The sequence below is a fragment of the Acanthopagrus latus genome, chromosome 12, assembly GCF_904848185.1.
Source record: "Acanthopagrus latus isolate v.2019 chromosome 12, fAcaLat1.1, whole genome shotgun sequence".
In the NCBI taxonomy this organism is placed as follows: Eukaryota; Metazoa; Chordata; class Actinopteri; order Spariformes; family Sparidae; genus Acanthopagrus; species Acanthopagrus latus.
This window is the reverse complement of record NC_051050.1, coordinates 17,790,016-17,901,748: the sequence shown is the minus strand read 5'-3', so window position 1 is coordinate 17,901,748 and position 111,733 is coordinate 17,790,016. Positions and strand designations below refer to the sequence as shown.

At 40.7% G+C, this 111,733-nt stretch overlaps 5 protein-coding genes across 6 annotated transcripts; 3 read left to right on the top strand and 2 right to left on the bottom strand.

Annotated features, from left to right (window-relative positions):
• Positions 1-10,412: 10,412 nt before the first annotated feature.
• Positions 10,413-15,733, top strand: ptger4b (prostaglandin E receptor 4 (subtype EP4) b). Its single transcript, XM_037117441.1, has 2 exons — positions 10,413-11,915; positions 13,696-15,733. Exons 1-2 carry the CDS (start codon positions 11,136-11,138, stop codon positions 14,254-14,256), a joined length of 1,341 nt encoding a protein of 446 aa, XP_036973336.1. The 5' UTR covers positions 10,413-11,135; the 3' UTR covers positions 14,257-15,733.
• Positions 15,734-19,573: 3,840 nt separating this feature from the next.
• Positions 19,574-31,764, bottom strand: ttc33 (tetratricopeptide repeat domain 33). 2 transcript variants are annotated; one of them, XM_037117442.1, is made up of 5 exons: positions 31,660-31,764; positions 30,975-31,205; positions 26,048-26,129; positions 22,899-23,030; positions 19,574-20,636 (listed from the first exon to the last, which is right to left on the bottom strand). In XM_037117442.1, exons 2-5 carry the CDS (start codon positions 31,202-31,204, stop codon positions 20,262-20,264), a joined length of 819 nt encoding a protein of 272 aa, XP_036973337.1. In that variant the 5' UTR covers position 31,205; positions 31,660-31,764; the 3' UTR covers positions 19,574-20,261. The 2 variants fall into 2 exon arrangements, with proteins under 2 accessions (XP_036973337.1, XP_036973338.1); XM_037117443.1 differs by lacking the exon at positions 31,660-31,764 and adding an exon at positions 31,501-31,646.
• A 360-nt stretch (positions 31,765-32,124) lies between these two features.
• Positions 32,125-42,684, bottom strand: prkaa1 (protein kinase, AMP-activated, alpha 1 catalytic subunit). The gene is made up of 9 exons (XM_037117494.1): positions 42,471-42,684; positions 40,581-40,722; positions 38,004-38,097; positions 37,572-37,716; positions 37,328-37,415; positions 36,995-37,219; positions 36,346-36,859; positions 36,079-36,205; positions 32,125-35,097 (listed from the first exon to the last, which is right to left on the bottom strand). Exons 1-9 carry the CDS (start codon positions 42,565-42,567, stop codon positions 34,814-34,816), a joined length of 1,716 nt encoding a protein of 571 aa, XP_036973389.1. The 5' UTR covers positions 42,568-42,684; the 3' UTR covers positions 32,125-34,813.
• Positions 42,685-45,649: 2,965 nt separating this feature from the next.
• On the top strand, positions 45,650-47,559 carry LOC119030048 (UPF0729 protein C18orf32 homolog). Its single transcript, XM_037117370.1, has 3 exons — positions 45,650-45,808; positions 46,709-46,918; positions 47,175-47,559. Exons 2-3 carry the CDS (start codon positions 46,745-46,747, stop codon positions 47,238-47,240), a joined length of 240 nt encoding a protein of 79 aa, XP_036973265.1. The 5' UTR covers positions 45,650-45,808; positions 46,709-46,744; the 3' UTR covers positions 47,241-47,559.
• A 1,853-nt stretch (positions 47,560-49,412) lies between these two features.
• On the top strand, positions 49,413-103,924 carry dym (dymeclin). The gene is made up of 17 exons (XM_037117710.1): positions 49,413-49,630; positions 51,588-51,794; positions 53,122-53,174; positions 53,374-53,467; positions 54,523-54,659; positions 56,167-56,239; positions 58,051-58,176; positions 60,200-60,339; positions 67,853-68,038; positions 68,143-68,321; positions 70,178-70,303; positions 70,434-70,547; positions 70,651-70,745; positions 76,361-76,460; positions 90,564-90,746; positions 93,220-93,333; positions 102,700-103,924. Exons 2-17 carry the CDS (start codon positions 51,655-51,657, stop codon positions 102,847-102,849), a joined length of 2,010 nt encoding a protein of 669 aa, XP_036973605.1. The 5' UTR covers positions 49,413-49,630; positions 51,588-51,654; the 3' UTR covers positions 102,850-103,924.
• Positions 103,925-111,733: the final 7,809 nt, after the last annotated feature.

Sequence of the window (111,733 nt, the reverse complement as noted above, 5' to 3'; positions counted from 1 at the left end):
CACCAGATACACACATGATCATCACCACAGTCTACACCTGTACCACAAAAATAACACTTAAAAGCTATTTAAGGCTTCGTCGTTCATAACATTCAGATTGCAAAATGATGCCAAGTGTGAACAGCCCGGGTCAGACAAGGTCAACTGCTTGTGTTTGTTTAGGCCTGTCTGAATGTGGGTCAACCCAGGTTAAGTACAGCGGTATAACTTGTATAGGATGAAAGGTGCATGAAAGGTTTTGGCATGCATCTTAATTTGGTAATTATATAAAGCATCTCCCCATCTCCGTTTCTCACTCAGTCTCACATACACAAATACTGTGAAAGCTGTGAGACGTGAAGAACTTGATGTTTGCTCCTCGAAGCTGCCAGAGGGAAATATTTTGCAACTGTCGAGACTTGTTCCTCTAAAGCTTATGTTAAAACCGCACCTGAGTGTCGAGCTGATGAGCATAATTATAGCCATAAGTGTCTGAGGTTCTTTATGAATGTACTGATTGAGGGGAAAAACCTTTGGGGGAGATTAAAAACAACGTCTAAAAGCAAACAGAAGTAGAAAAATACATACACAGAGAAAGATGCCAGGGGAAAAGGCTCAGTGCTTATCGCATACTTCTATTTCATCCAGGAAGTCAGGAAGGACTCCCACTCTCCAAAAGAAAACAAGAAACAAGTGACGGGTCAGATGTGTGACAGTTCGGCTTGCGTCCTGTGGGACTGCTGGGTTTCGTCTTTTAACACTCTCTCTCTTTCTCTCTCTCTCACACACACACATACACATACACACACAGCTTGACCAAACTGCAGCAGGCAAAGATAAAACTGTGTGATCTCTTAAAGCATGAGTTGTCAGGATAGAGAACATACGGTATGTTCCATAGAGTCAGTGCTGGTGGGGCGGTGAGTCATGCCTCAGAAATGTTACATCTGCTCAGGGGTGGGATCAACTGGTTGCATTTATTCATGTTAATCTAGTTGATCGGCTTTATAGTCAATGCATATGAGCCTAGCTAGAGGGAGAAGTTGGTAGACTTAATTTGACCGTTTTTTAAGACCAAAACTAGAGATTTTGTCGACTCTCTGGAAGCAGTGGAAAATGAAATAAAAAAAAACAACAACAACCAATAGCCAATAAAGAAAAAGTCATCTGGTTTTACTTTGCACTCTCACACATTTTTAACTTCCCAAAACAAAAGAAAACAATACTAACCAATAAATTATCTGTAACATGTTTTATCCCAATTGTTTGATCAAAGTTACACAACTCCTTGGATAAACTATTAAAACAATAACAGGCTTTGGTAGGACAGTTAAACATTAATGTCACAGTTTGTTCATGGTGGTTCTTCTGGACACACAGCCGAGTTGCAAACTGATAACCAAGCTGTGGGTTTCGATTTGTTATCAGGTTGCTTTGGGTCAACCATTAACCACTTAATTTTACAAAACATATTCGCTCATGTAATGGAAGGTCAGCAGGTCATGGGAAGTTGACTTCATCTCACGTCTGTTCCTTAAATGTGTCGAGGTCATGACAAGATCCAGCTGAGATGGACTCACAACAGTCTTGCATGTCATGCACTGGTACTGACTCTCTGTTTTCTTAGATATGTAGTTTATGCATAGTTTAGTTTACTTAATCAACAGGCCAGACAGATGATCCAGTAAACATATTAAACAATTTATTGCTTTATGTAACCACTCTTCTCTTTATGGGTCTACAATGATTTTTCATCCCTGTGTCTCATTTCCATGACGATATTGATATGTAGCTGAAGAGCGCACATCAGCGTATGCAGATGACACAGTTGTGTGTGCAATTTCCTCACGTATCAGTGACTCATTTGTGTAGACACTAATTGTGTGGTCAAGTTTTGCTCCGACCACCTCCGGATATAACTTTAGTAATCTGATCTGATAGTATCATCTCTACCACATGTTTTTTGTGGACCAACATCTGAATGTCTGCATGTGAACAGTGCTACTGTGATATTCATAAGAATTGTAGAGGTTGATTGGTCACAGTCTGCGACTCACAGGATGTAAAAATTGGGTTATAATTTTCTAACTGATATATTCTCAATATTTTGATAATTTTTCCCACATTTGAGAAGTGAATTCATGTTTTTTTGTTTGTTTGTTTTTTTTAAAAAAAGGAAAAAGAAGTCATATAAAATGTTTATGTATAGAAAATAAAAGCTAAATGTTAAATGTAATTATTAAATCTTAAATCTTGATGTTAAATCCATTGGTTAGATATAATTATAGAATGTTAAATCGAAATGTTAAATCGAAATGTTTGACGTAAATGTTACATATCATATCTAAATTAAATGTTAAATGTATATCTTACATATTATATCTAAATTTTGAATCCAAATATTAAATGTATATGTTACATATTAGATTTACTTTTAAATGTTGAATCTAAATGTTCAAACAATATATCAAATATTATTTCTAAGTGTTAAATGTTAAATCAAAATGTTACATCTGAGTGTTTAATGTTAAATTTAAGTGTTAAATCTACATATTAAATCTGTATGTTAAATGTTAAATCTACATGTTAAATGTTAAATCTACATATAAATCTATATGTTAAAATGTTTAATCTTAGTATTAAATGTTAAATCAAAATGTTAACTCTGAGTGTTAAATGTTAAATGTAAGTATTAAATCTAAATAGAAATGTTAAATCTAAGAAGATGTGTTTATTAATGCACGGTTTGAATTACAGCTATAATTTATACCATGAACACTTATTTAATATTATTGTATGACTGTTTTGCTGTGTTTTGCTATATTGTTTGCTACATCAGTCATCCATTATCTGTTTATACACCAGCCTCCACGTGTGACTGCCCACAGGAGACGTTATATCCCTTAACAAAAACATTAATAATCACTGTATTCTTATTGTGATATATACCTGCTTATCAATGCTACATAGGTAAGGTTGTTACCATGTGTAGATATTGCATAATTAATTGTTTTAGGGATCGCTCACAAACTTTGTCATCAAACATAATCACAGTTCACTGTCAGTTTTCTGCTGCCAGCTGAGCGGCTTCTTGATCTTTGTCTCGTGTTTATAGATTCTCTTTTAATGACTTTCACAGAAACGGATCAAACCACTGATGTATTGTTTTGAAATGTTTTATTGGGGTCAAATCCAGTATGTTAAGTCCTCGTCCAACGAGTTCCACCTTTAATCTCAGCTGTTCTGCAGGACTGCGGGAGTAATTTGACTCTCCCTGGGGGGGTTCACTCCTTAGGAGAGACATGGGAAGCTTGTGTGGGATGTGCGATTAACTGGACATTCTCTGGAAACGGACACACAAATATGGATGGTCCCTCTCTGTCTTTACTGGCAAATTCAGAATTGTGCAGCCCCTTTATAAGAGTCTGATTGAAGGAATGCAAGGATTGACAGATGAGTACAGACAAATCAGGACTTGCCTTTCAGTGATCTGTTCCCTTATTTAGAACAAAGAGAATCTTTAAGCTTTTATACGGCTCTCAAAGATTTGGCACTCGACACTGTGTGACAGCAAAACATTCATAGTCGTAAACCTCGTCAGTAAAATAAACAATAAAATACAGATCTGTACTTGTAGGGGAGAAAAGCAGAATGTGATAGTAAGGCACACAAATTAAAAAAAAACGACTATTAGGATGGTTATTCATTTTCTCCTTAATCCCAAACATGTTAATAATGTTAATGATCTATTACTGTGCTAATCTAAGTGTTCTTTCACAGGGTTGAGGTGCAAGTTCACTTCAGCAGCCGATAAAATTCCTTGTGGCGTTTTCATTAGTTCTCTGGGGAAGACCAGAGAGTCTGAGGCTTGGTCACATGGCCTGACTCACAGATGACCCAAATGCCACAAAGTGGACCTGAGTAGAGATGTGGAGGGGGACTGCGGTGGGCTGGGGGTGGTAGTCTTGTTAAATAAAGCCCTTGGGGCAATTTAAGAATGTCTTTCTCAGGCTGGGACAGGACCTCTTTTCAGTTTTCCACGTGTAGAATGCGAACACGCTTCAAGTGTTGGAAATACAAACATTGAAAATAAATGTTCTTCAGATCCCCACATCGTTTTATTGAAATTTGGTGTGGCTCTGCTTGTATCCAATGTTTCTGACTAAAAGATCAGTACAACACCATTCAAGTGTAATTTCTATTGAATCATAGTTCTCAACAGATGGAGATCTTTAGGGTCTTCACTTCTGGGAAGGGAGAAAAAATCACGAAATAGGAATGCAGCAGTATTTTTTTGTGTCCAATTACTGGAAGTGGACCAAGTGGAGTCTTTTTATGTTTCAATGTTGTGTTTGCAAAAGGTATGAAAAGCACTCACTGATTTTTTTCAGTGTTTAACTGGTTCTCTAAACGTTGTCAGGATTCTGCAACTCCATCGCCATAAAAATAAAGGTTGGCAATGTTCACTTCTGTAACATTTATTGAAATTTTCTGTTTCTTATGTTGCAACTTGACATTTCTTTCAACTTCATGTAGTGACAATGCTGTACCTATGTTCTGATCAGGTCTTGGCACAAAAACCACTTGGCAAAGATTCAAAAAAGATGACATCTTGGCTTAAAACACCTGTTTTGGTCACCACAAACACAGCTGGAAATTGTCCTGAGGTCTCCTTAAATATATGCAGTGATGTGAGGCTTTTAAATGCTGATACATGTCAAAAATATCCAGTGGTGGAAACAGCCATTCTCAGCTGGTCACAACAGCCAAAAACTCTCAGCCTTTTTAAAACTTTGTTGATCCAGTCTGGAATTGTCAGTTCAAAGTAGCAGTGTTTTGCAGAAAGCTTAACCCCCAATATTTCATTTTGGTGACTGTTCTGTATTCTGAGGCTGCAGATGCAGTTGGTGCAAACCAGTATGTTTTGTTTTCGTTGATCAGAGCGTGTGGTTTCCTGTGGTACATCGAGACCTTTCCCCCTGTCTGAGCTAACCTTTTGTTCTTTTTGTCAGCTGCAGAGAGTATATGGTATATAGCTGAACCCACCCACAAGGTGCACTGAAACCCTCCACAGCATATTGCCGTTTTACACTTTTCATGAATTCCAGTCATCCATAAGTTACCTGCCGACAGCATGTGCAGATTTCACCCCGCCTAAAATATTTAACTAATTTGTGAAAGAGCCACAGCAGACATGTCCCTGAGCTTACCGCATTGTTCTTGTTTTGCAGGCTCAATGTTTTGCACCCTTGGGTGTTTACGGTTTTTGTCTCTGCTCCCAGTCATCGTGCCCCAACAGTTAAACGTTGTGTTGCCACTCTATCATTGTGCCAAAGCCACATCAAGTGTAAACCAGACGGCACTATCTGGTTGGCTATCGTGTATGGGAGTAAAATAGCTGCTGCCTTGAGGGCAAAAAACAACCTGAGAAACTGTTATTATCGAGCCAAGGTGAAACTCTTTTAAAAATAACTCAGTGTGTTATGAAAAACATGATAAAAATATTATATAAATAGTTCCGTCATGGAGACTTACATGAGTCTCAATCAGGCAAATGAGATTGTGAATAAATGTACGATAAAGGGACTTTTTTCAAGTTTTCCTTAAAACAATACTTACAAGTCCATGTGTGGAGGGATTTTGTACCATTACTTACGTTGGACATTAGAAAATGGATATGTAGGTCAGACCCTGGGAAAATATAAATCTATCCTCTCTCTTTCAAAACTAAATAAAATGTATTTGTCAAGTATTGTGAGAGGAGGATGAGACGGAGCGGAGGGCGGCATAGTCACGTTCCAGCTGATCAGAGTCAGGTGTAAAGCCAGACTTCTGAGGGAATAAACACCCAAAGTCACATTGGATTCTGCTCTGATCTGGGGTTTACTAATGGTTGGAGAGCTCAGGGATGACTTTTGAAGCACCGGGATAAAAAAGCGGCTTCATCTTCACTCCTGTTTATCAACCCGACTGCAGCAGCGATCTGTGGGAGTGAGCTTGATTGTCGGGTGGCTATGTAATGTGATGTTGACTGCTGACTGCCACTGGAGAGAAAAAGTCTGATGCAACTCAGCATAGAGATTCATAATATGTTTAGTCTCATTCTGTGACTTCCTTCCTCACTCTGACTCTATCCCGGAAGTTATAGCGACAGGGGACCGAATGAAACGCACCATTAGCTTGAGAAACTTTTGGGGTAATTTAAGCGCACAACCCAATAAAACATGTGACAACGTACTGTTGTAGACATTTTAATGCAGAATTCGTACTTATTGTGTGCTGTGACTTTCCTGTGTTGGTGCACTGGTATTGGCATTTTAACCAGTAAAGAGCTACTTTTGGTTGGCGGTCCTGAGGAAAGGTGATGAAAAGGGATATTTAGAATGGAGCTGTGTGAACATTACTGTAGCAGGTAATACCACATGCGCTTCTGCAACCCTGCTAGTAGCAATAACATCAGGATTGTGTAATCTTGAAAGCAGCACAAAAACATCCAGAGTGTGGTGTTTACATCCGCAAATTCACTTTTGATGTGCTTGCCCGCTGATGGATTTATAACTTAGTCAAATGTGGAGTCATGACACACAAACTAGGGGGTTGTATTACTGTAAAGAGATCTATCAAAACCATCAATGAAACATCGCATGAATAGCAAAGACATGGTCTATTGAACTATAATTTGACACAGAAATTGTATTTGCAACCTGATTTGAACTTCTTTCTTTAGGTTCTTTTGTTTTATATATGATTTTGTATTTTGTATCTTGTGACAACGCTGTGTTTATGCTCCAGTGAGGTTTAGGTACAAAAAGCACTTGGTCCGGACAAAAGAAAACATCACGTTTTTGCATAAGGAGAGCAGATCGCAGGATCCTCCTGTTCTGGTAGCTATACTGGCACAAGGCAGAACAGGGAAAGATATCAATTCAAGAGCTCCCTGTGCCAGCCTCTACCCCCAGACAGGGCAAGTGATAAAAACACTTGAAGAAAAGAAAGACATCCCTTCCTCTTTTTTTGCAGTGAGAGAAACCGCACCCTGAGGTCAGAGGAAGTGGTGTCTCTGTCAAGGTTGCGTTAGTGTTTGGTGGAGTACATGACACGTTTGCACCGCGGATCACACCACCGCTTTGTGACAACGTACACACACTAACATCCTGCTCTAAAAACATTTTGTTTACGCACCATCAATAGCAGAATCAACTCATTAGTCACGCTCTGTTTGATTCAGTGAGCGCACTATCAACTTCCTGACATCTTAACAAACATAGATATTTATCTGCCGCAGCTGTTGTTGGTGGATACAATCTGACGGCCTCCACGTAAAACACGATGCTGACAAATAAAAACATCTCCTGGCCCTGAAAATCAGCATCGGAAAATAAGGTTCGACATGTACTTAAGATGCTGCAGTGGTCGTGTCTTAAAGTTGTTCTTGAACAATACTTTAAACGAAAAACTTGATTTCCTTTTAGGTTTTCAGGTTGATTTAAAACCTCCCTTTTAGGTTTTAAATCTATAGATTTTTTTCGAAAAAACAAAAAGTTTGATTCTCACAGTCTTCAAATGCCTTGAGGTTTTGCTCAGAAACTTATGTCTTGAACTGACTCAGTGGAGCGCTCATGGTGGAAAACAGCGGTTAAGTCGCTCCATTACCACGAGCCAAAAGTACATTCAGATGACACAGTTATGTTTTCATGTGCTTCTCACCTTTGTGACTTTGTGATAAAAAATCATTCACTTAGTCAGTTGTTTTGTTGTCACTCCCGGATCTTTGAAGCTCGGGATGTACATCTGCAGCTTCATATCTTTATCTTTCAAAGATCTAAACTTTCATCATCAAAGCCAGTCTGACTCATCCAATTTTCTTGTGATGCCCAGCTTTGCTCTTTGTTTAATTTTCCGTTGAATAACCTGCAGTGGCAGAATCGTCTTTATTGGAGTTTTTGTGTCTTAAAGCACTTGAGTTTGTGTTGTCACCGAAAGTTGCTAAACGAGACAAACTTAGATTAAGATCCTTTGATGAAATAATTCAATTGATGGCGCAACGTAGAAAAAATCCCACATTTAAATGTTACCTCAGCAGATGTACAGATGTATTAACAATAAGACATAAAAAAGACAACTAGACAACTGAATAAACAAGCTGTTATCAGAGGGAAATAAGTTATCCAGAACATTGTTTGAAGCTAGAAAGGTGGCAGGGTCCACCACGTATAAACAGAGATAAACAGTGTGAAATGTTGTTGTCCTTTAAGGTCAGTGTGTTTATTCAGTATTGAAAACCTAGAAAATACAGAGTGCATCTTTAAAATGACTACTTTTAATTTTCAGACCTCTTCAGATTTTAGAGTTCCTCTAGCTTGAAAGTCTAAACTTAAAAGTCTTTGGACTTGAACTAATGATTTGGATGGAGTCCAGTCATCTCATTAAAGTGTGTTTTCCAAAGAAACATGAGCAGCATATGAGCAGACTTCCCAGCAGTCATTATCCGCCAGTCAAAACTCTGATGAGAATAGAAGAAAAACACATGTAATGGAAAACTTGCCATGTGTCCTCACAATAAGTCAGGTTTGTTTGTGCTCTCAATTCTGAAATCACTGCTAACCATTAAGTTAGAGGTGAATTTAGTCTTTGCTTGCTTAATATTGGCAATGTACATATCTGCAAACCATGGGTATGTAGAGGGTTCTCATTTCTTTATGTTGTAAACATCTGTTTATAGTCCGTGTGACGTGATGATGACACATTTTGTAGAAATGTCAACTGGCCACATTTTATCCCTGTGACTCTCCTGTCATTCTTTATTGACGCCCCAGAGGGAAAATTCAGGAGTTAACAGAAGCGCAAAGACCGAAAAAGGTACAGACAAATCAAAACTCAACAAATAAATAAACAATTTAAAAGTATAACTTACAGTCGCAGTTGGGCAGTAGTAGTACATATTACCACCTGGCTTACCGACTGGTGTTTCACTAATAATAAACTAATAGCTTAATATCATCTCAAGCGAGAACAAATCAAACAAGTTTTTCTGCACCAACATGTTCAGAGTTTTTCAGCCTGTTTGTGATTCAAATGAACCTGTTGAACTGCATGAACAGTATCTATATAGTAGCAAGAAAGACAAAACTTAAACAAATGGCAGAGGCGTTTTTACAATGCAAAAACTAAAGATTTGTCTCAATTCCTAGGAAAAATACGGTATTTCATGGATCTTGCTACGAGACGGTCAGATAAATAGGATTTATTTTTCACCTGCTCCATTGGCTGATTTGTTTTACTTTTAACGAGCATGAAACAACCTACTCATTCTGTGCTTTTACTTGTTTTTTTTTTTTAAACTCATTTTACTCTTTTTCCAGTGTAGATCGTGTTTTGAGAAACTAAGGACTCCGACACTAAACTGACTTGATAACAGGGAGATTCTTGAGGAAAGGAGTGATTATTTGTACTTTATTACACGGCTCTTCTTAATGCTGTAGAATGCGCCATTCACTTGAATGGGCCTTCCCAACGTTTGGTGGTAAATTACTTTCGTATAATTGATCACTGCTAAACATATTTGACCATGGTCAAGGAAAGTGGCCTTTTTGCCTTTGATTCACGTATTTCGTAGCACTCCGCGCTCTTGAATCTTTGCTCTGCAAGTAGTCCGGTCACATATCACCCCAGTGTATTCTGTCACTAGGCGATGTCAGCTGATCTGTAGCCTACTTCATATCGGAAAAACATACTCCCAGGCCACTATTATGGATGAGTTTCACATTAACTTTAATATTTTTGGAAAATATGGTGATTTCGACTCTTGGCAAAAGGCTGAGTTGTCGTCACCAGTCAAGAAAAAAAAAGAGAGGAAAGCAGAGAAGAGGGAGAAGCGAAACGGCACAAAGTTTTGGATGACAGAGACGTTGATAAAATAAAGGAGGATTGACACAAACTGAACACAAAAAAGCACGTATGGGCCAAGTAAGTTTTAAAAGACTGGTTAGAGGACTTGAATTTCAGAGGACGAGTGATCAGCTGTGTTCTAAAGAATGTTCTGCTCAACATCTTTGTCATCAGTTTGGCAAACTATTTATGACTAACTACCTGACTAACTATTTCTCTGCTGAAAAACACTATAAATGGTAACAAATACATTGTCAAAAGACACACGGTGTTAAGTTTTTTTTCATGTTGGCAAGTAGCCGTGTAATAAGCGGGATAATGCATAGAATGGCAGTCATTATCGGGAAAATAAGAAACTTCAGGACGAATCAGACCGGTCAGTCCGGTTCGTCCTGTCGGGACTTATTTTCCCGATAATGACGACCCTTCTATACATTATCCCTTGCGTATTAAAGCAGACCTGTTATGCTTTTTCATTTTTTTCCCTCCCTTCATTGTTTTATACGTTCTTGTGCATGCAAAAGTTATTGAAATGTAAAAAGGTCAAAGCCTGCACAAACAGAAAACACTGTTCCTGAAATGCATTGTCGGTAGGACAATATTCCACTCTGAGTTGTAGAAGAAGTGGCTTCAGGTGTTCTAGTAACGTTTAAATACCTCTAAATTTTACAAGTTGAGTGAAAGTATCTCACACATTTTACAGTTGTACTTGTTTTGTATGCAAACTATGACGTCAATAAATCCGTCGGTATGTTTTAAACCAATCATAGTTTTGACTTTGCTGATTCAAAGAAACGATGAGGGCGGGGAGAGGTCACTTTGTGTGGGGGAAGAACTGAAACCAGCTTCAGCCTCGTGCACACATCCTCTCTCTCTGACGGCCGCCCTCCCGCTCTGCTGCTCCGCTGCTCTGCGTCTCAGACAGCTCACTGGTGGTTTAATGAGGTGCAGAGGAGGAGCTGTGCTCCGTGCACCAAGAGCGAGAAACTTCCCTGTCAGTTGTGAGTGTGACAGCAAGGTGAAGCGCAGCTCGCGGAGAGTGAACACCTTCATCCTCTGGATTGCTCCGCGTTTTCGTCAGGAACTTTGCTGGATTATGGAGTGACTTGATGGGATGAAGTCCGTGCGTAAAAGGGACGCTTGGAAACGATGGATTGGCTTCTCCTTGGAGCACCTGGGGAATGCGCGTTATTGGAAAGTATCACAGATCTTGAAGTGAGAGTGGAGCATTTGCCTATTGTGAAACAGACAGAGAAATCCGTGCAGGTATGAACTCCACGGCCGAGCCGCGCACCTTCCGGCCGCCCACCATCCCGGCGATTATGTTCATTTTCGGGGTGGTGGGGAACGTCATCGCCATCGTGGTTCTGCGAATATCACGGAAGGAGCAGAAGGAGACGACTTTCTACACGCTTGTGTGTGGCCTGGCGGTCACGGACCTCCTGGGCACCCTGCTGGCCAGCCCTGTCACCATCGCCACCTACATGAAGGGCTCGTGGCCGGGCGGCGAGCCGCTGTGTCAGTACTCCGGCTTCATCCTCATCTTCTTCTTCTTGGTCCAACTCAGCATTGTGTTCGCAATGTCAGTGGAGAGGTACATGGCGATCAACCACGCGTATTTCTACAACCAGTACGTCAACCAGAAGCTCGCCGCGCTCACTCTCCTGGTCATCTACATCTCCAGCACCGTGTTTTGCGCGCTGCCCAGCATGGGGCTCGGCCAGGTAAAGCTCCAGAACTCGAAGACCTGGTGCTTCATCGACTGGCAGAACAACCACACAACAGTGGCGACTTTTAACCTGATGTACGCGGGTGCGAATGCTGTGATCGTGCTGGCCACTGTCATCTGTAACGTGATGGTGTGCGGGGCGCTGATCCTGATGCACAAGCGCTTCATCCGCCGCACGTCTTTGGGCACGGACCAGCGGCGCATCGCGGAGCTCCGGCGCAGACGGAGTTTCGGACGTTTAGCCGGGGCAGAGATCCAGATGGTGATCCTGCTGATAGCAACCTCCCTTGTGGTTCTCATCTGCTCCATACCTTTAGTGGTGAGTACTAGGAGTAATTAAAAACAAGTCACCTTTTGTACCGGGTGTGTGCGTAAAAGCTTGGGCGTAAAGAATGTCCGATTTTTCCCAAATGAAGTGAGAAAGCAGGATAAAAATACAATTGATCAGACACTGAATGAAATCCGATTCTTGTGCTCCCTGAAACATGTTTATCTAATCGACCGAATGATCAAAAGAAGCAGACCATGGTTCACCTGAACTTTGTGTTCCAGTTATGGATCCTTGCGGTTAAATGACGCATTTCTCTGATGCACAAGTGTGATTGTTCACACGCCCAAATGCGATCTCATCAGCTGTTTATACAAAGAACATCTAGCTTCAGTTCTACCAGCGGGAATATTTGTGGTTGGGAGCTGATCGCCGTGCAACTTCATGCGGTGTTTGCAAACAGTTTTTTTCATCGTCTGACATTTCCAGCTTCCCAGAGTTTCTAAGCGGGCACCGTGAGAGATTTTTCCGTGTGTCCTGCGGTGTTGACTGACAGGCAGACATTCCTGCATGTGCAGGCAGACGTTAATGATCAAATAAAAGGAGCAGTTCACAGGTTTTAAGCAGCCTGTAAATATGCATTGAAACTGTTTTTTTTTCCCCTCCTGTTCACATTGGACCCCTTCCTAACGTCCGTGCGTCCACTGGTGTACAAAATTCACAGTCCTAATCCTGTGAACACAGCTTAAGTTAATATGAACAGTCTGCATTAGGTAAATAAAACATTTGCATTTCAAAGTTGCTGTATTTTAGTGCAAAATGTCCTCTTTGTGGATGATCTTGTCTCTGCAGCCCAGCACATTATCAATCAATGAAACATTTATATTTAATTTCACTTTATTTAGTAGTTATTTTACTAGTTATTTTTTTTAAAAAAATGTTCATTAATCATTAATAAAGCAATTGTAAAGGTTTAAAAACATCAATTACAATTTTATGATCAACATGGTGTCTCCACAAAAAAAATTACCAAATCGAAATCCTTAAAATGCCAAATTTTCCTCATAAAAATCCCAGAGTACGTGAATACACAAAGATTTATCAGTACACACATTTAACTGCTGAACAACAAGATGCCTCCTGGACTAGGACCGGCTTTTGAAACCTATTTGTGATTTCATGAATCACCCACCTCTTAAAATCAGATTTCAAAAACCATGGAGAGAAGATTTGAGCTTCGCTGTGCAGAATCATGCGCATGCATAGTTTGACACCAGGAGGCTGTTTTGATGTTCATCTGATGAAAGTGTAAAAGTTCAACTGTACAAACGGGAATAAAAACAAGTCTTTGACCGGAGGGAGACTTTAAGAAAACCTGTTAACCTCTCCTTTAACAAGAGCACTTATATCATTTGGTTAAATGTCAAACATCAAGGCTTTTGTGACCTTGTCTTTATAATTGTATTTGATGGCACCCTGGGGAAGCCCAATGGCCAAAGGCTTTCTTGTGATGAATGATGGTGAGACATGTAACTCTGTTTTTATTGGCCTCTTTCCATCTCAACACTGCTGTTGGTGCGCTGGAGTTACATTCAGACAAGCGCCTTTTTATATTGGACCGTTCCATTCCAAACATGTAGGAATATGTAAAATAAACAATCGCCGAACTCTTGTAAATGTCTCGTAGACAAGTTTGGGCTTGATAACGGACAAGCTCAGATGGTCCCTGCATTTGAAATGTCGTTAAAAGTGCCTTTATATAACAACCTGTGGATGCTTGTTAACTTCTTAAATGTATTTGCTAAGTTTGTTTTTCTCTCTGTGCCTTCAGTGGAGGATCTTTGCGAATCAGCTGCACATAAACCAGAGTGAAAAGCGAGTAGAGGACCTGCTGGCCATCCGCATGGCCTCAGTCAATCCCATCTTGGACCCTTGGATCTACATCCTGCTCAGAAAGACTGTGGTGCTCAAGATGATGGAGAAGATCAAGTGTCTGTTCTGCAAAATGGGCGGGCAGGGACGCAGGAGCGGCGGGCAGTTCCGCTGCGCCGACGGCCGCCTCAACTCCTCCATCGTCTCCCGGGACTCTCCCTCGCTGGTGTCGCGGGAGCTCCGGGAATTGGTGAGCACCTCGCAGACCTTCCTGTATCCATCTGAGGGAAACCCCAGGAGGTCGTTTCAAGCGGGGGCGCAGTGCGGCTCCAGTCTGCCATCTGCACAGACGTTACAAGGTCCCCAGGCGGGCGAGGGGCCTCAGAGGGAGCTTTCACAGAGCGATTTAGAGGACGACGCGCCTGGCAGGCCACTGAATGTGCTCCCAGTGTGTCCCAAGGACTCTCTACATGTGACTTTCACTGATGAGACTGCAAACATACAAGAGAAATGCATATGAGGTGAGAGTCCGATAATGGAAAAGACTGAACTATCGCCCATCAATCTGTAGATATCTAGTGGACTTCTACTACAAGGACGCATTACTGATCTAAATACCTATTATCAATGTATTACTCCTCAGTCATAACTCAACACAAACACCGTATCACTCTTCAGTACAATCAGTTATGTCAAGAAAAACCATAGAGACCAACATGGCGTTGCCGAGGAGCTCTTTTGTTGCACTTTTTGAATTGTGAAACCACTGTGAGGCTGTTGACGATGACTGTTTTCTAGCATTTTTTGACAGCCAACACCATGACTGTAAGGAGCTGATGATAAAATGTGAAACAGTGGTCCACGATGATGTTAATTTATTATATAAGTATGTTGTCGTCCAACCCAGTCGCCAGAATACATGTTGTCAATGCACAGTTCTGCAAACCACAGATATGTTGCAGTGTTTTGTTGTGTTTACATTTTTAGGTTTTAAATTTAGGAAAAGATGATTTATTGGCTAAGAATGCCTGTTTTGTTTCCCAGAATGTGGCTGAGGATGTCCTAAAAAATCTTCCAAAAGACATCCAACAGGGTCATCCTTAAAATGCTGAAACACAGTGCTGGCAGCCTATCCTGCGTTCCCATTCCCTCCCCTTCCTGATTTAAAAGTCAGGTCGTAAACATGTAAGCGTGACATGACACGTATTGTCGAAACGTCAACATGATAAGTAGCCTATTACACATTTATAATGTGAGCGTATCAGTGGTTTGCAGGAGCGTTAAGTGCCAACATTTGATTCTGCATTGCGACCGGGCGGTATTTCTCTTCTCTGTGAGAAGGTTCAGATAGTTTGGAGCCATTTTAAATCGGTACAAGATGAATATGTTCATAGTTTTTTGTTTGTTTTTTCTTTTTTTTTTCTTTTCTTTTTTTTTTTTTGGTACATAAGAACATTTGCAAACAATTTGGTTTGGATGACGGAGCAGCTCCAACATCAAAGCTAGATGCATACCATCCCCTGCATTTCATAATAAAAGGCAGCTATACTGGGGCTTTTCCACAGTGCAGATGCTGTAGGATGTTAGGAGTCTTCTTACACTAATGTCTTCATAAAACAAGTTACCTGACTCTTTTCAGGCCATTACTTTCAAAGGATTAATCCAACTTCATCTTATTTCAGCTTAATGTAATGTGCAACGCCTCTCATTTAGTCCGACTTAAGAAGGGGAACATAAATTGAATACATTGTTTAGTCTCCTCTCCGATAAGTTTAAAGGTTTTGTCCAATGAATTTCCTGAAGTTACTGTGAGGATTTACATTTAATTTCAGCTATAAAGATTGAATTGAATATCATTATATGATATATATTCAATGTTAGAGTTTTTGTTGTGGAAAACAAACTGGTGTGAAATGTACCACTAAAGGTTGGCACTCTTGTCAAAACACTTATATTGTACCACATGAATAAATAAAAGTTGATAAATATTCATATAACTAAAGTATTGTGTCACTCTATTGCAACAGAACAGAAACAGAAACAGGTACACCCAAGGTTTATTTTGACAGCGAGTGACACGTGCAAGTCCACAGTGGCATCACTCTGCGGTTTGTGGATACCCAATCTGAAGCCTCAAGTTTGGCCTTTTTTTTTTTTTAAGGGACCATATTGGTACAACAGCATAAAACACGTGAGGACATCTTGATTAAATCTGAGTGGCCTACCCTGTTTTATTGTATATTTTACTTTAAATGGGACCAAAATTTACATAATGAACATCAGGTTGTGTTGAAGAAGACTTGACACAAGCGATTCAGACCATAAACCCATTTAAAAACTGTTTACTGAGGTAATTAATCAAGTGAGAAATAGAGTCATTTTCTCATAGGCTTACATTCAATCTGACTTCTTTCTGAAACCAGTTAAGTTGCACTGACTTCCGCATTGGCTTCACTTTTAGGGTGCTGACACTCTATCTATCTATTATACAGTTGACAGTATATTATATTTAGCTAAAATAATGCTAAATATGCTGTTATTTAGAAGAAGTATGTGCAGTTAGTCAGCTATTGTGATATTTTAGTAACCATTTGATGATGTGATTTATTTACAAAAAAAGCCAAAATATCACTGGTTTTCTGCTTCTTAAAATTGAGAATTTGTTGCCTTTATATCTGGAAAAAAATGTATTTATCATATCTTTTACCCTTTTATTATTGTTATTCATTATAACTTAACCTCATTGGGTTTTGACTGTTGATCAGAAGAAAAGCAAGTAATCTTAAGAGAACACCCTGAGCAAAAGGAAATTCTGCCTATCTTCTGTCATTCTAGACAAAATGACACTACACTTCAGTTCAGAAAAAGCTATTTAACTTGAACAAGTCCTCCACTAGCAACTGCCTCTCTGACTTCCTTAGAATGACTTTGATCATGGAAACTGAATTTAACAGCGACCGGTCGTGGTTCATCTTCATCGATCAAAACAACTGCGGCCGCCTGGGAGTCGTGAGTATAAGGAAATACCCTCGTTTGCTGCATGACTCATTTCTGCATTAAAACAGATGGAGATCCAGAGATAGCTCAAACAAATCCCCACAAAAATCCAAACTTGTCTTCAAATAAATTCCCTGCGGTAAAATGTATTTTAGCCAGGAGGTCAGTGTCATATTGCTTTCATCCCTCCACACCAGCTCTGATGGCTCAAACACATTTCTAACCCGCAGCCAGCTGAGATGGCATGGCACCTCCCACCTGCAGACAGATTGTTTCTTCACCGCAGAACGTCTCCAGGTCTAGTGTGGCCATTTTCCAGAGGCTTCCAAGAGCAGCGAAGCCCCTCCCTCTGAGAACAATATCCCATTAAAGAGAGCCGTGACCTCAGACTGAGAAATCTGTTAAAGCGGTCGAGTCACTCAGGAGGCAGGGGAGCGTGATTGACAAAACAGTTGTGATAGGATTTTAAACAGAGGACGAAAGGAAAAACAATTCTTCTCGGAAACCTCATCTTTCCCCATCAGCTGACACCAGCAGCACACGGCAACATGCGTATGTGACAGGCTGTTTTACACATTTAAACGCCTTCGAATAAGGAGCCTGTGAAAACAATCAGCAGCGTGGAGATGCCACTCGCAACGCAGCGAGTGCTCATGATGTGGCCTTTAAGCACTGGGACGGAGTTCCAGGAAATGATGGATACAAAGATGAGTGTTGGTACTCGGGGATAAGGTTCATTTTAGGGCTGAGTTGCATTTAAAATGAGGTCAGATCGACACTTTTAAATGCACAATATATTAATTTCTGTTGCTAGGGGGTCTCTATAAAAATTTTAAAAAAACAATCTGACCAATGTGTTGGGAGGAGAACGTTAGACCTTCTGGAGGAATAAACACCCCACATCACATCAGATTCTGCTCCCAGCTCAGGGAACACTTTTGAAGCATTGGTATTTAAAAGTGGATTTATCTTCACTACATTTATCAATGTGACTGCAGCCGTGATCTGTGGAGCTGACCGCCATTGTCGGCGGTTTACTTATACAAAATTAGGCAGAATTGTTACATATCATATCTTTGAGGGAAACATTATGTACTAAAATGGTGTATGTTCTCGCACCAGACAGCTGTAAAGTGTCCATAAACCATAAATCAATGAAACATCTGTTCTTTATTCCTTCACATTTTCTATAAACTTTAAGCTCTTGCGTGTCTTCTTCATGCATTGTAGCTAAGCAGCAACTGTATCACACAGCTACCTGTGTATTGATCCACAAACTGGCACACCCTGATTAAACACAAGTGACCTTTATTTATCACATTACGCAAATTCTTAAAGCAGCTGCGGCAACAGCAACGACGGGTGTGTCTCGGGCATGAGCGCAACGACTTATGTAATGGTGTTATTCTTTAAAAGTGTTTTTGGATCACTCGGCAGAGATTTGTTCTTCCTGTTTCTGTCATATGGACCTCATTTTTCAAATTAAGGCTTGAACTTTGTATTGTACTTAATACGTAGCAACCCAATCAGCTGAGGCTTATCTGACAAAAATGTTCTTGACTATCTTGCATTTAAAAAAGATGTGGTCTTGATATTTACTGAACACAAACCGTAATCATTGTTGCACGTTTACGTGGTGCTGACTTACCATAGAAACAGTGTATGTTCAGATCCAGGTTAAAGAGTCTTTTACACAGAATTATCTTGGGACTTTCGGTGGCCCTTTTATGGGAACTCAATTATTTCTATATTTACGCTGTCCTACAAAGCTGAGGAGCAACTTTGCAAGTGTGTCTGTAAACTACATTTTTTAATCTCTTACTCCACTGGAATGAGTGCTGTCAGTGACGTCTGGCTATTAAAGCACACAGAAACCCTGGGTGCTACAGCACTTTGAAATCAATCACTAATCATTGTTTTGTTATACATGTATGAAATATACAAAAAAATACAACAAAGAAATGAACACAATCCATGTCTTCATATCACCTGCAGGTCAATCCTGTTAGTTTTCAAAAATATCCCCCACATAAGGAGATTTTTATGTTCCTTCAGGAGGAATAACCATTTACAGACAGTAGCAGAGCTCAGAGATTACTTTTGGGATTAAAAGTGGATTCATCGTCACTTCATTGTTGGGTGTTCACGTACTGTAATATTGGAGCTGGAGGGGAAACGTACTACAAATGAACCAGGAGAAGGAGAGAGGAAACTGGAGACTCTGCTGAGTGCTGAATGAATATAGTGACAGGTTGACCGGAGTTCAGACACCCTCAGTGCGTGCCGCTGCTTGCTATCTTAAGGCTAATGTATTGTGTCAATCGACAACTATCATTAAACAACAAGCACTGTTGATCCATCTGACCTGACGCAGGCTTAAATGTTCACAGATGGAGTAATGTTTCATTCGTGTTAAGTTTAGTCTTGTTCATAGACTTCACTATCCCAGACATAAAATGGGCTACTGAAGGAAATGCCACCTTGAGTTAACGTGTGGATTCCTCTGGATGTGAACGCCGGAAACATTTGGGATACTCTGAGTACACAGCTCAGCAAAGTATTTAACAAAAGTCTAGGCATTCAATGCATATTTTTTTTAAAATGATCATTCTCTAAACAGAAATAAAGACTTGCTACTAGGCTGTGAGAAACACAGACAACAGATCGCTTCTGTTTCACTGCATTCGGTTTTGTTTTCTTTGCTGCTGCAATTAGATGCTGTGGTTTGTCTCGGCAGCACTTTGTATAGAGGTGTGATCAGTTGTGTCCTGTGTGAAACAGTTCCTGCAACTCATATCATTAAGACAAACAAATACAAGACAACAGCTCGACTCAAAAAGTCTTTAGTTTTTTTGTGTTTATTCACACTTCGGCAATTTGCTGAGCATGCACTGTCCTTTTCAGCAGCAGCCTGTTCAATAAACACCAACATATGGAAACCTCACAGATCATTAACTGTGACTATCAGACATGATGTGATGTGATTGTAATTCTGTTAAATTTCTACCACCTGGAACTTTAGTCCTGGAGGATACTAAACTCTGATTCATTTAATCTAATTCCCAGTCAAACAGATTTAACTCAAAAGCTAATTGGAGCTTTTGCTCTCCGTCTTTATCTGTACATTTAAGTCAATTCAAGGGGGTCAATTTCCAAGCATCTTTTACAATCCTGTTTTCATTAATGACTCCATCAAGTTTCACAGAGTCCATTAACTATAAACTCAAAGTGTTATTGTGCCATTCAGAGGAAACACTGAAACAGAGATAAGACGTACGAAAGTTCTTGGGTATCTGGAACCGAATGACTTACAGTAAAGAGCCAGATTACTACATTAGTAAAAAATGGATCTTCTTTACATGCACATTTAACATAATTAACATTAAAGGGATGGAAAATGTAAAACGACAAAACTATTTTTTTCTTTTATTCTGTTGCACACAAACCTTCACTCACAGTGGTTTCTGAAATTATACCATTCATTCTTAAAAAATGCGGGCAGGACAATCAGCTCATGCTGAGCGCAGTTCAAAGTCCTCTTGCTTTGACAAACTGTTCCTTTGATGGTGTAGCTGTGTCCTCTGATCCCCCATCACCAGTCACCACATTTCTTATATTTCCCTCTGCGTCTATGACCACAGTGGTCCTCTTCATCTCCTCATAGCGCGTTTGTCGCTCAGCGACGGCCTCGCAGGCTGCCAGCACCTCATCAGACTCAAAATCATAGTCCTGCTCGAGCTCGGGGGCATTAAGGATCTGTTTCTGGGCCTCCTCCTCTTGCCGTGTTCTCTCCTCAGTTCCTATGCGCTGCTTCTTTAACCTGCATGCCCATGCCAGGTCTTCCTGCCACAGGGTGCGCTCTGATGGGCACAGGTGGACGGCAACCTGGAAGGACCTCAAAGCCTGCGGAAGAGTTGAGATTGGGATTGAAAAGTTTTCAGGGCTGTTTATAGCCTCCAACAGACTGAATGTTTAATTCTTTCAGGCCTGGTTGTGTCTTCTCTGTAATTCTCACAGATGAATGGTGTGACACTGGCATCTGTGCAGCTGAATCGGCTGGGGGAGCATCATGAACATGAGCAGGACCCTGACATTCTTCCTGGTGTCTAGCAGGCGGATTTATGCCTTCATTAAGAAGACATCAATATCTCTTAGCTGACTATGCAGCTGTAGTCGATCAAAGTGAAAGTTATTGTCCTATCGAGCAGAAATACCACCTGCCTCCAATCGTTTACGGGACCTGATCACGGCCTTTAGCTGTGACGATTTGCTGCCTGTGAAATGGTGAATTGAATCTGTCTGAGTGCTGTTTGAGGTGACTGATGAGCTCATAAACTGATTCTAACGGATGTCTGCAATCTGTCAAGCACATTGTAAAGGTGTAAATGTGTTAATCTGATACTGAAGCCAGTTATGACTATCTTTTGCCTGTTAAAGTCAGAATTAAAGTTTATTTTTGACAGCTGGCCAGCAGGGTTTATTGGTTGTTTTTACGTGTACGAGAAACAGAGCTTAAAGAAGTCTGTGTTATGTTAGAACTCAGAATCTCTCACACAGATGCACCCAAATACTTTTGCACAATCGCACAATCTGCTTGCACTGTAAAGCTGTAGAAATACACAAGCAGGCCGAGGTTGACAAAACACAGTAGAGAACAATAAAGAAGGGATCATGCAACAGTACAACAGTAGAGTTGCACCTGCTCCTAGTGATAGTGACCAAAGCTCTTATGAAAATCCAATCCAACGTCAGAACAAAGGCCTCAAGCCGACTAACGGTAAAAAGTCAGGCCCAAAGAAGTGCCCTCAGCGGATCAGACATCAAGTATTTGATGACGAGAGCCAAAGAAAATATAGAACAAATTTTTTTCCAACAGACTCTCTTGGAGCTAAACAATGTCTTTAAAGGAAAAGTTGTTTTTTACTTGCTCTAATAGTCATCTTTTTCAAGTTGTTTTTAATATTAAAAAAGTCCCCAGTTTCTACAGTTCAGGAGAATGCTGCAATGCTGTTTTGCTGTTACGATCCAGAAATGTTTTTTGGCCAAAAGAGAACTTCCTGATAATAATGATGCATGGAGACAAAGCTGTCATGCTGCAGCGTTGTCAATGTCAGCTTCCAATAGTTTTAAAACAGTAAGTGAAGGAAATCAGACGCTGTACGTTTGTTTTGTTTGGGTACTCGCCATTTTCCTCAAGTGAGACGGAGAGGAGTGGAAGTTAAAGGGAAGGAAAAGAACAGACTCCCGAAAGAGAAAAAGTGGAATCACTGCACTTACATTTGCACAAACAGGCACAACGCAAACATGTTGATTCATATAAAGCACTAAAACACGACTGAACATGCCTCACTAAAAATAGATGTCTGTTATTTTTCCCCCCCTTCCTTCCCAATAGTTTCATTATACAAGGAGGTGTGTCTGTATTTGGTTTAGTGTTAGCTCAGCTAACTTTCAACACTTCCCGTTGTTGTTTATGCTGCCGTAGGACAGGTCTCTCGCTCTAGGAGTGACGCGCAGTGCCATTACCTGGAGGCTCTCTGACTTCAGCCCTGTTTGCCTGGCACTAAATGGGGCAAACAGTGTAACTGTGATCAGCAGGTTTCATACACCCACAGGTCCCAGCATGTTCTGGGGCAATTTAAGCAATCGTCAAAGCCTCGGGCACCTGGGCGTGCTTAGAAAGAGGGACTTCAACTCGGTGGCGAGAAGTCTGCAAAAAGTAGTAAACAGAAGTAACTGACGCATCCTAACGGCCCCTCAAAGATAAAGACATGGATGATCTATAGTCGTTACAAAACAGGTCCACAGCAAAATCAAACATTGGAATAAGGATATTCCACTGAAAATCGATAGTGACTGAGTTGGCAGCCTTCACTGCTTATGTAACATTAGTGTGTTTGCTGGTAACGCCTATATGTGCCAGTTTGAATTTTGGTGTGTACTGAAGTGAGCACAGTCTCAGCCACCTCGTATACAGTTTACTGTTACCTGCAATTAGATTTTTTTTTCCCGAAAGTTTCCTTGCTCCCATCTCCTTCTGCTATGACTCATAAAACTCCTCCGTCTAATTTGTTTCCTGCCCTGAATATAGCTGTTCGAGGGCTTTTGTGCATATGCCATGCTTTAATTTGTTTTCATCTGAAGTACATCCCCAGCCACACTCACCAGGTCCACCTCTCCCATGTTGAGCTGGGCACGGCCCAGAGTCTGCCAGCCCTCCCACCAAAGGGGACGGTACTTCACCGCCATCTCCGCTGCCTTCACGGCGGGGAACACTTCCTGCAGGATGGTCAGCACCTGTTGAGAAACATGACGTAGTTCAAGACTCTAAATCTTAAGGTCTCGGGTGAGCCTGGAGCACCCTTTACAGTTTTACAGGTAAGAGATGTAAATTCCTGGAGACAGATTGATTTTTGAGTCTCATCCCCTAGATTTGACAGTCTGTGGGTGGGACTCAATAGTCGACTGTCTTTCTCCACGGAATAACATCCCGTTGCTTTAACCCTACATGTGCAAAAACAACAACAATATTGTGAAAAACATAAAAAAAAAAAAAAAAAAAGAAAATACAGAAGTGGGCAATGAAAAAAAATAACATTCCAAATTTTATAGCATGCTCATGTATGTATGTTTGAAATATTTTCCAGTTTTGTAAATTCTCTGTTGAGACAGAATAACTTGTGTAGTTGATTGACAGAAAATGATCCATCGATGTTTTTACCAATTGTTGAAATTATTTTTCAAAAAAATATGCATCTTCTATTTCTACATCCAAAAAATGTCATTTTTTGGCTTTTTTTTTTCTATTTTATGTAATTGTGAATTCATTATCTTTTCTTTTAGACTGTTGTGATGAGACATCTGACGACGTCACCTTGGACTCCGGTAACTTGTAATGGCCATTTCTTGCAATTTTTTGACATTATAGATCTGAAATTAATTGGTGGATGACACTGGTTGACATTAAACCCAAGATGAAGTATGTACCATGTGAAGGTGAGTCATGGCATGTTTAGGTTTGTGCTGTTAGCGATGGGGTAAGTGTTCGGCTATTTGCCATTTTCAAGAGGGACTTCTGCCTGAAACAGACACTCTGACAGGCTACATCCGCATTAGTTGCATAATGCATTAGTTGCATCACTGACAAGACTCAATTCACCATTCAAACATACTGTAAAGTGCAGAACAATAGCATGGTCATGGTCACAAGATTACACTCCGTAATGTACTTACAGATGCTCACATTTAACAGTGTTTGCACTGAACTCATTAACCTTTTGAACCTCTTCCAGATACAGCAGAGGCTCATGAGTCAGCTTCTACTCAGACACTAAGTAGATGCATGCATGCAGTTTTATAGTTTTGAATTTTGCCTTCCTGTCATGTTGGAAACAACCCACTGTGCATTTCTTTGCATAACATCCATCCATTATCTTTATAAAAACAAAACATTATTCAAGGGGGAGGATTTATAGTATCAACTCCAGCACTGTCTCTTTTAGTCTGAGGCTGTGACTGTGACATATGTGCCCAAAAAAAGCTGTCAGATGATCATACATACAGTGAAGGTTTAAGTCGGTGTAAAGGAAGTGTGAACACAGCTGTTGGTTTCCATCTAACTGTGATAAATTTAGTTATTTTTAACATTAACAACATATTCTGTGACACAAGTGCACAGCTAACCAAACAGGTTACAGAAGTGAAAATGAAACTGAAGAGCCTCTCTTCTCTTCACAAGAAATTAAGATACAATAGTAACACCACTGCATGATCTTTTATCATGACCACACTCCCGATGGTACATTGACACCAAAACTACATCCAGCATCATAGCTGAAGTTTTATTTTTGCTTGAATATACACATTAAGTGACAGGCTACAAATGCTCAGAAATGTCTCTGCCTCGTCCCTTAAAACCAAAATGGCTGTCGGTCTTTGGTTCGTACTGATTCGAAATTTCAAGGAACATATCACAATGGATCACAACAAGTTATGTTGATCGCAAACGCACATTTATGCAGTAGTTTCAATGGTCACGCCTCACTATCAGCAGGAAGATGTAATGTTTGCAGATGTGACAGATATACAGCAGGAAGTATCAGGCACAGTACTGATTGAATTAAACGGGAAGAAAGTGATGAGGGGAAGTAAGTGACCAGCATCAGTGTAACCATCTTCGTCATCTGGGTCCAATAATGGGAATATGATAAGCTCCAGGTTTCAGCCTAATGAGTGTGAGTAACATCAACGCTGATAACGGAGGCTAATAGATTAGGTGTGCTGCGCATGTGTGTTCAAACACACTGAATCGAAGCTAAAATGCAAGTCCTTGCTTAGGTCAGGGTTCAAAAATCAATTTTGTGGTGGTGTTTTCCAGGTCTGGTCCTCCTCCTAATGATTTCCTTCTCAAATATCCGATAATGGACAATATTATGTTAGGCTTACAATAGTTCAAGTGATGAGAGTGGTTATGACTATGAGGAGAGATTTGATTGTGTTAGTTGGAGTAAATGAAAAAGAAATAACGGAAAGAGCTCTGACTGTCTGACTGTCTGACTGTCTGTCTGTCTGTCTACCTCCTCCGACTGCTCCACTTTTCCAAAGAAGAAAAATCCAATATGAGAGAATTGTAGTTTAAAAAACATGACAAAACATCTACCACAGTGGGGCGATTGGCATATGAAGAGTTATTATAAAAACTTGTCTTTCTGTGATCATTTTGTTTACATCAAATCGTACATGTCTGTGTTAGAAGAATAAGAGAGCAGCAGCTGATGGCAGAATAAGACTGAAAGACACAAAAGTATCCACCCAGAAGAGAGGGAAGTGAAAGGAACAAGAGAAAGGAACGAGGAAATGGAGCTAAAGAGCCAAAACACAAGAACCGTTGGAAATATAATGCAGACTTTCAGTGGTGTCATCAACATGCTGATACCATGTATCCAGCTTAAAAGCATACCAAAGTGGCAGCTGACAGACGGTCATGCTGGTGCTCAGCAGCAGTCCCAAACTGAAAAAATAACACTATGGCTGTTCAGTTATACTGACATTCAAAGCTGCAAAACAGGTTGCAGCACATGGGCTGACTTGCTGTATGGTGGCTATGAACACAGATATCAGAGATATCGTCCCAGCCAGATGTAAAAACTAAACTGCCAAACTTTTAAGGAAAATGTGAAAATGCATCACATTTTAGACACACTTGTACCTTAAGCAACTGTAACAGGAAACATTCTATAGAATCTGACGTGTGGTTTAAAACAATTTTGTAACCACATTAACCCAAAGAAGGGATCCTTGGTTCGGAAAATTACCTGGGACTTCATCTCATACAGGTCTGGGTTGTCTGGAGTCAGTTGAATGGCCTCGTCCCACTTCTTAATGGCCTCCTTGTGCCTAAAGAGAACGCACACTGTTGTTCAAACACACATGGAAGAGCTGAAGGATTATGCACTCTAAAAGAGTTTGTTAATGGCATCACAAACCACAAGATGCCAGGTAAACTTGGCAACGTAATAGACTACCGAAAAACCAAGCGTCTGAATCCAAATCATTTATAATGCATCAATGTTTATTTACTTCAAGTTAAACATGGCTGTAAATTGACTTTGGCTGATATTCAATTATTTGCTGTGAAGCATGACAGATCCAAATAGACAATTACATTAAGCCGTGCAACTGGACATTCAGTTTTATTGTCTCCGCCCTGATATTACGTAACATGGGGCCACATGTTTGTTTGGTGGATTTCATGAAGCTGGTCTCCATGGTAAATTCTTATTATAGAGAAGCCACTTGTGTTGTTGGAAAGCTGCCCCGATTCAGTCTTCCCCTTCTCCTGTACGACTCCTCAAAAGCCGAGATGAACAGACAATTTTGGTCCCACTTCGACTCATACTCTTTACTTTAACCCAAATCAAATGATCTCCTCTTGGAACTGACCCCCAGAACAAAACACTACATGGGCTTGTGGATGCTCTAAAGCTGCAAGCCAACTTCATTACACCTGTGCACCTGTCTGACAGAATGGCATTACAGAGTATACAAGGGCGGCAAGCAGCTAAACAAACCAACACCTGTCCACTGAGGCGGATAATTGTGTCACAAATCAAACTCGTCCCAGGGAAATCTATGCTATGGTTTCTTCTCTGAGCCAGCAAAAGGCACTGTGATTTGCTGCTAATTCCAGATGTCACATTGAGTGTTTTTAGTCTGCTGATCCGTTTTGGACAGATTTGATTACGAGGCCTCACAAGGTTTTCAACACACTGAATGGATCTGTAAATGTGTTTATGCGCACTTTAATCACCCTCTCCTCCTCAGGTCAATATTGACTCGAGAATTATTTCAATGGCCCGATCAAGACAAAGGCTTGGAAAGATTATGAGGTGAAATCCTGGGTTTGACGACACAACACGTCCCTCCGCTCGTCCGCATCTTTTATAGCATTATGGAGAAGGATATCCTGAAAGTTAAAAAGCAATCAAAAGCACACAATGAGACCGTTACGGATGATCAGTTATAAAACCTGGGATCCAGCCTGTGAAAACATACACCACTGTTAATCAACAGTCAGTAGAGAGGAGTGAGGAAATGGAACTAAAGCAGGGTGAGGAAATCTGACCAACATATGAGGCAAAGGACACTGCAAAATCATGTGGGGGAAATTAAGCAATAACTAAAACACACAAAGCCTAAAAGCTAAAAATGGCACTTCTGCTGTTATCACAACTCTGTACATCAGCCACAGCGAGAACAGAGGGAGAGAAAATTAATAGAAGTAAGATAACCCAGCAATCTTTGGAATGATGATAGTGCATTCTCATATTCAAATTTTGAAGGCGTGAATAAATATGAAACAGACCAAGATATATGTAGATAGTTCCTGTACTGGAAAAAGTAGATGGTTGCTACATTATGACTGTTACACACACTTCTGTCCAAAAGAGGGAAACATCCCCGACACATGGTTATGATGACAAGAATAACCCATAACTAACTGACATATCTAAAAAAAAGAGAAAAAAAAATGAACCCAAAAGACATGCCTTTAGAGGATGTACATTTCCCAAAGCCTCTGAGAGCTAAATTCCATCTCGCGAGCTGAGTTTCAGTCCGCAAAAATTGACTCAGCACGGCAGCTGGCAGTCAGACAAATCAGCAAACTATGCAGAGCATTTGGATGATGATGTGACTTGCTGCCTCAAAAACTCCCACATCTCCCCCAACAACTGTTTAAAGTAGCTGTTAAAGATTTCTCATAATTGTGCAACTGCACGATTTATTTTTCACCACAGTGCTTCTGAGAAATCCTTCACAAGCTATCACCATGTTCTTTTTCATTCAGGACAGCTTTAAGCTGATGTCTGGGTGAAGTCGGAGAACTGTCAGTCATCTTTTGTACAACCTATTTGCTTTAACCGTCTCGAGCGAATGTCTGTTGCTAGAGTCTTTGTGTGGCTCTTGCTAATGTTCAGAAGCCAAAAGACTCTGGGTGAACTCTCGTCAACTCTTGATTAAATGGCGAGTAATAAGTAACAAGGTTCAAAATTAAGCTGGTTAATGAATTGCCATGGTTAATATCTATCTAAGAAAAAGGAAATAGTGTTCCATGGATTCAGAGCAACAAACAATCTTGCACATCAAAAATTAGAGCCCCACTAATATTACATTTTATGGGCTAGTACCTATACTTGGTGCCTGTACTTAGTAAAAATGGATAGATTGGCCAAATACACAAATTTCTTGTAATGTTGTAACAGTTTCTTAGTAAAAATAATCTATTAAGTACAAAGTTTTCTCATCTGCTTATATTGGACAACATACACACTAATACCAATATATCTGTGATAAACCAGTACTGGCAGATATCAGTCCAGCTATATCAGCTAAAATGTTCAAAAACATTATCTCGAGATAAAAGAAATTGACATGGCTCTCTCCTCAGCTATTTCAAGAATCAGCTTGAGAAAAAAAACAATGTGCTTAATTAGTGTGCATGCTGAGTCATTCTTTTTTTTTTACCATTCGTCCAATTATGCAGCTATTTGCTAGATTATCTAGCCCAACATGACATTTTATGACATGACTCGGTCAATCGGGCAGACTTCATCATTTGAGCCCTAATAGCAGCCCAGAATAAAACTACATTTACAAATGCATATGCAATCTGCAATGCATAATATTTTTTGGATTGTTTTTTGTTTTTTCAAGCATTCATTTTTCATTCAAACAGATGGTTGGTATTTCTTATTTTCCTTTTCATCCATGCAGCTCATGGATAAAATTGTCAATCAGCTCATTCATGTATATTCAACAGTGACTGGACACTCAGTCATCCTTATTAAGATTCTGCTCTGCACAGCAGCTGATATCACAGAAAAGATTTTTGTTCCTGTAAGATAATTGCACTGTCTGCACTGAGCTCAACATTTTTCTCTTCTGTTAAAGCGGCAAAATCTCACATACAGTTAAAAATGATCACTGTTAAATCTAGCTTAATACTGACTGTGTCTTGTTAATCATGAAAGCACATAAAAATGGGGCAAACTGTTTCACATGACCCTAGAAAATTGCCATAAAAAATATGTGCTGACCTTTAAAATTTGTAATCCAAGTCAAAAGCTACTTAACAGGCTCGGCCCTGCACATGATGTAACTCAAGACGAGACACGGATCAAAAATAGGTACAAAAGGAGCTCCTCAATTGCATCAGGAGCATCTGAACCTTGGTAATGACAGTCTGACATCAGAGGTCAATGTCGTTAAACTAACGGCCGATATCCCCGACCAGACACCATCGCAAACCTCTGAGCAGCCATTACAGAGCACCATGAAAGACATCATTTCCCCTCACAAAATCCACTTTCTCCTCGCAAATACAATTACAAGCAGGCACTACGGGCAACAACATTACATCTACTAGACTGAGGGGGTGGGTCAAAAAGTGATCGTTATTTGCTAAAAGGGACAATCATCATGGAAGATGCATCAGACAGCACCTGAAGTAGGTCTATTTTGTCACACAAAGGCAGCCTGGTGATTTTTAGAGGTAGAGCTGAGCATTTTCTTTCAAATTCACAAGCAGCAAAATATCACTTAATATTTGCTATCATTCTTCAACATAGCATTAACTTTTCATAGGCGTATACAGGGGCTGCTAGAGTAGACTGTGGGAGCGATTTAAAAATGTCCTTTTTTAATCACGTGTTTGAAAAAACCTTTCATTTCCAATTGTCCTGTTTTTGTTGTTACCTGAATTTTAGAGTTGATAGGCCTAAATACCAGCTTCTCACACTGCCAAAATATACATTCCTCCGGTTTATCCATTTTACTGATGTTTAAAAGCTGAGCGGAATACAGCTCTTTGTGTGCAAGAACATATGATTGCAGACACCAAAACACACATTTTACTTTCATAGAAAAGACATTCAATAAATTACAGGGAAGACTTGACTGTACCTTTCAAATACAGCATTTAGTGACTGTTGATCTATAATAGCAAGGCAGTAGCAGGCTATTAGTTGTGTCGGATGGGTCTGTGTGCTCTGTGCAATGGTGCCCTCCCTTGGACACCAGCTAATATCACATGTCAATAATTATTGGTAAATTTGTGCTCCTATCCTTGAGTTATCCTGTTGTAACCCTGCCTAATGTTCAACTGAAAGTCACATTTCGTCCTTTCTGTAGGTGAACTTCCTGATTTCTTTCTGACTTGAGAGAAATGGACAGCCAGTGGTTCAACTATAATAACTCTGAATATCCATTAAAGGAGTAATTAAGCCCCAGCTATCCAATCCAGTAGACCACATAAATAATACAGCCGCAAACAGACAGGAAGCCCTCGGCATCAAAGAACAAAATAAGATTCAAGTGGTAATCCTGCTTGTAATAAACCTGGCAGAGATTACGGAAAATGTCTTTCAAAGGAAATAATAATGTACACTAAATAAAGCTTGTTTGCTCAGCACCGGTTGTTTTCAACAAAGCGGCAGGTGAGCAAATATTCAAGACCTGGGATTTAACAGTACACTGCATTTTTCTCAAAATCCTAACTAATCCTGCCACCCACAAAGGAACCAAAAGTTCTATATAGCATGTGTGCATCTGTGTGCAAGCAATCTGACACATCTGGTACACAACTGACCAAACAATGGATGTTTGAATGTGTGCGAGTCATTTTTAAAGATGTCCCTGGCATGATGTGCACACAGAATGCAAATAAACCTGACAATCCCTCACCTGCCTTGCTCAGCCAGCTGTGCACCCTCGTCCTTCAGCCTGTTGCTCTTTGACGCACAGTCATCCAGCAGGACCTCCCGCCGTCGTTTGGAGGCGTGCAGCCAGTCCACCTCCTCGTCCTGAAGACTCGGTCCAACATCTTTAGCTTTCTCTGCCTCAGCCTCAAACTGTTGCACCACTGACTTTGAAACCTTCTCACCAACTTTCCTCTTCCAGCCAAATGAAGCCATCCTGCAGGGAAAAGGTGCAGTCACACGCTGCATGATCAAAAAACCCAGTTCACCTAAAAGTCATTAAGCAGTTAGTACAGCAAAATCCATAGCGTTAGACTTTTATTTTGAAACATTAGAAACCCAGCTAACTAAACACTGGCCAGTGTATTTGCATTGTACAACTTAAATTACCAACTACTCATGTATGGTTTACTGTTAGGTGTATTTTTTATGTAAGTAAAGTGCATAAGGCTTGTTATATAGCGTTACCAATGACACCCTACTAGACAAGCTCGCTTATAAACAAATACTACCGTTTCACAGTAACGCTAGCTAACACCAGCTAGGGTAGCAGAGCTCACACTTGTACAAACACCTTTGGCGCACACGAAATTAATTTCGAGAACCCATAATATACTTCATAATGTTATTTAAAGCTAGTTAAATTTGCTCAGGAGGGAACGTTTACGTACGAAATAACAGCTTTCCTGGAGCTAAACTGGACAAGCTAACGGCAACGGAAGTTAATAGTTCGCCATATTTGGTGACCCTTCACATTAAAGACCCGGAAGCTACGGAAATGTTTACAACGGCTCTTAAAGAAACACGAACCTTATTTTTGAAGCCGATATACTGGCATGTTAAGTACACTATTTCTTTTATCTATAATTTACTGCGTTAAATATGCTTAAATTCTCAAGAAAACGTCCAAAACAATAATAATAAATTGTCTTGGGCTTACACTTTTCCCCACAAGGTGGCACCACTCACACAGCATAACTGCCCTGATACTACACACATTGCCACTGTTTATAGTACAGCTATGATATTAAGGTAATGTATTTCACGTTAATGCGACTTCCTCCTCAAAACTGTCAAAAGAGCAGAAACTTAAAAAAAAAAAAAAGAAAGAAAGAAAAAGAAAAACTTCAGCAGAATTGTGTGCAATTTAGCAGTTTATTAGGCAGTTGTGTATACAAACGATTTCAACACTGTCCATTCAGATTTACACTGGTCCATCTGGTAGGGTCCCTTTACACATCAAACAAAAATAGAACAATATTTCTTTGAAGCAGTTCAAATAGACAGAATATATCTGCTAACAGTCCACTAGGACACTACTCCATCTGCTGTCAAAAAAGGTCACGGCCTCACACATTCATCTCTCCTACAATACCCATCATGAAACTCATGAGAAGTTTTGTAATCTGAACTTGCAACTGCCCTTTAAACTAAAAATGCTTTAGTTTCACAATATCTTTCCAAGACCATAGTGCGTGTTTCCTTACCATGATCACTATATTTTATAAACTCTAGTTTAAAACTGAGACATAACTGTCAAATATCAACTAAATATTTCAGTCCAAACCTGCCCCGCAAGACAGCAAAAGAAACAAGATGATCATAATTATTGTCACTTGGCAATTTTTGTCGAACAACACCTCTGAAATGTAAACTCTTTTTTACAAATGAGATATTTTGTATATAATTTTAAAGCTGTGGGCTTAACACTGGAAAACAAAGACTTCAGCAATTTCCAATACCTCATAACTAAAGTAACTAAGTGTTTGATATTACACTGAGAACATGCACGTCTTTTAAACCTGGTGTAAATGTATGAGGACAAAAATGATGATGACGCAATTAGAAACCAGTTTACGTTTTATGTTAAATTTAGTTTTTCCTTTGCCTAAATTAAAATGTGGTAACAATTACTCAGGTCTACAACAGTTTGGCAACAACATACAGTAATCAGATGTTTATTTTAAGTTTTGCATTTTAGGAGTTTTCTTTTTCTTGTTTTTTAAAGCCAACAAATAGAATAATCTTTTAATTTGAAACAAACGGACACTGACAAAATACTTTGTGGACTGTAACTCTTAAAACTGCAAAATGTGCCAATAATTCTGACCAATCAATCTTTTACTGAAATAAAAACTGATTCAACAGTACTGATAATGATAAGGCAGCCAAACAACAGACACCACTCAAAACTTTAAGACTGTGGACAGGAAATGAAGGGAGACGCATCACACTTGTGATTAAAGACAAATCAACCAGCTTTGTGAGCTTGCAAGTATCAGGTTCCGTCTTATATTTTTTTTTATCAAATATAAACCAGCTACACGGTTACGACCTCAATGCGCGTGCAAAGTTTTTATTTCTTTTATCAGAAATGCGATCTAACCGGCTGGACTGCAAGCTCACAAGTCTGATTCCGGTTCAAACATATGTAAATCTTCCTTTACGGTCAAGCTTCATGGGAATGCATGGGGCAATCAAAACAAACATTTCCAAAAAATAGCAATATTCTGGGTGTATTCACCTGCCGTTACATGTTGTCAATGCACTGCATGTAATTGCTACTACTCATTTTGGAACTGAGCTATGAGGCCTAGATGCTTGTGATGGATTGGCATTTACAAGTTGAATGTAGGCAAAAGGCATTTAACTCAGTAATCATCCTAATTCTTGATCTAAAAAAAAAAAAAAACAAACAAGAAATAGAAAATACAACAAATAAAAAGTCAAAATCAACTTGTCATTTTAATATGTGACATGTGAAAATGATATATTTCTAGATTTTGACTGTCATGGCAAAATACCTCTTAAATGGTAAAAGCAGGCTATATTTATGTGGAAAGACAATCAAGTATCAGAATAATCATGATTGAAGGAAACAAAACTGTGATATTGATTTAAAAACCAGACAGTAAAAAAAGGAATATATATGCCATCCAGCAATAGATCTTAATGCAATAAACAAAAACAAAAAAAAAATCCATTTCCAATAGAGCCAACACTGCGTCCACTTAACGCACTGATAAATATATTCACGTCTTTATATATAAAAATGTAGGGGACAGACACATTCGAACAAATTTTTACAACAAGGACAAAACCATGACAATTTAGTCTGACAACTCAGATTCTCAAAAAAAAAAAGAAAAGAAAAAAGAAACCCAAACATAAATCTGATGAAGCATTCTTTTGTCCCTGACACAAGACAGGAATACAAGGGTCATTGCACTTCTTCAAAGTCCAATGAGTGTGATGGGTACGACAACCCTAGTTATAGCCAGTGCAGCGCCCGATACATCTGCACCACTCCTCTGATCCCCACTGAGAGAAATACAAGAGCAGCAGGAAATAAAAGATACTTGTGCAAAAGTGCTTCCTGCATCCTATACGGCTGCCACCCAAATACCAAACCCTCAACATGTGGCTTCCTTCTCTGCAGGTACAAACTTGATCTTTTCCTCTGTACTGGAAAGCAGTGCTCGCTGGCTACAGCACAGAAAATTCAGTGTAATCACTTGCGCGTATATGTATAGGTGGGATGTGGACATTTTGCTATTAAATTGATCAGAAAATTGTAAAACCCCCTCCTAAATGTTGTTCTGTCCTAAGCTATTAAGTAGCTTGTCACTTCTCGTTCTTAGTAACCCCTTCCATTCCCTGCCAGCTCAATATACATCTCTTCCTCTTAGGGAACACTGACTCGCATCAGTGCCATGGAACAATCACTTCATCCTCAGCCGGGATGAGTTGAGCCATGAATCGGTTGCATGCTTATTGCTATAAAGACACTCGGAGAAGAAAAAAGGCTAGCGATTGTTTTGCAAGCTATCGTGCAAGTAGTTTAATAAGATTTGCACACATCTCAAAGAACTCAATGGTGTGGCTTCCTGGTCGAGGGATAGATGCAATGTCTCCGCCTCCCGTCGAGTCGATGGAGGAGGTCAATGACGACGCTAAAGAGCCTTCTGCAGCCTTGGTGGATTGCACAAGGCTCGACGTAGCTGGAGCATCCGCCCCATCAACATCGTTCTTAATAGTGGTGCGATAGTTTCCCACAGACCCAGAGCGGAGAGGGGTAGCAGTTCCAGATTTTGTCTCCAACATATCATCTGAATAACACAAGGCACAAAAGTTTGTTTGGTTTTTTTTGTTTTTTTTATACATTATTCTTCATTCCAGTTCAACATCTACAAACAGGATTTCTGCAGGTCTTGAAAAGTCTTAAAAAGCACTGATCAGTGTTATGAGTAGTATTTAAGCCAATACCAACCCATTATAATATGCCAGATAAGGAAAGATAACAATCCTTGGGAACAGCTTGGGACAAATTACTATACGGCTGGCAAAAATAAAGACATTCATGTACTTCATAAATAAATGTAGGCCTTACTTTCTGTATTGACATAAATATGACATAAACATGGTATAAAATGTTGTCTTGTAGAAAGTCTAACCTACCAGTTTTGAATAGTCTGAATTTCTGCACAACCTGTTTTTCAGTTTAAGGTCAAATTCACCCAGCCTTCCCTTCCTTCAAGCTATCGGTTACAACTCCTGCTGAACAGTACAAGTGTGGCTGACTTTGCTGTAGCCTGAAGTCAAATGTTTGTCTCGTACCCTTCACACAGCATGCCTGTGCTTCATGAATGGCCTATACACTTACACAACACTCTTATCTCATATCCTCCTTTGACATGCCGCTGCTCACCTACAGACTGTGTAAAGCTCAAGCCCTCAACCCCGAGTAAATCATTTACGAGGTCGGCACTGATACGGAATACTCCTGGACAGAATCCATGTAAACACTATCGAAATACAGGGAGCCGAATCCAGCTTACTTTTGAGTGTCGTGTCAATGTTAACAGGTCATTAACTTAACAAAACTGGTAAGTTTAAGATACAACTAACATTAGAGAACACATCACGTTTCTGTCTCCATTATCTTTTATATTTCAGGTTTACTGAACAAGACCTTAATTGATGACCCACTTCTCACGATTCGATTATTTTTGTAAATGGGTAATATAAGCAGTGTTTTTTTCCCAACACATCTTGTCTAATGTAATTGATAAAGTGTGATCACAACTTACCGTCTATGCTACGGAAGTCAAGGAGGTAGGTTCTACTGTCCACCTGGTAGAGTTGAAGGCTCATCTTGGTTTGCATCCCCGTGATCGGATTCTTCCTTCTCACACGTAGATAATATGGATTCACGACCTGCAGGATTGAGGGGTGAACAAACAATGACTGCATACATTTACCTCCTGAAGATCATGTTGCTTTCATCATATAATCTCTAACTTAATTACTATTTGAATATGTGACTATTTTCTCAACATGCCAAGTTTCTTCCTTACCTTCCACTCATAATCCAGCTGTTTCATGGCACGACACACTTCTGACATGATATCATTGGGTCTACTCTGACTGCGGATACCCAGGTGCCACTTGGCCCTTCTAACCCCCTGGTGCTTGGACTTCTGGGGGTTTAATTCATCTAGCGTGTGGCGAGGCCTGGGGAGCGTCTCTGCCACAAGGAAGGGTACGCGCTCAGGGTGGGGCTTGACGGTCACAGCTGAGCCAGATGAGGTCAGGTGCTGGTCGTCTAGAAAAGAGTCGGGAGGGCTGGATGCCAGGTAGAAATCCTTGGCTTCATTCATGATGCGACGATTGTCAATGATGAGGTGGTAGGCGACGGCCAGTGGATCCTGATGGTTGCGACTGTATATGCAGGCGAGGACCTCCTCCTCTGTGCACTCAAACTTCTCACATACCTCCTTCAGGGCCTCGTCGTCAATCATGTTGTTGCTGTAGGAGGGGTCCTCAGGGAACAAGTACTTGGGTAGGTCCTGCTTGAACCAATCGTCCTCTCTGTGATGGGAGAAAATGTTTTTGTAGTAAAACAAACTTAAGAGCATGAATACAAACGGATCAATAAGACTAGTTATAAACAGATGATCTGCTCTATAATCTAGACCTAAAAGACAGACTTTACATCATGCTCACCGGATCTCTTTGATAGTGGCTCTTTTCATGGGGTCCACCTGCAGCATGTGTTTAAGGAGGCTTATTACTGAAGGGTTCAGATACTGCGGGGTGAAAAAGATCCCATCGCAGATCTTCTTAAAGAGTGTTGGCACGTGGTCGTCGTCAAAGGGAAGCGTCCCACACAACAAGGCATAGAGAATGACTCCACTGCTCCAGATATCGACCTCTGGACCAGCATATAACCTGAGGATGAGGGAAAACAAATCCTGTGATCTCAAGGCGACATTTTACAAGGTTTTGCTTAACCAGCAACATAATTGGAGCATGCTTAAAATTCTGTGTCAGCATTACCTTCCCGAGATGACCTCAGGAGCAGCATAGTTTGGAGAACCACAGCTTGTTCGCAGGAACTCTCCGTCTGACATCATGTTTGATAAACCTGCACAGAATCGTACACCGTTGTATAGCGAACACATGTATTTCAAATACTCATGGATTTGAAGTGCTGTACAAATGCATCAATATTAAAAATAAATAATAATAATAATAATTAAATAAAATTGTGCAAGTTAAGACTCCTGACTGAGACACTCACCAAAATCTGCAATCTTGGCATTCATGTGTGCATCAAGCAGCACATTTTCAGGCTTGAGGTCTCGGTGCACCACCATGTGTCTGTGGCAGTAGTCTACAGCTGAAATGATCTGCTGGAACAGCCGACGACTCTCCTTCTCATCCAACTGTCAGAGCAGAAAATTATCCATGAGGTGAGATCTTCACTGAGTCAGTTAGCACATCACAGCTGACTAAGCAGCACTTCGTGTCATGTTTTGATATCTTTTGCAGGCGATGTTGGCTTTTTGGTTCACAGGCAACTGTATCTGCACAAAAAAGCTGCCAAGAACACCAAGCGCATAATGCACTCCTGTGTTCCGGTTCCCCTCACTGATCATAAAATATACAACAAGGTGGAAACAAAATTTGAGACGTCATTATACAAGACTATAAGACATTTTCCAGTATCTACCTTTCCGTTTTTGCAGATGTAGTCAAAGAGCTCGCCTCCTGAGACATATTCCATCACCATGAAGATATCTGTTGGGGTGCTAATAACCTGATACCTGCAGACATCAACACAAAGTGGAAATCAACATTCGGATATCACACTGCTCATATACACAGTAAGGATTTCTTATTTCATCATTCGTACAAAGAAAAATAGGAAAGTGTGGTATTTAATCCCCCGGATTTGGTAACTGTTAGATATTTAAAACATCAGAAGTGGCTAGAGGAAATGTTTTTGTTGCTTTATGTGTCACCAAAACAAGCACAAAACCTACAGCATACTGTATCTGCGTGGCTCCATTCCCAGTAGAAAAACAGCACAGCAACAATATAACTAAAACTAATGAACAGTAATAGACTAATAAACCATTTGACCATGTGACAGACTTTAGAAACCTGTGTTTCATTGCACCCTGTCATGCATGCCCTCTTCCTTGCCCTCAGTTCTTGAGCAGTAGTGAATAACTGCTCGTAAATTATGTTTGTGGCAGTGTCCAACCCACTTTCAACCTTAGCCAGGAGGGTCACAAAACCAACAAGGCTTTAGTGTGCAAGTCTGAAGGAAGGCAGCCGTTATATTTTTTTATTCTTTTCAAAGCCACAGAAATCCAGCAACAAAAGAAAAGCAGTTCGCACAGGTGAGATTGAGAAAACCTCTAGAGGTATACAGATGGTATCTCACCTCAACACGCATTACAAGCAAATGCATTAGTCATCTAATCCAGAATGATAAGCACAACCAACCATAGGATCAAAAAGCAAACATAAGATAGGCTGTGAAAAAACAGCAAAAACATAAAATAAAATAATCTAATGATGGTGCATGTTCATATAGCTTTGGGCATTTTAAAAACAATCGATGCCATAACAATCATTTAAATTGATCCCAGAGATTTCCCCCTTACCCATATCCATCAATGCCACAAGGCAACAAACAGCATCAATACTCAAAAGTGCAGGTACCTAATACCACTGCAGCATTAGTTATATGTCACTGATTGGGTGACCTAAGAATGCATTACTTGTTACTGCCTATGCTTTCAGTCCTTGGCTTAGTAGGAAATTCTTGCACCACAGAATCCACACAGGCACCTCCATCTATTTACACTACACTGGCCGTGTGGCTCCACTTGCACATAAGCCACATTCTCGTCAGTGATTGTCACATTCTACATCAAGCAACAGAATAAGCAAACAGGACACCTGGAATATGTCAGCAGCACAGAAACCACATTATAAACCCTGCATCCCTGCAAATACATGTTTTAAAATACCAAAAAAACAGATGCAAAGCAAGGACAATACGGAAGGGTTTAAATATTGTAATAAAATGCTTTCGTCCTTAAACACACCAGCTTTAGCCAATTCATTGTGAAACTGCCGTGTCTGTCTGAGTCTTAATGCACTAATGATTGTGGTAAACCTACGAAAACAAATGCACCTTCAAGCTAATGACCAAAGTTTGAAAAGATATTGACGGAACTGCTCATCTCATCTGTTGTTACAACATCCTGTAAAACAAGTGAAGCAGTACTGTGTAATGTTGCTCCATTTGCCTTGACTAAACATTATTCAGACGAGGCAGGCAATGCTCTGCACTCTGCCCCAGTGTTTGTGCTCCCAATCAGAGATGGGATCTCGCCGTCTCTTTCTCACACACACACACAAAACAGAGTTTACATTCTTGTGCATGCATGACATGGAGCTGGTATTTCTGGTCATCAGCCACACCTTCTGGTCAGTTTAATGACCTCCTCAATGTGGCATCTGGCCCTCCCTGCAAGATACCAGACAGGAAGTACCTTCGTATTTCACCGATGATATTTTTAGATCAGTGGCTCTATCAACAACAGTTAATGTCCCGCATTTTTGTGTCGCCGAATGGAATGTTTACTTCATGCTGGTAATGGTTACGGTCACTGCTGGATGCACCTGCGCACTGAAGCCAAAACAGCGACCTTAGTTGGCCTCTGATTAGTATCACAGTCAGTTCAGACTGGAAGTTAAACAAAGACTTATTCAAAACAACACAGTCAGATATGTCTCTGCATCATTATATGCAGATGTAGAGCTGCAAGGATTAGTCAATCATTCTAATCAAACCGAATTTATCGCTATTTTGATCATAGATTTGATTAAACTGGCTAAATTAGGCAATTATCATTATTACAGATATTCAGCAGATTAATTGATAATGAGCTGCAGATATATTCTCTCCTGTTCGAGTACAGCTGCACTTTGTGGAATAATGAGTTCTATGAATACTGTGTTCTATGAATACTGCATTTAAGAGGAAGAGGTCAACAACAGAAAACAATGATGAAACACTTTTTTCATTAAAATGAAAGGTCAACAGAGGGGATCACCAAAACAGACAAAGCCGAGGAGTTAAGGGAGAGGAGATGGGTCAGACAGATATTGTCCTAGATGGATGTATTCTAAAACACACCATTAAAGCCTGGAAATAGCTCCGTGGGTGGCATTAATGTGGCGGCAGGGGGATTATGGAGCAGCGAGCAGGGTGTAATCTAGGACTTACAGTTTAATTATGTGAGGATGCCTGAAAAGCTTGAGGTTCTGGATCTCCCTGCGGATCTTTCCCACAACGTCCAAACTGCGGATCTTCTGCCTGTTCAAGATCTTCACTGCCACTTGGTGCTTGGTCAGCTCATGTTGGCCAACTGCAGGATGAAACAAAATGAGCAAATGAGTAATACCAATTACAACACAAAATACAACCCAAAAATACAAGATATCCTCTGCCATAAAAGAGAAGACCGCACTATGCCCTACACTGTATATTTTAAGATGTAAACTGTTAACTTAACAGTACATATAAGAAGATGGTTTAATTTTGTTTACTTGAAGGTGAACATAAAATTGCTCTGTCATGGAAAATCTGTAAATAGGCCATGCAAGCAAAGCTGGGTTGATGGATTGGTGCAATGTCTGACTAGAGAGGAACTTACATATATAGTCAAGGACAAATACAGCACTTCTGAAAAGATCTTAGATTCATTCATGAAATTCCTGGGGGGAGTAGAGTTCACTAGGACCTTGCAGCAGTTTCTTTATATTTTCTTTGTTACTTTTGATAGATTGATAGATTACTTTTAAAAGTGTTGTTTTATTTATTTTTTGTCCACCAAGTTTTTAAATATATATATATATGAAAACAACTGTAAAAATCATCAAGGTTTTTGATTGATATCTGCACCCATCAAATGTCTGGAGAGCTAGTTTTGTAGACCAGATTATCTCTACAGTAATTCATTTTAATGCCGTTTTGTCATGTCATTTACAGTCAACAGAGAACTGCACTTTTTTTGCACTTTTGATGACATTTCTATTAATTGCACAGCCCCAAATATAACACAATTTAAGCAGAAAAATGGAAGGCAAGACAGAGCACTTGTGAGTTAGTAAAATCTGCTATTGATTTACCAGGTGTACTGCTAGTAAACTATTAACTAACCCTCCAGTAATCATCCATAGTCACAGAGCAAAAACTCCAGTTTACTGTGGTCCGCTCCCAAAAAATGAGTGCAGAGAGATGACTCACTAGGAATTAAGCGACTGTAAACAAAGCCTGTGTCTGTTCCGACTGTCTCTGTTTCCTGAGATGGCCTGTTTTGGTCACTTCATTTGGATATATTGTGGCTTTTTCATTTGTTCCCAGGAGACAAAAGGCAATACCTGGGAAAAGGAAAGCTACCTACAGGAAAAAAGGCTTTAGCTTTTAACCATCACGCGAGACAACACTATAGAGAAACCTGTGAAGATAACGTGAGCCAACGCAAAAACACATGATCTGAAATCCAGTAGGTGATTAGATCAATACCTGTTAGTACAAGTTAAAGCTGTATATTGACATAAAAATCGCACCGCCATCTGGACTGACAACACCGGGTGTAGATTTCACACACATTTAGTAGCATTACTTTTCAACAAAATGGCAAATAATACTCATGTAGGGATGGCAGTGTTGAGACCAAATGTACGACCAAGCTGCCGTCTTTATCTTTAATACCAAAGACACATCCGACGCTCCTCATTAATATGTACCCAGCTAGCGCTAACACCAAGACGGTTTACTTCCCGGTATCTGTCTCGACAAGCGACTTGTGGCTCTCTGGCTAGCTCACAACGCAACCGACGCTAACTGAAACATAAGTGGCTAAATAGAAGCTAATGTCATAAAACTTTCATCGAGAGCCTGTCGTCGGAAGCTGCAGCTAAGCCCCTCCAAAGACGTCACGTCTGTCATAAACAAGTTGAGCCAACTAGCAGGACAACAAGTGTGATACCTTCCTGGTGTTGCGACAAGTTAGCTTGCATAGCAGGCTACATTAGCAGCTAAGCTAACACCCCCCATTGCCACCATCTTTCAGTTGGCAGGATGCACAAGCGTCAAGACATCCAGACATACCTTTAACCTTCCCGAACGTCCCCACTCCGAGTGTGTCTCCGAGAATGTAATGTCCTATTTTAACTCTTCCTTCATGTTTCGTTTTTTCCGTCGCCATCTTCCCGCAGTGGCCTTGCTGCGGGCTTAGCTTGCTGCGGGCAGAGATGGTCTGGGCTCCGCTGTGTGCGTCTCTCTACTCCAGCGGCTCTGTTCCGTACGGCGGGTGGGAGGCGCCCCGGCTCCTGCGCGATTCGTCAGAGGCGTAGGCGACGTAGTATGGTGCATTCAAATGCTTACTGTAAACTCCTAAACCGCGGTGTGATTATCAACTTTTCATAGATTAATGTTATTTTTGCATGGGAATTATAAAGTGTATGAGGATTTTAAACGCAGAATCATATAGTGAATAGAAATAACATTTGCATTAGACATATATGCGATACTTAATTAATAGCATGAAACTAAGAAATGAATGGAACAGAATTCAACGTGAGCAAATTCAAAAAACGCATCATAAATTATTTACAGGGAAAGCCAAACAGCACTATGGAAAGTGTGGATCACCTCAGCACTATAGTGCCAGGTATGGGTCGACCTTATGGCCTCTGTCCTAGACACCAGATATGAAAATTAGACTACAACTGGTAAAATTATTGAGTTTCAAGAGAATACGATCCTGTGGTCAAACAATGTGGCTTAATTTTAAATATGTGCCACGCCCTGGCATGAACAAAAAACACAAGTCTTGTTTGCAAAGCTTCCTAAAATAAATCCATCCTGGGTTGGTCCCTAAATGTGTTGTCAAATATATGACCAATGCACTGCTGGTGATCACAGGATAACTACAGTATGTGTTAATCTCACAATTTGCCCACAAAACAATACTTTTAACAAACATAATCATGAATTTTAGTTTAAAAACTAAGATATATATTGTGCATCAGTCTATAGTGTGACAATAATGCATTTTTATTTTAAGAATCAGAATGAGAAATCCTTTAATGTCCTGCAGATGGGGAAATTTGTTTGTCTCAGCAGCCAAATGACAGAATATTTCAAAAGTCAAAACCAATAGCCAAAATGAACAGTATAATCAAAAAGGTAAGGTAAGTGTTCCGTCTTATATTTGCACTAATCAGATTTATTGTCCTTTTTTTTGTTTGAGGGTTTGGTCACAAATCCATTCAAAGGTGTTTGTCAATTATATTTTCATTCTAAATGAGAAAGGTTTTTTGTTTACATAAATCGGAGATGTCCAGAATGAAACAGGAAACCTGTGTTGGGGATTGCTTAACTGCATTTGTATGTTGTACAAACGCCATGCAAATGGCTAAAACGAATGCCAGAAATGAATCTTGATCTTGATCAGTAACTCTCTTTTCATCGTATGATTGTGTTGTGTTCGTTGTGTTATGTAAATCCTTCCCCCCATACCACTCGATTTTGCAGCCTGGTGGTTATGAAATGCCTTCTTAAGCTCTTTTTCATATATTTTGCCCTGTCACGCTATTCTATTTTGAGGGAACTATTCAGGAGCTGGACAGGAAAAACATTAGGTAGGATTAAGAGAAGTAAGGAGACTCATCTACCTCCAGAGACAGAGATTTGCACCACTTTAATATTCATGAGAAACAGGGTATTAAGGAAATTCTGGTTAATAAAGTTATCACATGGAAATAAAAGACAGAAACAAGGTAACAATTATAGAATATATGACTGCTGATGTTACAATTAAAGCTGTTTCTCAGGACAGTCTACTGTCTCATTTTTTAAGTGGATGTCTTGCTGAGATAAAACCTGAAAGTCCAGATCTTCACTGATGATTGTGAACAAGCTGAAGTCCTCGTGCGTTCCCTTGCAGATGATGTGACTCTGCTTCACAATGATGTGACTTGACTTTTGAACAGAGCCACTTTTACTGTATCTCACGACCTGCAGAGTGCGAATCATCATAGACACGTTGTGAATAACAATCAGCTCGACAGGATTTGAAGCTGCACAGTGACAGTGATGGATAACCAAACACTCGCTGAGGGTCTCAAATCGTTTCCAGAGTACAATGAGGCGCAACTTCACAGGCCTCAAGAGACCCCTTAAATAACTGTAAAAAATCGTTTTCTTTCTCTCAAACCCAAAGTATAACTCAGAGTACAGGCTGAACAAAAAGTGGTTTCACTCTGTCATTGAGCGATTAGTAAAGAAAGAGTAGCTGGTGAACAGTTACCATGACTCCCCAGAGAAGTCTAGGGGGAATTAACATTTAGTAAAGACCTGGTGACACTCTGTGTACATTTGTGTGTGTGTGTGTGTGTGTGTGTGTGTGTGTGTGTGTGTGTGTGTGTGTGTGTGTGTGTGTGTGTGTGTGTGTGTGTGTGTGTGTGTGTGCTCACTGAGGTCAAATATATCAAACATTTATTTTTTCATACATAGTTTCTTTATGTGAGGGCACAAGAGATCCTTGGGAAGTTTATATTAATTGCTAAAAGTCATGTTTGTTTATTTAGCTTTATGTCCGTAGGTTTCATGTGGACAAAGGCAAATATGCAAACATATGTAAATATCTGTCCATAAATTTGTTCCCAGGTCCAGGTCTTATCAGAAATCTACCTAAAGGTGATCCGCTCACCCAGAGTCGTCTCAGTGTCGACATCTTGTGGTTGTTTTTCAATGTTGCAATCATGCTGCAACTGTTGAATATTGGGTTTCTTCTCAGTCCGTTTGCCTATGTGGATGAAACTCACAAAAAATGACAAATATCTTCTGTAAATAAATCTAAAACCCACATGTTCAAATTCAATGTATGAATTCATTTACAAAATAGACGTAGAATAGTTTATTTGCCAGTATTCCAGAAAAAACAGGATTCAGAAATATGGATATTCAAATGCAGGTACTGGGATACCAAATGTATTAGTAAGCAAGACTTAAGTGAAGGTAAGCATTTTTTTTTTTTTTTTTTTTTTTTACAAGATCATTACAAGAACTAGGTACAAACATTTAAACAGAAATGCCAAGGACTGAAACAAACACACAACAAATATGAAAAAGAGAACAAAATATGAAAACAAAAAAACATATAAAAATATATATCATGGAAACAACAGTGTGCAAGTTTGTGCCCATTTTCAAAAGAAATATACTTATTTTATTGTGCTTATACTTTATTCCATATCAAATATTTGTGAACCTGAAAATCCTGTGTCACAACTTCCGCTTCAGGCTTGTTCTACGGAAGTGGCTTTTGCGCATGCGCGATCCTTATTCCAGAGACTTCGCACCAAGGGTTCTTAAAACACATAAGAAATATCGTGTCTACGGCTATCTTACGTGTCAGCAGTGGTAATTCGTGATCTGCGGAGGTGAGAAATATCTCTCAGTTAAAGACCCGTCGCTTTAAAAAATAATGTTTTGCCAGCGGCTGTCTATGATTCTTCACAGACTATCTGTTATGTTCACCGCCGAGTGAGGGCAGGGAGCTAGCAATCAGTTAGCTAGCAGTCAGTTAGCTAACGTTAGCAGTCAGTGTGATGACGCCGTGATCATAGTGTTTGTCGATCAGTAACAAGACGAGTTAACAGCACACAGAAGTGCCAGGAAGGAAGGGTCCCCAGCAGGGCACCGGTTAACTCAACACCCAGCCTCTCTTCTGCTTCTTCTAAGATATTTAAACATTAGCGGATTAAAACTAATACTGACAGATCGCAGGTGACATACACCACTGCCCTGTGAGCTGGTGGAGGAGGCAGACATGTGCTTAATAAACTGAGATGGAGAATAGACTTTATCAGACACATTTCGAATACTGAGACCTGAATATAACTTGTTTTTACTTCTGCTGTGCTGTCGCCCCTCTGTGACGCTCTGTCGCCATTACAGTCAGCTGATCTGAATCCAAACATCACTGATGAATGACCATTTGGACAGTTGACACTACTCAAATCCCCTTTATTATTCATTATCCTCCTGTGGTGGTCTAAATGCACATTTTTTTCTCTTGTGGATGGCTAATTGGCTCTGTTGCTTTTGCCCTGAAGTTATCCATGGCATGAAAGCAGAAATCATTTACAATGTAAGGAGGTGAAGTTAGTTTTTAGATTGGATGTTGGACAGACAAACACACACCTCATAGCCAAACTTTTCAAATTAATTAAATATCTACCTTAAAGCTCATGAGGTTGCCTTTATATAAATGCTGGAAAAGCTTTACCCCCCTGTGGTCACTGAGATAATGACTATTTTTGCTTCCTTCTCTTCATCAGCTTCATCACTCTTGACGTGCTGTCCAAGCCACAGTCATGGTCTGCATTCCCTGTATTGTGATTCCTGTCCTGTTGTGGGTCTACAAGAGGTTCCTGGAGCCTTACCTCTATCCGTTCATTTCACCCATCATCAATACATTCTGGACCAAAAAGGCAGTCCAGGAAACTGGTGACCAAAAAGCTAGTGAAAAGAGTAATGGCACTTGCAAGGTAAGTTAATGGTTAAGGGATAATGATTTTGTCATTACAGTTGATAAACGTCTTTTATTTGCTTGTATAGGGCTTGGTGATAATTTAAATCTTCTGATACTGTGGACGTTTTGTTCTCATATTTGACATAACATTCGGCTTTGTTGAAGTTGAGTTTCAGTAGACCCTGCTCATATCGAATACAGGTGGTAGTTTTGAGCCCCTACATGATTGTTAATAACGGGATGTTTTTATTTCATTTTGTATTTATTTTCAGGCTGACAGCAATGGGGAAGTCACAGCCAATGGATCTACTATAGCAGCAGATAAGAAGACAGATTGACGGCTCCAAATGTTTATAATAATGCATCTAAAACCGTGTAAATATTCCATTGATATAATATAGAGAAACTATCGAATAATTTATCAGTCCTCTTTAAATGGGATGGTTTTTATACCCTTCCATATAATGTGTATCTTATTTTTTTTTTCATTATTTACTCTAACTTTAGAAAATTGTTAATTGTTGACACATTTTTCTTGTAAATCATTAATTATTACATGCATTTACTGTGTAGAATATTCTGTCACAATGGGAAAGTTTTTTAAGTCAAATGTGCAACTTAATTAATGAATAAAAGAAAAGCATATTTATCGCTCCATGCCTTATGGTTTATTTATTATGTTTTTGTTTTGTGGTATTTTAAACAACATGGATATGAAAGCAATATCATCCCTGTGTTAATCTAGGTCAGAAATCACAAGAAATGCTGCTTTCTGCTTTATTTTGCTTTAAGGAGTTTGTCAGGGTGGAAAAGGAGGACAAAAGATAGTCAGATCAGCAGCCCCTCCTCTCTTGTCCTTACTTTTATATCCTCGGCCGTGAAGTTTCTCCTGTCTCCAAGTCTATATTTGGTTCACTAATTAGAACATCATGAGCCAAATTCAAAGCCCATCTTGTTTGCGTCTCACATCACTATTTGTCATCATACACAGGTACAGTCAGATGCACATGACCACAGCTTGCTCTGCAAGTTGACAAGTTTCCTGTGGGTTTGCTTCTAGTAGCATTAGGCAGTTGGTGAAAAGCTGCACGCATTGGTCTATATTGATGTAAGCTAATTTGTTAATTTGAATTGAACCATTGCAAACTTAGGTGAGGTAAGTTCATCAGTTTGTGTCGCTGCCATGATTAAAGATGGACATACTTACTAAATTAAAGGATTACTAAAATTTTAGAGATAAAGTGTGTTTACAGGTCTTGAGGAGTATTACTTAATGTGTGATAAAAAGTAGTATAAAGCCTTCTGTGGCTCCAGAGGAAGCTACACGTAATCTAATAGGCTGTGTTCTCTGATGTCACTCAGTGGCTAAGTGGCATTGTAGGTAACGTACACACCTGCTTTGGAAAAGGAAGAAGATTGCATGGAACAAAAAAGGCAATGCCTCTGGTTCTGCTGTGCTGTTTTAAATCATTTGTTTTAAAAAGGTCCACAATAAGTCCAACAGTGTTGTAGAAGAGCGGTGCGTGACCACTGGACTGCTTTTAAAACTGGGTACCTGCATTACCCACAATGCAAGTGCCTGAGTGACATAATTGGAGGCAATTTATTAGATTGCGCACAGCTTCTTCTGGAACCACATATAGGAGCCTTTATATGTATATGCTATAATGTAGTAATACCAAAGACCTGTAAACACACGAATGTTTAAAACTGGTGATTACCCTTTAAGTTGTTGAAATATACCCCTCAACAAGGATAAGGAGACGAAAAGGCTGTGTGTGTGTGTGTGTGTGTGTGTGTGTGTGTGTGTGTGTGTGTGTGTGTTTATATATATATATATATATATATATATATATATATATATATATATATGTGTGTGTGTATATATATATATATATATATATATATATATGTGTGTGTATATATATATATATATGTGTGTGTGTGTGTGTGTGTATATATATATATATATATATATATATATAGAGAGAGAGAGAGAGAGAGAGAGAGAGAGAGTATGCTGACTTTTCATTTAAAAGTGAATATATGATTGTTATGATGGCATTTAGATGGCATTTAGCATAGCAGGGCCTTAAATGAGTACATCCCAAGAAGGTTACTAAATGTTCCATGACTTAAAGGTGTAGTATGTAGTTTTGGGGAAAACACTTTAATCAGAAAAGATAAATATCTTTATGGACTGATTAGTTTTATAAATCAGTTTTACACCATTTTATACTGTTTTACTTTGTTTATATTTGGCAGACCCTCAAACAGTGTTTTGGGGACCTTATTTTCCTCTGAGAACAGCTTGTTTTTGCAGTATTGGAATTTATTTCATTTTTATTATCTCATCAGTTTTGTAATTGTTAAAATTCTCCATTTGAATTTGTTCTTGAAAAACTACACAGTGCTCCTGAGAATTTAAAGCTTAGACCAGGTACTTGTGGATCTATTGACCCTATTTCTATCTGCAACGTCACCAACGTACTCAACGCCCCTACGTCGTCATCACGCAAGGGGTGGCGACGTGGAAAACATGGTGGACAGGAGTATGTAGAGTGATCAGAATTGTCTCGAATTCCACAGAATTTCACGTTTTCGCCTAAGTAAGTGACACTTGACGAACAAAGTGGACCCAGCTCCTGTTGTGTGTGAAAAACAGCCGCCGTTTAAAGGTCCTGGGAGCCGAGACAGCCGCGGAAACTGCGAGAAGCATTTATGACAGGTAAGCCGAGCGGTCAGCTGATATCAAACAAGCAGTGGACGTTAGCTGCTTTTCTGGAGAGTCAGTTATGAACCACACATTCAACCGGACACGGTCACGAGTCTGTAAATTATCTAGCCAAGGCTTCGTGCTAATCTGGGACTGCCTGTGTACCGTGTTGACACTGAAACGTGCCGAGGCTCAGGGCATTTTTTTGCACCTACACTTGGGTGAGCTAGCAAGTTGGTCAACTGAAACAGCAGATATATCATGAGCTACAGATGCAGGACATGGCAGACTGAATCTGGGCACCAAATGCTGTAACGTTAACGGAAAGCTCACCAGTAATCAGTCTTCTCATCAGTGATGTGAACTACGTATTATGTTTTTGGTGGCATGTGTATCCCCGTCTTAACTCATATGTGTGTGTGCCTGTCATGTATTAACATGAGGCACAAACTGTCCTCTGCCAGTTCACCTGGGCAAGTGTTGACTGGCAGGCTGCACCTGTGTGTCAAAGGTGTGTCTTTTCAAGAAAACAGAACGCGTCCTGGTTCCTGATGTGACATCCTGTAGTGAACTTGGCCTCTCTCATGAATGCATGTATTGGAACCGGTGAGGATGAATCTGTTTCGCTTACATGTAATTGCTGAAATTGGGTGTTTAAATAGAAATGTATGGAAAGGTAACAATAGAGATGGGTGTTGTCACTGGAGGTGTCTCAATATTGATCGACATCATCATTACTGTGATATTAATAAAAGGAAATATTGATAAATGTCTGTTGATGTCTGTTGATGACTTGGACTGTTTTGTACTATGGAATGTTGCTAGCCTTGAATATGTTCGCTTACAGTCTTATTGATGTTTGCGCTATGAATTATTCACAGTGCTGAGCTCTCCTCTTATTATGCACTGCCCTGAGATGTGTCTGTCCTCTTTATTATTGTCCTACTTGTTTGTCCTATATGTTTGGTATCACTCAGTTTCCCCACTGGGTGATTAATCAAGTACTTTGTGACATTTCCTATCGTCTCATCTTGAAAATAATGTCTGAATAATCCAGCTTCCGTCCAAGATGTTCGGCCTTGTGCATCTCTTGTTTATGTGTTGCCTTTTCATTAGCAATCGAGTAGCTGATAGTGATAAAATTAATGCATTAGACTTATATAGTGTTTCGTAGATGCTTTATAAAGGGAACAAAAGGGAACAACTAAACAAGAAAAGAACAGTAATCCACCATTTCTGTACATATTGCGATAATATCATTATCATGAGTTTGTTTAGCCACATTAATCAAGTTATGAAAATCTGGTATCGTGACAGCCCTAGTTATCACAGTACTGGATCTTCTAACCGCAATACAATACCTTGAAAAATATCGATATTTAACACTTTCTTTGATACCACAGGGAATTTGATTCAACATTGAAATGGTAGATTTTCATGAAAACAAGATGCAGCGTCAGTTAGTAGCAGAGAAGAGCAGAAAGACTGTACTTAACATTTAAGATCAGAAAGAAACATTTGTTTTTTTCTCTTCAGTTTAGTCCTCTAAAAATAGTGTATGCCAACTTTCTGTCAAAGTGAAACTAGATGGTGTATTGATACTGCAGAAAACGAGTATTGAAATCATTTTGAATGTTCAGAATAGATATGTATCTTTATATATCAACATTTTTGATGAGTAGAGGTCCACATTATTAGTCCCAGTTGTAGCTTGCCTTCCTTTATTGTTTATCGACTCCTTACACACACCTGAGAGCTCCGCTGTTACTGATTGATCTGTGTCATTGATTAGCGAATTTGATTTAAAGGTAATGTTTAATCTGAACTGAGAGAAGTCAAACTCTGAGTTCCTGATGAATAAAAAATAGTGTTGCTAATTAGCCCTTCTGTCTTGGAGAACAGTAACTGTCAGAAGTACTGTGTGTTGAGGTGATTATTAATCTTTGTGATGGCATTCCTTCTGTTCCAGGATTTGGCATATGCCTGGTGAAAAAACAGTGAAGAGTGGTGAGTCTGGCTGAGCGGAGCCAGTAGAGATGGGTGCCAACACTAGCCAGGTCAGCGACCTGTCTGATAACCCCAGCCTCAAGGCTCTTGTGGGCACGGAGTCCATATCAGAGAATGACCCTTTCTGGAACCAGCTCATCTCCTTCACATTCATCAGTCCCACCAGCAGGTATACAAACACACACAAAGGATAATTTATTACAGATAATGACGATGTGTGCTAGTATGTTGCAGGTTAGCACTTTGAAAACAATCACTGATAACAAAAATATTTGCTAGTTGCAGCTCTCGATTTAATCCTTATTTGTCCACCAAGAGGCCAGACAGGAATGGAAAGAAATTGGAGGTGAAACGACTTTAGCAAAAATCTCCTGAAATATAGACTTGAGGGGGCTTGGAGGAAAATATATCACCTGTAGGATACGTTGTGTAAGTTGTCTTTAAAAATGTAGGTAACAGCAAACCATGACTGACTCTAGTCTTAACTTTCTGAATATTCATTAGCGTTTGACAAGTTTCTCCAAGCGTCTATACACCAACAGGCACAACCTTCCATTAAAAAAGTCCTTTAAGAGTCCTAGCCAGGATCTAACATTCCCCTGTAGACAGGATGTTTGCAGAGCTCCTGTCAGCCGCAATCCCACATTATTACCCTTCCGCTTGGCTGGGAATAGATTAACTAGTTAACACTTAGCCCCTTTGTAAATAGTGCTGAGAAGACACCACATTCCTTACTGTAGCTGGTTTGTGACCAATGTTAAATATTCATCCAGTAGGGGCGTTTCATTCATTCATCAATGTAACCGAGTCGCGAGTTGTTAACAGAGCTTGTGTGTACCAGTCCAGCTAATTTTTTGGTATGCTTTCTTCACCCGTCTTCTCCAGCTCTTCAACGCATGTTATATAGTTTAACACAAGCCCAAGCAGACAACTAAATCTGCCCACAAGAGCCTCTAATTTACAGCTCACTAATCAACATGTTCTCACTCTTTGTTTTTTGTTTTTTTGTTTTTTGTTCAAGTCAGTTAACAAGCTGCTGTATGTACCTGCATCTTTACCATACTGACTTTAGAGTAGACTCAATGTTCTCACCTAAGAAAAAGCATAAAAGTGTATTTCCCAAAATGTTGGAACTATTCCTTTAACATCTTAATGTGACCCAGCTGGTCCTCCCAGTTCTGCACAGTTCAGGCCTGATCACAAATAGTTTGTGGCTTCACAGTACTGTCCAAAGGGCAGTGAATGATAGATTTTTTACTGTTAAAAATTAACGGTGCTCACCTGAAACAAAACGCAGAGCACAAACATCTCATGATGGCACATTTATATAGCTTTATATTTTCTGGTCTGTGTCACTGCAGGTGCGAGCTATATGAATGTTGTTAGTGTGTGATTATAATAACTATCGGCTCCTCTGAACCATTTTCCCTTGCATGTATTTTATGCTTCTCCTTTTCTCTCTAATTTTCTTCTACTCTGTTTTTACTTTAAAACAGTGGAGACTCCAAATTACTAGAAGAGGCTGTCATCCCCCTGGCAAAGATCCTCAGTAAGTTGCCTATCATGTTGATATGCTTCATCTGTGTCTTTTACTGGTCAATACCTGGGTCACAAAATGTATTTCATCATAGATTTAAATAAAACAATAAACTTTTTATTTCCCTCTTCCTTCTTTTCATGCCAGTCTGATGATTCCATCATGCAGTGCCACTGATACGTTCTCTCCCCCTCTTTTTTTTCCCTCCAAGTTGAAAATAATCCCAGATCGGGGAATTTTGGCGCCCTTGTGAGAATTTTCTTGGGAAGAACCAAAGAGCTGAAAATCTCTACAGAATGCCAAGAGTGAGTATGGGAACCTCAGAGGAGAGCATGAACTCTGATGTCAGTAATGATAGGCCGTGTGCATGTCAGTGTTCACTGTGCGGGAGTGCAGGCCAGTTATTGTTTCGATCGCAGGCAGTCAGGGGATCCTTGTGCTTTTTACACGGGAGAAACGCTGAAGTGGTTGTAGTTTCCCATGAGAAAGCTGCTGAGGTATAACCATCAACACATGTGGCTTTTTTCTGCTCTTGCTGCCAAGCTGCATTTCCACAGAGATTGACCCTGCCCAAGTCACCAAATGCTTCGGGCGGGAACTCTTCATTCTCTATTAAACATCATTATAGGTTGGCGCTATCTCTCCCCATCCACTCCCATCTACTTTTCTCACATTTCGAAACATATTCCGTCACATAAACAAAACATTTTCTGGGTCTGACATAATTGGTATGTCCAAATAGGCAATTTGTGGGACTGATTAGACACCTCCGTGTTAGCGTTTAGTGGTTGTGAAACATTGTGGCTTGCACTGGATGGTTCCAATCATTTCTTGTTTCCCCTTCATTTGTTTCTCACCAGTCTTGTCCCAATCTGTTCTGTCATATGTGAATAAATAGTAACATTCAGTATCATTACATTCTATCGTCAGGGCCACAATATTCAATATTTGTGTTCTTGGTTGTCAAAGGGAAAGTTGCAGTCATGAGAACTGACTTGTAATTTTCAATTACCCAAAACAAAAATACCACAAAAGTTATTAACTTTAAACTTTCTGCATAATCACTCAAAGGGTTGAACTTCACATGCATGGAACAAGAGCTGTGTAATTCATGCCAGCACAATATTATATTAATAAAAAGACTACATTTTCGGCCAAATGTCATTACTTTAAAGCACCCAATATTACATTAAACACAACACATTCCTGAAAAACATTTGCAGTCAGCCAAGCTTTCTTTGGTAAATCTAGGACATAGACCAACAGCACATAGCGAGCCCCCTCACATCATTAACTTCCATCACGGTTTTCTGTTTGACCTCGAACGTGATGTCCTGTTTTTGTTGTTTCTCTTCTGCAGTCAGCTGTTTATCTGGCAGGCCCACAACGCACTGTTCATGATTCGCTGCCTGCTCAAGGTGTTCATCAGGGAGATGAGTGAGGAGGAGCTGCACTTACAGTTCTCCTACCAGGAGAGGGCGCCAGGCTCCTGTGGAGGTGAGCTCTGTCACACTTTCATTCGAAAAGGGAGGCATGCCAAAGGGAGATTAAAGTGATGCCACAAATTACCGAAAGAAGTTGGCTTCACAGGATACACTGGAACTGATTTTGTGGCACTTGCAGCTGTGATGTATGAGGCAAAATGAAAATGATTTTAGTCGCTTTAGAGCCTTTTTACACTCAACACAAAACTCCACATCATCTGCTGAGAAATGTTATGAACAACATCCTTGAAAGTGTGTGGCTCCCTGTACACTCATACGGTGTAAGTTATTACAGTCTAGTCACAAGGGTCAAGTGTGTAATACTTCCCCTCATACCTAAAGAGAGATAAGAAATCAGCTTTTTAATTCAGCTCAAATACCCCTGGCTACTGACCTGGATCAGCTGTCTCTGAGAGACTCCATTTAAAAAAAAAAAAAAAAAAAAAAATTCTGAATCTGCATCCACTGACTGCACATCTGTTTTTGGCCTCAAACATGAGCCCTGTTTGAGTCCTAAATAGATACTTAACAAATCCATCTTGATGACCTTGATACTTCTAATTGATATGCAGTAACACCTTTTTGGAGCTCATAGGGACAATAATAGGAAAGCAAGACATTTTCAGCTCCTAACAGGCCTCAGGTTATCTGCTGTGTTAGATGGTTGTTGTTCAAATATCTTCAAAATGACACTGTGCTAATTACAGATTGTTTAAAGTTGTAAAGAGAAGACGATCCAGGGTTTCTGCAGATCTTGCAAAGTCTTAAAAAGCATTGAGAACAGTGTCCACAAACGATGCCATACTTTAAAATAAAATAATCTTTTGCAGGTGCATGTTTTGTTGTTTGGTGTCCCCATTTTTTTTAATGTTAAAAGCGTTTGCTGCTGATGGTACCCAAAGTCCAAGGATTGCAACTGTTGTTGTTGGACGATGCTCATGATGCCTTTATTAATTTTAGCAGGAACTTAAATGAACTTATGTTGATGAATGTTTAATTTAGTTCATCAAGGGCTGGGCGATGCGGCATTTTAATAAAATTGTGATACTTTTAAGCTGTATCACAATACACAGCATATATCTTTATTGATATATGCTGCCTTTAAAACCAGGAAACACTTGTATAACAATGTCTAAAATCGAATACAATACATAATGTCACATCCCTATAACAATGTAATGTTAGTATACTGTAGATGAATCCATTCATTCATTTTCTGCTGCTTATCCAGGCCTAGGTTGTGTTATTTAAACCAATTCTATCATCAGGAGTGCTGAAAAAGAGCCTTAAAATAAGTTTAACTCGGTGAACCCTGCAGAAACCCTGTAATCTCCCAGTTAGCTAATTTCCCTCAGTGGTGTTCCTCTGTACAGTGAGCATGAAATATGGATTAAGGGAAGGATAGAAAGAGGGATGGTGGAGTGGGAGTTGGAAGGAAAGGAGCAAAGAGAGACTGACAGTAATCTACAGGGAGCTGCCATGTGTGTCTCGTATAATGACTCCCTTAATCCCTTGTGTAGAAACAGGCAGCCAGGACCTCCTTGAGGAGCTGTTGTCCAACCTCGTGCACCTGATCGTCGAAGTGCCCTTGCTGTAAGTATCTCCCTTGTCTGTGTATATATGAGTGTGTCTGTCCATTCATACATTCACATATACTTTAAAAGTCAGACATGAGCGATGGCAATGCTTTTTTTTTTTTTTTTTACACAGCTATGTTGTTCACGCTGCCCTGACTGTCCCCACAGAGCGGTTTGTCGATGTCACGGTGCTTATTGTTCAAGATCACATGTTTGACATTATATTATCAGCATGGTGTTCACATAAAAACATCAAGTACGGGCCACTTTTGTGCAGTTTCTCAGCCCAGCCCAATCGTTTGGTCAGAGTTCCTTGTTTTTTTTTTCATGTTTGTTGGTTGTTACAGGATGTTAGTCATTGAGCAGTTAATGAAAAGCAGTTTGTGCGTCTGACTCTGTCTTTGCGTGCGCCACTTGCTCATCCACTCCCTGATTCACCAACCAGGAGAGGCTGAAATCCATTATGGAACAAGGTTGGGCTCAGATGTCCACATGTTTCACGTCCTCCGCTGGACTGAACAAAGGAACAAAATCGAAAAAAAAAGTAGAAAGAATGAAAAGGGATATGACTAATGGAAATAAAGAAAAAGAGAAAGTGTCGGTTGTTTTGGAGGAAGAGAAAACGCTTGAGACGAAAAGTTGGATTAGGAGCGGTGCCAACGAGTGGGAGAAAAGGGAACATAATGATTGAAAGAAATGCTATCAGCCTTTACTCCCCGTGGGCGGTGTGCACGCTAACACTCAGCTTTAATGGGTGAATATTTCAGCGTATTTACTTATCAATGGTGGAATTATCCCCCTTGCCTGACACTCAGTCTGTCACCGAGAGACAAAGATGCAGTGTGGACGTCTCTGCCGACAAAATCTCCTCGGCGGTGTCAAAACAAGTTCACAGAAACATGACTGACAGTCGCTCTTTCATCAACGCAGGATCTTCCACTTTTCCTCTCTTTTCCCTGGCCTGTGTTGAGTCATTCTTGACGTCCTCCTCTCCCCCCTGTCTAATTTCTTTCTCCCTCTCTCCCACCCCCCCTTTCTGTTGTCTCCGGACATCAAACCCTGGCTCTCGTGTAAACGACCGAACTTTCCAATGTTATTCATTGTTTCGTGCTCCAAGACTCTACCTGTTTTTCTTCCCTTCACCACTTTGTGGACCGTCAGCCTGTTTCCTCTGTACGTGTTCCTGCTTTGGATGGGAATATTACCATTATTTTGGTATTGCTCCCCGTATCCCAAACAGGCTTCTGTACGTCAATTGTAAGCTTAGAAGAAATCTTTTGTGGCATATTTTTACAAGAAAGATAGATGTCAGTTGTATTATTTATCTAGGCAGGCAGTTGATTCAGATTAATACCGAAATCGCCGTGCCTTGCAGTGTTTCCACACACACTGTTTCTCTACTTAGCCATTTAGAGTCTAAATGATTATAATTATGCACCACAGATTTAGTCTAGGCACAAGTGTGTTTTTGCAAAAGGCTTCAATTTCAATTAGAGCTGCAACAAATAGTTGATTTAGTCAAACTTAAGATAAGCAATTACCAACTATTTTGATGATAATTTTATTTTTCAAGCAACAATGTCAAACATTTGCCAGTTCCACTTTTGTAAATGAAAGGATCTGATGAGCATTTTCCCCGATACCTGACATTTTGTAGACTCAGTAAATTATAGATATGAAAATCAATCATCAGATTATTTGTGGAAGTAGAATCAAAATCTATCAACATCCTCTTCTTATACATATATATTTATACCTGTGAAGTTGCGGTACAAGTAACTGTAGTTTATCCACTTCAACTCTACATGCACCTGTCTTTTCCTGTAGTGACATCACCTATAGCATCCTGTTCGAAGCTGTGACCACGCTGCTAGTGTTCTTCTCCTATCAGCTCTTCCACAAAGACATTCTCAGAGACGGAATAATCTATCAGCACATCATGAAGGGACGATGGTGAGACCACACACACATATACACCCACACACACACACAAGTTCAGTCTCCACTTAAGACTGCCATTAACTTCATGCAACAAACAGTATTTCATTTCCATAACATTTTTTAAAATTTTAAGATAAACCCATAAAGAGATTATTTGATACAATTTCAGCTATAATTGGAGTTAGTCCCTCTTGCCTCTGAAACTGGGTCGTCGACAGTCTGTTGACGACTTTTTTTGAGCGCAGGCCCGGATCATTTTGGATCTTCTCCAATCCAATATGACACCGTCTGATCCAGCCTACTGTTCTTTTATCCAGGCTCTGATACAGTTAGCCTGTCCCTGTGCTTCCAGTCAGTCTCATTACGTTCCAAACAACGTCTTCATGTGTTATTCAATTGATGCCAAAGAGAGAAAAAAAATAAGCAAATCTAGTCAGCCAAGACCTTTGTCTCTGCCGTGACGTTGTGATTCTGAGGGAAACTGAACCATCAAGTGTTTCTTCATGATAACAATTCACAAACTTAAATGTGGTGATGAGATTACAAAATTAAAATCAAAGAAACATTTAATCATCTGATGTTTGATGACCTTTACTTTGAGACCGTACTTTGAAATGGTTTGATCCCAATTATCTGTGGTTCATTTTAATCTTGAATATTATGAATACATGCAGATGAATGTTGTAACACTGTGTTTCGAAGCCCAGTAGTCAGTTCAGAGGGGCGAACAGAGAATGGAAGTAATTTACTTTTAGGGCTCTCACAGCATAAGAGCCAAATGAGAGCACTTTGTATTAATTGCCATGGAGCTGAAGAAAAGCTTCCAAGTAGCTGATGTTGGCAAAACAAATTAGAAGGCAATTTAAAATGGTGTTACCATTGCTCTGTTGAGAAACCAAGGCTGTGGGTAACTAGAAAACAGTGATATTCGATATTATGCATTGCCAATTATATGTTTGTCACTTATTGGGAGAGAAGTGATATGAAGGAGGAGTATAGTCTCTAATTAACACCTGATATGGACAGGTGAGAGGGATACCTGTGTCTTTATTCTAATAATGTTTTATTCTTAATTCAATCATATATCGTCAGATAGACTTGATGTTTCTGTTGTTTAAACACCTTTAAACATTAAAATCAGAGGACATTGACAAGACTAGATAACCTCAGTGCTTTTACTTTGAAAACATTCACTGCCCTGCTGAACAGAATCAGAAGAAGGGTTTATTACCAAGTAGGTTTTCACATGCAAGGACCTTGTCTCACAATAAACCTGGGAGAGAAAGAAAACACATGTGCACTGCAGAAGAAAAAGTATATTATATTTCTATAGTAAAATATATCAGATTTAAAATGTTTTTTTAATCCAAAAAGGGTTCACCGAGCCAAACTTTTGCACTTGTGTGGATTGACAGATGCATAAGAGAAAACAGAACAAAATGAACCATTTATTTTATATTTGAAATATAACCTAATGAAGGTGTGTGTACTGAAACATTCTTAGAGATTTTTTCCTAAATGCAAGTGAAGAGAACAGTGTGTGGGAGTTGTTTGTCCTTAAAAAAAAAAAAAAAAGAGGATGAAATCTGGAAAATATTCTCTAAAGAATCTGCATTGGTTATGAATTGGATGGTGCAGAAATAATAACCCAGGATTTACAAAACTAGGGCATTCATGTAACACTGAGAGTTAGATCCTGTGTTGCAGCCATGTTGTGTCTTCTGTATACAGGCTTAATTATAGAAACGTTGTAGACCTCACAAATTATACCTTTTCCAAAAAAGCATGTTTTAAGGAAACCTGCGATTATTGTTACTCTGAACTAAAAAAAAAAAATTCTAAAGGTTTTCATCAGTCGATTTGTTAGTTTGCACTTAAGTGAAATTGTAGTACAGAGGATGCAGTTGTATCATTGAATCATATAACATTAAAGCATTCAGATGAAGCTGAAACAACAGGTAGTAAAATTCTTGTTCATGTTTCTGTCTTTTGCAATATTTTTCCATCTTTTTGAATGTTTCTCTCTTCTCCCCAGTTTATCTTTAACCAGTCGACTGGTGAAGACACTGCTCTATAACTTCATCAGGCAGGAGAAATGTCCACCTCCAGCGACGCACATTTTTGAGCCGAAAGACGAGGGAGGCCTGCTTTACGGCCTTGCGTCTGGGGTAGCAAGTAAGTGAACTCACATCCACACACCAACAAAACAAAGGTAAAACAGAGAGAAAATCTAGAGTGCTGTGTGTTTACAACCTAGATCACATTTTTGTTAAAAAAAAACTAACTTGGGTTCTTGGGATACAAGCAGACAGATCCCCAGTCTTTAGTTGTAGGTTTTTTTTTGGGTTTTTTTTGTGTGTGTGTTTGAATGACGTTAAACGTATTGTTTTCTTCTTTTTGCACTTTGTCATACTGACGTCACTGCATCCCCTGCATCAAAGCAAAGCTGGTTGGTAGACATGTTGAATTCTAAGAATCATGGTCAGAGAGCCAGACAGTAACCAGAAAAGAGACTTGAGAGTTCCTTGCTTTCTTCCTTGAAAGCACTGAGTGAGAATTATGATTAATTTAAGAAAGTGTGAGCCGTGCTGACAACCATGGCAGCTTGGATGAAAGTGATGAGTCAGAAATGGATGTGTGTATTAGTTTGGTAATGTGCTGTGTGTGTGTGTGTGTGTGTGTGTGTGTGTGTGTGTGTGTGTGTGTGTGTGTGTGTGTGTGTGTGTGTGCGTGCGTGTTTGTTTTAGTGTGAGAATAGGGCTGGGTTTCCCCCTCCAGATAAATGCTCTTTGTCGGTTGTTGGTAGCAGATTCCTATCAGTGAGCCATCAGTATTCATCCCAGCCTGTCTGTCTGTGGCCAGTGATCGGACCGATGAGTTATGGTGCCCTGTCCTGTTCTGTAATCCCCTAGAGCCTGTCTGTCTGCAGCCGCCTCCCTTATACACACACGCACAGACCAACAAAGACACAAGCTCTCTTATACTCCGGGCTCAGAAACAACACTTGTTTTCTTTCTCCGTCTCTCTGTCTCGTATCTACACAGTCGTCGAGGATTGACAGAATACACAAGTCGTTTCAATTTGAGTGTTCAAAGTGGGTGTAGGCACGGGTCAAATCATTTCAATGTCCGTACCTGAACTGAACAAATATTTGACTATGTAAAGGAGAACTCCATTGTATGTATGATGTCCTTTGTGGCTCTGGAGGAGCTTTGTCAAGTCTTAGAAATTAACCCTGATGTTACAAACTGGGCATTTACCAGGTAACATAAGAGATATAGGAAATGTAGGTTCAGCCATTTTGGAGCTCAACCCATATAAAGGACTGAAGATCAGGATATTTCAGCCACCTGCTTTGCTTCTGACCATTTTTCTTGAAATACATCTCTTGTGAGTCTGTTAACTCTGAGTTGCATGCTGCAAGTCATTGGACGGCTCCTTTTTAAAGGAGCATACCAGATGTTTTGCATATTTTAGGCTATTTGGCTGCTGGAATCCGATACGATACGATACGATACGATACGATACGATACGATACGATACGATACGATAAACTTTATTTTCCCTGTAGGGAAATTTGACTTGGACTCAAATGTTGTACACATGCAGCTGCTTTCACACCCTTCCCTTTAACCCCCAAATGACACAGTTACCATTGTTACACAACAGGAATAAGAGGCAGGTCATCTCTTATGACAGTATGACTGGGCTGAGCATAGTGGTAGTATTTTTGTAGTTAAAGCTACTACAAGAAACTTTATTTCTTTGTTGATTCTGGTGGGGCTTTGGGACGAAGATATAGAGGGTGAAACAAGGCTTTTTTTTCTTACTGTGTCACCAGACTAACAGAGCAGCTTCTTTCCTCAGCCCAAGAGACTCCTCAATTCATCTTCAGCGTCAAGAGTTTAAATTGAATGACTTATTTGACCTGAATAAGTCAGAATCCGACCCTGTGACAGGCATTAAGAATAACTGTAATAATTATACAGAAATAGCCAATCTTCTCGCTGATGATCTTTTTATTTATGTAGGTCATAAAGAAGCATCTGTATCAAATCATACACAGTTAAAAGTTCCTTGTAGCATTTTTAAGGACCTAGAGTCTTTACAAAAATATACTATAAAGTCTTTAAATCCAGCCACGCTGCCAGAACTTCCACTACATTACCTTTCCTTTTTGTAGAAATCAAAATTCCTCATTTAAGTAGCATGTAAAATAAGTCATGCCTACGCAAACACATTCATAGACCGGTTGGATTTTCCCCTGAACCAAACACGGGTCATTGGCAAAGCAACGCAACGCTTGATTTCTGTCGGCATTTAAATGTCTGGGGTGGAGGGGGGGATTTGGATGTCTCTTTTTATTTTTATTTTACACACTGCTGTCTGAGTGTCTGCGGGGGGGATTATCACTCCTCTCCTCTCCTCTCCTTTACTCTGGTATTTTACCTTGTGGGCACTGCAGAGATGCTGTTGAGCAATACATTTAATTGGCTGGTGCGGGATGCTTTACTGTGTGGCAGCCCCATCTCCTCCTCTTCTTCTTCTTCTTCTTTTTCTTCTTCTTCTGCTTCTGCTTACAGCTTTCCTCTCACATGTAGCAATTTTAACTAACCTTCACACACACACACACACACACACAACACACAAACAGTATAACTTGACTCACCCATCTGCTAACAAGCAGACACACACGATATACTGTATATAATAATTCCTGTTCAGTCTTCATCTTTTATGTCATAGAGAAGCTAACAGTAACCGTCAACTGGTGACCACCCCACAAACACAACAGACAGGCTTGTTATGTCTACATGTATGTGTGTTGGGTCCTCATTAGTGTAGCACACATAGGATACAGTATTAAATGAGGCGATTTAGCTCTCAATTTCTAATATGAAAATGCATTACAAAATCCTTCTGCATCTGTGGAATGTTCTCATGTTTCGTTGTTTGGATTGAGTTCGGTACAAGTGCTTTGAGCATATATTTTGATTTGTGTGAGATTATCAGAATAGTGTGTTTGTTTATTGTCTTTGTCTGTACAGCATGTTTCCCCATGTGTGTTTTTGGATAATCATCACGAGTTTGGCATACTTTTGTGTGTGTGTGTGTGTGCGCGCGCACCCGCGCATATGTGTGTTTGTATCGCGTTCTTGGCCAAGGCATTGCCCTGAAGCCCTGATGTCATATTTCATTTACTGTTATGCAAGTAAATAAGTAAGTAGCACATTCTGTCTGTCTCTGTTCACCGGGCGTTCACATCTCTGTCTGCACTGAAGCGCATGTTCTCAGCTGGAACTATGAGAAAATATTTCCCACCTCAGCTCCCTTCTCTGGTGCCTCCACAGGCAACGTGCATGTACGTTGTGGCACAAGTGAAGCGGAGGAGCAGATGTTTAACCTATTTTACAGCGATTTAGTCTCTTATATCTGATGTCTGATGTATTCAAACTCGGAATGTGTTTATTTTTAGCCTTGCTAGTTGAATGCTTCATTGGTGGCTGTCTGTTAGCCCACACCGTTTGAAATATCTCAACAACTGTTGAACACACTGTTGAATTGTCATGAAAGTTTTTACAGACATTAATGTTGCTCAGAGGATGAATCCAAGCTGGTGATCGACTGTCCTTAGCCTTAGCACCACCAGTACTAGAAATATCTTCTACAGATTGGCACAAATATTTGAGTAGACATTAATTGTTCCCAGACGATGTATATGAATGACTTTGCTGTCCATCATGTGTGATCATCAGGTCACAATTTCAGTTCATTCAATACTTTGATCTTTGACCAGCAAACTTTTGGCTTTCACATCAGACTCAGGCTTGTTTGGTCCCTATAAGCAAAGTGAGATGGTGAATATGATAAATATTACCTGATTAGTTGCATGAGTTCACGTCACCTGTGTTGAAAAGCTGGACTTGAGCACACTGCAAAGACTTCAGCCGACAGCCAACTAGCTTGTATCTTGTAACTGCAACTCTCCACACTACCAGGTGGTGATGGTCTGTATTTGTCATTTAAGAAGGGAAACCCAAAAGCATTCATATGACACAACGCCCACGGAAAACTTGTGCTACAGATTCACGCAGACGACTTCGACAAGACATTAACCAGAGGAAGGGCAGCGATTACTTATTAGAGAATTTAGCTGTATTACTCATCCCCAAATGTTTTCCAGAGAAACAGGTAATTGAATTCAAGATCCCGGTGCGTTTCGCTATAACGCCTTGACAGTGCTTTTAAGTCAACAGAAAAATGAGTGAACATTCCTCAAATATTTACAAGATGCATAACCTCCTTCAGACTGAAATTAAGAGGTACTCCGGCTCTGTTTGAGGGACGTAAACTAATAAGACTCCCCTGATCAACAGTCTAATAACAGCAGCATCATTAAGTGCCTCACAGGAGCGTGTGTGTTTGTGCTTGATAATTACAATGATATGAATCTTGATTTGATACGGGGTCAGGATCAGGTGAATCAGATGTCGGGGGTAGATGTGGTTTGAGAAGAGATTGGTAGAGATTTCAAAAGACTCTGGAGATACTTGATTGTGTGATGATATTTCAGTTTGAATACAGTAATTGAGTGTAAGCCAGCAGTCATGTCTGATGGTGGTAGTTATTATATAAGACTTCACAGCCTTCTGTCCCAAAAAACAAGGCTTAGTTGAGCATTTAAAGCTCAATTTCGGGTGCAGAAAGTGTTTTTGAACCTGTATTTAATAGATTATGTTAAGCACTCACAGTGTGTAAATACTGAGAGGACTTTTTGGCCATGAAGAGATAGATTTCAAAGGTTGTTGTGGATGTGGGCTCAAGGAAAGTCCGACATTGTGGGTGCATTTGGGTTGCGTGCCTCACAGTGCGATGCCTTCGCTGCCCCCGAGTCCTGCAGCCCAGATTTCATCGTGCCAGCCTCCGTGTCCGTGTGTGACCTTCTCTTTTCCTCACTTTCCCCTTCCCTTTCCTCCTCTTCATGTCCTCCTCCCTCTCTTTTTCCACTGGGCGGCCAGCCAGGGTTGGAGCAGCCTAAGAAGTGTAGCATTATTGGGTTTATGTGGTGGGCAGGCAGACAGGCAGAGGGAACCGAGCCAGACGGATAACAAACAGCACCCACTAAGGTAAAATACAGCTCTGTGAGTGTGTGTGAGAGTGCAGGAAACATGGCTGCCAGACTGGGCTCTCTGACACTGTCGGGGCCAGTCACTGTGGTGCCAGTGATGAGATGAACACGGCTCCGTCACAACTTGGCTCTCTCTCTCTAGATCTTGTTTTTCTCTCACACACTAGCACTCGCTTTCTCTCTCCGAGCAGTAGAAGGACAGAGGAGTATCATATTTGGAGAAAGGGAGAAAGAGAGACGCTCTGAACGATGCAAAATTTGTCATCTCTTTTTGCTCATACGTAAACAAATTCGTTCCCCCTCCTCTCTGGAATTGCATACCAGCGAGGAGTCAGACTGAGTGTTGGGAGTCGCTCTTTACTAGCAAGCTTAGAGGCAAACCACCATATAAACCATGAATGTTACTAAGATGTTAAGCAGTCACAAGATGTTTAAAAGAAACACTTGGAGAGAAAGTACACGGAAAGCCTTTTCTTCGTATTCTTTATTTATATCCCGACAAGTTTTGTAGTTGCTCTGCCTCCTCCCTTTCAAAATGGCGCAAGGAGAATAAACTGGGACGTGACCTCCCTCGTTCTTTACGAGTTAGAGTCATTTTTTTAATGTAGTAGAATGTCAGTGTACATGCATCATTTACCCTCTGTGATGTTTTCAGTAATGTCTCCATTTTCACTTGAACAAACAAGTAAACAGGAGGATGTGAGTGTGCCGTTGCTGAATGGAGCACAGTGACTTACTGACATTTCGAACAAGAGACTTAAAACGAGTGAGCGAGGATTTACTGACATGTACATGAAAAGTAGTTGCCAGTTAGACCGCGTGATGATGGCGTTGTATTTTGAGGGGGTAATGAAGCCATGCGTAGTATAGAATACTTGATGGAGTCTGGACAATGGTGGTGAGCGGATGAAGAGAATGGCTGCGATCTCAGTGGATAAAAAAGAGGAGTGGGCTTCCGGCCTGCCGTGGTAGTCGGTGTTCCCGCTGTTACACAGTGTAACCGTTAAGTAACTACTAACTAAAGTGAAATAACCATGAATTTAACATTTATAAATGACGGTAGTTGGAAAGCGTTACCAAAATGACAGCTCACAGCAGCAGAGAGGGAAACGGATGTAACGTTTGGCAGCAGAAGTATGATTGGTTTAAGAAGATCTCACCGTAATCTGGTGGGTTAAACTGAGTCAGCTAACTATGATGGAGGAGTGAGAGACAGAAATGTGAGCGATGAGCAATATAATGTTAGTCTTCCTTATTGAACTTACGCTAAGCCTCATTACTCTTACATCAAGGAGAGCGTGTCCAAACTCATGTAATTGAGCTGCTCTTCTGGCCTTTGCCACTAGATGGCAACAGATCTACTTGGCTTCTCCTCAAATTCAGCAGCTTGATCCGTGTGGACCTGCAGCACAGTGGCACGGCCTCTCGCCCGCCGGTGCTTGTCTCGTGCTCTCTGGGTGGCTGGGTTTGCAGGAGCCAGAGACTGTCATCTGTGCACCTCGGTGCTTGTGCTTCTCGTGCGTCTCGTCTGAAAGCACCAGCACTTCAGTGGCTCTGTAGGAGATTCAGCTCCCTCTCATTCCCCAAACAAGAAAAACCAACTCACACTCTAGCTGGCCAGCAGTGCCAGGTCCTCTTTGTTCAGTGGCGCCGTCTATGTTGTTTCAAATTTCAGGTGCTCCAAACCATCGTGTGTGACTCCATTGTGCCTGTTTTGGCCTTGATTACATCAGTCTGACTGCACAGACTCTTTTGCATTCATTTCCCTATGAAGCGTGAATCAGATATTGTGCGGAAATGCTGCAAATTGTGAGAATACGTCAGCGCTTTCTATAAAGAGGCTGACGTGCACAACCTGACTGCTCTTCATTAGTGTGTTCTGCACGGATTATCCATCTGTTGTACTCAAACCTCTGTAGTTCTGAGACTAGGCCTCAAACACAATGTGTGGAAACGTAGAGATCACCAGGACAAGTGTGTTCAAGAAGATATGCATGAAATATTTTCCTGTAATTAAACCGGATATAATCAATATTTTTATGATGTGCCTGTATCAAATGTGAAAACACTGTGACAGTGTGAAAGGGCTCAGTCATGGTGGTGAACCAGCAGAGAATTATTTCCAGAGTCGGCTTAATGGAGCTTCAAAGTGAGTTTCAGTTAGTTGTTTAGCTGTTTGGCTGCAATATCTGTTTTGGCTCTCTCCCATTGCTCTCATAATGCTGTTTATGGCAGCTGCAGGCAGACATTTTTAGTGAAAAAAAACCCCTGAATACCCACTTAAAACTACCTGTTCAGCACCAAACAGCAGACGGATGCAGCTAGTGACTAGCTGGTGAACATATTGGACACATTCAAGCAACATTATGCAACTTTTTTTACCCAGTAATTACCACTTCAACATCATTTTGATGGTGCAGTGCCTTGTAAAAGTGTGAATGGTGTGTCTGTCTCAGCCACTCTGGTCCTCTTTCACTTGTTTCTGCACTATGTAACTTCAGTTACAGGGCATATAATACTTATGTGTGTGTGTGTGTGTGTGTGTGTGTGTCTCTCCAGGTGGGCTGTGGAGCGTCTTCACATTGGGTGGAGCTGGCAGTAAAGCCGGGATAGACCAGGAACACAATCCCTTACCTTTGTCCAATCAGAGCCTTCTGTTACTGCTGGTCCTAGCCAATCTGACAGATGGACCTGACTGGCCCAACCCCTACCGCCAGGCTATTACCTGTTTCAGAAACACACAAGGTAATATTTTTTTTGTTGATTTTTAAGCCATTTAGTCACATTGTTTGATGGTTGTTCATGTATTAAGATGATAATCCTGATAACGTGTACCTCTGCCATTCTAGACACGTCGTCGCTGTCCACGGAGCAACCTCACACTTTCCAGATCAATTTCAACAGTCTGTACACAGCGCTGTGTGAGCAGCAGCGCTCCGACCAGGCAACGCTACTACTGTACACCCTCCTTCATCAGAACGCCAACATGAGGACGTACATGCTGTCCAGAACTGACATGGACAATCTGGTGGGTAGGACAGCATTCATGAAAGCTGTGGTACACAAATGTATCCACATTCCTTATTCCTGTCTCAATCTGATGTTTTATTTGTAGATTATTGACAAGGCGAAGGCCTGTGTTGAGAATGAATCAAAGTGTGATTGGATAATCATCAACAAAACACATTACACATTCCCTTCCTCGAACACGTGGATATGGCCATGAAATCCTTTCATCTAGGACCAATGCTATGGCTCAGTAAACAGCGAGGATGTATGCAGTGGCAGCTGGTGCTATTCTGTCCGTGTGGGACCGTGCCAATTATTCTTTATAGCAGAGTGAATGTACGGAGGCATTAAGTGAATGAAAATCAGTCAGATGGTATCGCATATGAATATGGTAGACAGTCACATGTGAGGCTCTTTCACACAGAGCAACACTAAATAATTTGGGCTTATTGAATAGGAGTGGAATTCGGTGTTAAAGTGTTGTATATCTGCACCAGGTTTAAAAGGGGACTTGTGTTAATAGCATCTGGGCTAATTATCACATACATTTGTAACAAGAGCAAACCATGTGCAGGAAATGATCATATTTTGAAACTCCAGGTGGATTTAATTCCTTTGTTCTGATAACAGCACGACATTTCTGTGTTCTTCCCTATTTATAGCTGCTATCATAAAATATCACCATTAGCAGATCTAGATTGGGCTTATTATGTAGGGGGGCTACTAATGAGTCTAGCCACTTTCTATGCTGAGCAATAAAGCACTGCTGCACGACAGCGTAATGAGCTAACACAGCAACTGTGTGTGTTCATCGCTCACCATGCTAGCTACTAACTGCTTTCACTCCGACAGTATGATTCTCAGAATCACATCTTTTTCACACTCTTGTCATTAGCCATCTGTCGTGCATACCTCTGAATATAACATCTGGCTACTCCTATAATTTAGCAGCCATTAATATGTGAAATGTTGTCTTTTCAACTGCAGTGCTGCTATTCTCGTTTTATTGTCTGTTTTTGCCCGATGGTCAGTGTCCACCACAGGTGGAGACACTACTATAGTAACAGGGCTTCAAGTAATGATATGTTGAGCCCATGGGCAAGACACTAAGAGCTTGATTTCCCCTGATAGAATACAAACAAAACATACATTTCTAAATGTGCATACCTTATGTTACAAGATCAATGTTTTCATTTTAGTCAGCTGTTGTCTCTAAAGTTTAATTGTATCATCCACAAATTGAGAGTCAAAGCGTGTTGAAAGAAGTTGGCAAACTTGACTGAACGTAACACGATTAAAACATTAAATCATCTGTGAACGTTTCTGCCATCCGAGTCACACAGACGGTGGTTTTCAACAACTCACATGAACCCACAGTGCTAACGTCTTTTACATCTTTTGTTTTGTTTTGTTTGAGAAACCTCTAATGGCAGAAATTACATATTGTCCGTCAGTGTTGTGAAAATAAAGATATTGTCCTGAAGGAGTGCAGTGATGAAGTAGTAGGAAATGGAAATACTCAGGTAAACCACAGTTACCTAAAATTGTACTTAAGAAATATACTTTGTCACATTCAATCACTGCTGCGGATTTGATTAGTAATAAGTAGAAGCTAAGACTAAACAGTAAGGAATCCAACTGATCTACACTCCCTTTTAGTTTTGCTCCTGAAACAAAAGCAACAGCCAATAAGTGTGTGCACATGTCGTGCATTGGATATGGCTAATTTTAACTCCTGACAGATGCACGCTCTGCAGTCGTGGATCCACTCGGAGTCTGAAATCTTGTAACAAGAATTTAATGAATGTCACCTCTGTGACAACACCTACGCACACGCTCAGCCTCTTCCTCCTGCTCCCCCTCTCTTCTTCTCAGGTGATGCCCATCCTTGAGATCCTTTACCACGTGGAGGACAGAAACTCTCATCATGTGTACATGGCCCTTATTATTCTGCTCATCCTCACCGAGGACGATGCCTTCAATCGCTCCATCCACGAGGTGGTGGGTAGACACTAATACACATAGTTGACATTTCAGGGAATTGCCACTGCAACCGTCCATTACTTGCACTGGCTTGGATAATCATTCCTGATGATTTTATGCCTCATTTCTGTCTCTCTCCCTCTCGCAGGTATTGAAGAACATCTCATGGTACACGGAGAGGTCGTTGACGGAGATCTCACTCGGCAGTTTGCTCATCCTTGTCGTCATCCGCACCATCCAATTCAACATGACCCGGACAAGGGTACGTTCGTGCAGTCCAGTCCATCAGTTGTGGACACTTTTATTCTCCCATAGATGAAGATTGATGATTGATTCATGTAAATTTGCCTGTGCACCCTCTCCAGGATAAGTACCTACACACCAACTGTTTGGCTGCACTTGCCAACATGTCGGCCCAGTTTCGTTGTCTCCACCAGTACGCTGCCCAGCGCATCATCAGGTGAGGACAGCCATCCGATCCGTCTTTTTTTTTCCTCCTTGGTTAAAGTCAACTGAACATCTTTGAGTTAAGGTCAAAACACGAAGTTTGTGGATGAAAAACTGATCAACATTGTCCAGAACTTTCTGACATTTTATAGGCTAAACAACTGATCGATTCATCAAAAATCTGAAACCCCTAGATTAATCAAGATGAAAATAGCTGTTAGTTGTGGTCATATTTTCCATGCAACCTTTTCCAGTGCTTGTCTTATTTTATTAGATGTATCTTTTGGAAGAATATTAAAAATGGTTGGAGGTAAAAAGTCAAGTTGTCACACACGGGGTCAGAATGACCATGTCTGTTTTGTCTGTTTGACAGACAAAACAGACATTAATATCTTAATGGTAATACTTAATACTTGCCAATTTTCTCTGTCCTTGACCTAGAGATGGATAATATGGAAAAAATCCTCTGTATATTTGATTAAATATCACAATATGGAGACGTATTTTGATAGAACAAATAGAGGAATTGTTAATGGATTAAATAACCCGACATGAATACTAGTCATATTCCTCTGACAAAATAAATACTTCCTCACAATGATGTTGATGTCGCATGGATAGTACAGACAAATCTTGTCCTCCATCATCGTATCCATCCAACTGTGTACTGAGATGAGTGTGCTTTATATCTGGCTGACAATTTGAGTGAAAAAGCAGAACCTGTGCATTCGAGAGAAAGAAAGCAGGTGCTAAAAGACATGGAGTGTGAAATACAGTCTGCCAAAAATAGACCTATGAGGTGAAGTGAAGTCCATTTTAGTGCAGCGTAGTTTCGTATGCTGAATTCGACAGTATAAGTAGTGTGTAACAAACTAATCTTGTGTGTATTTCAACTCCCATCGAATGACAGTCCTCTACACAGCCTTCATCTGAGTGAGTCAAGCAAAGAGGCCAAAATAGAGACAAGGGTGGAAATTCTAATTCACAAACAAGTACACTCATTCATTTTAATGATTCATATTGAATGAGCACAAAATATTTATCGTTATAGTAACTTGGCCGCAGCAGAAGACACTAATAAATTGAATAATGAGTGAGTGGTGTGCCTGTGCGGAGAAGCACGTTATGTAACATGAGGGAAAAGAGGGAAAAGGTTTTTTTGGCCACTGAGCAGACGGAAGACTTGAGAGGACAAGGTCCAAACCACACTCACACACACACACACACAAACACAGAGTCATTCATGTCTGTTTGTGAACTCCAGCAGCATGGGAAGGACTGTTTCCTTCCTTCCCTGAGGACGTGCACACGTTCACGCACACTCAAGGATCCTCTTATCTGCCCGGCTGTGTCTCCTCTCTCCATATCTGTGGCTCTCTGGTGTTTTGAGTCAGAGAGGAACACTGTCTATGAATGTGAGTCTGTCCTATAAGTGATGTAGAGAATTGACTTCATGTCTGATGATAATGATAATGGTGATGACTATGATGGCCAGGGCTGGGCCAAACTGGCTGGCAGGCTAGATAAATAAAGGGAATTTCCTGCCAGGAATTTCCAAGTGTCTGCAGCCAGGCGGTGCTGAACTCTGTCCCTAATTGACTTGCATAGAGAATCACAGCTGGTGCTGTTTATTTACAGGCTGCAGTGGGTTTGAACTGCCTCCACCACCAACACCACATTTTCTTATTATTTCCTATGAAACCAATAACAATGTTTGTTTACAATAACGTCCTACTTCAAAGTATATACATCTCATTCATATTGTTAGGCCTCATTTAAACAATCCATGAGGCCACGACTAAGAAAAATACCACACAAGTTTGATGTTGGTGTGATGTGGCTGTAGGGTGGATCCGGTTTATCAAGCACAGCAACACGGTACATAAAATAAACATAGCAGAAACGTGACTTTTATTGTTAGCGTGACATCACAGTGGTTAATTTTCTGTCTCCACCGTTTCTGTTCTCCGCATGCAAAGCCTCCACTCACTGATCAGTCTAATGTGTGCAGATTCAACAGCTCACAGTGGGGCTTCAACTAAAAATGTACTTTCATCCTTGATAAATCCTTAAGTTACTATCTCAATGGATTGATTAATTGTTTGGTGGACAAAAATGTCAGCAAATAGCAATAAAAAAAATGTAATAATTTTATAATAGCTTGTTTGGTCTGACTAAGAGTCCAAAACATAGAAATAGGCAGAAGAAATTATTCACATTAGAGAAGCTGGAACCAGTGAAATTTCACTTAAAAATTACGAGACTGAAATTTCAACCTAGTGCAAGGAAGGTTAAAGGTGCCTTTATATAAGAATTGGTCACCTGTTGAATTCATACTCAGAACCGCTAGCAGCCAGCATATCAGCAGAGTTGCTGCAACTTGCTGCTTAACATTGCTGCGATTAGCTATTTAGCTCAGTTAGCCATACAGCTAGCAGCTGCAGCTTTGGAATGGGACTGGCAGGGGCTAGCTGGTTAGGCTGCTAACTTCAGTAGTCGGATGTCATGATGTCAACATTGTGTGTAAATGTTTTGTACATCATTAGTTGTATTGGTCAAAGGTGTAAAATGTCAGTGCAAAAGAAGATAAAGACAAGGAAAACAGATTTTCTGGTGATGGCTTTTATGTCTTCTACTGTAGTGGCTGACAAAGTACACATGGAAAGTAATTTGGTTCATTTTCAGAACATTAGTTCCATGAAAAGCCATTATGTAATCTAAATCCTTTCTTAAAATGTCAGCAGCATTAGCAAAAACATTTTTGAACAGTCCCCTATTCAAGCCTTAAAATGAATGTGTAAAATAAAAGTTATCGCAAACATACAAATGTCCAATGCACATTTCAAAGAAAGGAACAGAGACAGAGAAGGGCACTGTGTGTGTGTGTCCAGATAAAGAGTCCTTTGAGTAGGTCGACACAGAGCAACTTAACATCTTCAGTGTGTCAGGGTGGACCTCGTCTGTCATTACTTCAGCCTTATAACTGATTTTGGGATCAGACCAGCAATGTGGAAATCCTTCTGTGTCGCTGTTTCCTGGGCCTCGTCCGTCACTGCCTTGACATAAATGAGGGATGTGACAGGACATTGAGAGACAGTGCCTTCTTGTGAGCGAACGTCCCAGGTGGAACGCCGTCGGTGGTCTCTCGTTTGAAGTAGGGAAAAACTGACAAGATAGTACAACAGGTCCTCTCGAGTAGTCGTGGCGAACAGGACCTTTGACATTAAGTCTGTAGATAACAAGTAGACCTCCTCAAAGCTGCTCAGATAGCTCCATTCAGCTATCATTTGGCCAATTAGCCCGGATAACGAATGCTGAGAGATTCTGTGTGTGTGTGTGTGTTTCGCGGTGCTGACAGATGGACAGGTGTAGCTCTGAGGAGCTTAGCCGAACTCGGTTCGTGCCTCTGACTTTCCCCCGCTCTTTGCTGTCATTGAGTTTAATTTATTCCACAATTTTCTGTTCCTTGATTGACAAACAAATTAAACATTCATCACCCCTGGGCGCCCAGAAAGACTATTAAAAAGTTGTAATTATAACAGAAGGTCAGGAATAATTAGAATATTTAACACTGCAGTGAATAAGAAATAGCTCTGTAATAATAGATTCGATAGGTGTAATGAAGAGCTCAACAAGATTACATTTTTAAACAACCAAAATACAGTACTACTTTACTACTCTAGTACTCGTATTAGTTTAGTTTAGTTACGGATTTTACTTTAGCGGACATATGATATGCCCATATTTACGGACTCATTTTGGTCGATTGCTGATAATGATTTATGCAATTATTTCTCAGTCTCTCCTCCAGTAGTGAAATTGTCTTATTATCATGCCTTCTCCTATGTTGATGGACCACTGGCAGATGCAGACATTAGGGCTTTTTCCACCAGGACATTTAGCCGTGCAGAATCAAACCGAGCCGTGCCAATTTGCATTCACAAATACCAGTTCCACCATGTCAAGTTGAGCCCGGCTGGACCCTCTCCAGAGTGGAGCAAAAGTTTTTCTGCCCCTTTGCCAACCGTAACGCCTCTTTTTCCCCTCAAACGAGCCTGTGTTGTGATTTTGAGAGTCGTGTCTGTGCAGGAGGCCATAGAGAAAGATGTTTTCAAAAAGTATTTCTGTGTTGAACTTTCTGTAATCTTGTAGCTTTTAACAGATTCTCTTTAGTTTCCTTCATTCGTCCCTGTTTATATTTTCTGACGTTGGCTTTATTTTACTGTTTCATCATTTTTGGGAGTCTCGTTATGAAGCTGCTGGTGGAATGAAACATTTCTTGATTTTGCTGCTTCATTGTAAATGCTTTTACATTACTAAATAACGGCAGACTTTTAAAGTGGAAAATTTCTAGAAAATAAAACGTGTTAATCACAGAATTAGCTGAGCTTTTTTAGCGGCTATACATAGATAGGACGACGTAGAGGAGCGTTTCAGCTGCTCCTTTGACCACTACTCAAGACAAGCGTGTCATCGGTTAATGATACATCTTCACGTTGGTAGTGTCGTTGTAATGGAAATTAAAAACCTGAGGCGGATGTGCTCAGTCCGGACGAGTCAAGTCAGGCCAGCCTATGTGTTTGGACAAGCCCCAGTTCATTACTTTTCAAAATTTACATATTCACTGGGCAAAACAAGAAAACTACTTAGTCAACTGTTGACATCCGGTTTGCATAATTAAAGTGTCATCTTATCAGCATATTGGCAGAAATTTCAGGGTACACTGATATTTCATTTTAAGGCTGTTAACGACTGATAGCAATAACAATGTGCTGATATTATCATGCATACCAGTTTTGGGGTTTTTTTTGTTTTTTTAAATCTAAAACAACTCTAAATCACAGTGAAGTCTTTCAACAGATAACACTCAAAGCTAACCTTTGCAAATCTTGTTAAAAAAGGACTTTTTTCCCCAGTCTCTTGTTGAGTACATCCGCTGTACTGTAGTGTGTGCACGCGTGTGCTTGATGACCCACCCTATTCCAGCCCAAGGTCACCCAAGCATGCTCAAGGACTCTTGATGTATGTCTGTGTCAATCCATCACATGCAGTCATGCCATCGCAACCAGACAACCGTACACACACACACACACACACACATACACACACACACGCACAAACACAAACAATGGGGGTTGAGCAAGTCAGTTAACCAGCGGGTCACGCAGTTGACTGTCGCTAACAGCGGCAGCAAACGCACAAGCCTACAAACACTGGAGCTTTGCGAAGACTAGCTGAGGCTGCGACCTGTTTGAGGCAAATAAAGGCCAGGTCTGAAAAAGACGTCATCACTGTAAATTAAAGCTAAATTAAGCGTAATGTTTAGTATTTTGACACATCATTTCTAGAACCATCTCCTGCCAATTTCATGATTATTGTGTTATTCCAAGAGTAATTATTATTAATTATTCTAACAGCCTCATTTAGAAAGAAACACAGACTGGTTTTTAATGATAATCTGTCTTACATAAAGGCTTCTCTCTGCAGTTAAATCGGGTAAAGGCCACTATTTGAGTATGTACAGCATATTAATTACTGGTCGGCATGACGATATGTATTTGGGTTTTCTGGTTTTCATAGAAGTGTATCATTCATCTGTCATTTCCCCTCTCTGTGTCTGTCTTGCAGTTTATTTGCTTTGCTTTCCAAAAAGCACAACAAGGTTCTGGAGCAGGCAACACAGTCTCTGAGAGGCAGACAGGGAGACAGCACAGCCCTGCCCGACTATGTGAGTAACACTCTCTCTCTCACACACTCTTTCTCCCTCTGTCTGCACACAGTTTAGTTTAGATTAGTAGTTGCTCAATTATGTCTACTTGGATAAGGTGCAAGAGTTGACATCAGTGTTTGTTCCAGTTTTTTTGACAGTGTGGTTGCATTTGTCACTTGAAGTAGTAAGAATTTTGACCTTTGCAAATACAGGTTACTGTCAAATATTCTGTAATTTTTTTTCCTTCAGTTAGTAATGAATCAGTTGTGACAATAACCCAACACATTTTCTTGAAGAAATAGTCATGGTTTGGGGAGAATTCTCTCTGAGAGTTGGATTACCAAAGATGGATAATTCTCTCTTTTCAGTAAGTTGAGTTTCAAGGCACTGACAGGTGGATTTTGTTACCTTTGGACAGAGTGTGGCTAGCTGTTTCCCTCTGTTTCCAGTTACTATGCTAAGCTGTGCTAAGCAGCTGCTGGCCAAAGCTTCATGTTTAGCATACAGACATGATAGTTGTACTGATCTTCTCACCTAAGGTAATCTTAAAAGCGAATGTGTGGAAATTCTCACTAGAATCCTTCAGGAAGAAATCCACAGTCCAGCAGCTTGAGACAACTTCAGCAATCCGCCCACAGGCTTTTGTGGGCAACCAAGAGAGACGGGATGGTCTAATTTTAGTTAATAATACATGTGAATTGCTGTAAATTATTACAAAGAGCCCCTTGAACTATTTTATAATGGTTTGAAAAACAAGCTGACATCACAGCATTTAGGTTCAAAGCTTTTACTGTGAAAATATTTTGCAGTTTTATCACAAATCACTTAAATGTATAATTCATCATCTAAATTATAATCAACACATTCTCAGTTCGTCAGCCAATATATCTCTCCGCTGCTATGTCAGCATTATTTGATTTACCACAGTTATATGCAGATGCACTTGGTTTGGTCTTCCATGCAGCATCTCCTCCATCATGGATTTTGAAATGTTTTTTGATGTCTCACTGTAATTGTCGCTCCTGGCACCAATTACATCAGCCAGTTAAGGTACCTCACTAGGATTCGTTGTGAGGCTGCGGCGCACAGTTTGATGCTGTTTTTCTACATTTTCATCCCCTGGAAAGCATCACGCCGCTCTGTCTACTCCGGTCCTTTGTCTTCTTCTCATTACTCCTCCAGCCCACGTCTCGCACATTTTATTTGTACTGAAATGGAGTCTCGACTTGTAGAATGATATTTGATGAAAGTATCAAGCGTTTTTTTTTTTTAAATTTATTATGAACAGCGGTACCAAAGTAATTTAGAAATTTCTCAAACATCGGCGTTAATCTGAAATTGAAATCTTAACGGCGCCGCAGCTTTCAGTAACTCGCAGAGCTTAAACCAATAAATTAATCAGGACGTCATCCAAATGCAATCAAATATCTGCGGGTCCTTACTCACAGCCATACCTGACCAATGGCTGTGATTATTGACGTGCATGATGGTCTGTATTTGTGTTCAGGGACCTCTGCCCTCAGGTTTGTCTGCACACGTCTCAGTCTGGCTGTCTCATTAGATTTGCATGGTCCCTAGATAAGTGTGTGTATATGCGCGTAAACATATTTGTGTGTGTGTGTGTGTGTTTGGGGGCTGGAGATGTATCTGGGGGTCCTCGCAGATGCCCTTAGGTGTTGAGGGGAAACGTGACAGTATTTGAGCGCTCCTTCAACCGTGTGGCGACTGTCTAATGAGGCCTCTTACAAACACACACACGAGCAGAAACGCACTCGTAAAAATGTATATAAAATGCAATTATCCATCTTTGTTTTGATCCTTCCTTCCTTCTGGGCTTATTTTAATGTGTTGTTTTATTTACAAACATGCATAAATGGCCCCTACATACATGACTGAAACAGGAGAAGAAAAACATGAAGACGGATTACTTTGTCATGATTGAATCTTCCGTTAAAAATAGGAGAGCACTCAGAGTAAATATAATTATATTAAAAACAGTAATAAGATAAGTACGTGCACACACACTTACAGGTCAAAGTTTAAGGTGCGCTCAGCGACAGCGCTCCCGCTTTTGGTAGAGTTTCAGTGTGTTGCTCAAGGGCAGGAGGCAGATTTCCAGTGTGATTAGTTCATGGGAATTATACAACAAGGCATTTTTCCTAGAATAGTGTCTGACATCCCGTCTGGGTCAGAGACGTTTAAGACAGAGCTGGTCAACTTTTGTGATACCGCTGTTATCCTTGAGCGCAGACTATACTAACTCAATGTGACGTTGGTTCCCATGTCTACAAAGCATCCTGTGGCCATCATTCACAGCTGGAAGTCAACTTTTCGCTTTATTGTCAACTGTGGATTAAAAGGAACATGTTGGATTGTTTAGCCTTTGAGCATGAGCACGTGTACACCCACTCAGAGATATAAATTCCGTCTTTACGAGAGCAGAGGTTGATGTGAGATCGCACAAAAGTGTACATTCTGTTTCTCCACACATTTCTGGCTGTTAATCTCGTGTTGTCTTTTGTTAATCACACTAATTGTCCTCACCTTGTTAGCCTATGTGAAAATATCCTCAGATCTTCCTCTGTTTGTTTGTTTGTTTGTTTGTTTTTTATTAGCCAGGCTAGTGGTGTGGTTTGTGGAGGGAAGTGTTGGTCGGTTGGTCGATCCACCAACATCAAGAGGATGAATCTTTACGACTTCCTCTAATGTCACCATGAGGTTGACACATGTGGTCAAGACCAAAATGTCTCGACAAGCTCGCATCGCAGGGAGTGCAATGTCAAGTGAGGCAGACTCGGCCATTTTATAATATGCATTTTTACATAGCACAGGTGTGTCGGGCAAGTGGCTAAGCTAAAAACAAGGCTTACTTCTCCAAATATCTGGCTCATATTTGAATATTTAGAGATCAGAGATGCAAATATAAACAGCTAGTTGTTCATTTAACACAACTGTGAATACGAAAGACGGGTACTGAACTGTAGTTATAGCAAAACGGTATCTGCCAGCTGACCAGCCATTAATTTGTATCCTCTGGCATCGGTATGAATCTTGAACTGAAATTTACATAAAACCTCATGCACAGCGTTTCTTAGCTGCCTACTTATGATGAACTTTGGAAAAAGGCCGCCGTCTCATCGCGTCAACTCCTTTTGTTTACTCCTCTCCTCCTTCATTAGGAGTGTTATAACTGAAAACAGCCTGCTCTGGTGTTATTCCCAACAATCCCTCCACTTAACTTGGGACAGGAGGAGGTTTAGGGAACTATAGGGAGAGATAAAGAAGAACAAGAGAAAGAGGAGAAACAAGCAGGAGGAGGATAGGAGAGGAGAGGAGAGGAGATGAGGGAGGGAGGGAGAGGTTTGGAGAGAGAGAGGGTGGGTTTTGTGATGGGCATCTGGAAACAATGTAATTTGGCTGAGTCTGGCTCTGGAGAGAGAACTAATGTTTGTTTAATGTGGGATTGTCCTGGACATGTAATTGCTCTCTTTACGAGGGAGAGACTGAGAGGAGGATATGAAAAAAAAAAAAAAAAGTGCTCTAAACTGTGGGTTAAAGCTGGGTGCGTACTGCTTATGTGTTAACATCTCTGTCTTTTTCTCCGTCCCTCTTGATGTCTGCTTCACGCAGAACACCCCCACCACCACCACCACCCCCAATCCTCGTATGTGTTTGTGCTGCTGTGTCTGGTTAGTGTCAGGGAAGAAAGAGTGAAGGGCTAGGGCCTCTGGAGCCCTCAGGGGACAGCTAGAGGCTCCCAGTCCAAGCAGTTCAGCTCTCCAGGGCCCCCCTCCCGTGGTCGTCTCCGCAGCCTCTGCACCTCTGATTGCAGATTTTTTTTCGTACCCTTTGAGAAATGTGCAGTGACATGCATGCAGTATGTGCTCGTGCACACACAAACAAACATAAAAAAAAAAGGAGGAAGTGCGTGCTGTGTTGCAGCCGATTGCGTTGTGTGTCACTGTTTATGCTCCGAGCCAGCGGTAGTGGTAATGTTACTTAGTCTGTTTACTGTTGCACATTTCTGGGAAGAGACTACAAGCGCGCACACACAGAGACGCAGAGCCAGAAGCATGTTGGACCACCCTGTCTATGTGTTTATGTGCACTGGTTGAGTCACAATCTGTGATCTCTTTTTAATAGCCGGCGTAGACACATGCATTGGCTTTGTAGCACCATTTCTCTTGTTTAGGGAAAAAGCAGAGCCCCAGGATACATAAACAGACAATAAACATTATGCCTTCTGTTTATTATCAGGCCTTCCAGGAATTTGCCACTTTCTTATTAGGCTACAAAAGAGTTTTGCAAAATCCTCAGTTTTCAATTAATGCTACGATAGCTCATAAGTTATTACTGCGCGGTCTCTGAAGTGTACGTACGTGATCAGATAATTCCAGGCAGCAGCACTTGTTTGGCTTTTTGGTATTTCAAGTGGTGCTCGTGTTTGTGATGAACATGATTATTTAGCTCATTTGAATTGGCCCACAGTTTTTCATTGCCTTGGGAGTGTTTGACATTGGCAGCTGATGACTCAAACATACCCTGCTAACAAATGAAAGATCCCATGCAGAGCTAGATTAAGGGATAAAACGGATGCAAATTTAAAGCCATTTCTTTTATTCATAGTCGGCTGGTTTAATGATTGATTACTGGTTGATCATTAATAATATACGGAACATGTTGGAAGTTTTTCCAGTTAAAAAAAAAAACAGTTTCATCCACAGACATGATGTCATTTTAATAGCAGAGCTCCCATCTGACGCTATTCAACAACTGGCCCAATGAAATCCAACCCATGTTAAGGCTACTAAATGGCTAGAATGAAATAATAACAGTTTTTTTTTATGTTTGTGTAGAATGTCATGTTGGTTCAGCAAAAATTTGTCTGTGAATAAATACATTCTAATACATTTAGGTTGTAACAAGATACTCTGACGAAATATCAGCCTCAAAACTCCAGTGTTGGTCAGGCTATGGTCACTTGCACTTGAAAGTCCTACCATTCAGCATTTGAAAGCAGTATAATAACATTTGATTAATGATTTATCAAACACCGTAATTTAATTGTAAGAAAATTTGGTACAAGGACATTTGTTAGGGTTTATTAATATATACAGTAATGGTAAACATTTTTAATAAACCCTTAAAAAACATAAATTTCAATATATTGTTGTTTATTCACCAGCCTCCACTAAGGGTCCCTGCAGGAGGAGTTATTGTCCTTGACAAATACAAACTATGTTTGTATGTTCATATACTGCATATAAATGCTTGGGGGAGTGAATGAGGAATGAATTGTGGCCCTTGCTGGAAATGTATTCATCTCAAATAAATTCTCACTTCCACCCCACTTTTCCCTATACTTTTCCATCCTCTCCTGATCTTTCTCACCTATACATATTTTACAATGACTATGTTCACTGTAGCCTGCACATGGCTCAATCACAAATGGGAATTTCGTGTAGTTTCAACTCAAACTTTTCCGTCTCCGAGATTGTAAAATATGGCGGTTTCGTCGCCTGGCCTTCTGCTGACTTTCCTGTTGTGTCCATTTCATTTAATTCCATGGTGCTGGTGGAGACGGTGTCTGCCTTCCTACATGGTTTATCTGAAAGTAGGAACTGATTGATTGAAATGTGAATAACATTATCCTGTCACGTTTCTTGTAGTCTATTGATGTAGAACCAATCACCCCACAAGACTGATGTATATTATCACACCGCTTTTCCCCGAAATCAGAGGTTACAGAGCACACCCGACACAGGGCTTCATGTCATTTCATGTGAAAATACCCAGAGGGGGAAGATGGGGAAATGAGGAGCATAAAAAGCACTTTTACATTTTACTCGGTTTCATATGATGTCAAACCTTGAACTTTTTTGCCTTGAAGATTTTGGCTCATGTTCCGGAGATAGTTTGTCAAATAATATAGTGAGAAGCGGCCTGCCAAACTAGCGTTGTACGCACTCGTTTATATCAGCACATCAAAATCACATATCCAGTATATTTTATTTTATTTCAACATTTTAAGCATCCACAACTACTGAAGTACAGCTTCAGTTTTCAACAAAGCCATTCTTCCTTTTCTGCAGGAAATAATGTTCCATTCACTTGTCACTGTTTCTCCGGCTTTCATCAGATATACCTCGCTGTTTCTAAGGCTGTGACCACGCAGACATTTGTGCTGTGTTAAGAAAAAAAAGCAGGCCCCTTTCCACAGACAAACTGCCATGCTGCCGTGCTTTTCCCACCAGGCGCCGGTTCTTACGGACTTTGCCCAAAACTGGTGCACAACATAGGGCTGGGATCTCTGCTGGACATCGAAATTGCCATAAATTGCGTGAATGACAGCGGAGTTTAAATGTACAAAAGATGCTAGGGTAGACAACAATGTGGGAGACTTCTATGATGCTTTATCGATGTTGGATTAGTGACTCATACTCAAGCCTGATGTTTTGTATTTTTTTTTTGTTCCTGACCGAAAAGACCTGATCAGGAAGCAAACGTTGGTGACATTGTTTGCCGATGTTTGAATGTGATGTGAAGCTTTACAAAGTAACCTCGTAGACCGATGCCACTCGTTATGTAGTTCATCATGTCGAGTATGTCTCCTTGTGTTCCTCTCATTAAGTCAGTATCCTGCTGGGAACTGACTTACTCACTGACCCCCCCCCCCCCCCTCCCTTTTCGTCTCTTCTGTCCTCACCTGTGCAGTGAAGATGACGCACAGCCTGGTTGTTACTTGTTAGCCCGTCTCTCTGTATATCTGTCAGCCTCTCATCCTCTCTCTGTGTTTATGCTCGGGCAGTAGGAGTGCCACCCCTGCAGGCAGCAGGTGCTCTAGGGTCCTAATGATTGTCTGCTTCCAAATGGTAATTAGGGCAGCCCCGCTGCGCTCTGGTCCTCTCCTGATCGAGGCGCTGCACAACAAAGCACAGCTAGCAGCGGATCAATTAGCGCTGCCCACCTATCTGCCAGAGTGCAGTTGCAGCTGTTGGCGTCATAGTTTTTGTCATCGTTGCTCGCATCATCGCCGACATCACTGCTGTTCATATCCCCCCCAAGCCCCCCTGCTGTTAGTGCTTAAGTAGGCTCCAAGAGGTAGTGCGCTTGTTATACTTATAATAAGGTGTCTGTCTGCAAATGTGCCGGACTTCCCCTGCACACAGACAGTGATGCAGTCTTTCCTAAACAGACTAAACCAGACTATATTGTTGGTGTTGGTGCTGTAGTTCTGGGGGCAAACACTGTCTTTCGCCTCATTCTGTGTGTGACTGTGTGCTCAACAAAGGATGTTTTGTGAGGCTATGGGGTAATAAGAGGCTGACCTGGGCACAATGCTCCACAAAATGGTGTGATTATGACATGGCCGTGGTACCATAATGCAGGTCAGACAATGACCCATTTAAAAAAAATTCCCAAAAGACATGGTAGGCTGCTGCTGCTGCTCAGCCGGTCCGACCCTCTTTGGCTGTCCACGTGGTGTGTTCTTCTTCTCTTATTTCTTATTTAAACCTTCCCTCTTTCCCCCTTTGTTGCTAGGGCTCAAAATGCTAATACTCCTTCTATTTTCATTGCATATTTTTCACACTCTGACATTGAAAAGCCAGATCAAGCTGTCTCTGAGGCGTGGATTTTGCCTCTTTTTTTTCTGTGTATCCCTCTGTTTATCTCCATGCCCTTGCTTTTGTCAGTGCTCTTTCTTAGTATGTCTGGTTTGTCTGCCCTGCAACAGCCTGCAGTGAGCGGAGGGGGCCGGCCAGGGAATCACTAAGCTATTGGTTTAATGATGCCAGCTCTTACTTTACAGGGATTTACATGTCTGTGGCTCTAAACACCCTGTCCACACGCACAAACACTGCATAAAAACATGCACGATAGGCCGGCTAGACGCACAAACACATACAGAAGCGGCACTGTCCTTCCCAGTCACTGATTGCATCTGTAAACTATAATTTTCCTAGTCAGACGGATAGCAAAGGTCAAACATACCTGCAGACATAACACATTTGTGCCCAGCGTGTTGAAGTATTAGCAGCGCACAAGCACACACACACAAACACACACACACACACACACACACACACACACACCCAGGCTTCCTGTAAGGTTTGTGTAAATGGCGAAACAAGTAAAATGGGGGTCGGATCGTTGAGACTAATGATATAGCTTATGTCTGAGGCCTGTGTTTTCCTGGGCGGAGAAAAGACATTGAATCGTGGCGTGATCGGCTGTGACTAAATGACAATGCAGGAGGTTGGAAAATAGCACAAAAGAGGAGGGGAGGGAAGGAAAAAACGAGGAAGGGGAGCGAGAGAGAAAAAGAAAAGGCTGTAACGGTTTCATGGCGTCATACAAACACATGTCAGGTGTTTAGTGGTGGTCTAGCGGATGCATTTTTGGGGGGAAAAACAAGTGCAAAAGAGGTGGGAGGCTGCAGAGGAGGAGCCAATATATTTAAATCCTGTCTGGGTTTCAAGTAGACCATGGACCTCTTAATCTCATCCACTTGACAAACATACACACAGGGCCAGGCAGACGTCTAGCTAGCCTATTTTCATGTGACCTGAATTCCCTAGTGTGGCATTTTTTCCCTGCCAGGCTAATCTCATTAAGCTGGGCGCAGTGCTAGAGAACAAACACACCAGTAGGCATCCCTCACTCCTACTCTTGCCTTCCTCTCCTCCTTTTTTCGTCGCATTCACTTTCTCCATCAATAAACCCCCCCCCCCGCCTCTTCTCTCCTCCTTCCATTTTTTCGCCGCTGTCTTCCTTCCTCTGCCTCCTACTCAGCTGTCGCCCATATCTGTCCCTGCTTTCCGTCTAATTATGGCCTGCCACAGAAGAGCAGAGTCGAGCAGGTCTAGCCAGGCAGTGGAGTCGAGCCCCGAGAGCCACCTCTGCTTCCAGACGCACAATCAATCCTCATTATAGCCGGCTCTCCTGCCTTCTACTTCCTGCCTCAGATCTGCCTGTTAAAGCTCCACAGTGGCGCACACCTTCGGCCGCTAAATCAATGTAATGCATTATGGCAACTGATTCATGGTCAGCCCGCACCACAATGCAGTTATTCACAATCATCCTAATCCATCTGCCCACTTTCAGGCTGTGTGTTCATGTGCTTATGTGTGGCTCTGCAAAAAAAAAGGCCACACAGCAAGCAAAGTTATTTATAAGATAAGGACTTGTTCCCGAAGCAGGGCAGCGAAGATGGAATATGAAATGCTACCACATGCAGTTCTCTTACAGATGGTTAGCCCAGATTGGAAGAGGAATCTCAGCTTCCAATCAGCTTGCCGTAGCAGCTTCGCTGAGCTGCTGTTTTGAGTCTGGTTTTAGCTGGTATTAGGAAATTCTTGGTCAAAACAGGTCATCATCAGAACAATGATGTTCGTCATCAAAATTAACCCTCCCCCGATAAGGAATGTTCGTTATTACCCTCTCTACTGCAGAGGAACCCCGTGTTTTTATAATAAAGCTCCACTGATTTATACATCCATACATTAAAGATTAAACGGGCTTGCTCAGCACCTTATTCTAATGTATTTTACAGGAATTTCAATACTTTCAGGGGAATACACTTTTCTCATTTTCAAGCCTGAAACGAGTCAGGATGTAACCCCCAGAGGAAGTTGCTGATGAGCACTGTCTAAGGCGAGGCTTCCTGTAAAGAAAAGATGGGGATTGAAGCTTTTCGGACCAACTGGCTGAACCGCTCAATTCAGCTTTTAAAGATTTATCTCTCACACAATCCGACAGCTGTTCCGATGATGCGGTCGTGCAGTTTTTCTTATATTTCCAGAGTTGGAAAGTGTCCCAGTGTTATCTTTTTAATGTCCCACTCCATGATTGGTATTCCCTCCCTCCCCTAAGCTGCTGTCACAACACGATCGATAGTACATAGTCTGTCACACTGTCATGGCTTACCGGAACACTGGATAGAACAGAGCCTTCATTAATATTATTAGTAACACCTTTGCTTTTCCTATAACGCCATGGTGTTGTATGCTGATGTGATATGTAATGCCCGCTGATGACGTTCATTCTGATGAAATATTTTTTATTATTTATTTCTTAATAGGTTAAAGCATGAAAATGTAAATTGCGTGAGGAATAGAGTTGAATGTTTAGTCTCATACTCAGGTCGACAAATACTGATGTTTTGGGTTCGCATCCAACCTGAGCTGCCACCGAAAAGTATCAGTATTTGATGATTTTGGGATAAGACTAAAGAATCAACTATCTTTCTCCTGGAAGTTACATTTTATTGTTTTAAGTGACTTGCAGTGGAAGTGCTCGTGCAGAGTTTTTAGATGTATCATCCAGTGTGTTGTGTTGGCTGATGATAGGATTGGGTATCCAGCATTTTTCAGATCATCTGAATCAGTGGTTACCTCATCTGTTCAAGTTGAAGATCTTGTCTGATTGGCAGTAAGGTAATTTGAAATGCACTGCATTTGTTGTCTATTACAATCTGATTGGTTACACTTCAAGAGAAAGAGACAGTGAACACTGAATAATCTAAACCTGCAAAGTAACTAGTGACTGAACTATCAAATAAATTGGGTAGGAGTATAAAGAGGCGGAAAATGGAAATACTGATGTACAGGGACCTCACAATTGTACGTTAGGTGCATTCCTTTTTGAATTGGGAGCTCAGAAATCTCAACTACCTTGTGTGGGATATCAACAGGAAGTCTGATTTGTGAGCCTGACCTCAAAATCCAAGATTGGATTGGATTGGCTGCTCTGCTTATTAACAGCTTTTTTAATTAGTCTTGCACACAGTACTGTCCGACTTGTATCTGTAGACAAGTTGCTTCCAAATATAATGTTATATGCTCTAATCAACTGGTATTGCTAACAATGGCAAACAATGGCGAACCTGGCTAGACCTGGCATCCTGACTTGTTGTATTGGAATGCGGACAACTCTGAGATGTTGGATGTCAGTGGAGCACACCATTACTCGTTTCCATAATCAGTTAGTCTATATTTTGATACGGAAAAAAAAAACATACTGCTCAATCCCATATTGTTTTTCAAGGTTTGTTGTAACATAGATACAATGAAGAATGTAAATCTACGTAAATGAATTACAGATGTATTCTTCGACGCTAGAATGTCCAAGAACAAGTCAAAAAAAGTCAAACGTTTCCGTAAAATCAAAATGGATTTCAGTTTATACATATTGGAATCACTTTTACTGACAGGCATCCATCTTTTCACTGTGACTAGGCCATTCTATTTCTGCTAACCACACACCCACAGGATCAGCGCTGAAACAGGTTAGAGAGTTTTCCCGTGTATGTTTACAGTGTGGTCATTCTACCACTGGACTTAGTTACTTATTTCATTAGTCCACCATCGCATTAAGCTAAGCCGCTTTGAATGTTCTTGACTCCCGCGTTCTCTTAGTCTGCATTCTTGTCTCAGCTTCTCCTTAGCGGTTGTCTGTCTTTTCGCTCTGTTCTGCCCAACTTACAGTAGATACAGTGTTCTCACAGCACACACATTTTTTTCTCAAGGGAAAATGAGCGTCTATGCAGCTAATGGCATGATTTTTCAGGTACCCTTATGTGAGACAAAATTGTAAGCCAGTCAGTTTTTGTTTTGCTTTCCGGCAAATGAAAACCATTACACGGTGCTGCCATGTTGTTTGTTATCAGTGAGGTGAAGCATTGCTCTATTCATTTTTTAGTATTTTTAGATTGTTTTGGAAACTGACTTCATCATCGAGGGATCTTATCTATAATACTATCAGCGCATGATAGATTTTTGCAGAGCTCTGCTTCACACTTGTCACACCACGGGAAATCATATATCTTCATTCATTGCTGCCTCTTTCTTTTTTTTCTTTCTTTCTTTCTTTTTTTCCTCTTTAAAGATTATTCATGTTCCCACAGTCTCTGTGCCATTTCCTTTCTGTGCCACCATGGAGCATGCCATACGGGACGTTATCTCGTCGCGATGGCGTCTGTCTGTCTGTCTGTCTGTCCGTGTCTGCAGACACATTGTTGTCAGCACAGTAAATGAAGAGAAATGTGTGATAGAATCTCCGTTCTCTCAATAGCGTAGATTGTCCAATTTGATTTTACAGTGATGTTCCCGGAACTACCAAGCGACAGTACAAAGGTTGATGGTTTGTCCATCTGTTTAGAGTACACTTGGTACCCAGTATTGAGGACCCAAGACACACTGAGTTCTAAGATAAATTCAATCTAATCTGATCGATCAGTGTTGATGTTGTTCCTCTATCTGCAGGGTTTCTGCGGGGTCTTAAAGATTCTCAAAAAGTCAAAAATTTGACAATTCCAGTTTTGGGCTTCAAAAAGTCTTACATACGTCCATATTTTGCATATAGGTCTTAAATTACATTTTGTTAGGTCTTAAATATTTATGTTCATTTACTGTTTCCGTTGTCACCTTTTTTAAATTTTGTTTTTTGTTTTGAGGAAATGTGTTCACAGTTAGCGCCGTATGTTGTTCTTCTTTCCGAAGTATCCAGGAACGGAAGTGGAATTTTGCCAACAGCCCGGTCGGAATTTATCGCTGTCCGCTTAGCCAGTTTGCGGAAAGACTTCGACAGTGGAATCTGCTACAACTGTGGGAAAGTGTAAATGAAACAAGTGTGGGCTTGAACGGCCAGAATTCAGTTGATTTAAAAGCGTACCTAATAATGAAGTTTGAAGCACAGTGTACACTCTGCAAGAGGACCCTCAACTTGGGCACACTTGGTGTGAAAGCGCTGGTGTCACACACAAAATCGGAAAAACACCAGTTAGCTTCTAAAAATATCCAACAAAGTCACGCTATCACACACATTATTGTGAGCCTTTATCATATTTGGTGTAGGGCTTTACTTTATTTCAAAATTTTCTTAAAAAGGTCTTAAAAAGTCTTAAATCTGACAGTTCCAACCTGCAGGAACCCTGTATTTGAGTCGACAAATTGGATCGAGCCTTTTTGTCCTCTGGTCTATTTGGCCCCTTTCAGAACAGGTGTCTCTTATTCAGGTTCTAGTAGGTTTTCCACAGGCCTTTAAAGACCTCTACACCAGCCTATAAAACTACACCGAACTAATTCAGTGGTGGAGTGTATAGACTTGTTTACACCATTTCTAAACTGCTGAAGAATAACAGGAAGTGTTGTTGAAAGGGGTGATTTGCTAAAACTACAACATGTTTTAATGCTGGAGGAACATATTTGGGGGCACATAAAATCCCAAAGACATCAAACCGTTCTAGGTGTCCACGAAGTTCCACAGCTTACATGATTTACTTGTGATCTCGGGAAAACAAAGTTCGCCATCTGAAGATCTCAGCAACTTTTTTCTTGTGATCTTGGGGAAACAGCAGTTGTTATCACGTGATAATCTGATGATCTTCAAGAAAACAAACAAAAGTCACAAGTTTTCTTGGGAAAACGGAGGAAATAATGTTTGGTGCATGGTCATTCAGGGCTTCCGCATTGAAAGAGTCCTCTCAAGGACAATTATATATAAAATGTCTTTTTCTGCAATATAATCTTAAAAGCAAAAACAACTTTTCAATATCAGCCCATATAGGGTCCACCATGTACACCGATACTGATATATCTGTGATAGGCCAATATCTGCCAACCGATACATCTGTGGGGCTCTGATACTGACATGCCAGTGGTGTCAGTGTACTCATTTAACTCTTTGCCAGAAAGCAGAAATTTTCATTTCCTAAAACTATTCCTTTATTGTTCCTTTAGAGATTTGATCTTGTGCTCAAGTTCCTGCTTTTGACAGCTTTGTCTTCCCCGCCCTCGTTCACACAACCCTGTCCTCTCCCGTACTGTCACCTGTCACTAGTGACAGTTGTCTTTGCCCCGGGAGGAAACACACTGTGACGTGACCTGATCTGTGGCTTACAAGGTCGCCCATCTGACCCCTCGCTAAGACGTTGGCTGACAACTTCAGTCGCATCTTTCATTCCTCCTTCCTTCCTTTCTTTCTTCCTCATCTTTTTTCTTCCGCCTCTCTGTTCCCCCCTGCTGATCAATCTATCAGGAGCCAATCATTCAAATACACCATTATAAGTGAAACCAGTGTAGTGGGAAGCCAATTAACCTTTGCATCCTCCCTCTCCCCCAGGCCCAGGACCTGAATGTGATTGAGGAGGTGATCCGCATGATGCTGGAAATCATCAACTCCTGCTTGAGCAACTCACTCCACCACAACCCAAACCTAGTGTACGCGCTGCTCTACAAGAGGGAGCTCTTTGAGCAGTTCAGGACGCACCCGTCCTTCCAGGACATCATGCAGAACCTGGACACGGTTAGTCTGCCTTTTTTTCCACCCAGATACCAGAAAGTTAATAAAGAGAAACTTGAATGTCGGAGCCCTTTCCCCACACGCTTTTGCCTGATTTGTTGTAATTATTCCATACATGAAGGTGGTTTTCCCCAAACAGATTTTCCCCCCCGAACTGCATCGTTAACATAGCATGCAGTCGGACTGCCGTGACGCATGCTGAGAGCTCTGTGAGCTTAAGTAGTATTGATGAATTAATCAGTCCCCTTGTGTCAAGAGGCTCCGTGTCAAATATTCATCGAGAGTGTTTTGGTGTATGGGCGAGGAAGGAACACAGTGAGAGAGGGCTGTCATTCATCGCTGTTTTAGTCGTGCAGAGGAGGAAAGGAAGCCTTGGTGTGCACGGGTGTGTACGTGCAGTGGATGGGGGTTGCTGCATACATTGCCATGGGCTTTGCTGTTATCCATAAGTATGAGGGAAGCATGCTATCTAGAATCCCTCGGTTAAGTCAGTCTCCCTAAGGCTATCCTCCGAAGCCTTCCCTGTGCTGGCAAATCCATGTGTGTGTGAGCATGAGATTCAGGATGAGGGGCTGCTTTGCTCCTCTAAATTAACCCCATATGGGAGGCCTTCAGAGTTAATGAAGAGATTAGTATTAGATAGATGCAGACACACACACACACACTAACACGGTGCTCGTGTAGGCAGTGGCGTGTTTGAATTCTCAAAGCGCAGGACGTGAGCAGAGAAAACATTGCCTGTAGACGCATTTTTCACTGTTGGTTTGACAAAAAGAGAGCATTAAAAAGACTCAGTAATACCTAGAGTTTTTTGTTTTTTTTTTTTTTTAATTATCAAATATCAAACATTTCTCCGGGGAAGAACGTAAGCGCAGCAGTGGAAACGCAGCTTTCCTTGATCTCTTGTTTGGGCTTAAACCCAGAAGGCATCAGATAATTTGAGCTCCAGTGAAGTGCTTCTTTTAAGTGGGACGAAACACGCTCGAACCCGATGGTGAATTTGTAATTGAAACACTGTATGTATGTACTCTCTGAGTGTGCAGCCTACAGGCACGTGAGCCGAGCCCGTGTTGGTAGCATATTGAATTTGTGCGCTTTCTCGAAGCAAAATTCACGGTTTCATCGCCCTTTTTTTTTTTTACAACTTTTTATCCACATATTTTAAGATTCTTCAACAGTTGCTTCACGTTACATGAATTGTGTATGAATTATTATGTATTTAACTCTGCGTCCCTGCGTAGGCTGGTGGCTGTTGATGTGAAACGTAGATTAAAAACACAAGTCTTGCTTTCTGTCAGCAACCCGTCACGTTGTTAACAGGTTGTAACATTCACCAGTGTTATTGTTTACAGAACGGAGCCTTCTATATGCAGCGTGTTGCTATTTTGCTCAAACTTTGATCTCCACATTGCACCCAGTGTCATCATATAGGGTGTGGCTGCTGCAATATCAATGTGACGGCTCCAAACAGCGGGATTAGAAGAGTCAAAGAGCTTCATGACAGAACTGGGAGTCGGTATCAAACCTCAGTGAGATCAAGGCGACACGAGATCCTGTGTGTTTAGAAAGAGGAACGGGATTTAATGGTGAAAGATTAAGAATAGAGCCCCAACCAATCCTGGATTTTTTTAAATTTTTTTTTTTTTTTTTAGCTCTGTACTGATATTCACACGAGGATGGTAGCGATATAACAATACACCACATCGTGTATATCTGCCAGTATTCTTTATTTTCCTACAGAAACACAGAACATAACCAATAGTTTTTTATATGTTTGAGCTCTATTTTACAATTAAACTGTATGATATAATGCTAAATAATGTTAGTCGGAATGTATCTGACAAATCCATTTTGAATTTAACTTGATAGAGAAAAACTAAGTACAAAGTGTGCAACAAGTTTTTACATTTTTAGTTTTAGATTAAACAAAGAAAACGTGTTAACAGTAGAGCTTAAGAGGTGCTGGGAGGCTGATTTTGGTGCCGTTGTACTTGAATGAAAATGTATTGCCAACTGTTTTATAATCAATTAAATCAATAAATCATTTTCTAGTGAAAATGTGAAACAATCGCTGGTTCCAGCTTCTTGAATATAAAGATTTGCTGTCGTTGGGTTTTGAACGGTTGGTCGGATAAAAGAAGCAGTTTGAAGACGTCCCTTCTGACCCTGTCAATTAATCAATAATACAATTAATGGTTAGCCGCGGCCCTACTTTGAAGAGAGCCATGCTAGATGTTTCTCCGTGTCTTTATGCTAGGCTAAGCTAACTGTCTCCCAACCGATACAAAATCAATCTTCTCATCTAACTTGTGGCAAGAAAACCATGTTATAGATTTTGATTTCCGTAGATTTTGAATTTCTCTAAAACCATAAACTAAACAACATTTGCAATTCAAATCATCTCAGACCAAATGTATTTTTGGCCAATTTGTTGTTCTGTATTGTGATTGGCTGTTTCTGCTCCTGTGACTTTTAGGTGATCGGCTTCTTCAGTCAGCGTCTGGAGCAGGCTGGAAGTGACCTGTCAGTCGAGAGGGTTCAGGAGGTCATCATGAAAGGAGCCCAGGCGCTGCCCACAGACAGACTGAAGGTAAATCTGTCTCCGTCTCTCTCTCTCTCTCTCTCTCTCTCTCTCTCTCTCTCTCTCTCTCTCTCTCTCTCTCTCTCTCTCTCTCTCTCTCTCTCTCTCTCTCTCTCTCTCTCTCTCTCTCTCTCTCTCTCTCTCTCTCTCTCTCTCTCTCACACACACACACACACACACACAGAGTAAGAGGACAGATGGAGAGTACAGAGATGGGGAATAATGAAATATGAGACTGGCTGAAAATGAAAGAACTGGTACATATTGGACATCAAGGCGCTCGTGCTGAGGGTACAGTGTGTTTTTCAAAGGCTGCGAGGTTTGGTGGATTGGTCCCGGGGAGGTGAAGCACAGAGAATTAGTTTATCTGGACAGGTGAGAGTGGGAGAGGTATGGGATAAGGATGTGGACTGGGGCGAGGGAAAGATGGAAAGAGCCATTGGGACATGAGACAAAAGGCTAAAGCCCAGTTCTCATTAGCATTAATGCCCATCTTCATTCCATATCTGCTGGCCTGCTACATGCGAACATGTAATGACATTTCAAGGAGATGGGATGGGGGACGAGGGGGCACTTTGTCATGGGCACATAAGATCGGTGTTGGCGGGGGGGGGGAAGAGACATAAATCTGCCACCACTCCTCGTTACCCAACACTCCCAACACTCCTGGCGGGTTCGCTAACCCCCGCCCTTCCCAGTGCTCCACCATTAATCAGTGAGGAAATATGTAACCAGCGGTCTCCCCACTCCGCTCCTCACCAGCGCAGAAGCTCTTAATTGCATGTTTCATCATGTGTTTCATGTTCTATACTTGGCGGCTGGCTGCGAGGCATTTGTCTCGCTTGCCGATGTGGAAGAGGGATGGCGTGCGGTCACGGGTCCATGTGCTCTTTCTGTCTCGGCACCTCCGAGCGTTAATGTAGCCATCGACCGTAGAGCTGTAGAATTACACATGGAGCCGTGTGCGTAACCCTGCCATGTCCTTCAGCGAGGCCGCCGCACCTGTAGCACACGCTCATGCAGGAAAATGTGCGAGTGTGGCGTTTGAGTGTCTGTGTTTGCAGATGACCATTTGTGTGAATTGATAGGCAACTATTGTGATAATCAATTTATCGTGTGCGTCAAGCAAAAATATCAAAACATTTGCCTGTTCCCGCTTTTTAGATGTAAGGATGTTCTTTGGTTTGGACTGTTAGTTGGACCAAAGAAGCAATTTAAAGATGGTCAGTTGGGACTCAAATACAAATACAGCAAGTTTTTTGACATTTCATAGACTGAATGTTTACTTGTGAAAATAATGCGCAGAATGATCAATCATGAAAGTAATCCCGAGTCAATGAGTGTGCGCCCATGTGTGCCAGGCTTTGTTTTCCATACAAAAGTGCCGTTGAGTCCCACATCGACCCTCCACCATCTGAGTGCTTTCCAGCTCTGCTGTGTGACATGAAGCAAAGAGAGTATCTGGGCAATGTCTCCTCGGGGAGAAGTCCCCGCTGCCTCGTTGGTACCATCGCTCAAACAAACAGCTGTCTCTCCACCTCGCACTTCCCCTCATCTTATGAGCTCATTCTGCCATTCAGCTCCCAATGCTGAAAAATCCATAGGTTGGATTAATGTTGTGTGGAACCATCGATAAGTTGGTCATTACTCAGTAAAGGCTCTTCGAAGGAGTAGTGGTGTCTCAGTCGGTTGAGTGTGCACGCAGTACATGGTAGTGTAGTATATGTTGGTGAATGCTGTAAAAGCCAATAAATGGTCAGTTTTAGAAGTGCCATGTTGAAATTTGGATTCATGAAGCCATGTCAACTGTAAGATGGCTAAACTGGCTAAACATCCTACTTCCTTTCCCTGTCTGATTTGGCCTTACCTCCCTCACGGCCAAAGCAAGAGCAAATGTAAAGATGCCGCCACGTTGCATCTTTGCACAGACACTTTTTGATACGTATGTAAATAAGCCTAATTTCTAAAAACTTAAATCGCTTTTTCCAGGTCGAGAAAACTTTCACCCACAGTGAAACACGTGAGACAACAACAGCTCAGTCTCTTCTTCTCGTCCTCTTTTCAGATGAAAAAGAACAAATTAGCATCACAAACAACATCTGAGCCGACCAAATCGTTATTTTATGGTCCCGGCAACAGCTGATGAGATCACATAAATGCGGGTTGAAGGCTAATTCCACCAATTTTACACCTCATAGTGTGTACAGGTCTTTGAAGTACTACTGCATATGTTTGAAAGAAACTATTATGAAATCTTGTGTTGCTCCAGAGGAAGCTGTATGCAGTCTGATAAACTGCCTACAGTGATGTCAGTCAGTGGCTCGGATCGTTTGTTTTTCAACTGTCCACAATGAGTCCAACAGTGTTAAAGGAGTGCAGTGCTTTTCAGACTCGCCGCCTTATTACCCACAATGCACTTTAGCCACTGAAAGACATCACCGAAGAAGCTGTGCTGTCAATAAAGGCAGAGACGACCGAACTTCCTGCCACACGGCCGACCGCGACTGGACACCCTGCCGCTCGCGACAACAGTGCAGCTGTTCTCATTTACATTTTTCTCCTGTTTGTCTTGTCAGACAGTGTAAGCTATATAGCCCCTGCTCATAAACACTACCTGTTTACCAGTAATCAATCCCAAGCTGCTGCGCCGCCGTGATGAAGTCACACAGGTTAATGAAAACAGCTGTGCTTTGTGTTCGGCCGTATTAACGTTTAAAATGATCAATCACAAAGGAAGTTGGAGGTGACACCAAGTCCCTCTAAACTTTACTGCCACACAGACTTCACTCAGCAGCCGATGTCATCATTGTGCGAAAGCTCTGTCTCAACTGTAGAATCACCACGTCAGCATTTTAAGACTTATACACTCTGATGACAGTTTTGATTGAGAAACAGCATTTTAAACCAGGACAGAGAGGCTGAAATAGAGAGAAAAGATGTGTTTATTGGTTCGAGTAGCTTCGTGTTAAGCCTTTGTTTCCTCACTAAATGATGGCTTTAATGGACATCTGTCAATACAGTGATAAGAAAGAAGACAATTTTCCTGCCAGGATTTCAGCATGGACACAAAGCGTGGCCCCAAGTCATTCTCAACTGTCGACTGCATTGTCATAGTGTCATATTGTCTTAGTGTGGACACAGCTTAAATCCACCGCCGTAAAATCAGTTAGTCGGGTGGAGTTGACCGTTGCAAAGTAAATAATTTTATGTAGATTTTACTGACCAAACAGTTTTTTTCGGGGCGATGATGGGGGGGATGCGTTGTCGATAGAAGTCTGCAAAAAGCCTGTTTACTTAAAGGACTTAAAAAGCGCGTAGACAAAGACGTGGACATGCAAATGAGGCACCAACTGAAAGAAAGGGTTAAAAGAAGGTGGTAAATACCCCAGGGGCGATCGTCGGTGCCTCGTCACTCAACCGTCTCTTTCTCATTCTTTGTGTGTGTGTGTTGTTTCAGGGTGTGTGAGGCTGAGTGGCTCTCATGGGCAGTGCCTGTGGAATGTGTTGTTTAGCCCGACCAGCTGAAATCTGCCTTATTGAGCAGTGATAGCCTACAGACTTGCTGGCTCCTCAGGACCGGACGGAGGGGGTGGGTGGGTGTGGGACTTAGCAGCTGTTACTCAGTACCTGGGCCTTTAGAGGTCTGATGGCAGGTCAGCATTACTTTCCCACACACTGACAACACGGGGTCGATGCTTTTTTTTTTTCTCACTCTAAAGCCTCTACGGACCAATGGAGTCCTGGGGTTAACTAAATTTGATGCAATTAAGATACTTAAGTATTTTAAGATTATTTTAACCGTAACGACAACGTTGTTCTTGTGCTTCTGTTGACCGGTTGTTAAAGTGACACGATGTAGTTTTGGAGAAGTTCAAACTCAGATTTTTAATTCAGACAGTATTAATGAGGTAATAACACAAACTCAAAACTATTTATTTTTTCCTTAACTTAAAAAAAAAAGACGTCTCACAAGGAAATAAGGTCCCCAGAACACTTTCTTCATATTTGGCGTACCCTGCCAACAGCATGAAATTGTGTTGTCCTTCAATTCATTGTTTATATAGTTTGTTCAGACATAAAAAAAATCAATCGGGGAGGATCGCTCTCTTCCTCTTATTGTTATTACTGGGTTTTCTGTATCACTATTGTGTGAAACATAGCCTGAAATCACAAGTGCTTGTTGCAAGCATATGACCATTATGATCACTTTGTTTACAGTGATTCTGTATTTTGGATTACAGAATATGTTCCAAATTTGATCAAATGTAACCTCTCTCGGCGCTCGTGTATGTGCGGGACTCTGTGTGCAGTCAGCTCGTACTTGCTCCCTCGCCGCATTCTTCTCCGTCTGGCCGAGCTCTGACAGCACAGCGGCGTGCAGAGGAGGGAAGGGAACACAGAGTCCTGAGAGAAGATATGAGGCCAGCCAGTCAGTCTGTGTTCAGGGGCGAGGGCTTGACCCGCCAGGACCCATAACTAACTGATATGAGCCCGGGCCAAGTGGGTCCAGACAGCTGCCAGACCGAGAACAAAAACAGAGGAGAGGGAGGAGGGAAAGCAGAGAGCCGGAGGAGATATGTACAGAGAGGAAGCCACAGTATAGACAGCGTAAGGGATGGAGATAATATTAGGGAAGGGATGTGGCAGGCCGGAGATGCTCTGATTTTTTTTTTTTTCCCAGAAAGCACTTAAGCGCAGAGAGGAAAATTTCGCTGTGAGGCATGTCGTGATATCCAAGACTTCCCGCAGCACCAAATCCCTCGGTGGTTCTTTCTAATATAGAAGAAGGAGGAGAAATGTTGTCCATTGTGATTCAAGGATCATTTATCTTTTTTTTCTCATTTCGTGCTCAGTATCTAGTGAAAGCGGTCAGACGTGCTCCAGGGAGTGTCGTTTAGGTTCATAATTCTCTTCTCCAGTAGGCACTTGTCGAACTCTCCGCTGGATACATGATGTTTGTTTAGTGGCTCTCGGTGCATCGTTTTCTTTTACTTTTTAGTCTCTTGACAGTCTGTGAGATGATCTGCTGCCAGCTTTAATGATGTGACACCACACTAACGGCTCATTTATCATTTAAGGAATAGTTAGGGAAATGCATTTATTCACTCTTTTGCTTAGGTTGGATCAAACCACGCACATATAGACGCCGAAGGAAACAGTAGGCATAGCTTAACATAAAGCCTAGAAATGTAGGCTATAGAATTTAAAAAGAAAAACTTTTAAGCATTTTCATTTTTTTTTGTTAAAAAGTTAAAAGGTCAAAGTCCGCACCAACAGAAGTTCCTCTCTCCCACAGTCCTTTAACTCTGTGACTTTGTGACATCACGCTACGTCAACATGTTTCACATTTGCATAATTTATACCTGGCAGCTAGTTTGACATGTAATAACTGATTTAGCACAGCTGCTCTGTTGTTGTCAGCTGTCCTGTGTCAGGCGCCTGCAAGCCGACCAATCAGGTCGACTGGGTATTCAGCCGGAGGGGCCTTTAAGGCACTTAAGCATGTAAATCTAATCTGGTAGGAACCTCAAAATAAAATTATGAACCTGAAAATTTGCATAATATGTCTCCTTTAAAGTGTTTAAATGGCCGTTTGTGGTTTTATGAGGGTTTATGTGCTCGACTCTGAGCAGGGGGGTTCTACGTGTTAATTCATGACATTAGAGGTGCTGGTTGGCAGATTCTGTCAGCTTTGGACTGAGCCTAGCTAGCTGTTTTCCCCCATATCTCTAGACTATTTACCAAGCTAAGCTAATTAGCTGCTGGCTATGTCTTCATATTCAACAGACATGAGAGTGGTATCATTCTTCTCAGCTTTCTATTCGCAAGAAGGCAAAGACAGACTTTTATTTTAATTTTTCTTTGCATCAGTGATCTTATATTATTGGTAAGTAATTGTTTGTATGAAGTGCCTGTATTTTCAGAAGACATGATGACACTGGTGTTTCATAGTTTCAGTCTCAGCATCAGCCTTTATTGTCTTTTAGTCATTGGAACAAATTTGTTTCTTGGTTTTACAACATGAACCTTTCCATGACCCAATAAACCGGAGAAGTACATGCATGTCTTTTAAGGAAAATGAAATGCTCCCTCTTTATTGCCGTTAGTGGCTGAGGAAAAACCGTTTGTGTGCTTATAGTCGAGTTCTCAATTGTTTCAATTCCTTCTGTAAACTGTGAGGGCTGCAGTATGGGGGGGCCTCATGATGAAGTGCTCCTCCTATTCAGTTGCCATCTAGTCGCTGTTTGACGGAGACACATAAACTGAAAATATTGTTCTTTTTAGTGCGCTGCCTCTATGGATACCTGTAATGTGCGGCATGATATGGCCACAGCAGCTCATGTCTGTCTATAGATGCGTTCTTATGAAAACAATAACTTGAAAACATTACATGACACTCGCCGCTCACACCACATGTTCCCCATGTAGGGGATCTGATTAGTTTCTGGAGCACTTGTCCATATATTTGCACATTAATGAGGGGAAACTTTTAATTCCTTAATCATAATGCCACATATGTTGACATAGCAGTATTTGCTTGCTGATTAATGCTTTAATTATCTCAATGACATAATTAGCATAACGGAGTATGTTGCGTTAATCATGATGATTGTGGCAGGACATATAAATCAGCTCCACCGCCTCCTGTTTTTGGTTTGTTTGTGCTCCTAAAAAAAAAAAAAAAACTAAATCACCTCGAGTTAAAAATGACAAAATAAAAAATAAAAAAACACTACATCATTGTTTCTGGCAAGTAAGAGTAAGCCCGGGGTGAGTTAACTGTCGCTATCAGTGTCATATGCACATTTGATGAGTTGGTCAGCTTGTCTACGAGACAGTCACCTACACACAAATACCAGGCAGATAATACAGCTCCTGCATTGTGTCTAGCCATCACAATGGCGCTGGTGTGTGTGGTCTAGCCTCAGTAGCCTGGCATATGGCCTGTGACCCCCATAGCCCCTCTGTCTGTGTCATTATGATACCGATAGTGTGGTTGTGAATAGAGCCAGCCGGGACTCAATAGACCGGACTGGGACCGTCGCATAAAGGCCCTCAGCGTCTGTCTTTCAGCGCAGACTGATTACTGGCTGCGTGTGTGTATATACTTGCATGTGTAGACAGGAGGATATAATGAGGTATGCTTGTATTATTGATGCTCCTCTGCTGCTACCTACCTGCTGTTAGGTGGGCTTGTGTTTGCTCCAAGCGGGTCTGGAAAAAAAAGATTCACGCAGACACTTCAGAGAGGAGCTCAGTATCTTGTACAGAGAGCTTAAATGATTAGTCGACTCGATGCTATGTTTTATATCAGAGTAAACTGAATATCTGTGGGCTTTTTGACAAGATGCAGAAGAAGTACTATTAGCATGATAGCAAAATTAAATTTATAAAAATCCAGGTTATAGTCGATATTGGTATAATGGACATCTCAAATGGACGTTTATAATGACTATTTTTTTAAGCTACATCCTGGCATTTAATAGACAAAGGAGCTGCAACGATATTCGATCAATTACCAATTATTTTGCTGATTAATCGGTCTGACAAAGTTCACAATTCTCTGACTCCAGCTTCTTTAACTGTAAATATTTTTTGGCATCTTGGCTGCTTTTATGGAAGGCAACCGACTATCTTTGAGTTCTCTGACATTTTAAAGACAATACAACTAATCATTAATCAAGAGAATCATCTAAAAATTAATCGACAATAGAACTGTTAGCTGCAGCCTTAGTGTATATAATAGAGATATTTTATATCATAAAGGACATAGAAAACACTTTAATCATATTGATTTGAGAGGCTTAAACTTGGGACATTTTTGTATTTTATGCTTTAAAAATGGATTGTATTGATTAAATTGATGATTGTAATATTCATGTTATTATAGTTGATTTATTTGCAAATATTTTCTGGTTTCTTTCTTCCTTTATGATACTAAACTGAGCATCTTTTCATTTTGGACAAAAACGAAACATTTATAAACGTCAGTTTGGGTGCTGGGAAACACTGATCAGTGTTTTTCACCGTTTACATTCTATAGACCAAACAACTAATTGATTGATCAAAAGACATAATCAACAGATTAATCGACATTTAAAATAATCAGTAGTTACAGCCCGTAACCAAAATATATCTAATATCTTCATCTATCTACAGATGAGTTAGAATACACTTAAATCCTCACAATTTAAGAAGCTGAAACTTTTTCACATTTTTACTAATAAAAGTAAAAACAATTAATTGATTATAATTTTAGTTTTATTAGTTGCTTATACAGTTTTCTGTCAATCAAACACCATTGCCAAACCCACCAATCGTTAAATTCGTATAATATAGTAAGTATACATAAGATGGTCCAGTCCACAGCCACGTGTGTGTGTGTGTGTGTGTGTGTGTGTGTGTGTGTGTGTGTGTGTGTGTGTGTGTGTGTGTGTGTGTGTGTGTGTGTGTGTGTGTGTGTGTGTGTGTGTGTGTGTGTGTGTGTGATGCCTCTTTATTGCCTGTGGATTAGCTCCAGACATCATCAACACTGAGGCCCCACAGTATAAACTTGATAACCTCTCTCGGTCCAGCTCAGTGAGTGTTTTGGCCATTAACAAGCCATGTCATGACAAGCTGAAGCTTGAGGGTCTAGCGGCTATTACCAAGTAATCAGGTTACTCAGCACTCACTCAGGGTTTGAACAATAACGTCACAATGGCTGACAGGCTTCTCTGTAAAGTTACACGCTCATGTTTGGCTTCCGTTAATTGCTTTTGTTCTTAATGGTTTGACTTGTTGTGTACCGAGATCAGGCAAACGAAGTCCTGGGAGCTGTTCCCTCATTTATCTCTGGCTTGTTTCTAGTGACAGTCTGCTTTATTCGCCCAACAGAAGCTGCCAATATCCAGTCTCCTGCTGGGGTCAGAGAGTGACAAGCACATTAGCCAGCCTTTTAAGAGGTCAGTCGTCTGACCACAGAGTGCTACCTGTCCTGACGGCAGCTGTAAGCAATTTTACCTCGCAGACAGATGGAATTACATCTCTCAGCGAGCTACTGTACCTGATGAAAAGTGATTACTGAGAGGCCTGAACAAGTTAACCTAGCACCTCCATCCATCTGAGAGAGAGACGTCCCTCCACTGGCCGCAGCTCTTCATGAATATCTGATGTGGTTGGAGGCGACGTCTTGGTGGTGTTGATGTCTTCAGCCATGTTCAGACCAACAGTCCCCGTGTGTATAACTCCAGCTGACTCGATCATTTCGATGAGGCGCTGCAGACGTCTTTATGCACTTTATGCATGTTTATCCAGATCAACACATTTCGTTCTCTTCCTTTTGTCCTCTGGACATCCTGACAACATCCCTCTTTCTCTATTTCATGTGAACAGAAGTTCCCGGAGCTCAAGTTCAAGTATGTGGAGGAGGACCAGCCGGAGGATTTCTTCATCCCCTACGTGTGGTCGCTGGTCTTCAACTCTGGCGTCGGCCTGCACTGGAGCCCGCACGGCATCGAGCTGTTCAGCATGGACTCCGGCTGAAACACCTGCTGCAGACGGCGCGTGTCTTCATCTCCGTTCAGTATAGAGAATGACAAAAAAAAAAAGACTGTGTGTGTGTGTGTGTGTGTGTGTGTGTGTGTGTGTGTGTGTGTGTGTCTGTGTTTGGGTGGGTGTGTGCGCATTGCCCTTTATAGTATGTGCACGCTGCTTTGGAAGTGCCTCAACCTTGTACAGAATGGTGTTTCTTCCGCATTTTTTTTTTTCTTTTTATGCAGCGCAACCTCTTTTTTTCTCCTCATATCACAATAACTTCTCTGCTTCTACACTGTGAAGCCTTCATGTGTAACAGTTCCCACAGTAGCACCCCCTCATGTACAGTCAGTCCTGTCGGGAATAACCTATTTAACATTTGAGCAGCTTCACCTGGTTCCCAGTTACATCTCTTATGTAAAGCGTTTTTGCGAGGCGCTCAGGACACTGGCGACGGATAATCCTACGGTTTTTCTTGCTTTTAAAAGAAAAGGTCAATTAAAAACACACACCTTTCAGTGTTTTACATGCTCTGGTAAACATTAAGTTACAGCTGCATTTACTGAATGCTAAGAAATAATTTTCAAGCCAGGCCACGTGTTTTGGAAGACACTGCATTCATTTCATGATTAGCTTATATAATATGGCGTTTTAGGTCTAATTAATCTGATAAATAAGCTTTTTATTTCCATCTACGTTGTTCTCTGCGTACGCCGGGTTTGTATAATAGATTTATGTTCCTGATAGAGCTTTAAAAAAAACAGAAAAAAAAATACAGGTCAGATAAAGAGAACCAACAGGAAAGACGTCTGTTTCGTGGTAACACACGCGGGGTCCACCAGCGTTGCTCGGTGGCTTCCTCCAATAACCCACATTGAATTACAGTTTAATTAAGGCTTAATTTCAGTCCCTGGATAATATCAGCAGTCCACATCGCTTTGATTCATGTGATTTCATTGTTGCTTCCAGCCCATTTATTTGACTCTCCCCTGTCTTTGTCGTTTCCCTTTTATTCCTGATGGTAACCCAAGGCAAGTACTTAAACTAGGACAAGTCATTAAACCTCCTGTCCTACTGTGGATAATTACAGTTGTCTCTTTGATTTGTCACTTTATTTGCATGTTTAACTAGACTTTGTATTAAATTATTTATTTTCATTTATATTGTTTGTTTTATATATATATATATATATATATATATATATATATATATATATATATATATATATATATATATATATATATATATATATATATATATATATATATATATATATATATATATATCCAGCCCCACTCAATGTAAATGGTAGCAGGACTGAAATGGCTACTGCTAATGACAGAAAAGAAACAGTGGTACTATACTTATGACTCTTCCCAGGTGGGAAAACTGGCTTTATATTATGACATATTATATGACAACAGCTGTCATTTTTGTGGCGAATATTACTTTGAAAATAGGAGTTTAAATAAAAACATGAAATCAAAGCCACTAAAGTGTGTCATGGTTATTAAGCAAAGTGAAATACTGTACTGTTCATGGAAGAACATGGACATAATAAAAGGGGAATTATGTTGGAAAGACAACGCCGTGCTTTCATATCATGGCCGTGAGGCTTGGCGGCCATTCCTGTTTTTTTTTTTTTTTATTCTATGCGTCCTCCATTTCTTGTTTACCAGAAAGTTAGATGAGAAGAAATAGCACCAATAAAGCTCCTTAATGAACAACTCTTTTGTTTAATCAATTCGAACAAATAATCTTGTGTTATTAAATTGGCTTTAGCAGCCAATTTATTCACGTTCGGAAATAGCTAGGCTAGCTGTTTCCTTTTTTCCCCCATTCTTCTTCATGCTAAAACGAATTACCAGGCTGTTGGTGGTAACCTTTTAAATAGCATAGAGACATGCGATTGACATAGAGATTGAAATAATCTAGGATTTTAGTTTATCACAATAAAAACACGCAGCATAAATTGATTGTGGTGAATTTCCACTATCACAAATATCCTCACGAGTCACTTGGAAAAAGATGTCTTGCGATGTTTGATAACGTACAGACCATGTTAAGCCATGTTAAAAGTTTAAAGCATATTTTGATGATAACCATGATAATATCGTAGATTGCAATTATTTTGGCCGGGATAATCGTGGCATGAAATTTTAATTTCATCTAATGTGTGTTATCCATCATCTCATGTAAGTGGTTTTTTTTTCCCCCTGAAATGATGCATTGCGACATCTTTTTGTCACTTGTTGCAAGCAATCCCACCAGAGTGGAAAATATTGGGGAAAAAAGGCAACCCTTTTTTTCCAGATCAATATCAAAAGTTAGTGAGGTCTATTCTGGACTGAGACCCATCCTCCACCGCAGTTCGGTAATAAACTGTTGGGAAATTTTTGTGTAATTCTGCTGACAAACCAACCAACAACTATCAGACATGAGTGAACACCTCCTTGCCAGAGGTAATAAAGTACAAAACTAAGATAGAAAAAAGAAATTACAGAAGAGTCATTGTTTGCAGCAGAAACTGTTTTTTCTTTCTTTCTTTCTTTCTTTCTTTCTTTCTTTCTTTCTTTCTTTCTTTCTTTCTTTCTACTTTATTTATCATCTCAAACCTCCCAGATGCATCTTGTCACACCTCCCTGGTCAGAAACCACCACTGTAGACAGCATCTATCTCTATGTTTAATGTTTTAGATTATCTGTAAGTTAGTGACACTGAATTTTTTTTGCAGGTCGAGGTAACTCCACTAGAGCAGCGTTTATAAATATAAAGCTATTTTGTTTCCTTCCTGGGCTTCATCGGTGCTTCCTTTCAGCCACAGCGCTTTCGACACAGTAGAAAAATCAGCCTGAAAAAACCCAACTGTCACATGCTGTTATATCTGCTTTAAAAGAATATGAATAAACATTAGCACTGTATGTGTCTGTCATGTCTTATTGTTGCCTGTTGTGGTCATTGCTGCAGAGGCAGCAGAAACAGAGGCATGAAACCACTTCGGGGGGGAAAGTTTATGGCACAATGGCACCCACTGTGTCGATGGCGCTCCCACTTCCCAAGAGAATTTCATGCTTTTCGTCTCTATTGTATTGATTTTCATGCCTGAAATTCTCTCATTCTCAAGGACAATATAATGGATGCAATTTGATGTAAAGAATGGCCCATTTTCAGCACGGGGTCACCACTAGGTTACAGTGGGACGGCGTGCCCGAGGACAAACCGTCCAAACGGACGCTCTCTTTCTCCCTCACCTGCTTCCAGCTCCATTATCGCGGTGCCAGATGGTTGAGGAGAGGTGACATGGCCCTCCTTGTTCCTTCACGGTGTGGGGGTCACCTTACAATGGGCTCCCGTTTCAGGTGACAGCCAGAAGATGGATGCAGCGGGGGATTCTGGTATGGGTAGTTTATTAGAGACTGGTGCATTTTACCTCAAGGTCTAGGTGAGATTGCATCTCAGTCTACCAGCACAGCGTGGCTCCAGACACAGAGGTTAAACCCGTATCGGCATCAACTGAGTGATGTAAAAAAAAAAAAAGTAGGGCGGCAGAGACCAGTTTACCGAAGTGGCTCTGTACTCGTTGCCCCTCGTGACATGGAGCTCATTAATGGGAACGACAATGAAAGGTCGTTAGGCTCAACAGTTTGAGGTTTAGGTCACAGCATGGGGGAAGCTCGCTTCACAGCATGAGAACAGCACAGAGAGTCAGAGATAAACACAAACAGATAATGCTCAGTTTCACCCGCCGCCATTCCTTCCTGTAAATCTTCACTGGAATGAAAACAGCGTTTCAATAAGCTGGACCATCAGTGGAAAAAACAAAACCTAAATTGACAGACAGAGGAGACCGACAGACTGAATAATACATGTGATGTCTGCCAGATACCAGAGAACATACTTACATACTTCAGGTGACACGTACCTCCAGTGTAGCTTATCTCAGGTTTATATTTTAAGCTGGAGCTGTTTGCTATTTTTGAGTTATCAAACTGCTCTGCTCCAATTCTTTGTAGGTCATCTGTCATTGACTGGCAGTAATCTCGTTCAACACGTCGCAAGAGGAAAGTGACAGAAAGAAGCTGCGCGAAGAGAAACTGAAACGGGTGATTTTTATTTTTGCAGCATTGGTGATTTGAATTACCTTGACATTTTTATGCAATTCATGGTCCCCAGATGTTGAATCTTTTGGAGACTTTTGCACCATCAGCTCCAAATCTCAACATTTACGTTATGGAATGACACAAGATTTTTGCGCAGGCAGCGCATGAAGCTAATACTTTTGGTTATCCACTATCATTAAGCTGAAATTTGTGGTTTTGAGTGCGGCAAGAATGAGTCCTAAAAACCAGGAAATGAGTCAATATTATAGATTTCCGGTTCCGTTGTCTTGAAGTCAGTGTTTAACACAAGCTTGAGATTTTCATGTTTTGTTCTGACATAAAAAATTGTCAGTAACTACTTCATGTTTTCATTTTTTTTTTTTTTTTTAAAAAGCGTTACTGTGTCTCAAAAGAAGGTGGTTGCTAACAAGTGGATAAATGAGACTGCAGAGGCTGTCGGGAACATGAAACACAGAGACTCATCGACTCACAAATCTGTCTTCACAGGCGGATTTTAGTTGCCGATTTTGGTGTTTTATGGAAATTGTGGAAATTCTGCCTGCTATGAACATGATTGTCATTGGGAGCATGTTAGCATTTGCAGGTAGCTCATAGTTGAAACCCCTGGACGTTACATAATGAAAATGAAAAAAAGCCCCACAAACGTTTCCATAACAACACAACACACTGGCATTTCTTTTCTTGCACATCTTGAGCAGAAAAAGAAGTGAGGTTGTGTATATTTTGCAAAGTTGATGTTTTATTGCCTGTGGGTGATGTAAAACAGGAACACTTGTAAAAGAGTGTTGAAAATGCAAATGGTTCATCCTCTGGGGGCACGAATGTTCTCATTAGGTTTCTTGGCTATCTGCCTGGTACATTTTAATGTTTCAAGAAGTGACGTGTTTGAGCAGATATTTTTGGCATGATAGTGAAGCCGGGGGAATGTTTAGTTAAACCAAAAAATACTGATATCATTCTCTCAGGCTTCCGCGAATGTCCGGAACCACATTTAAAAGCAATCACATAATTACATCATAAGCGTCGGCTGGAATGAAGAGACTGTCTGACATTCCCATCACCATTCAGCCTCGGCTCTCTTGTATGTAGACCAATTACACGTATGCAGATTCAAAATTGTTTCACACTAATGGCCTATAAAGAGAACTGGGTCACTGAGGCCTGCAGCTACTCTGATAAAATGTCACAAATTGAGTCCCCAAACAAAAACCAGACTGAAGGATTGTGAATGTAAAATAATCTATAGACTACTGTGTCCTCTGTTAAGTAAAGACTGTCAAACTGTAGCTTATAGAGACGAATCCCACACTGAAAAGATGTTTTGATAAGAAACACCTCAAGCACATAAGATGATGTCCAGGTAAAGAAATGATGTGAATTACAAGTTTCTTCCTCTCTGATGTGAGGTTTTGGAACAATGTATTCATTCCCTATATCAGCCAGCCACCACAAAGTCGGCTGGATACTTATACATTTTTAACAAGTACGTAAATGTATGATGGGAGTTTGCAGGGGTGTAAAGAAAAACACTTATGCTCCACAATGCATCAGTCTGACTTTGATCCATTTGAAAAGTTTGGATCGATTAAAAGTGATTAATATTGTATTAAGGTGTTTCTTTTTAGTGATTCATTTCAGTCTGCGGGCTGCGATAAGCTTCCATCTCTCTAGTAACAGAACTCTGTACTGTTTCTAATCGTCTGTTAGCAGCTTCACTGGATTGACCTGTCTCATTTCTAGTGTGTTATGTTGCATACATATACACATTTTTGTTTTGCTTTTATGATAAAAATCATTGTAATGTTCATATGTGACACAATAAAAAACACAATGCATGCGTTCTCAATCTAATTCGACACCCTGCACTTAAATTAGAGCGTGCTCTGTCTGTAGGAATTAGCGAAGGGGTCATTTGTAGCGTGGGTTAATGTTTAACGGATAGCAGTGTTAGCCAGTAAGGGTAATGCCATATTCACGCAGGAGTTTTGCCCTTTTAATCTCCACTGTTAACTTAAATCAACTCAAAACAAATTAGCTGAATATGTCTGCTTTGCTAGCGTTAAATTAGCTAAAATGCTAAACGTCTCAACACATCGAGAGCGACCAGCATCTTCTAAGCTAACTCTAAAATAAAAATTTGCTAACAAGTAGCCTACCACTTTGATTCATATCGAAGCGCCTAATCACTTCTCTTGATTCACCCATCAGTCCGCAGTTGCTACTTTTAGCTAGGCTGCTATTTCAACTGTTCCACACCCAGTGTAATGGTAGCAAAGTTAGCTAATGTTAGCCGACCTGAGCTTCCGCTCGTGCTAGTCCAAATAAGGCTGTAGCAGCAGAACCCCTGTGTCTACTGAACTGAACAGTTGTTTCATTTTTATTACTTGGGAATTCAACTTCTCTTTTGTGGGAGGAAGAATGTGTTTTACATCTTTCAAACATGGCAGTTTGTGATGCCTCCTAATGAGCTTGCGTGTTTGCGCTTGTGAAAATAAAGACACAATTCTCATTAAAAATTATTCTCTCTGCTACATTATTAATCATCTCACACCCCCTCATACATATCTTGCAACCTCTTGGGTGTGTCCCAACCTCCAGGTCCAGAACCACAGCCTCAGGGCACAGACATTAACATTCCTTTATACGATTTTTGTGTATGTGTAATGCTAATTTGCCTTATGTTCCCAGTCATGGTTAAAGATAAAGCAACATCTTTACATTTTTTTGTTTGTTTGTTTGTTTGTTTTATATCATTTTGTGCTGTCAGTGCTTAGAGATATAATATGTATATAATTTGTACCTCAAGGATTGGAAAGTTTGTGAACGAGACAAAACAAAATGAGATAAAAACTTTAAAACATTTCCTTGTAGGTGAACATTTATGCCTCAGTAACATCAGATACATTTTCATCTGCAGACAGATTTCTTTGAATTAGCGATCAGATCAACTCTCACTCAGTTCAGCACTCACCAGACCAGAGACTCTGGTTCTCTCCCGTATTTTTCCCCCTTCCCCCCTCTGTTTCTCATGTTATGGTCATGAGGCACAATTCAAGCAAACTATCAACATTATAGAATGTAATAACCCAACAGTGGAGGTCACCTCTATGGATTGCTGCTGCAGTCGGGTTGATAAACAGGATTGAATAATCCCAAAAGTACAAAAGTAGCTTTTCCTACTGTCAGAAACGGCTCCAGATCAGAGCAGAGTCCGATGTGTCTCTGGGCATTTATTCCTCCAGACGGTCCAGCTCTGCACCCGACCCGACTCATAAATAACATCTTTTAGCAGGAGGAGCTATATGATGATTGTAAAGAATGAATTTGCATTCAGCACTTTCTGTGTGCTTATCTAGCTGAATAAGTCGATCTTCAAAAAACTTTAATTTACCTTTATGGAAGTCTGTGTATAAAACTGTCCTGCATGGAAATCATTGCAAGATCCTCCAATTACATTGTGTGTTCTCCTGCTTTTCAATATAAACATGTTCTTTATAGCCGCAGTTTGATTGCTCAAGTCATTTTTGTCCTATGTGAATATCTTTGGGTTGAACAAAGAAGTAATTTGATGGCGTCCCCCTAAGGCTCCAGCAATTGGAATGTATTACTATTTTCTGACAGTTAATAGACCGAACGATTAATCGATAATGAAAGTATTCATTAGCGTTTCTCCTTTTCTTTAAAGAGCCCTCCCTGCTGTTGAGGCAATTTCTGTGATTTGTAGCGGCGGTATCCGTCTCTCCCTGCACCCCGAGGTGTAATATCACGGCCCAATATTTTCTGGAGATTTTCCGTTCGCTTGACACGGTAATGTTTCATTTTGTGAACTCCTGAGATGAGCTTTTACAGACCTTCATCGGCTACATCTTCAGCTGTCAGCGGCGGCTCGTTATGCTCAGTTTTACTTTGGGGGGGAACTAAGAGGAATTGTGACTAGACCTTCTGACTCAGAGATAAAACACATTTGCTCTATTTTAGATGGAGAGAAGAGAGAAAAGTGACATTTGACCTCACCGAAAGGCCAGTTAAGAAAAAAAAAAAGGTGCGACAGGTCTGAAACTATTATTGTAATTCTGGACGGGTCACTGATTTGTTAGTTCACCTCCTTTCTCGCTCTGTTTCATTATGGCGGAGTCGCGACTGGAGACATTGACAAATGGTAGATTTTCTTTTTTTTTTCTCAACACAATAAAATTAAAACAGAAGCGCATCCAGCCTCTCGCTTTTCTCCCCGGGATTTTTTTTTTTTTTTTTTTTAATTTTCAATTATGCAGTGACATTTACCACTGTGGCTGTTTTTCTGCTCTTCCCTGACAAGATATCAGATGTGCAAGTGGTGAAAAAATAAGTCATCTCTATCTTTTTAATTAAAGTTGTCTTTTTTTTTTTTTTTTTTTTCTATTGTTCTTATCTTAGCAATGACGAGCTCCCTGCATACTGTCTTCACCCTATTCCGGGCACTGTGGTTCAGACAGAATAAGCCTCTTTAATTGCATATGCATGACCCCTTGTCTGGAAGCAGTCACTGTTTCAATAAATTATAGTAAAGGCCAGGACTGCTATCGAGAATATTAATCATCCTCGATCACACTGTTTATCTCCTTTGCCTTCTTTTCAGTCCACTCTGTGTGGCCACATGCTAAACTGTAGCAGGCAGGAGATATCAAACATTTTACTTTCATCAAATTTCCATCTTCATCATATCTTGCTTTATTATTTCTTTTGTGGGAATGAGTCGCCGCAACTCACTTTAAACAAGCAGATACCTATAA

What these genes read in the sequence shown, in the direction of transcription:
- ttc33 (XM_037117442.1), bottom strand. Translation starts at nt 31,204, where the DNA reads ATGGCTTCATTTGGCTGGAAGAGGAAAGTTGGTGAGAAGGTTTCAAAG. An exon ending in TGTATGAGATGAAGTCCCAG is followed by an intron (nt 23,031 to 26,047) that starts GTAATTTTCCGA and finishes GTTTCTCAACAG; the next exon opens with GTGCTGACCATCCTGCAGGA. An exon ending in ACATGGGAGAGGTGGACCTG is followed by an intron (nt 20,637 to 22,898) that starts GTGAGTGTGGCT and finishes ACTCTTCCGCAG; the next exon opens with GCTTTGAGGTCCTTCCAGGT.
- prkaa1 (XM_037117494.1), bottom strand. Translation starts at nt 42,567, where the DNA reads ATGGCGACGGAAAAAACGAAACATGAAGGAAGAGTTAAAATAGGACAT. An exon ending in AGCTGGATTATGAGTGGAAG is followed by an intron (nt 36,206 to 36,345) that starts GTAAGGAAGAAA and finishes TCAATCCTGCAG; the next exon opens with GTCGTGAATCCATATTATCT. An exon ending in TGACTTCCGTAGCATAGACG is followed by an intron (nt 35,098 to 36,078) that starts GTAAGTTGTGAT and finishes TGTGTTATTCAG; the next exon opens with ATGATATGTTGGAGACAAAA.
- LOC119030048 (XM_037117370.1), top strand. Translation starts at nt 46,745, where the DNA reads ATGGTCTGCATTCCCTGTATTGTGATTCCTGTCCTGTTGTGGGTCTAC. An exon ending in AGAGTAATGGCACTTGCAAG is followed by an intron (nt 46,919 to 47,174) that starts GTAAGTTAATGG and finishes ATTTATTTTCAG; the next exon opens with GCTGACAGCAATGGGGAAGT.
- ptger4b (XM_037117441.1), top strand. Translation starts at nt 11,136, where the DNA reads ATGAACTCCACGGCCGAGCCGCGCACCTTCCGGCCGCCCACCATCCCG. An exon ending in TCTGCTCCATACCTTTAGTG is followed by an intron (nt 11,916 to 13,695) that starts GTGAGTACTAGG and finishes CTGTGCCTTCAG; the next exon opens with TGGAGGATCTTTGCGAATCA.
- dym (XM_037117710.1), top strand. Translation starts at nt 51,655, where the DNA reads ATGGGTGCCAACACTAGCCAGGTCAGCGACCTGTCTGATAACCCCAGC. An exon ending in ATCGTCGAAGTGCCCTTGCT is followed by an intron (nt 56,240 to 58,050) that starts GTAAGTATCTCC and finishes CTTTTCCTGTAG; the next exon opens with TGACATCACCTATAGCATCC. An exon ending in TCAACATGACCCGGACAAGG is followed by an intron (nt 70,548 to 70,650) that starts GTACGTTCGTGC and finishes CACCCTCTCCAG; the next exon opens with GATAAGTACCTACACACCAA.